A 129,105-nucleotide genomic window follows, 5' to 3' on the forward strand; every position below is an offset into this window, starting at 1 on the left:
CCCTGAATTCGATCGTTGGTGAGTCTGGCTGATGGCATGACCCACCCTCAGGCCCCCTGATAGTACCGTTATTTTCCACTAGGCAGATTCCCTGGCTGTATCCAAACCAACTCCAACCAGACTCTAAGTCCCTTGCCTCCCTCCTTCCCTCTGTTCTTGCCTTTCATTATCCAGTGTTTATTGAATACCACCTAAGACCTAATGTCCTTATCATAGCATTTTAGCTCCCTCACTTCCATTCCTCTGACCTCTCCCTCCAACCACTTTCCCCTCATTCACTCTACTCCAGCCACCTACACTCTTCACAGTTCCACAGATGTATGAGGCACACTCCACTTGGTCCCTGCTTCTTACCCACAGGGCTTATTCTCTCATTTCTTTCAAGTTTCTACTTAAATATCACCTTATAAGCAAGGTCTTCTCTGACCCCCCAGGAAAAAAAAAATCAACATCTCCAGTACTTCTAGCACCATCTCTGTTTTAACTTTTTAAAAATTTGTATGATAACAGTTATCACAACAAATGTCTTACATATTTATGGATTTATTATATGTCTCCCTGTTCCATGAGAAGATGAAATTTTCAAAGACAGAGATTTTCGGTTTTATCCATTGATGAATTCTAAGCATCGAGAACTATTCTTGGCCCCCTAGGGTACTCAGCAAATATTTGTTGAAATAATGAATCCTATCAAGACTGTCATGTAATGACTCTCTTCCAGACAGGGGTGACACCAGCCCAAGGACTCTCCAATGTCAGGAAACCCAGATGAGACTCTCCAAGAGCTAACCTTGAAGCCCCTTTTACTTTTTTCTTTTGTTTTAAGAGACAGGGTCTTGATCTGTCCCCCAGGCTGGATGCAGTGGCACAATCACAGTTCACTACAACTTTGAACTCCTGGGCTCAAGCAATTCTCCAAGCTCAGCCTTCCAAGTAGTTAGGACTACAGGCATGCACCAAATATATATGTATATTTTCTAGAGATGAGGTCTCACTATGTTGTCCAGACTGGTCTTAAACTCCTGACCTAAAGTGATTCTCCCACCTCGGCCCCCCAAAGCACTGGTATTGCAGGTGTAAGCTACCACTCCCAGCCTACCTCTCACTCTTGGGGTGCTCCTCTCCCTCCCCATGACAGTGATGGAATGGCGTGATACCCAGCACTCCACTAATTCCAAAGAAATCCCCTTTCCTTCTCTCTTTAACTTCAACTTTGTATGCCCTCAAGCCTGGTCAAAATTGTTTCAAAATCAATTAGTATATCCTTCATTGGTAGACTGGCACCTCACTTTGCCTGAGGCTGCTTGGCATATACATTTTATTTCTGGTCTCTGTGGCTTCAGCTGACATTGAAATATAAACAGTCCACTAACACCCTGCTACGCATACATCATATCACTGAATGTTCACAAGGACCATGCCACACAAATCTCCTTGTCTCTCTTTTGCAGATAGGGAAACTGAGGCTCAGAGAGCTATTACTCTCTCACTGGATAAATGATCACAAAGTACTTGTCTCTCAGTTGAGAGAGCTATGGATATTATGGTACTCCGGCCCCTCAATGCCACTCCTAGATCGTGAGTCAGGGTCTGATTGACTGCTGTTTTCACTATAGCGTAGGACTCTGCCTCCCACCCAGTCCTTAGAACATCCCCTACTCCCAGCCAGGCAGAGCCCAGAGAGGCTGTGGACTCCGATCAGCAGACCTCTTATCCACCGCTGCAATAAGCAGCTTGGAAAGGAGATAAATGGATGTGATTATTGGCTTCAAATGAGGTTTAGGGATTATCTGTGGATTTTCTTTATCCTTGTGGCAGACACAGTGGAGAAGGGAGGGGCTGTGATTTCAGAACCCAGGGGAGGGGACCAAGCACCTTTGTGACTTGAATTGTACCAAAGCTTGAGAGTCAGATGAATTTTGGCATGAATTTAAGCTCTGTGACCTTGGGTACGTCACTTCACCTCTCTGAACCTGCTACCTTCCTCTCCACAAGGAGTGGGGACATGCTAAGAATGTTCTTCTTTCACATCAGAATAGGATCACTCACTCAAGTACTGGTTTGAAGGAGTTTACATACAACCGTAAAACTGCATTAATTACCTCTGGGCATCTTATCTCCTATTGCAACTCCTCAGCAACATCTTGAAAGAGCAAACTGAAATTACCATATACAACACTAGCAATAATAATAGCAGCCTCCATATACTGAGCTCTTCTTAAATGCAAGCACTTGATAGTCATATTACCACTTAATCCTCTCAAGAAATGCTAAGAAGTAGTTTTATTGTATTCCCATTTTACAGAGAGGAAACTGAGTTCCATCTGGCTTGCCCAGTGTCACAAAGTTGATGAGGGGTAAGACCATGCCTAGAACTCAGGGTTAGGTCCCCCAAAGCCAATATTTAAACCACCTGCTAAATGCCTCCATTGCATGTGCCGTGATTTCAATAGCATATTCTGAAATGGGTTTGAACCAGCTTCATTAGAGTAATTATATGTAATCCAACTACTTTTGTGAGCACTAGCTATACTTGTCTCTCTGAGTCGTCATTTCTTCATCTGTTAACTGGGGGTGATAACGCCTTCTCTCATATGGCTGTTTTGAGAATTGAATGAGATGTAATAAACATTTAAGAAGTATCAGTTTTCCTTCTTTTCACCTCAAAAAAATTAATATAAATTGATTTGCTGAAATTATAACAACTGGGGTTTAAGAATATCAATAACAATAGGAAAATAAGTCAGGTGCAAAATTGATGATGTTGGAAATTGTCTACCTACCCAGTCGTGTGTCGCACAATGCTAGAAGTTTTGAGATGCCGTTTATTGCATTGACACTAGAGCTACATGACATGGAAATTAGAGTGGAAAAAGTGTCGTTCTCACTAATTCAACAAACAAGCATTGAGCTACTTTTGCCAGCACTGTGGGTGCTATGGTCTGTATGTGTCCTCAAAATACATGTGCTGGAAACTTAATCCTCAGTGCAATAGCACTGGGAGGTGGGGCCTTTGGGGAAGGCTTTTAGGTCATGAGGCCTTGCCCTCATGAACAGATTAAAGCCACTATAAAAAGGGCTTGTGGGAGTGAGTTCTGTCTCTTCTGCTCTTCTGCCATGTGAGAACAGAATTCATCCCTTTTGTCCTTCCACCTTCTGCCATGTGAGGGCACAGCAAGGAGGCTCTCACCAGATGCAGCGCCTTGTTCTTGCACTTCCCAGCCTCCAAAACTATGAGAAAATAAACTTCTGTTCTTTATAAGTTACTCAGTCTCAGGTATTTTGTTGTAGCAACACAAAACAGACTAAGACCCAATGTCCTTACCATAGCATTTTAGCATTTTAGCTATGGGTTCAGAGATAAACAAAACAGATATGGTCCTTGCTCTCATGGACATTACATTCTAGTGAAAGAAACAGAAAATAAACATAAATAAGATGTTTCAAGGAGTAGCGTGTGTTATCAAAAATAAAACAAGGTAATCATATAGTGTAACTTGGGGCAAGAAGAGGCTATTTTAAAGAGCAAGCAGTTCAACTTTCTCTGAAAAATAAACATTGACACAAAGGCCTGAATATTGAAGAATAGGCACTCCTGGAAGGAGCTAAGGCCCAGAGCCAAGAATGAAAGGTATGTGTTCAAGGTACATAAAGCAACTGCAGCTAGTGTGGAGTGAGCATCAGGGTAACTAATGGAATAATAAAATAAAATAAAAAACAGGTGGCACCAAATTATGCAAAACCTTGAAGGCCATTGTAAAAAGTTTGGATTTCATTCTAAGTTCAACAGGAAAAATACCATTAGAAATTTTTAGCAGCCAGGCACAGTGGCTCACACCTGTAATCCCAGCACTTTGGGAGGCCGAGGCAGGTGGATCACAAGGTCAGAAGATCGAGACCATCCTGGCTAACATGGTGAAACCCCGTCTCTACTAAAATACAAAAATTAGTCAGGCATGGTGGCGTGCACCTGTAGTCCCAGCTGCTGAGGAGGCTGAGGCAGGAGAATGACGTGAACCCAGGAGGCGGAGCTTGCAGTGAGCCAAGATCATGCCACTGCAATTTCAACCCGGGTGACAGAGTGAGACTCTGTCTCAAAAAAAAAAAAAAAAAAAAGAAAGAAATTTTTATCAAGAGGCTAGTAACTTGATCTGTTTCATACAAGCCACATCGGACCCACACAAATATAGTGCTAATTGTTTGGATATGCTTTGTCCCTGCCAAAACTCATGATAAAATTTGATCCCCAATGTGATTGTGTTGGAAGGTGGGGCCTAGTGGGAGGTGTTTGGGTCATGAGGGAGGATCCCTCTTGAATAGATCAATGTCCTCCCACGGGGGTGAGTGAGTTCCTGCTCTCACAGGAATGGATTAGTTCCCCCAGAGACTGGGTTGTTAAAAAGAGTCTGGCTTCCTTGGCTTTGCTCTCTCGTCTCCTCTCTTACCATATGACCTCTTTGCAATACCCATTCTCCTTCCACTTTATGCCATGAATTGAAGCAGCATGAGGTCCTCACCAGAGGCAGCTGCCCAAGCTTGGACTTTTCATCCACCAGAATTGTGGGCCAAATAAGCCACTTTTCTCTATAAATTACCCAGCCTCAGATATTCTGTTACAGCAACACAAAATGGACTAAAACATGTGGGTACTTGATTTATAACAAAGATAGTACACAGAGCAGAAATGCAAAATAGTCTTTCTTTCAATAAATGGTGCTGTATCAATAGGGTAATGATATGGATTAAAAAAATCATAACCAATACTTTATACCATATACTAAAATAAATTCAATGTGGACTACAAATATAAATATAAAAAGTAAAACAATAAAGATTCTATAAGATAACAAAGAGAATATTTTCATAATCTGGGATAGGCAAAAATTAAACAGAAAACAAAAACTGCTTTAAAATAGATAAATTAAACTTTAATAAATTAGCGACTTTTGGTTATCAAAAGACACCACCAACAGAGGGAAATTAGCAAACCACCTGATGGGAGAAGATATTTACAATACATATAATCTCAAAGTATCCCTACCCAGAATAGATATAAAAGTCCTACTAATCAAGAAAAAATATATATATCACAATAGAAAAGTTGACAAAAGTCATTAACAGGTACTTTACAAAAGAAGGTTTTCAAATAATCATTAAATATGTGAAAAATTACTTCATTAGTCATTAGGTAAATTAAAATTAGAACCGCTAAATATCATAGAATGGCTAAAATTAAAAACAGACTGACAATACCAAGTGTTGGTGAGGCAATGGAGCAACTAGAACTCTCATGCACAGCATACAGGATTAAAACTGGTATCCCTTGGCTGGGTGTGGTGGCTCACACCTGTAATCCTAGCACTTTGGGAGGCCAAGACAGCCAGATTGCCTGAGCTCAGGAGTTCGAGACCAGCCTGGGCAACATGGTGAAACCCCATCTCTACTAAAAATACAAAAAATTAGCCAGGTGTCGTGGCGGGTGCCTGTAGTCCCAGCTACTCAGGAGGCTGAGGCACAAGAATCACTTGAACCTGGGAGGCGGAGGTTGCAGTGAGCTGAGATCATGCCACTGCACTCCAGCCTAGGCAACAGGGCGAGACTCTGTCTCAAAAAAGAAAAAAAATAAATAAACAACAGCAACTGGTATCCCCACTTTGGGGAACTATTTGGGAGTATGGACTAAAGCTAAGTATATGCATACCTTACCCAGAAATTCCACTTCTGGGAAAATAACTGACCAAAATGCTTGCATATATGTACCAAAAGATTTACACAAAACTTGGAAACAATGAAAAACTCCATCAACAAACTGAGGTGTATTCATATAGTGAAATACTACACAGCATGAAAAGTAACATTGCTGACCCAGGCAACAACATGGATGAATCTCAAAAACATAATATTGAGCAAAAGAAAAAAGCCAAATTCAAAAGCGAATATACTGTCTAGTTTTTTTGTTTGTTTTTTATTTGCTTGTTTGTTTGTTTGTTTGAGACAGAGTCTCACTCTGTCATGCAGGCTAGAATACAGTGGCACAATCTCGGCTCACTGCAACCTCCACCTCCTAGTAGCTGGGACTAACACAGGCGTGCACCACCACATCTGGCTAATTTTTGTATTTTTAGTAGAGATGGGGTTTCACCATCTTAGCCAGGCTGGTCTTGAACTCCTGACCTCAGGCAGTCCACTTGCCTTGGCCTCCCAAAGTGCTGGGATTACAGGTGTGAGCCATGGTGCCTAGCCTTGACTTCTTTCTTACTCATCTGTGAAGTGAGGATGAGAGTCAAACCTACCTCACTGGGTTAATATGTTTCAAGGGCTTCAAAAGTCCCTGATACAACTCAGCCCTCTGTAAGTTAGCCATTTTCAGGGTCTGTGTGGACTTCCCCGAGGGATGAAGAGACAGAAGGTAGATTTTAGTTCTTGTGCCAAGACTGTTTAATTAGCATGGTGATTGCCCTTTAAATCAAGGAAACAAATGATGGCATATAATGTTATTGCCACATAATAAAGTCCATCAGGACCAAAATCCAGGAGCCAAAAGACATCAAGTGCATATATACAACAGAGGAAATCCTGGCTTAGCTGGGCATTGGCTGTCTAGGTGCTAATATGCTTTTCTGTATATGGGAGAGGAAAATCGTTACGATTATTCAGCAACCATTTTGGAGAGCTAAATTCCAGCCTCCCCAAAGTGCTTGGAGATAAGGGGCAATACACTTCAACTTTCCAGAGTCCATAGTCCAGAGTTGTGCACTCCTAGATTAAGTGATACTGCTCATCCCTTTGAATTATTGCAGCAGCCTTTAAGCTAGACTCCCATCTGTGTCCAATTTTTTCCTCTTCAACCAATACTGATCACCTACACTGTCTCAGGTTCTCTACTGGGTGCTAGGGGACAATGAGAACAAGCTCACAGGGATGGCTCACTATTAAAGCACTTTGCAAATTGTAAAGTATTGATTCAATGCTGTTGCTGTGGGGATGATCAGGGGTAGTGGCAGTTGTTAAAGCAGTTGTTGAACAGTTCTCTGCTGCCTATGGAATAGAGGCATGGCAGCCAAGTCCAAACCAATTCCTGCCTAATTTCCCATCCCCTGTTCCCTACATCAGCTTTACAGTCATCCACATTGAACCTATAGCAGTCCCTTCATTTTCACACCCCAAGGCTCTTAAATATTCTATTTCCTCTATCTGACATATTTTCTTCCTTTTGTCTGCCTGTAAAACCCCCACTTAATCCTTTAGGTTCCAATTTCACCCTCCTGTAACTCCTCCTAACAGGCAGTGTTCATCCCTTCCATGAGCATTTCTCAGTAAAGGCCAAGATATATCAGAATGACCTAAAATCATCTTCAAATCCCAGGCCCATACTGCTCACCAGAAGTTCAGATTCAATAGGTCTGGGGTGCATAATGATTAAGAGCTCAGGCTTTGAGTCAAAAAAAACTCAGGTTAAGCCCCAGCTCAGTTGTTTACCAGCTCCATGAGCTTGGCCATGTTACTTAACTTCCCTAAGACAGTTTCCTCTGTGAAAAGGGAATAGGAAAAAGAAAGAATGACTCGTTGAGACAAAGTACATAAAATAGTACAGTACCTGACACCTGGGAAGCACTCAACAAATTATCATCATTGTTATTGAAAAGAGTTCCATTTTATTCTGATTTTGACAGCCTATCCACTTCTTCCCCACCCTACCCCATGCCTCTCCAGGTTGAGAATCACTGTTGAGCAATTATCAAATTGTATTATAATCCAATGTGTATGTGCTTGGGTCTCCTACTACCAGGAAATTCAGAAACTATGTCATAGTTGTAGATCCCCAACATGTAGCACTGTATCAAGAACAGCGTCAGTATTTACAAGCTGTGTGACCTTGTTCAAGTCTGTCTGCCTCTTTTGGCCTCAGTTGATTTGGCATAAAATGGGGAGAATAATGCTTACCAGATAAGGTTGTCAGAAATATCAAGTGAGATATTGAATTTGAAATTACTTTAAATGATGTGTAGGAGTGAATTGCTATGCTTCTGCCATCTGGGGTGAAAAGGGGCTATGGTCCAGGTTTGTCACTTTATCTATGCCACATATCTAGGTAAAGGGGCTCTCTCCTTTCTCTCCTTCTCTATCTCATGGAGTATCAGTTTGATCCTCTTTCCTTAAACATTCGTAGATGATTTGTGCCTAATAGAAGACTTTAAAATGACCTGCAAAGTGGCTCAAGCCTTTCCAAGGAGAAAGGGACTATTGGTGCATTGGTGTAAGTTCAGTTTCTCTCAGAATGCTAACCACTGAGAACATTGCAGTAAGCTTGACAGACAGGATCCTTGCTCTGGTTGCGTTTGAATTCTAGTTGAGGGAAAGTGAATGATACACAGGTAAACATATAAATAAAATAATTTCAGAGAGTAATAAGTACTACAAAAAAAAGAAGAAAAGAAAAAAATGCAACAGGTAATGTTATAGAGTGATTGGGGGAGGAAGCATTAGGTAGGTGGCCAGAGAAGGCCTCTTTGACAAGGTGACATTTGGGCTGAAATTCAAATGACAAGTATTCGGCCATATAAAGATCAAGATGATGAGGGTCCCAAGCAAATAAAACAGCAAATAAAATTAAAAAAAAAAAAACTTTAAAAACACCTTGTACAAAATGGAGGCCATTGTAGGAGGAATTACTGAGACGGGGAGAGTGGGTCATGAGGAGGCAGGAGGGTTGGGCACGGATGTTGTATGCGGAGCTTCGCAGTCTGTGATTCAAAAAATAGAAATCAGGCCGGGTGCGGTGGCTCATGCCTGTAATCCCAGCACTTTGGGAGGCTGAGGTGGGCGGATCACGAGGTCAGGAGATTGAGACCATCCTGGCTAACATGGTGAAACCTTATCTCTACTAAAAATACAAAATATTAGCCGGGTGTGATGGCACGCGCCTGTAGTCCCAGCTACTCTGGAGGCTGAGGCAGGAGAATCACTCGAACCCGGGAGGCAGAGGTTGCAGTGAGCTGAGATCACGCCTCGCACTCCAGCCTGGGCGACAGAGCAAGACTCCGTTTCAAAAAAAAAAAAAAAAGAAAGAAAGAAAAGAAAAGAAATCAAATGAGCAATTACATGAAGAAAAGGAAGTTATTTTGCCCTCTGCTTCTCATGTGTACATTCATTCAGCAGATATAACTCAACCTCTATTGTGTGCCAGTCACCATGCTAGGAGATGAAGATACAGAGAAACGTAAAATATGGAACCAGTTTTTATTAGCCTGGCAACTGAGGATAGAGGTGCATGAGTAACACAATATGATGAGAAGTGTAGTGGAGGGTTGTAAAGGCTGAGGGATCCTAGAGGAGGCGGTGACTGACTGTGCCTTAGGGGCCAGGAAAATTTGCATGGAAAATGAGGATGCTTTCACTTGCAGATAAAGCATAAGTCGTAAGGAAGGGAGAAAGTCTCAGCCAAAGGGAAGGGCAGGTGCTAAGGCACTGGGGTGAGCCCGTTCAGAATAAGTGGTCCTCTGTCATGATGGGCACATAGCTTGTCTTGCTAGTGAAGGATCTCGTCAAAAAGTTAGTTTAGAGAGCTTTCTCTGGGACATGGTAAAAGACAGCCTGGATTGAAGTACTAGCGGCAGTCAGGCCAGTGAGTGGGGTTGGCAACAGAGCAGGTAGGTAGACCTGCATTTGGTTACTGGTCACAGAAATGGAGAGTGAGAGATATTTCAAAGTCAGGATGCCCTACTGGCAGACCCCCAAGTCCTCGAACTTCAGGGCAGAACTGCCTGGGTGGGAACTCTCCCATGTCTCCTTGATTTCACTGCCACCTCTGCTGGCGTCCTCTCTCATCTCCGCCGCCAGCCCCCGCCTCCTTTCTCGGGAAGCTTGGGTCTCCCTGGGAGCGGGTCTGCCCTTAGGGGGAGGCCTCTGGGCTCTGTGCCCTGCAGCTCGGCAGACATTCGAGGCGGACAGAAACGGGGCTTGGCGCCCCCCGCGTGCACGTGTGCTAGCCCAGGCAGGAGGGAGCGCCTCGGCGGAGGAGTCAAGGAAGAGGGGGAGGGAGAAACGCGCCAGAACCTCGGTCCCGGGCGCCCTCGTCGGCCGCGGAGGAGCTGCAGCCTCCAACAGGTTCGTAGAACGCGCGCTCGCTCCCTGTGGCTGAGCCGCCCTCCTCCGCGGGAGCGGTTGGCGGAGAGACCCCGGCCGCAGGCCCCGCGCTCGAGAGCTTCCTGAAGGCGGCTTCCTCCGGCCTCTCCCCCTCCCTAGAGCTCTCAGCCGCCGGCGGCTCTTCCGGGGCGAGGCAGAGGGCGCCTCGGGCTTCTCGCTCCAGCACCATCTCGGGGACAGCTCCCGCGCCGCACCGGGTCTCTATCGGGTCAGCACTGCAGCGGCGGACAGCGGCGGCCGGGCGGGCTCCTCTGCACCCTCCGCCCTGGTTCCGCGAGGCTGCTAAGGACCGTCCCTCGCCCCCGCGGGCCGCTCCCAACGCTAGCACCGCGGCGGCGGACAGCTCTCTCCGGCGGCACCGCGAACCGCGAACAAAGCCGCGGGTCTGGGGGCCCCAGCGCGCCTAGGGGTGGCGTGAGGCCGCATCGATCGGGGGATTTCAGCTTCTCCCAGAGCGATGTCACCGGCGAGCTAGGCGGGGGCCTAGCACAGCCGCGCGTCTCCGGCTTGGGTCTGTCGCCCGCCGAGGCCTGGCCGTGCAATGGCGGGGCCCAGCTAAGAGTGGGCAAGAGGGTAGAGGGGAAACAGGCACAGAAGAGTCCCGGCTCCGCTAGGCGGGCTGGGCCTAGGCTGAGGTCCCGGCGGGGAGGAAGGAGTGCGCCGCCCCTTCTTCCCTCCAGACCCCCACCCCATCCCAGCTCAGAATCGCGGACTTCCAAGAGCCCTGCACAGAAGCCCGCGGCTGGCAGCTGCAGTCACTGACTCCGGCTGTCCCCGGAACATCCCTAGAAAGTGTGAGGCTGAGTTTCCGTAGGGGGAGGGGGCTGAGAAGCCGCGGGGAAGCCTCACGAACGGGACAGCTCCAGGCTCCCTCTCTCCCTCTCTCCCCGGGTTCCGCCCCCACCTCCAGAGAAATCCCAGACCGCAGAGAAGGCAGGGGGGAGGGGGCGACCCAGACAGCAGGTTGCGAACTCGGCTTAGACCTGGGAGGTTGCAATTAGCAAGAAAAAAGGTTGAGGGCGTCTGTGAAGCCGGGAGGTTCCCAAACAGGGAAGCCAGTTCCGCGGCAGGAAAGCATACGTGGAAGAGAAACCTTTTCTCTGAGAGCTGAGGCTGGTAGGGCCCTCGGATCACGTGACACTCTAGATCACTGATTGTCTCCGCGGAAGACAAGGCCTAGGGGGCAGGGGTGATTCGCCCAAGGTCACTCAGCAATTTAGTAGCAAAGCTGGGCCTAAAACCCGGGCTCTCTAACTCCTGGGCCTGTTGCATAACATTCATAGAGAAGTCTTTTAAAATCCCAGATGCAAGGAGAATAGCAGAGTGGTTTACTTACTAGCATATGACCTTTGGGCAAGTGACTTTCTGAGACTATCTTCAGCTATTAAAGAGGAATGAGAAGATTAATAACACCCACTTCGATGAGAATTTAATGAGAGAGCCATGCAATGAGCTTAGTGGCACATAGTAAATGCTCAAAAAATGGTAGATCCCATGACTGCTATCATCCTTTCTGTAAACTTGTACTGGGGACCTATTATATACCAGGCACTGGCTGTGCACTGGGGAGGCAGAGAAGTAGCTTGAGGAGGTCACAGGCCAGAAAAGGAAACAAACAGTTGCAATATGTTATGATAAGTATCAAGGCAACTGGGCTGTGGGATCTCAGAAGCAGGAGTCACGAACTGTAAGGAAAGACGAGGAAAATGACCCCAGGCAGACAGAGCTGTGTGTCAAGGCCAAGAGATGTGAAGTCCCAGCCACCAAGGCAATGTCACTGTGCCAGAGGGTCCTCAGGATGTGGACTGAAAGATGAGAGTGGAGAGAAAGGCTGGAGCCGGTCTCCAAAGAGCCTTTTATGGATGGAATCCTTCAAACATATTTAGAAAAATAGAAAGAATAGTATAATAACCCCCCCACATACCCATCATTCAGCTTCAACAGTTGGCCAATTTTGTTTCATTTATACCCACACCCACTCTCATCACACACACCCACATCCACTCTCATCACATGCGCACACACTCACACTGACTTATTTGGAAGCAAACCCAAGACATCACATCATTTCATACAGAGGGATTTTAACATCAGTACAACTTCTGCCATGCAGATACTGGACAGCCTTGGAAGTCACTAACTCAAATCATGACCTTCCTACCTCAATTCATTCTGAACATTTCTGTCCTTTGCAGAATGTTTTGAGAAGCCACACTATAGTGATGAGCCACATGCATTAAAAGAAACTGTTTCAGAAATAAACAAGGGATGCATCAACACTCAACAGGTTTTACCATGCCAGAATTGTTCATGTCCACTACCTACACTGGGCTTTAGACCAATTACTAAAGACAAATCAAACCCTACAGAGAAAAAGCAAGAGCTTCTCTTTCAAAGTAATCTGAATCGTGAGCTCCTAAGGCTAGAAAGCTTAGCATTATGGAAATCATTGATTTGGAAATCATCAAGCCCAATAGCCACATTTTACAAATGAGGAAGAGGGGGTAAAAAATGGGGAGAAATTGGCCCAAAGTTCCATGGTGCAGAGACCAGAACCAAGATCTTTGAACTCATAAACTTAAGATCCCATTTTCTTCTCTAGCTAATACCCTTCTTTGTTCTCAAGAAGATGGCAATGTATGACAGTTGGTCTTGATCTTTGAGATCCCTTTGCAAATTTCATATATATATATATATATGTATACATATATACACATATATATATACATATATATATATATATATATATATAAATCACAGCTTACTGTATCCTCAAACTCCTGGGCTTAAGGGGTCCTCCCTCCTCAGCCTCCCAAGTGGCTAGGACTACAGGCATGCACCACCATGCCCAGCTATTTTTTTTAATTTTTTTTTTTTTTTTTTTTTTTTTTTTGTAGAAATGGAGTCTCACTATGTTGCCCAGGCTGGTCTCAAACTCCTGGGCTCAAGTGATCCTCTTGTCTCACCTCCCTAAATGCTGCTGGGATTAAAGGCATGAACCATCCCACCCAGCCCCTTCCATATACTTTCTAAGTAACTTGATCTTGGTGGCACCTTCTTTCTGGCTGCTGTGTTAACCTCCCAGCTGGCTCCTTAGTTCTCATTAGCAAAAGGCTGCACAGTCAGAAGCCCAGATATCATTTTTGTGGATTTTTGCCAGCCCTGCTTGCCTTAACCAGATGCATATGAGGCCTTCCTTTTCCGATTTGCCCTGAATTTGGCTGCACACCTAGCTCAGTTACAGACCTCAGCTCCTTGGAGGTGCTAAATGAGTAGTGTTTGGCTCAGGCCCTGGAAGGACTCAGAGCTCTTGTGCCTTTTGGGAACATAAATTCTCCCCATTACTGATGAAATGTGATGGCCATGATGGGTATGTGTGTCCTGACTGGGCTCTGGGGCTCTGATTCTGCCAGTCAGCCTTTCCACTTTTCAGGGAAGCCCCTGCCTATCAAATGGGGAGGGCAGTGCCTCACAAGTTTCCCCAAGTCTTAGGTAGAAAATTGAGAGCACATGCAAAGAGCTCTTAGCATCCTTGGTGAAGGGAAGTCAGCCATTAAAAGCCAATAAGAGCCAATAAAAGTCCCCTTGAACCCAGGAGGCGGAGGGTGCAGTGAGCTGAGATCATGCCACTGCACTCCAGCCTGGGCAACAAGGCAAGACTCTGTCTCCAGAAAAAAAAAAACAAAAACAAAAAACAAGTGCCTTGCTCTGGGAGTGTGATTGCAGTCCAGACATAGACAAGTGATCAAGATAGGGCATCCCAGCTTGTGAAATTATCCCAGCTATCAGCTTGGGATGAGACTGACTTAGATGCATTATATTACCTGGGCCTAGCTGAACTGCAATATGTAAGATCCCAAAGGGACTTGGTGAGCATCTCCTCTTCCTTCAAGACGCTTACTCATTGAATGGCTATTCTGTGTCGGGCACCATTCCAAGTGATGGTGATACAGCAGAACAAGGCACTGCTAATCTCTGTTCTCATGGGGCTTACAGACCCACAGTAGGCACAGTCATTGACAACAATTGAAAAGCAAATGTGAAAATAGACAGACAGAGAAGAACTCTGTGAACTAGTGACATGGAATTGAGGCCTGAATGACAAGAGTCAGTCATGTGACAACGTGGGGCAGCACACTCCAGGCAGAGGAAATCTCTCTGGCAGAGGCCCTAATGTGAGCCTGGACTGCATGGGGACAGATGGGAGGTGGAGTGAGTGAGGGGAGAGCAGCAGCCGCCAGGGGCAGGGAGGGGGCAGAGAGGAGATCATGCAGGCCCTTCTAGGCCATGGTCAGGATTGAGGCTTTTATTCTAAATGTAATAGATAGTAGCCAGATGGCTTTAAGCAGAGGAGTGTTAAAAAAAAAAAAAAAAACTGGGTTTTAAAAAAATGCCTCTGTTGCTGTGTGGAGAGTGGATGATATGGGGGTGCTGGGCTGAGCACTGAGGCAGGAAGGGTGAGACACAGCCTCTCCCACCTGGAGGTGGTCAGCATTCAGCTGAGGAGACCATAGGCAAGCAAGAACAACAGTAGCCCACGCTAAGGGCTGCCATTGTGGGAACAGAGACAAGAAGATTTAAGTCAGCCTGGGAAGCATCTGGGAAGGCTTCATGGAGGTGGGCAATGGATGTGGGATTGTATCTGGGAAAGGAGAGTGGTAAGGCTGCTGCACAGGTGGACCAAGGGGCAGCGTGTGGTAGCTGTGGAGGGCATGGCCCAGGAGCTAGGCTGCCTGGGTTCAAATCCCAGCCCTGCCATTGAGAAGCTGTGTGGGTTTAGGCAAGTTGTTTACCCTTGTGTGACTCGATGTCCTCATTCTTAAAGTGGAGATGATGAGAGTCCAAAGACTTATTTCAAGGGATTTCTGTGAGAGTTAAACAAGTTAAAATATGTGCAGCACTCAGACATTCCTGGCACTCAGAAAGTGCCGTATGAGTACGAGTATTCTAAATAAAAACGGAGCAAAATGGAGATGGGCGAGCCGGGAGCACATGCCAAGAAGTGTCCACTAGAGCCCGGCTCGGGGCCTCGAATCCCAGACCAGAGATGCCCACCTTGCTCTGTAAGCAATGGGAGCCACTGAAGACTTTTAAGCAGGGGGGTTCAGAGTAGAGAGGAAGATAAAATCCAAAGGTCCAGAGAGGGAAGGGAACTAACCCACAGTCACACAGCCAGTTACTGGCAGGAGTCTCTGTCCTCCAGCTCCTCCATTGAGTTAACATCTGTAGGAGAACAAAGGCAGTATATATTTTGTCCCATCATTGCATCCTCTGAGTCTAGAATAATGCCTAAGGTATTCTCAGAAAATATTTGTGGAGTACATTGCTGAATTGGTAGCCACTTGGGCCAGGAAACATCAGAAACCTTGAATCCCCTAGAAGCTCAGTGCTTTCAGGACAATGGTGAAACCAGTCTCAGGAAAATAAACCAAACTTCCAGAGGTGTTGACGTGGGGTCTCAAGCCCTTCCAAATCCTAGGTTCTCCTGTGATCAAAGACACCACTGCCCACACTTTCCCTGCCGCCCCCTCAATCTGCAACAAGCATTGCTGCATAGGGTTCAGAAGTTAATCTTGGTAAAGTGCCTGGCAGATGAAAACTGTTCCTCAGACATTCAGTGTGGTAATTGCCAATGCGGAGAAAATGTATCTCCACATTTGCAAGAGGCAGGCCTTTTTGTTCCACAAAAACCAGCCATTAGCATTCCTGTCTCTGACTCGTCAGAAGCTGCGACAGCCAGGCGGGCAAGCAGGGTCTTGCAGTTCAAGCAGCAAATGGCAAAAGGCTCCGAGGAACTCAGCCCTGGCTCTCGCATCAGGAACACCTCTGCAGAGTAGGGCATGGGGCCAGGTGCTTCTCCAACAGGAGAGAGCCTCAGCCCTGACCCTTCCTAGCTGGAGGACCTTGAGCAAGTCCCACCGTCTATAAAATGGGGGTAATACTGCCAGGGCCCACTGGGTCATTTTGCACAATGACAGGCACATACCAGATGCTCAACAAATGTGCTTCCTTCCTTTCTTTTTTTTTTTTTATTTTCTTTTTTTTTTTTTTGAGACAGAGTCTCGCTCTGTCACCCAGACTGGAGTGCAGTGTCATGATCTTGGTTCACTGCAACATCCACCTCCCAGGTTCAAGCAATTCTCCTGCCTCAGCCTCCAGAGTAGCTGGGATTACAGGCACCCGCCATCACACCAGACTAATTTTTGTATTTTTAGTAGAGACAGGGTTTCACCGTGTTGGCCAGGTTGGTCTCGAACTCCTGACCTCAGGTGATCTGTTTGCTGGGATCCAAAGTGCTGGGATTACAGGCATGAGCCACCCAGAGTGCTCGGCCCAAATGTGCTTTCAATTGTGACAATAACACTGTGGGTTAGGGTTATCATCCCATTTCCCAAATGTGAAAACTGAAGCCCAAGGAATGGCTCATTGATTCGTCAATACCCACTGGGCAGCTCTATGAGCCAATAACTGTTTTAGAAGCTGGAGAGACAGGGAAGAGGAAGACAAGGACCATGCCTCTATGGAGCTCACTTTCTACTGGGAGACAGAAGCCAGGCAAGTAAACAAAATCATTTCACCAAGTCATATAAATACTAGGAAGAAAGTAAAAGAGAGGAGTGTGCCGAGGAGGATGAGGCTGTTTAAATCAGGGAAGGCTTCAAGGAAGAGGCATTGGGACTGGCATCTGAATGAGAAGCTGCCTATGGGACAAGCGTGGAGGCAGAAGAAACAGAACATGCAGAGGTCCTAGGGCAAAAACAAACCTGACAAGATTGCAGGACAGAAACCCAGTGAGCAAGGAGGAGAGTCACAGACGGTGACAGCGGAAAGGCTGTAAGGCTTGGGTTAGGCAGGACCTTGAAGGCTGGGGGAGTCTCTTTGGGAGACAGAGGGGTGGCGTGATCTAAATTGTGATGAAGTCACTTCCCTCAGTCACTCAGCCAGTAAGGGGTGGATGGGGTGAAGCCCATGTCAGAGTGATCCCCTGGGCCCTCCTTCAGGCCACAGTCCCTGCTGCCATCTCTAGAGCAGGTCAGCCAAGGGGCAGGCCAAGTGATGCATCTGCAGGACTCACCTGCTGGGAAATAAATCCATTGGCGCTGGCGGCCGTGTGGGCGCTGCAGTGCCTTGCGGGCAGCATCCTAATGCCGGGAGGATGCAGGGGGAGGGAGACGACATAAGGCCACCAGGACTGGGGTGAGGCCAGTAAGACACCTGCCTCTGGTGCACAATTTAAGGGGATGCTGAAAACTTGATTAAGATAAATAACTTTTTATGCAATTTTTTAAAAAAAAAATTAATGCAAAAAAACCGTGATGAATAAAATATCAAAATTTTAAATAAAGACAGGATACAAAAGAGCAGGGATTAGGGTGAGGAAGGTGAAATGAATTGTGCACAAGCAGGATCTAATCTTGGCCCGAAGACATTTGCTTAACTGCAGGGACACTGCCTGGGCCAAGCCCTGTTCCCACTAGGAGCCAGTATCAAGAGCCAGTCTGCTCATGGTGAACCAAAAATAAGAAACTGTTCCTGGTGGGGGCCCCAGAGAACACTGCCTGCCTTGGCTGTGGAGACAGAAGCCCAGAGAAAGGATCACACATCAAGGAGGTGATACTGGGCCTGTACCCTAAGGTGCTGTGTAGGATCAGACCCACCCCTTGTATGCTTTGGGAGCCTAGTAAGGTGCATTTCCTCTCCAGCCTCAATTTCCCCATCTGTGAACCCAGAACTAATAAAACTTAGTCACCAGGATTCAGTAGGGTACTGGTTAAAGTCCTCTAGCGCCTGGCTACTCAATGTGTGGTCCACGGACTGGCAACATCAACATCAGCTGGGAGTTTATTAGAAATGCACGATCCCAGCTGCATCTCAGAGGCATTGAATCAGAACCTGTGTTTTAACAAGACCCCCCGGTGATTGACACACCCCGGTGATTGACACACACGTTTAAGTCTGAAAGCCTGGTCAACTCTTGGCACATAAAAGATGCTCATTAAATGTTAGTGCTACTCCCCTGACTACCCAACCCTGTTAGATTCTGACTTCAGACAAGAGGAAAAACCCAAGACGTAAGAAGAGATCCTGAGGTGGACACCTCATGCATTTTAAACCAGCAAGTTTTGAAGCGAGGGACCCTGGCCAAGCTCTTTCTATACTTAACTGTATGAGCCCTCCATTTTGTTCATACGTAAAATGGGGATAATAATTATAGGTAGCTTCTATGGTTGTTGTAATATTAGGAAAACACTCAGCACAATGCTTGGCACATAGTAAGCATTCGGTAAACTCTTGCTGCTGTGGCCGCTGCTGGTGTTGGGTCAATGAATTTCAATAGAGCGTAGACCATGTGATGAAATGAAATCAATAACATTCATATTAATTATTCTTTGCCATTTGTAAAGCATTTCAGTTGACGCCATTTCAGCCAACCCTAATAACCCTTTTGAGTAAGCATAAGATATATCCATTTTTCAGAGAAAAAAAATCTAGACTCAGGGATGAAGTGACTTGTCCACTAGGATTTAAATCCCTGGAGTCTGACACTAAAATCTGTGTCAGCAACAGAGAATCCGAGCAATAAGCATGGAAAAAATAAAAAATGGGATGAGACAGCATTAGACTGCAGAGATCCCTTTTTGTTTTGCAGAAGGGAAAACGGACACCTGTGGAGGGGAAGAAACGTGTCCAAGATCATTCACACAGAGCGTCAGCTCTGGGGTCAGAACCCAGCTCCCAAGGCTTTCCGTGTCCAGACCACCTCCCTCACCTGGTTGGCCAGCCTCCACCTGATGAGCCGGGCAGGCTGCAAGTGGCAAGTTCCCTGGGCGGGTCTAGTGGTCAGGGGGCATCCCAGCCCCACCTTTCCTTCCAGCACAGTCAGAGGAGCTCACGTTGCCAAGGGGAGGGCTGCGAGGTTGCTAGGACACGGTCTGCAAGCAGTCAGGTGGTAGGGGAAGCCTTTGCTGGAACTGGCACTAGGAGCTGCCACAGCGATTTTCTCGTGGCTGGGAGAGGACCTCCAACTCCACAGCGTGGGTCAGCTGATGAGAGGGTTGACTGCCACAGACGCCCATGTCACCGCTACACACACACCCAAGCCAGCAGGCTGAGTCCCATTCTCCCTCAGCTCCACACCTCATCAAGCCCTGAGTCCTGATACCTACTCCTCCTATCTTTGCCACCCCAAGCCACTGCCTTAGTACAGTTCCCTGTCCACAGCCTGTTAAGAGCACCCCAGATTCCCCACCTTCATGCTTCCTTTCTCATCCTTGAGCCCCTGAGGTGCCCGGAAGGATCTAGAGCGCAGAGCTGAGCCCTGCAATGGCTCCCCATCACCCTCAAGGTGAAGCCCAAGCTCCTCTAAGGCCCCTTCTAAACTGGCTCTGACAACCCGCCAGTCTTTTTTTTTTTTGGCCCTGAGGCTCCAGCCAAGCCACCTTCCTCCCAGTTCCCTCAGTAAACCATGCATCCCCCGTGTCTTTGCAGATGCTGTTCCTTCTGCCTGGAAAGCCCTTCCTGCCTCACTATCCACTTGGCCTCTGCAAATCCTTAGCTCCAGACTCACCTTTTCAGAGAAGCCCTCCAGCTTCTCTAAGGTGATGAAGAGAGAGGCACCTTAGAGAAACCTGTGTTAGAGGGGGTGACACACTGCAGCTTAAGTATCTGCTTTCCTGCTCATGTCCCCATTCGGCTGTGAACTTTTTTTTTTTTTTTGAGACAGAGTTTCACTCTTGTTGCCCAGGCTGGAGTGCAATGGTGCCATCTTGGCTCACCGCAACCTCTGCCTCCTGGGTTCAAGTGATTCTCCTGTCTCAGCCTCCCGAGTAGCTGGGATTACAGGCATGCATCACCACGCCCGGTTAATTTTGTATTTTTTTTTTTTTTTTTTAGTAGAGATGGGGTTTCTCCATGTTGGTCAGGTTGGTCTCAAACTCCCCACCTCAGGTGATCCATCACTTCAGCCTCCCAAAGTGCTGGGATTACAGGTGTGAGCCACTGCGACCAGCCTCAGCTATGAAGTTTTTATGTCTCACTCTTAGAGTAAGACAAGAGACCTTGGCAGAGTCATTCTCCTACTTACTCACGGGTTTCCACTGTGCGAGATCAAGGCCTCTCTGGGCCTCCGTGCCATCCTCTGTGTGGTAGGGGTTATGACATTGGCCTTGCCAGGCTAGCGGGAGTGTTAAGGATTGTGACTGTGGGGGCTTGGCACACAGTAAATACACTGAAGGTGGTGGCATTGCTGTTTTGTTTACACCAACACCACCGGTGCCCAGCACAGAGGCACAGAAAACTCACCAGCAAGTGCGTGCTCAACGGGCCCCTCGCCTGCACAGGAGAATGACTAGTGTGTGAAAAGGCTCTGTAAGGAATGACGCTCCATTCTAAGTCATAATAATTCTAGTAGTTCACGCTTTTGATTCTCCCTGCCTCCTGGACCCAAGTCATCCCAACATGTGTTCTGCCCACTCTTCATTCATGGAACAAAAGTTTACTAAGCACATACTATGTGCCAGCTGACGCGCTAGCTGTTTGGGACTGAGCAGTAGGTAGACATTAAGCACAGAATTGTACCACCTCTCCTTCTTTCCTTCCCTTCTTAAAGGCCAGCCTCCTGTCCCTGCACACAGGTGGCCCCACCTAAGGACAGGGAAGATGCCATTTGCTCCCAGGTGCTCGTTCCCTGGCAGACAGCCGGCTGCAGCCCACAGGCGCCTACCCTTTCTCCCTACCCAGCAAGCTGGAAACAGGAACATCTGCCCTGTTTTTAATCCAGTTGCTAGTTTTAAATTCAAATATTGTCAGCTCCCTGAGAGCAGGGATCATGCCTGCCCTTTTCACTGCAGTTGTCACCAGCATTTAGAACACAGCCTGGCAGTCATTCACCCACTTACTCATTCATTCATTCACTCAACAGATACTTATCAAGTCCTGCTAAATGCCAGGCTCTGGGGAAACCACTGGGCTCGGCCCCAAGAAGCTCCTATTCCAGCAAAGGAAGAGGGGAGGGAAGTGGGGGTCTGAGGATTGTTAGGAGGTAACTGTGCCTGGAGTGGGCTGATCCCTGTGGGAAGCCCTGATTCACTCTATACTGTATCCCTGATCTGGGCCAACCGTTCATGCCTCTCAACCTTAGTCCTCACCTCTGCAAGTGAGACAATAGTATCTGCTTCCTGGAGCCACTGAGAGCACGGCTATGGTTACTAAAAGAAGAGGAAATAGAGAGCTGGGGGAGGTGACAGGTTGTCCTGGGAGGAGGACATTGCAGCCCCTTCAGTTGCTGGGGCCTTGGTGTCCTGCCCAGTGGGGGCCTGGCTGCAGCAGAGAGCAAGAGCTGGAGAGAGAAGAGTTCCAGCTCCACACCTACCCCCATGTGATCTTAAGCAGACCATCTCCCCTTCTCCGCATCAGTATTTTCATCTATCAAATGAGGATGGAACATCGACCTCACTCATCCTAAATATGTGATACCAAATCTAGCAAACTTGTCACGATGCTCAGTCAACAGTTATTTACTGGCACCTACAATCTGCCTGGCCCCGTGCAGAGCTCTGGAAACAAAGTCATGTAACAGCCAACCTTTGCCTTTTACGGAATGCATGGTGCCCCCTAGAATCAAGCAGAGGAAGGTAATTAAAATTTAAGGAGCTATAGTGTAAAAAAAAATCTTCATAGACGTGATCTTATTTAACAACAGCAATCATAACAAGCACTTATATAGCACTGAGTATATGAGGCCAGTAGTATTAGGCATCCCATTTTACAGATGAGGACACTGAGGCTCAGAGAGGACATCCCCAAAGCTGGAATTCAAAACCAGATATGATTGATGATAAATCCTGTCCCTTTACACCAATCAGAAATCACATTTAAGTAAGAAAAGTATGGTCAATTGTACTACCACCAAAGTACGGTCAATGGTACAGTGCTACCCGCACCAGTGAACAAGATGAGTAACTACTGTCAGATTGGGTGAGGTGGGCCAGGAGTTGGGTCTGATGCCAGGCAGGGTCCCATCCCGCCCAGCCCTTTGCTGGAATCAAGAGCAGCAGTGGTGGCCTCCGGAGAAGTGAGGGCATGACTTCACTGGGGTCTGGGGCTCCATGCCCATTCAGCAAGCCAATTCCCCAAGAAGCTCTCTCCTTAGCCCTCAACCTCCTCTCTCCTCCTCCAGGAAGGTGTGGTCCCTGCCATGCTATCTGCTCTGCTCAGCGACTGAAGGCGCCTGCATCCCAGCTCTGCCAGGAAGCAAAGGTAAGGGTACTGCTCAGCACTAAAGCCCTGGATAGTGTTCAGGGCATCCCCTCATCCCTGGAGCCCTGATGAAGGGGGCACGTCTTCCCCTCTGTGATTGCCAAGAACAGTCCTAAGATGGAGTGAGATGGATCAGTTGGGCAGTGTGATGGAATGGTGTTTACCTTGCATGTTCAGAGCCATTTACAACAGAGAAGCACTTTCTTGTGCAATGCCTTATTCAGTGCTCCCCAAAAAATCTGAGGTGGATATTATTATCCCCAGTTACAGATGAGAAAACTGAAGCTCAGAGAGTGAAAGGACTTGCCTAAAGACACACAGCTGGTAGGTAGCTAAGGCTGAATTCCAAGCTTTTTCATGTCCGTATCCCAATGGCCTGTGCACATTGTAGGTGCTTGGTACATGTTTGATGAATGAATGAATGAACTGATGAACTGCCCAAGATGAATGGAAAGGCAGGGCTGGGCTGGCACTTGGCTCTCTTGTCACTGTCAGATCCTGTGCTTTTTCTGCTGAGCCACGGCTTCCTGCACTGATGAGCTCAACATCCCCCATGCCACCCCCTCCCCAGCACAGGATCCCAACCATCTTATGGGTGGAGGAGTCAACCTCAGCTCCTCTTCCAGGTGGCCGGCCAAGCTCGGATCACACCCGGCATCCCTCATCCACATCGCCTCTTCCCCACCACCCACGACCAGTAATCCAGTGTGCATAGTTGTAAACTTGTTTCTTTAAATAAACAGTCTTGAGTTTCATACCAAATAGTCTCTTAAGAGAAGGAACGTCTCCAGGCCACCTCGTATTTAGCATACAGTGAGCCACATATTTGCACAGAGAGAGTGTATGTGGATATAGAGATCGCTCGATCGCTATAGATATCGTTGCTCATCCAGATGGGAGCTATTTATGATGCTGAGTCATTTGCAGAGAATGCCACTGAGGAATTCCAGGCTGGGCTCCGAGCCCCAGCATCACAGACCTCATGGCTCTCTGCCTCGTCTTCACTGTTCACAAATGAGAGGTGGGAGGGGGGCCTCCCATCACAGGCCAGGGACAGAAGGGAACATTTTGACCACAGGAAATGAAGATTTCCTCATAACCAGTTCCTACTGTAAGTCATTCTCCTCCATCCAGAGCCTTGCACCCTTAGGGATCATCTTGTCCAATTCCTTCATTGTGTAGGAGAGAAAACTGAGACCCAGAGTGGGGAGGGACTGGCCCAGTGTCACACAGAGAGTCGGGGACAGAGCTGGTGCTAAAGCCCAGACCTTCTGGCTGCTGCCTGGGGTTTCCACATTCCCAGCAACCTTCTTCAGGTTTTGTCTCCAATGTCTTGGCATTTCCTCTCACTGAGGAGCTTCTCATCTTCCAAAATTTGGAGATGTCACTGAGCACTTGCACCTTTGGGCTCTTGCAGGACAAAAGCTGACTCCAGCTTGTTTGGGTACTCCAGCCCCATGCTTAGTGCAAGACCTGCACACACTGGCTGCTCAATACGTGTGTACTGAGTGTTATATAAGACCAAACTCAGTACCAATTCCTGGGGAACCCATTTGGAAAAGCACCCATCTATCTCCACCCTCTCTTTCTTGTCTCTAAGCCAGTTCCCTATCCATGCAAAAATAGACTCCCTCCCACTCACCACCCACCTCTGCCCAATTCTATAATGAATCAATTTTATTAATAGGCTTTGGGATGGAAACTTGACAAAGGCTTTTTGTGAAAGTCTCACTTTATCTCCCTACATAGTTCACTTCTCAAAGAATTCTAATAAACTGGTCAGGTGGGATTTGGTCTTACATAAAATATTCATTAATCCACTCTTTCCCTCCATATAGAATGTATTGGTTTAAGCATTCAGTGATCTCTAACCTGTGTTATAGATTCTATTCAGTTGTTCTAAGAGGCAGTGGGATGAGATGGAAAGAGCATGGGCTTTGGAATGAGGGCCAAGTTGAAGTCTAGCTGGCCCCTTACTGGTTTTTCATTCACATTGATTACTCTGAGGATTAAATGAGATAATATATGTAAGGTGGATGGCACATAGTAAGTGCTCGATGCAGGTTTGTGAATAAATGAATGAATGATTATGAATGATTGGCTCAGGACCCATATGAACAAGATCTTAAAGCTGGAGGAGCCAGCTGACTCTGCAATCTGAGTTAACAAAGTCATACTACCCAGGAAGGGTGGTTTGAAAAGTCTTGAGAAGCAAACTTCAGGATTAGGCTGTTGGTTGGCCTGTCTCCAGGCCAGAAAGGAGGATCTTTCTCCAGCCCCTGGTGCAAGGGGTTCCCTCAGCTCAAGAAAAAATTTGAGTCTGGAATCTGGGTTCAAAACAGAAAACTCCTTGAAAATCAAGACTGTGTCATTTTATTGCTGGATTCTGCCTTTCTCTCAACTAGAGCCTGGCTCAGAGTGGTGTGGAATAGGCAGAGAGGTCCACAGCACATATTCATGTTGTGAAGATGAGGTGCATTGACTTGAGTTGATCTGAGTTGACTTGGCTTGAATTGACTTGAGTTGTTCTGAGTTTACTGGTGGACTCAACTCTTGGGCCCACCAAGAGAGAAGCTTCCCGAAACTTGGACTTAGCTAAGACCTGGCTGGTCTCATAGCACAAGGGAGACTTCACAGGTGATGTTCTGGGGACATTATAGAGTATCCCAAAGATAGAGGCCTTTCAGAGAGGACCAGGGCCATAGTCAGCACTGAAGAGCTGGATAGCAGTCTTGGCTCAGTCAGGGGGCACCACAAGGCTAAATGTCCCTTAGGAATCTTTAAAATCTATTGGAACTCTGCCAGGACCTTTTCATATTTTCAAGGCAATAGAAGCCTTTCTTACTGGCATAGAAGGATCTTTTTGGGGTACCCACTTCAGTGGGAGGATGGCCTCCAGGCTGGAAGGTCAACTAGACTCAGCAATGAGGAGAGAAGACAGGGTGAAGCTGGGAACCAGGCAGAGTTTCGTACTACAGATGCTGGGACCATTGTAAGTGGGTCCTCCCATGGAAGCGAGGGTTTGGGGATCTGAGTGAGATGTGATTCTAACTCTAGACTTATGTCAGGCAGTGTTTGCTGAAGGGAAAATGACCCAGAAAGTACATTGGGAAATCAGGCAAGACCTATAGCCTCACCATGCGGAGGGCAGCCCGCACAGCTCAGGCCCCTTGGCCAGCCCCACCCCAGGCCCTGCCCACCACAGAATGCAGCCAGCACCTGAGGGAGACAGGAATGAGAACACCAGTGAGCTTCAGGTGAGCGGGGGCTGCTCACACGCTTACTGCACTTACCAGTGTCTGTCTCTCACACGGGTCTGGGAACCCACCAAAGGAAATATGTTGCATTCCTATCATCCCCTTTGTACCCCCTAAAAATCTGGGTACAGATTATAGACATCAGTGTTTGATGAGTGAATAATCAGGTCAGAGTAAGATTTAGAAAGCCAGTGGAAGATTTCAAGATGGCAAAATGGAAAATTTCAAGATCTCAAGGTGGCCAAGGTCCAAGGTAGAGATGCCTAGCCAGAAAAAATAACATAGACCCAGAAGCTGCCCCTCAGGAGTTTGGCTCATGGAAAAATAATGCACTAAATGGAGCCAAGGGACAGGGTGGTGCAACGTGGGCTTAAAATAATGTTCCTCAGCATCCTGGGCTTCTAAGAAGGTTCTCAGGGCCCATTATGGGATGGGTTTGGGGAAGAGAAGGCCTCAAAGAAGAAGCCCTAGATCCTCCAAATCCATTTCAACCACAAAAGCTTCGCTTTTATCTGTTGTATATGTTGGATTTCCTCCTAAATTTTTACTTTTAAAGGGTTCTTTTGATTTTAAAAAGTGCATTTGGGAAAGTACTGGCATTGAAAGAGCCTATGCCTTTGGAGGTAGACTGGGTCCAGATCTCAGCTCCATCCCTTTCCACCAGTGGGACTTGGGGCAAGTGTCCCTTTGAGCCTCCATATTCTCAGCCATGAGACACCCTCCCAGGGCTGTATGAGCACAGCTAAGAGGCTCTGGTACCTCCCAGAGGCTGGCACACATGTGATTGATTGATGCTGTACAAGATGACTTTAGCTGGTATACAGATGAACATTTATTATTTTAATAGCTTGCAAGTGATGCGTGTTAGAAATATATAACCAGCACACTAAACTGTGATTTATGAAAATAATATGGCATTTCCTCTGAAAATAAAATTGTGATCTTTTTAAAAAGGCAAATCAATTTAAAGAGAAATAGTAAGTGATAGGGCAGAAATCATGAAGGTGGCACAGGAATGACTGAAATTTCGGGGAAATTGAGAGAATCTATGTAAACACCAATCACAGTGTCTGTCACTTAAGAAGGGCTCAAAAAGTTAGTTCTTATATCCTTCTCTTTATTTTAGCTCCCTGGGGTGGTTGAACCTAGAACCATGCTCAAAAAAACAAAACAAAACAAAAACAAAGCTTCCTGGGACAAAGTAGGGGCCCAGGCCCAGTCGGCCTGGAACAGTGTGGGGTGGGCATGAGACAGGCAGCCATGGATCCAGCTCTGATGGGCAGAAGTGGTCAAGTGTGGCCAGGGAGCTGGCCACAGGCACACAGAGCAGTCCGAGGCTGCTGAGGTAGCATCTCCCACAAAGTGGGCACAGACCATCGGGGATCCATGAGACAATTTGAAGAGTTATTCAGGCACAAATTAAATAGCACTGGGAGAGAATGACTGCCTTTTTGGTTGATTACATCAAGGAGAGAGTCTCAATTGAAGGTTAGCCTCTCCTTAACCATCTTGATTTCCTTTCCAAGGAAGAGGCTCAGACTTCAGCCGGCAACAGTAACTAGCTGGAAGTGGATAACGATGTTTTATTTTCCATTTATTTGTTTTTAACCATGGCCTTCTATTTACAGAACAGGATACTGCATTCCTGTTTATGAGAAGGATCTTATGTTCTCTTTCCAAATATACGTATTAAAGGTCAAAAAATGAATCTGTTACTCTTGCTAAGTATAAAGTGAGTAATAGTAAATGCAAGATGTACATGAGGAAAATAGAGAGAAGTGGTGTATGACTGAGGCAAGAGTAACCGGGCAAAGGTGTTGCAAGGGGTTCCGTGGCTCCAGAGCCCATGCTGGGCCCAGAGGCAGGAATGTCTCCAGGCCCCACCACAGCCTCCGGGGCAGTCCTCATCCTGGGGAGGGCAAAGGAGACCCCATCCTAAGAAGGAGGGAGATTGCTGGGCAGGTGACCCAGAGCCTCCTGCCTGAGCTGGGAGTGCAGAGACCAGGACAGCAGCCTGGCCAGCAGTCAGTGAGGTCAGGGCTACCACCAGAGGGTGGATCTGAAACAGACCCTAGGCCTCTGGTTTCTGGCAAGGTTGATTACATCCAGAAGGGGGTCTTAATTAGAGGCTGTGGTCCAGTGGTTGATCATAACTTGGATTATCCAGCTGGGGCAGGAAGGAGCTGAGGGACAGGAAGAGGCAGCCCGTGTCAGCCTGGTGTTCAAGGAATCAGGTGTGAACCTAAACAGTTCACAGCAGCCTTAGAGAGGGGCTGGGTGTGAATTAGGGTACACTGATAGCAAGCAACAGAGACTAACTCTGTCATACTCAGACAGAAAAGGGGGTTATCGAGGTTATCAGATGGGACCCAGAACCAAAGGGAAAGCTGGACACAGGGCTCAGAAAAGGACCAGAGCCAAAGCTGCACAAGGGGTCTGGAAGCAGGACCTGAGGCCAGTTTTGTCCAGGTCCCCTCTGGGATGCATCTCAGCCACAGCCGCTTTTTTCCTCCTTGCATCACTCGGCTCATGAGTCACAGCCCCAGGAGGGAGACAGCTGGCCTGGCGTGGGTCCCGTGTCCTCCTCTCGGCCAGCCCAAAGCATGGCGGCTTGACAGGACTGCTTCCAAGATTGAACGTGAGGAAGGGGTGGTTCCCAAAAGGAAAATCAAAGGGCTGTCACCAAAAGGAGGAAGAGTGGATTCTGGGCAGCTCAAACCAGCAAATGTCGACCAGGAGGATCCCAGGGAGTACCAGGCACTGTGGTCTCCTAGGTGTCACTCTCTGGGACCATCCCTGAGGCCTCCTTTCTCCTACCCTGAATGGACAAACATCACCATCCCAGTCTGGGAGCAGTGGTCTGCTGTACCTGAGTAAGGTGGTGAGCTGCTGCAGTGAGGGTCCTCCGATGGGCTGGGGGCCCTAGGGGAAGGGTACTGGGCAAGTCTGATCCTTGGCCCCAGGGCTGAAAAGGATCTGCTGGGCTGAGGAAGTCTAATGAGAACCGACTCACTCAGGGGCTGCAAACCCGCTCATCAGCAGGCTTGGCGGAGAGCACATGCATGGAGGAACTGTGACAGGGGACAGACATGCTTAGCTAGCAGGACAGCCTCTGCCCACTCCAGGGAGTGGAGTTACCACTCCAACTGTTACCACACAGGCACGGGGCCCCAGGGTTGATGGTTACACCTGGGCTGGTTTGTTTAAATGAAGGCCCAAATCAGGAGTTCTATGTGAAACTCCTCCTTTTTTAGTATTATCAATTAACAGGAAAACAATTAAATATTGTGTTGACCAAACAATACGTACCACCAGTTTGTGACCATGGGAACTAACTTCTACTCATCCACTACAACTAAGATGAGACATCACTTCCTCCAGGAAGCCTTCCATGACTTGCCCCTCCCTCTGCCTTGCCACCCATTCTTTGGACTCTCACAGACCCTGTATTTCCTTTTGTCACAGCACTGACCCTCTGTGTTACTTGGAGGCACACAAGTTCGTTTGTTTTTGTCTGCTGCTTTTTGACTGTAAGCTTCTTGAGGAGACCCACTGTCTCTTGTTACATCTATGCCCAGCATCATGCCTGACACACATGAAGGGCTGTGGCATTGATGGAAGGGGGCTATAAGGACTGCAGGTGTCAAGGTTATACTGTGGCAACAAGTTAATCCTCAAATCCTGTTGTGACTTAATACAACAAAGATTTGTTTCTCCTTAACATGATGTCTTCTGTGGAGCCAGCAGCTCTCCAGGTAGCGTCCTTCCCATTGGTGACTCCGGGATCTAGGCTGGCTCCGCCACTATGGAGCAGTGGAAGAGAGTGAGTGGAGAACTCATAGTCACTCTTTTTTTTTTTTTTGAGACAGAGTCTCACTCTGTCGCCAGGCTAGAGTGCAGTGGTGCAATCTCGGCTCACTGCAACCTCCAGCTTCTGGGTTCAAGCGATTCTCCTGCCTCAGCCTCCCAAGTAGTTGGGATTACAGGCCCGCATCACCATGCCCAGCTAATTTTTGTATTTTTAGTAGAGGCGGGGTTTCACCGTGTTAGCCAGGATGGTCTTGATCTCCTGACCTTGTGATCTGCCCGCCTCAGCCTCCCGAAGTGCTAGGATTACAGGCGTGAGCCACCGCACCCGGCCAACAGTCACTCTTAATACCTCAGCCCAGAAGTGACACTGATTGATTCTTCTCACAGGCCGTTCGTTGGCCAAAACTAGTCACATGACCTATCTCACCATCAGGGGCGGGAAAGAATTCACTGAGTTCACGTTCTTGCAGCACAAGCCCTGACCTGCCGCTGGCAGTGCTGGGGAGCCAGGGGTCCAAGAGGAGGACTTGGTCTATGCGTGGGGCAGAGGCAGCCAGGAACCAGAGGTGCTCGAGACACAGAAACTTGCCAGCATCACCGAGAACCAGAGGTGCCTCATGGCTGGTACATGAAAGCACCTCTTAATTTGCATGTTTAACTCAACACATCCTAAAAAGTGGGAAAAGAGTGGGGAGAGAATTTCATTAACCTGAGCTTTCCACCTTTCCTTATTTTTCCAATCAGTAAACACTAGCAAATGAAAATCAAGTTGATGGAAAAATAGAGGTCAAATGCCAATGGGCAAACTGTTCAGAAAGAAATTGCCACCTGGTCCCTTCAACATCTTACGTGGTGTCCCTGGTGACCCAAGAGCGATTGCAGCTGTTGGAAGGGCTCAGACGCCAGTGCACTCGGGGATACCGACCCTCACTGCTCTGACAGCCTTGGCCAGACCATGGCTAATAGCAAGTCAGTGGGCCCCACTCTGGGGGGCTCCAAGACACTTGCCCTGCTTTCTTCAGGCTATATCACAACAGCAGATGTTTCTTTGGGATGGAATCACAGGATCTTAGATGGCTCTAGAAAGAGCAGAAGCTTAGGAGCCAGAAAGATCTGGGTTCAAATTCCAGTTCTTTCCTAGTAAGTCAACTTCCTACCTAGCAAGACCCTTCACCGCTCTGAGTTTCAGCTTTATCACCTGTCTAATGGGTACAAGGATAACACCTACCTCCCTGAACAATTGTGCATAGTCTCTGACATTACGTGTCTAATGCATAATGTCCTAATGCACAGTATGACCTCAATTGATGTCATTGTTTTTCCTTTTCCCCCATTGGGGTCAGAGGGACTGAGTCCAACCTCCCCTGACTGCAGCCAGCCAGTTCCTATTTGCATACCTCTGATGACAAGAAGCTCACTACTCTTCCTACTGCCCCCCTCGCCCTGCAAGCCCCGAGCATCTTGCTCCATTTTTTAATTACTCCCACGATGTTTGTGAAGAGAGGGTCTTCACAAACCTAGTCCCTAGGGACTAGGGATTGAGGGGAAGGTGCCTGGCTCACTTCCCTACCTGGCTGACTAATCACAGCCTTTGCCCTCAGGAGTTGTGCGGGGGAACTGAGTATAGTGAGGATGAAGGAGGTGAGGGGATCAGGGTGGAGGAATGTGTATCCATTTCTGGTTCACAAAAGGAAACAGAGAAATCCATCACACATGGGAGACAGGATCAGGACTGGGGACATTTGTCCCATAGAAAAGAAATCTCAGGAAGACTGCCACAGGACAATGATGGAGGTTCAACCTAGGGTTAAGTGTGGGGAGCCACAGAGGGGAAAACAGGAGCCTCAAATAAGAGCAAACTTTCCTTCATTCATTCTGCAAGCACTCCCTGTTTCTCCACCCTGCCTGGCCCCAGGCTGAGCATAAGCGCAAGAAATGAATCCGCGGCCTTGACCTTGGGAGAGTGGGCAGGCATGTAGATGATAATATGGAAACCATTTGAGTATTGCTGAGATAAAGGAAAGTTCAATGGGGGCTGTGGGAGCTCAGAGTGGGGGTAGCTGGCCCACTAGGGAGGGGAAGGATGAGGAGGCAAACAGAAAGTCGGGAGAAAAGGGATACCAGCTAGAGGGGCACCATGGGCAAAGGCACAGAGGTGAAAATCAGCCTGCTGTGTGGAAAACCCACCCCTTTCTCTAGTGCTTGAGCAGGGAGTGGTGACAGGTGGGCTGATCCAGCAGCAAAGGGCCTTGCAGACAGCCACAGAGCAGAGACCCTGTCCCAGGCTAGGAGGAAGCCATGGAAGGGCAAGTTGTTTTTCATTTTTGTTTTTTCAGGAAAAAAAAATTACTGAACTATAACCTATGTTCATAAAGTTCTCCTAAGTTTACAGCTCAGTGAGTTTTCACAAAGTGAACACGCCCACGTAACCTTCCCCAGCTTGAGACACAGAAACTTGCCATCACGGAAGCTCCCTTTGCTCCCCTTTCCAGTCCCCACCTCCCTGCAAAAGGAGCTGCTGTCCCAACCTTTTTTTTTTTTTTTTTTTTTTTTTTTTTGAGACAGAGTCTTGCTCTGTCACCTGGGCTGGAGTGCAGTGATGTGATCTCGGTTCACTGCAACCTCTGTCTCCCAGGTTCAAGCGATTCTCCTGCCTCAGCCTCCCAAGTAGCTGGGACTACAGGCATGCGCCACTACGCCCAGCTAATTTTGTATTTTTAGTAGAGATGGGGTTTCACCATGTTGGTTGGCCAGGATGGTCTCAATCTCTTGACCTCATGATCCGCCCACCTCAGCCTCCCAAAGTGCTGGGATTACAGGCGTGAGCCACCGCGCCCGGCCCCGACTTCTAATTTCATAGATTCATTGGCTGTTTCTGAACTTCACATAAATGAAATCACGCCGTGTTGGACCCCTGCTCAGCGACGTTGGAGAGTCTCTTGAGTTGTTGCATGTGGTTGTCATTCATTCTCATTGCTGGAGTAAATCTCATCGTGGGACTAGACCAAAATGCAGTTCTAGTGTTGATAGCCACTTGGGTTGTTTTCAGCTTTAGACTCTTGGGAGAAGCGCTGCCATGAAGATTCTTGCACGTGTCTTTGGAAAAACACATGTACACATTTCTAGGGGGTTTATGCCAAGGAGTGGAGTTGCTGCATCACACGAGATGCGGGTTCAGCTCTAGCAGATACTGTCAAATGTTTCTTCCAAAATGATAGTAGCAATTTACATTCCCTACTGTAGCTACTTGGTGGAAGTTTCAGGAGCTCCAAACCCTCACCAACATTTGGTATTTTCCGTCTTTTCCATTTCAGCGATTCTGGTGGATGTGGAGTGGTATCGTTGGAATTTTTATTTCCCCAAAGACGAGTAGGTTAAACACCTTTTCATATGCTTCCTAGCCATTTGGACATCCTCTTTCCCAAAGTGTCTATTCAAGGCTCTGGACAGGGAGGGTCAAGGGCCGCCTTTCATTTTAGAAAGTTATCTCCGGCAGCCAAGTGGAGTGTCTGGGATTGGAAGTGGGTGTCCTGGAACCTCTGGCTGATACCAGGGGCATCTCTTAGGTACCAGGTTTCATCAGCTTCCTCTGCCTTCTTCACTCCTCACAGTCACCCTTTGACCTCACAGGTCAAAAGTGTTATCAGTATTTCACAGATGAAATGGCCAGGCTCAGAGAGGTGAAGGGCCTGCCCAAGCTCTCACAGAGGGTGCTGAGAGGACAGCTGGGATGTTCTCAGCCTGAAGCAGGTAGCCCAGGGAGGAATAGAACAGAAGGGAACAAAAGGAAAGTGAAGAAGCAGCTACAAGGACATCTATCTCACTCCTTATTTTGCAGAAAAGGAAATTATCCACCTCTCTCCCCAATTCTCTCCCCTTCCTTCCCCTCTCTCTGCATCACACCAAAAGTCCCTACAGAGGTCAGCAGCCATCTGGAGGTGAGTGTCCCCAGCCTGAGACTGTGTTGGAGGCCCAGTGATGTGCAGGGAGCCAATTTGGTCAGCTCCTGTCTCTGCCACCACTCACCGTGTGGCCCTGGACTGGTCACGTCACCTCCCTGAGCCTTAGGCTCTTTACCTGTTTCAATAATCCCTTCCTCTGGGCCTTGTGGGGAGAAATCACTGAGGCAAACTGATGCAGTGCCCAGCAGGGCACCTGGCGTCATGCAGCCCTTAGTTTACTTGGCACACTCTCATTCCTTCCCCCGACACTTCTATGACTAGCGGGGCTCCGTGTTCTGCCCAGGCCCCCTCTCCCTGGGTAGCAGGGTCAGCCTCTTCACGTCTCATGCAGCCACAACAGGCCACTGGTGGGTTCCTCACTGCCTGAAAGCAGGTGTGGTGGGCCAGGCATGGCATCCCCTCCCGCATCACCTCATCTCCCTGCAGCTGCCCGCACTCAGGCTGACAGCCACACAATGAGTCCCAGAAGGGCCTTTCTCCTCTCAAGGACTCTCATCTCAGAGCCCAGACGCCTTTATTTTAGGAGCTGTGGTTAGTAAAGTGCTTCATCAACGCCACCTCCAAGTAGCCCCCCGCCCCCTACCACACACAGCCCGTGTGACTGTCTCACCCGCCCTGTCCTTCCACTCGTTAATCCGTGCTGCCTTTCATGAGCATCTCCAGGCACTGTGCTAGGCACCAAGAGGCCCACCAGCTCCCTCCCTTCATGGAGTTTCCTCTGCATTGAGAGAAACAGACAATAAACAAATAGATGGACATGGTAAACAGGATGACTTTGGATGGTGCTCAGGGCCGTGGAGATGATGGAGAAAGCTATAACAGAGAGGGACGGGCAGTCGGCCGCTCGGTCCCAGAGCAGAGTCAGGAACTCCCAGGCCTGCTGCCGGGGATGGCGTGTCCTTCTCTGGTTTGGGCTCTTCCTGGAGGGAATAGTGACACTGCAGACCTCCTGGGGGTTGTCCCAGGATTTGGCAAAAGATCCTGGCTGCTCCTGACCCCTGGCACTTCCTCCATCCACCAGCTTCTCCCCTCCCGCCTCACAGGATTTCTTCCTCCCAATCCTACTGGATCCTGAGCAAACTGAGTCCTTTCCTGATGGTTTCCCCATCCCCAGGGGCAAGGGCAACTGAACCCCACACAGGGCCGGCAGAGACCCTCAGCTCTACGCAAGCAGCACACTCTGTCTCCCTTCTCAGGCCTCCACCTTCTCTCCCTCCTTCACCCCCTTCCTGACTCAGTCTCTCTGTCTCTGTGCCTCATCTCGCTTTTCCCCTCTCCAACTTCCTGTTACTCTCCTTCTCCTAATTTTCTTTTCTTTCTTTTTCTTTTTCTTTTTTTTCTTGAAATGGAGTTTCGCTGTCGTCACCCAGGCTGGAGTGCAATGGCGCGATCTCGGCTCATTGCAACCTCTGCCTCCTGGGTTCAAGTGATTCTCCTGCCTTAGCCTCCTGAGTAGCTGGGATTACAGGCACCTGTCACCATGCCCGGCTAATTTTTGTATTTTTAGTAGAGACGGGATTTCACCATGCTGGCCAGGCTGGTCATGAATTCCTGACCTCCAGTGATCCGCCCGCCTTGGCCTCCCAAAGTGCTGGACAGGCGTGAGCCACCACGCCCGGCCCTAAATTTACTTCTTATCGGGACATTCATTTCCTTCAAATAAATATATGTATTTTTAAATGCACTGAGCCCCTACCGGGTGCAGGCATAAGGTGAGGAGCTTGGGTCTAATCAAAGATGAGTAAGACATGGACTTCCCTGCAAGAGAGATGAGTCATGTACCTAAATAAGTGAAATGGGGAGGCTGAAAGTGGCCAGTGTGATAAAGGAGACACTGATGGGGGCTGCAGAGTAGGAGGGTTCCTGAGGGCTTCAAGGAAGAGGTGATGTTTTTAGTCACCTTGAAATACGATCATGCAATGAAACGTGGGCTGACTCTGGGCCTCTCCTGTGGACAGTTGTTCAAGGACCAGCTCATTTGCCTGGAACATAGGGAATTTGAATGTCATCTTTCTTTCACTTTACAGTTCTCTGATTCTGACTCACTTCCTTACCAATCTCACCACCTTCTCCTTCATTTTCTCTTTCATCTGTACTTTTTTTCTTCCGCACCTGTCCCTTCACAGACACAAGACGTACTTTTGAGTTTTGTCCTCAATTTCGTTTTCCTTCCATCCTTTTCTCTCAAGTCTAAGTCCCACTCTCCAGCATCCTTCCTTCCTAACCTCCAAGGTGCCCTGGTAGACCATGTGGACTTTGATGTCTAACAGACCAGGGTCTCAGCCCAGTGACTCAACTCTCTAAGCCTTCATTTCATCATCTGGAAACAGCCTCCTAGGGCTATTGTACAAACCAATGAGACAAAGGATGTGGAAACGCTTCCTACTGTAAATGAGAGTCTTTACCGTTAACGAGGCTCTTTAGACTGTAAGTGACAGAAACCCAACTCAAGATGGCCTAAAGGGAAAAGGGAAAGTCTGATGTTGCTAGGTCAGACACACATGGCCCCAGGGCTTCAGACAGTGACCACAACAATCTATCCTTCTACATCTCTCCACTGCCATCCCCCATGTTGGGCAGGCCTTCCTTTGCAGAGTGGGAACACAGCCATCTCCTTCCTATCAGCTGAGCAACTCCAGTGAAAATCGGGCACCCATTCCAGTGGTGTCAGCAAAGCTCTGTGATTGAACGTCAGTGGACTCAGCCCTAACCCATTCCCATAGCCAGGCCTGGGTCCCACGCTATCACACGGAGCCATTAATGATGGGATCCTCCCACCCAACCCATAAGGACCATGAGTGGGAAAGGGGAACATCTTCCCAGAGAGGGGCCATTTCACAGTTACAAAAAGAAGGGGAAATGGCTGTTACGAATCAAGCTCCTTGAGCAACGGAGACAAGAAACACAGGGAAAGGAACAGGCTCACGCCTTCTTAGCTCTCAGGTGTCATCTCCTCAAAAAAAAGTCTTCTCTAATCCCTTAAGGATGTGTTGGGTGCTTCACCTGTGCTCTAGCAGCACCTTATGCTTCCCCTATTATCATACTTTTCACGTTTATTATACTATTCTATTTGCTTGTCTGTCTCCTTCACAGGACTTTAAGTATTGTCAGGACAAAGTCAGTGCCTGTCTTGCCTGTTGCTGTACACCCAATGTTGACAAATGCCGGACCCTTAGTAAATGATGGATGGAGGGATGGATGGATGGATGGATGGATGGAGGGAGGGATGAGTGGTGAGATGGATGGAAAACAGACAGCTGGATGGGTGAATGCATGGATGGTAGGATACATGAGGGTAGGTGAATGAATGAGTGAGTGGTGGAGCGTATGAACGATGGACGACTGGTTGGATAATGAGTGGATGAAGGGATGAATAAATAGATAGATGGATGGATGAATGGTTCGGAGATAACTGGTGAGATCAGTTTGGAATGGGCTTAGCCTGAACTGCCTGTAAACACAAACAGAGCTGCCCCTCAAGTTGTTGATAGATGAACCCCAAGTTCGGGAGAGAGGTCTGGGCTGGAAACAGAGGTTTAAGAGCTATTAACACAGAGACTACAATGGAGTGGATCAAGGTTACAGGGGAGGCAGCAAAGTGGGGGAGCCAAAATCAGACAGCACCTAAGTGACACTTGAACCCAGGGCTGTGTGATGTCAGAGCTTGCTTTCCTTCCTTCATTTTATGGCAGCTTGGCCACTACTTGAGGTGACAGCACAGAGTTAATGTCTCTCCCTCTCCCCTCCCTCCCCCTCCTCAAACCACTCAGCCAGAAGGGAGCAGCTGCCTGGGAGGACAGAGAGACAGATTATGTAAACTGTGATTGCCACCCACAGGAGGAGGAGGAGACTGAATAGGTATTGAAATGCGCTTTCAATAATGCATGTCCTCCTCCGCACAGGCCTGGGGCTTGCTGGGGAGGAGAGGATCCTTAAAGGGACCGATCCTCCTGTCCCCAACACCCACAGGCCCCCGGCCAGCCATACAGGTCCCCTGTGCACAATTGGAGGGCTCTATGGACATCCACTCCAGGGGTCCCCAACCTTTCACCCTCAAGGACGCCTTTTTTTCTTTCCCTCTTGACTTCAGTGGATTTGACTTTTTAAAGATTCTGTTTCCCAAACATGCTGCATTTAAGTCATGATTAATTCATTTTCCCCATTTTTTATTAATCAAAGACACTTAACTGCCAGTCAGAGCTTTGATCAGCAAGAGGTAAGCCACGAGGTGAGGTGATGTCATTCCAACCCAAAGCTAAGAAATATAGCAAGCAATATTGTTAGGCAGGCCGGCCTTGCTGCCAGAAAATGCCCTCTCTTCTTCTAACCCCAGAGATAGAAGAACCCCAGGCTGGGGACCAGGGATCCTGCCCAAGTCTCTCTCATTTCCCAAAGGAGGAAACCAAGGCCCAGAAAGGCAAATGGACTTGCCCGAGTCCACAGGATCAGTGAGACCTAAAGGCCAAGGCCTGGCCTCTGCAGTTTCAAATGACCTAGAACTTGGCAGTGAAACAGGCCAAGCAGCGGACCTGAAAGTCAAGAGCAGGGCAGGAGAAAGAGAAGCCATGAGAGCCACCACCTTCATTGTGCTCCTACTATGCACCAGACCCACTAGAAAGTGTCTACCACCTTGTTCTCACACAACAACCCGGAAGGCTGAGATTGACATTCCCGTTGCACAGAGGAAGAAATTGAGCATCAAAGAGGATCCATGGTTTTACATAATCCACTCAGCTGGGAAGTGAAGGATCAGGATTCCAGCAGGTGTGTCCAACCGACCGTGAAACTTTTTCCACCTCACTGGCCTGGCTGGGATGGAGGCAAGGAGATCATTCAGACCAGATTGGCATTTCTGTTTGCCACTCACCAGTGTGTGAATTTGGCTAATGATCTCACCCCTCTGAGCCCCTATTCCCTCCTCTGAGGAACTGGGATAGCATCTGATGGCTTGAGTGATGGTGGAGGATAAGAAAACAGGGTTAAAGAAAATGGGGCACAGAAACTAGCAGACAGAGAAGCTTTAACTTGGCAAACTGGACTGGGTGCAGTGGCTCGCACCTGTAATCCCAGCACTTTGGGAGGCCGAGACAGGCGGATCATGAGGTCAGGAGATCGAGACCATCCTGGCCAACATGGTAAACCCTGTCTCTACTAAAAATACAAAAATTAGCTGGGCGTGGTGGCATGCACCTGTAGTCCCAGCTACTCGGGAGGCTGAGGCGGAATTGCTTGAACCCAGGAGGCAGAGGTTCAGTGAGCCGAGATCGCACCACTGCACTCCAGCCTGGCGACAGAGCGAGACTCTGTCTCAAAAACAAACAAAAAGAAAAAAAAAAGAAAGAAAATGGGGCACAATACTTAGAAATGGCATCCTCTCGCTCTATTCCCTCCTTTTCTAGTGAAAAAGCTTCCAAGCTGGCAGAAGCCAGAGTGTGAGATCTGATTGCTCCTGTCTCTGGGGATCTCCTGGGTTGTAGTTCAGGAAAACTTTACCCTGTTCTTCCACTGCTTTCAGTTAAAGGGACTGTTTTCCTCTGGTCCAGTAATTCTAGGACAAGGGTTGAGAGTGGGACGAGAGTCTCTGCCTGTAGCTTGAATGCTCTCCTGGTCACCACCATCTGCTTCCACATCTGGTTTTATCGCTGGGTGGGAGATAGCTTGACCATTCCCATCACACCCCCGGAAACTCCGTTGATTTCCCCAAGGCAGCCAAAGAAGCTGGAGTGGAAATCTCAGCTCCCAGCAGCTAGAGAGGGTGACCCTGCTGGACTTGCCACAGTTGCTCCTCCTGGACCAGGCGGAGGTGGAGTAATTGACTCTCTGGTTTCCTCTGGAAGTGGTTTTAAATGAATAAGTGCAAAAAAAAAAAAAAAAAAAAAAAAAAGCCTGGTAACTGGGGTGGGGCACTAAGCAATTTCTTGGGCAGGAATTCAGCAGATTGGATGCTTGTGCCAGTGGTGTGGGCTGGGCTGAGACTCAGGGATGCACAGGGCTTGGTGCAGACAGGGTGGGAGCACTGACTAGCGGCACCACGCGGTTAGAGGGCTGCGATAAAGGTGTGTGAAGGGCGCTGCAAGAACCCAGGGTGGGCGCCACTGACTGAGTGGGTAGGATAGTATGGGTGAGGTGAGCTTCTCAGAAGACGGACCTTTGAGCTGAGCCTGGTAAGAAATGGGGAATTTCAGATAGTGTAGACAGATGCAAAGATGGGACCACATGAGAGCATTCTAAGGAGGAGTCCAGGTTGTTTGAATACAAGGGGATGGACAAAAGGTAGGGCAGGAGCGCAGGGCTTGGCCAGATGGTCAAAGGCCTTGAATGCTATTCCCAGTGCGAAAGGACTCCACGCTTTGGTCATGGCCACAGCATGAGCATACCTGGAGTGGGGCTAGTGTTTAAGAAAGATCTCTATGAGAATCAAACTGGAAGCAGATGTTCCCAAGCAAAAGCGATAGGCCAGCAGGAATCAGAAGGACCCTCAACTGGGCTGGAGAGATGTTTGTGGCGGGTGAATGGGTTAGATTTAGTGGCTGATTGGATGTGGGAAGGAGACGAAGAAAGGAGTCTCCCAGGATGGCATTTGCTTTGGGGCCCCTACTGGCCCCTCTACCCTGCTCAGGGTGGGGAGAGAGGACCCACCAATGCCCCGGCCAACCCAGGTTCCCAGGGAAGCTTGGACAGGGAGGGCCCCATCACCCACTCCCTCAAAACTGAAGAGAAAACTTACTACTTGCATTCTTGAGCTGGTCAACACACTCAGTTGCAAGTGAGCAAAATCCAACTCAAAGTGACTTCAGCAAAAGGGGGAATGTGTTGGTGTGTGTAATGAGAAGCTCTAGGGATGCTGCTTTCCCCTACAGTTGGATCACGCAGCTCGAATGAGGAGAGCAAACCTCATTCTCTCTCCCTGTCTTGGCTCAGCTTTCCTCTGTGTCCAGGCCAGCTCTCGTCACAGGGTGGTTTCTGCTGCTTCAGACTTACATCCCCACAGCTCAGCAGCCGCAGCAACAGGAGGCTCCAACAGCCCCATCAAAAGTTCCAGAACTGAGTCTCATTGGCCCCTTTTGGGTCACATGCCCTTCTCTGCACCAATCACTGTAGCCAGAGGGTGGACTACACTGATTGGCCTAAACTGGGGTCATGTGCCCTCTATGGGAGACCAGGCTGGGACCTCACCCTCAACTAAACCTCACTGAAGGAGACTGGGGGAGGAGCAGCTTCCCCAGAGGAAATGGGGATACCCTTTCTAAAATAAGGGAAATCGTTGCTTGATTGCTTTTCTACAGCAGCTGAGGGCAATGCAGAGTGGCCCCTCTTCTTTCCAGCATCTGACACCCATATTACGGTTTCATACCCAGGCCTCTTCAACACACCTTTAAAGTCCAAGAGATGATGGCCGGGTGCAGTCCCTCAAGCCTGTAATCCCAGCACTGTGGGAGGCCGGGGCGGTTGGATCACCTGAGGTCAGGAGTTCGAGACCAGCCTAGCCAATATGGCAAAACCCTGTCTCTACTAAAAATACAAAATTAGCTGGGTGTGGTGGTCGGCGCTGAGTGCCTGTAATCCCAGCTACTCCGGAGGCTGAGGCAGGAGAATCGCTTGAACACGGGAGGCGGAGGCTGCAGTAAGCTGAGATCACACCACTGCACTCCAGCCTGAATGACAGTGAGACTCCGTCTCAAAAAATAAATAAATAAATAAATAAATAAATAAAGTCCAAGAGATGAACCAGCAGGGAGATGCACTTGACCTTGTGCACATTTACAAAAAAACCAACTGCAACTATTCATTCATAGACCCATCTGCCTCCTGCGTGCCCTGGCCAGCCCTGCCTATCAAGGGTGATAGAAAGACCCAGACTCTGCCCCCAAGGAGTTTACAGTCAGTGGAGTCTATTTTAGGTATAATTCCCGGATAATTTAGTAGAGTCAGACTTACTCTCCAAAAAATACACTTCACTGCATGTGTTTTTCTGGTATTCGGATGCTTTTATTTGCTTTTAGATTAACTGCCTCGCATGAAAATCATGAATTGAAAAGACCTTTAAAAATTCACCATTTACTTCTGAGTCAATTTTGTCTTCACTGATAAAAAATACCTAATATCTATCGCGCATCCTCACTGAGGCAGCCTCTGGGAGTTTCACAATTTATTCTCCGGAAATCCGTATCTGGGTCCTGAGAAAGTGTGGTGGTCCCTTCAGGGACTAAGAGGGTGAGGGTCTGGAAACTGTTCTATTGGAACAGCGAGCTACAGAATGATGGTCTGGACGAAAGAAGACTCGGGGGCATGTGATCTCTACTACCCAGCATCTGTATGTGGAAGCAACGCACGTTAGAGGGTAGAGAGTAGAAGTGATTGGGAATAGATTTTTTAGCTCAATATGAAAGAGAAATATTTAGAGACCAGAGCTATTGCAAAACAAATAGACTGCCGTATAAGCTAGCAAGCTCCTCATTCCTGGAAGCGTGTAAACAGGACTCTTAGGTGGAAAGTTAGACCAAATGACCTCAGCCTCTTGCAACTAGAAGATTCCTCAACTATGGGCTGAACAGTGTTTGAGTTTTGGCTCAAACACTATTTTGCTCTGTGGCCTTGGGTGAGGCGCTGACCCTCTCTGAGCCTCAGTGACCTAGATAACCCCCATAGCGTCTTCGTCTTCTAAATACTTTGCCTTGCTCATGTCAGATATTCACACCTGCCTCTGCACACTCAGGCAATTTCTGCCCCGTGCATATTTCGAGGCTCCAGAGCCTGAGCAAACCAGCCCACCAAACCCACAGGTGTGAGGCAGCTTCTGTCTGTGCCTTCTGTTCCTAGAGAGGCTGATTCATGGCCATGGGGGATGCCTCCCCCATCTGACAGGTGGAGAAGTGAGGTCTGGAGGAGGAAACTAACCACTGGAGCCAGACGCACTCCCCACAAACACACCTGACTGGGCCTCTCCCACCTCACCATCTCCCTGTCCCCATTATTGGCCCTCAATCCACAAAGGACCCTGGGAATAGGCCTCTCCCCACGTCAGGTCAAGGGCAGCCACGGAAGCGGATGCAGATCCCAACATCTTGGACCTGAGAAGTGCATTTCCCACAGATCTCTCCACAAGCAGCCTTAAGGCTTTTTGCGTTTGATTTTTACAACAGCCCTGCAAGGGAGGCATTACCATCCCCAACTTCTGGGGAGGAAACTGCGGCTCAGCGAGGCCAGCAATTGTCTGAAACCAGCTGGTAAATAAGCTGCAGAGAGGGCACTGGACCAGGCCCACCTGCTCAGCCATGCTCCCTCCCTGGGGTCGCGCAGAAGCTCACCTCGGGAAGAAGGCCCCGCTCCCCCAGGAAGGGCCCCCTTGCCAGGACAGTCAGCCAGAGCCACACCTGACCCCAGTTCCTGCTGTCACTCTTTGCTAAAAGATGGAGGGGACCAGGTGGGCCTCGAGCTCCACCTTCCCTCGGACCTCTGCTGGGTCTTTTGGAGAAGCCACTTGCCCTCTCTGAGCCTCTGTTTCCTACCTAAGGATTCCATCAATCTAAGTCTCTGCACCCCTATATCTCCATCTGAGTGGGGAATAAAACTTCTGGCCACACAGAGTCACAAAGCATCCTCTACCCCTTGTCTGCCCTGATATGACACTGTAATGTGGAGAGCAGAAGACCCACTGCACAAATGAAGAAACTGAGAGGCTTTAACTTGTGCCCAAGATCACACAGTTAGGAAGACACAAAGCCAGAGATGCGATCCTGACCCTCACTACTCAGGCAGTGCCTGCCCAGGACTCTCACGCAGACCTAGCTGGGGCCACAGAATTCACAAGGATGCGGGGTAAGCTGATGACACACTTGTCAGTGGGCCCCACCAGCCACCAGGTCCTCCCTCCCTCCCAGGGCCTCACTGAAGCCAATTTCTGCACCGTCAGAGCCGCTGAACCTTCTGCTGTTGGTGGAAGCCAGTCACAGGTGACTGCCTAGCGGTCTCTCTCATCCACCAGCGTGGCTGTGGCCCTCCGTGCTCTCTGGGGTTCTGAAAACAGAACTGTGTGGTGCCAGGTGATCCAGAAGAGAAGCAGTGAGAGCTGGAAGGGCACATGAAGGGCAGTGTGGGCAGAGGGACAGGCAGGGAGGGCACTGCCGCCACAGAGCTGCCCTGGTTCCCTGCCCCCGGGGGAGCACAGCCCAGCAGGAGGGAAATGATGGGATATTTTGTGGCTGAATTTTCACAACTCATGAGAGAGGAAGAGATGATTAGCCCCATTTTTCAGCTGAAATCATTGATGCTCAGACATGAAGCAACTTGCCCAGGGTTACACAGCCAGGGAGCAGCAGAGCCCAGGTATGAACCATCATGCCTGTCTCCTTCCCCGCCCCTGGAGGTGCGTGATGCCCCCACACAGGAGAGTGCAGCGAGGCAGCCCTCCTCTAGGAGGGGGAGTTTTAGGGGTGAAGCACCCCACCCCCAGCTGTCCAGCCACCCTTAGCCTCTTCCTCTTTGCCACAGGCCATGCGGCACTAACAAGGACTCTAGTGGTCTCTTCGAGGGACCCTCATACATAGCTCTGCAGGCAGGCAAGGGATGAGCACAATCCAGTCTCTGGAGTCCTCACTCCCCAGAGCTTTCCTGGGAACAGCAGGAAGCTATTTTTAAAGCAGCATCCGCAGGCAGTAACCTGGGAGATGAGTCTCCCTCCAGATCCTCACCCCTGTGGGCTGGGGCCAGCGTTCACCCTGCTCACAGCTCAGCCAAGAAGCCCAGATCTGGGAAGGAGAGCAGGGAACATGTCATCTGTCAGGGGAAGCAGGTGGGTCTGCTCCAAACAAGCCTCGATTTTACCAACTGGAAGGGGCCTTAGAGCCCAAGGGAAACGTGCGTGTGTTCGTGCTCACACAGTTGTGTCAGTGCGATTGTGAGCATGGCTGGGGGTGCGCGTGTGTGCTCATGGCAGCTGAGTGTCTCCATATCCTATGCAGGCGTGACATTTAGGCATAAGTGCGTCTCTGTGTCTGTGAAAGCCAGTGTGCTGATGTCAGCTTGCCTCTGTGTGTGTGTGTGTGTGTCTCGGTACATCTGAATCTATTTGTTCCTGTGTGCATGTGTGTGGGTGTGAGTATGCATCAGTGTTTACGTGTGTCTGTCAGTCTCCCAGAAACCCTGGAAATACATGGGCAGAATTTTAGAAGTAGGAAGAGCATTCGCTCTCTCCAGCTCCCTCCCTTCTCTCCCCACTGCTCAAGTCACAGAAGGGGAAATCGTAGCTCAGAGAGGGGAAGGGACTTGCTCAAGGCCAGTCAGCCGCAGAGAGAACTGGAACCCAGATTTGCTTCCTGGCTCCCAGGGCCCGTCTACTCAGTCACCCCATTCAGGCTCCATTCCCAAGTCCAAAAGCTGTTCCCTCCTGCCCTGACGCAGGTGAGAACCAACAGGGCCCATCTTCTCCCTGGGCTTTGACTTGGCTGCTGAGAGGGGAAAAGTGTCTGATGCAAGTGTCTCTGTTATGGGCTCTGAGCAGAACATTGACTATGATTCAACAAACCATAGTCTGCTATTGGGGCAGAGCATGTACAAAGCCTACCAGCTGCCCAGCCCTGGTCCCACAGAGATCCCAAGAGAGGCCAGGCATGGCCCCTGCCCTCAAGATACCCACAGCTCAGCAGGAGGTCAGATAGGTCAACCAAAAACTATGACATGGGATTAAACATGCTTAACGGAGGCATGCAGAGAATCCCAAAGCAGCACAGAGGCAGAGGCAACTGATTCTGCCGAGAGGATCAAACAAAGCTAGTGAGGAGATGGGTGACATTTCAGTTGGGGTTTAAGAGAGAAATAGGTATGTCAGACATTGAAAGAGAAAGGGCCTTCTAAGCTAGGGGCACGAGTTATGCCAAGGCAACTTATTCACTTCTGACACTGTTCTAAAGAGGTCCAGCTCTTCCCTGGTCTACCCTAGGACTCTGCTGGCTCTGCCCTCCATGTCTCTTGTCTGTGCTCCTATTATTTCCACCATCTGGGATTTATTAATTCCTTTAGCAAATATGTCCTAGCCACCAAAAAGGTTCCTGGCCCTGAAAGTGGTATGGGAGATAAAGCTGTAATTTTGAGCATAGTCTCCATGTCTGACGGCAGGAGATGGGGGTAATTAATCATCAACCAGTCACAGCTCCTCATTTCCTATGTGCCTGGCCCTGTGTTCAGTGCCATGAGGAATGGAGAAGACCATGAAAGCTCATGGAGCACCATGCTTGCAACAACACAGTTAAGTCTTGAAGGCCCCATTTCTGGAAAAGAAAGTTGAAGCTCAGAGAGATGACCTGACTTACCTGAGGTTGCACACAGTGCTGAGAGCCAAACCAGCTCTGTGTGATGAGTGTGGGTTCTTTCTGCCAGGCTGGGCTGCCTGCCTTCACAACCAGAAACATGGGCGTTGGAAACTGCTGCTTCTGCTGTTCTTTTGCCTATAATTGTCTCCTTAACGGGCCTGTGACGCTTTCAGTTATGTTCTTTTGTAAATGCCAGACAAGCTTGGGGACCCAAGGCAGTAGGGAGATTGTCTGCCAAAGAAAGTAGAATCAAACCTCCCCTTCCAAGGAATCTTCCAAACCCAGCAGGTTTGAGGTTAAAATTGGAGAGGGCAGGAAACTCAGGGGTCAAGACTGGGCCCCTATGTGCCTTCCAAGAAAGCACCTCTTCCTGAATCTGATGCTCAGACCAAAAGAAGGGAACATGCATGGAGAGGACCCAGGCAGGCCCCACACATGAAGCCCTTAGCACTCTGCTTGCCTCTTTAATGTGAGCTAAGAAAAAAGGATTAGGCTGGGCGTGGTGGCTCATGCCTGTGATCCCAGCACTTCCGGAGGCCGAGGTGGGCAGATCTACCTGAGGTCAGAAGTTCAAGACCAAGCTGGCCAACATGGTAAAACCCCGTCTCTACTAAAAATACAAAAATTAGCTAGGCATAGTGGCAGGCACCTATAATCCCAGCTACTTGGGAGGCTGAGGCAGGAGAATCACTTGAACCCAGCAGGCGGATGTTGCAATGAGCTGAGATTGCGCCACTGTGCTCCAGCCTAGATGACAAAAGTGAAACTCCATCTCAAAAAAAAAAAAAAAAAAAAAAAAGAAAAGAAAGAAAGGAAAAGAAAAAAGGATTGATCTGCATTGCATGGCCTCCACAAAGCTTTGGGATTTTTTGAAATCTCTTTTGTTACGGAGGCTTCATAATCTACCTTGTGATTAGGAATTGCCACCCTGGTTTTGCAGATGAGAAGGGCTGGCTGCTTGGGATATAGAGATGAAGAGAGTACAGTCTCTGACCCCAAAGAACTCGTGGTGAAGAAACACAAACGCACAGAAGGCCTCTAGGGTGCTCAAGTCTGTAATACAAAGAAGCATGGGGGGCTGTACCAGGGACACAGGGGACTTGTTTCCAAGTTGGAGAGTCAAGAAAAGCTTTCTGAAGGAGCAGACATCTAAGCTGAGACCAGAGGAAGAAAGTTAGCCAGGCAAATGGAAATGGGGGGGCCTGGTATGCGATAGGTCAAAGGCTCCAGCCCAAAGCCTAGATCCCATTCCAGGACTCTGAGAAACACTGTTTGACACACCCATTGGACAGGTATGGTTTGGAAGAATTTAGCAGTTAGGATCTGGGGTGCGGATGGGAGGCTGGAGAGGGATTCCACAGCCAAAATCAGTCAGTCCCCAGACTGAGGGGACTCTCTCCGCCCCTTCCTGCCATAGCCAGGCCCCTTCTTTGAAAACTTTGCCCAGACCGTGGGCTCGGCTGCTACCTACCTTCTGTTGCCTGCCTCTGGTTTTCCTCCCTCACATCCCCTTTCCTGGTGAGCTGGGGACCAATCTAACCTGGAGGCCCAGGTTCCTGCAGGGCACTTAGTTTCCATGCATGGCTCCAGCCCCCATGGGCTCAGCGTTCCTCCCTGAAACATCCTCTCTGGCTGCTGTTTTAGCGCAAGATTTTGCTTCAGGGTAAATCCTGCATTTCCCAAACCAATGGCATCTTGGCGTGTAACTGAGATGCACAGGGAATCCCTGGATTTGAAGTCAGTAAGGCCTGCCTCTGGACGCCAGCTCTGTCACTGATGTAGCTTGGCAAGTTCTTACGTGTCTCTGGACTTCGATGTCCACAAATGTAAAATGGGGTAATGACACCAACTGCACAGAATTACTGCGAAGATTCAAATGAAACCCTGCATGCGAAAACTGCTCAGAAACGGTCCAGAGATGTGTAGATACAGGCAGGTACTACTGCTGTGACCCTGGTCACAGAAATGTCCATTCACTCAGCAAGTGTTTATCCAGGGCCCGGGTGCCAGGCTCTGCACTCAGAGCTGGAATCTAACAATGGACTAAGTAGACGCAGAGTCTGCCCTCAAGGACCTCACAGTCTGGGAAAGAGACGGACATGGACAACTTCAACGTAACGCAATTCATGCTTGGGTGGGAGGAAGCACAGTGGGTGGGGTAGCAGGGGGAGTCACCTTAAACCTAGGCCAGCCTGGGAAATGCAGAAAAGTTTTGTGGTGGTGGGTGTGGTGCTCAAGCCTGTAATCCCAGCACTTTGGGAGGCCGAGGTGGGCGGATCACGAGGTCAGGAGATCAAGACCATCCTGGCTAACACGGTGAAACCTCGTCTCTACTAAAAATACAAAAAATTAGCCGGGCATCGTGGCGGGAGTCTGTAGTCCCAGCTACTCAGGAGGCTGAGGCAGGAGAATCGCTTGAACCTGGGAGACGGAGGTTGCAGTGAGCTGAGATCGCACCACTGCACTCCAGCCTGGGCGACAGAGCGAGATCCTGTCTCAAAAACAAACAAACAAACAAAAAACAAACAAACGAAAGTTTTGTGGAAGCAAAATCCCAGTGGAGCAAGCCAGGACAGGGTCGGGGAAGAGAGGTCCCCCTCCAGAGAGGGACAACAGGAGGGGCAAAGGCCAGGGGGCAGGACCACAGGGTTGATGGGGACATGGCAAAGAGAGGGAGCTGAGGCTGTGAAGGCAAGCAGGATACATCGACTTTAAGATATGTTTGAAGTTCATGGTATTTTGTTAATTTGTCTTAAACAGATTGCAAACAATGTGTCGATTTTTTTTGAAAAAGTAAAAACTGCCACACCATCACATACGTTTAGATCATATTACAGTTACCGGAGCCTGGAGCAGCTAAAACAAGAAAAAGGTTGGAAAACACAACATTGGGAAATAGTTCAATCAATGCATAAGACAGGAATAGTCAGCAAAACAGCTCCCTTTTTAAAAAAGTAATTTATAGCATCAAAAATCTGAATCATGCCTCACTGGTAAATTCTACCAAATATTTAAGGAAGAAATAATACCAATTCTACACAAAATATTTCTAGAAAATAGGAGGGAAACTTCCCAAATCATTTTAAGAGGCCAGGTAAATTAGCTTGGCACAGAAACCAGACAAAGGTATTACAAGAAAACCACAGGCCAATATCCCTCATGAACACGGATGCAAAAATCCTCACAAAATATTAGCAAATGGAATCCAACCATCGGCACCTTATTTCCAGATGCTCACAGCTGAGCTCTTCCCAGTGCTGAAATCAAAGTTTTTGTTGAAATCAAATTATTTATTTAAGTGAGTTAGTAAAAGAAGTCTCGGTTGTAAGTGGTTTTTATTTATTTATTTATTTATTTACTTTTTTTTTTTTTTTTTTTTTTTTGAGACAGGATCTCTCTCTGTCGCCCAGGCTAGAGTGCAGTGGTGTGATCTTGGTTCACTGCAGCCTCCACATCCCGGGTTCAAGTGATTCTCCTGCCTCAGCCTCCTGAGTAACTGGGACTACAGGTGTGCACCATCACGCCTAGCTAAGTTTCATATTTTTAGTAGAGATGGGGTTTCACCATGTTGGCCGGGCTGGTCTCAAACTCCCGACCTCAAGTGATCCATCTGCCTCAGCCTCACAACATGCTGGGATTACAGGCATGAGTCACCGCGCCCAGCCGCAAATGGCTTTTAAAATCTCAACTGACTAGGCCAGGCGCAGTGGCTCACGCCTGTAATTCCAGCACTTTGGGAGGCCAAGGCGGGCAGATCACGAGGTCAGGAGATCGAAACCATCCTGGCTAACACAGTGAAACCCCGTCTCTACTAAAAATACAAAAAATTAGCTGGGCGTGGTGGCGGGCACCTGTAGTCCCAGCTACTTGGGAGGCTGAGGCAGGAGAATGGCATGAACCCAGGAGGCGGAGCTTGCAGTGAGCCGAGATCGTGCCACTGCACTCCAGCCTGGGGGACAGAGCGAGACTCCATCTCAAAATTAATTAATTAATTAATTAATAAAATAAAATAAAATAAAATCTCAACTGACTTAAGTAAAAAGAATAAGGTGAAGCACTGGTTCGTGCTCCTGGTCACTCAGGTGACTGGAACGAGGCTCTTACTCAAGTCCACAGGGAGCCAGCTGCCTGCACCCCTCAGCTCTACTCTCCTGGGGTTGTCCCATTGTCTCAGGCAGGTTCTCCAGTGGGGTGGCGAGATGTTGCTATTCTCACCAGGTGTTTGTCCAACCAGCTGCAAGTCATCTGGAAAGAGGGGCCCTCTTTCTGGGGAAGCCCAGAATTGAGGTTCAGCCAGGGTGGGTTACACAAGGGTTTTGCATAAGCATTCCGTCTTCAACTACCCCGTCCTCTGTCCAAAAGATAGAGGCCTTGGCACAGAAAACAGGATAAAAACAGTAGTAATCATTCTCAATCCATGCCTCCCTTTACAGTCTATAAAGCTCCAGCAGCCATCGTCCCAGCTGATCCTTGCCCTGCAAGGCAGGCAGAGCAGGTGCCAATGTCACACCCACTTTACAGATAAAGAACATGAGGCCCAGAGTGCAGGCAGTGGCACAAGTGGTGCAGCCGAAGCTGTGTTCAGATCAGAGCTGCAAGATGCCACATCCCAGGGCAGTTTCAATTCTCAAGAAAACCTCTCTAGAAGAAACTAGACCCTAACTTGGGTATCCCAAAGGAGTCAGGGGGAAAGGAAGCACGGGGCCAAGGCTTGGTCACCACTGGTCTCATTCACTCCCTTCTCCACGCCTGCAAGGTGGTCTCACTGACCTGAGGCTCTGAGAGGAGCTGTGACCTGGTCAAGGTCACGGGGCTAGGAAGGGAAATTCAGACCCCAAGCTGTGCTTCCCCCTGACCTTCACTTAGCTCTGAAGAAAGGCCTCGGGGCAACCCCACGGGGCGTCTCTGCACGGCTCCCGCAGCAGGCAGCAGGGGCTAATTGGAAACTGGAGCCTTGAAACCTTCCCGCCCTCCCCTCTCCACCTGGAGCCAAGGCCATCTGTTCCCTTTTGTCTTCGGGCTGCAGGGGAAGATGAAACTAAATTTAAATACTAATAATACTTAACATTTGTCTGGAAAGTGTTTTGCACACTAATTGCTGATTAATCCTCCCCAGGCCCCAGAGAGATCTCCCTGTCTTTGTGTCCCCATTCTGCAGACAGACTGGTGGCTTTCAGACAGAAAGGAGCTGGACCAGAAGGCTGGAAGATGGATTCGGGGTGTACTGTGCAAGACCTTTGCCAGAGCCTGAGCAATTTCCATCTCTACTCAGCTGGATGGGCGTGGGGTGAATACATTCATTCAGTTCATTGTTGCTCCACAGCTAACAATAAAGCTGGGAGCTGGGTCCAAATGGTGACTTGGCTGTCTACCAGCTGCTTGGCCATGGGCAACCCCCACCCCCTCTGAGCCTTGGTTTCCATATCTGTAAAATGTACATGATGCTCCCTGTTGGTTGGGTCAGCCTCCCCAGTGTTACCAAGCCACGGGGCCGGACACTGGGATGCTACATTGAACCAAACAGAGAAGGTCCCAGCTTCCATGCAACTTGCAGTCTAGTCAGAGAGGGAGATAATAGTTAAAAATAAGCAAATAAGCAAGGTAATTACAGCTCGTGATGGTAAGGCTGTTAGAAAACAATTTTGTAAATGTATTTTTTAAACTGTGATATACCTCAAAGATTCTTCTGGGTGGTAGAGTCCTATTTTTGTTGCAACATTTATCTAGAAATCAGAGATGTGTTCCCCAAGAAATGGTTGCAAAAGACGGAAACATAGACCGGGGAATTTTGCCAATGTAAGGGAGCGTCCTAATGGGTCCTGGGGGAGACAGGGCGCCGTCAGCTGCCCACCCTTACATTCCTGTGTGGAGGGCAGCTGTAGCTAGCATTTCTCACCCCTTCTGTCTTTTTTTTTTTTTTTTTTTTTTGAGATAGAGTCTTGCTCTGTTGCCCAGGCTGGAGTGCAGTGGCACGATCTCGGCTCACTGCAAGCTCCACCTCCTGGGTTCACGCCATTCTCCTGCCTCAGCCTCTCGTGTAGCTGGGACTACAGGCGCCCGCCACCAAGCCCGGCTAATTTTTTTGTATTTTTAGTAGAGATGGGGTTTCACCGTGTTAGCCAGGATGGTCTCGATCTCCTGACCTCGTGATCCACCCGCCTCGGCCTCCCAAAGTGCTGGGATTACAGGCGTGAGCCACCGTGCCCGGCCCCCCTTCTGTCTTTCATCTTTATACTTCCCCAGGGGTTTCTGGGCTGCCCCCTCACCCAAGCCTCAGAGCCAGGTCTTTCTTATGGAGTTGGAGGCTGTGACCACATGGTTTTCCAGCTTTTCTAGTTCTTTGAAGTCCTAAGATTCTACATCAGGTCTCATAGGCCACCTCAGGGAATGAGGAGACCCAGGCAGGGGTCTCCAGGCCCCCCACCACTCACGCAGCCAGTGCATCTTCACTCTAACTTTCTTACCCATTTGGCTTCCAAATCAAATGCAACTAAAAATAGAATCCCATTTCTATAAAATGCTTGAAAAATAGCTTTCTTCAGGGAGATGACTTGGAGTTGGGACACCAAGATTTAAATCCTGGCTCTGTCTCCTAAGAGCAAATAACCCAGAGCAGGCCGACACTGTGAAATGAGGTTGCTGTCTGACCAGAGAACACAAGGAAGGTCGTCCTGGCAACAAACCCAGTGTAATGCCTGGGGCACTCCATAAGCATTTTTTAAAAATGTTTTTAGAGACAAGAGTCACACGATGTTGCCCAGGCTGGCTTTGAACTCCTGGACTCAAGCATTCTTCCCACCTTAGCTCTTGAGTAGCTGGAATTATAGGCACGAGCCACCACATTCAGCTTTAAGCATGTTTTTCTTTTTAATTTTTCCTCAAAAAAGAATGATACAACTTTTATTTTCCATGAATTTTTTTTTTTTTTTTTTTTTTTTGAGAAGGAGTCTCGCTCTGTCACCCAGGCTAGAGTACAGTGGCGTGATCTCGGCTCACTGCAACCTCCGTCTCCCAGGTTCAAGCGATTCTCCTGCCTCAGCCTCCCAAGTAGCTGGGATTACGGGCATGCACCACCACGCCCGGCTAATGTTTGTATTTTAATAGAGATGGGGTTTCACCATGTTGGCCAGGCTGGTCTCGAACTCCTGACCTCAGGTGATCTGCCCACCTCGGCCTCTCAAAAGTGCTAGGATTACAGGCGTGAGCCACCTCATCCGGCCTCAACCTTAAATAATTTTAAGGTGATATGTTTGGTAATGTATCTGTGATCTTTAAAAGGTGTAGAGTTTTGGGAATGTACAACATACAAGGTAAAACCAAGATTACATTAAACATTATTTTATCCTCTGCACTAATTTTGCAGTGAGGCACAAATGGCAAGTACACTATTAAATGACATTTACTGTCAAAACTAGGAACTTCATTGGAATTACTCTGAAAAACATAAGCCACTGTAACTTGACACAGTGACACATTTTTCCATTTTAGGACATCCAATTATATATAAATCTCTGGACTATTACATTCAAACTCATTTGTACTGCCAAATGTGGCATTTTAAAGAAGTTTCTAGAAAACAATTGCAATCACTGTTGTTTGGGGGGAAGGTTATCACCCTGTACATAAGAGATTAAATTTAAATGAAATGTAAACATACAATATATTATAGTGACAGGTCGTTCTTACCACTCAGAAAGGCCAAATTTATCCATTTCTTTTTCGAACAAAGGTGATTTTTTTTTCTACAGCACATAACCTTTGACATAAAACAATTACAATACATGCCCATTCTTTTTTAAAGGAAAGTCTTCAGAGATCTTCAAAGCATAAAACATATGTTCTTTTTTCAAAGACTGACAGAAATGCTTAATAATCACTACAATGCCAACCTCAGCAACTAAAAATTAGTGATTCACTATACTGAAATTAAAATAGCTTTAACAAGCTAGTTATAGGTGTTTTACAGATAATAGATGTGATAAAACAAGAGTTGGAGAAGTTTTAATCTGTGTCTTTTCTTCAGGTATTTAACAAGATAGAATAGAGCTGGGTTGCAATATCTTAACTCCACCACCAGGTGGACCTTGCCTGAGAAGGCCAAAAGAAGGCAAAACAAAGTCACAACTTCGATTTTCAAGCCTATGGCTTCTAAAAGTCGGTGTATCCCATGCATTTTAAAACAGTAGATGCCTCCTTCTTTCATTTAAGAACACAATGTCAAGTCTTCCTTTCATGGAGGACGAAAAATCAGCACCATCCCTCTCAGGGCAAAATAGAGAAAGCCCACTCAAGCACTGTTTTCCTAATGCAAAGGCATGAAGTTCTTTGCAGGATTGACAGGGTCTCACCTCCTCTGTATTAGCTGGTGCCAGGGAAAAGGGCAGGCATGGAGAGGAAGCAAGAAGACTGTCTTGCAAAAATGTCAAGGAAACATCCCCTGTTTGCACACATGTGGGAAAGCGAGTGGGCCAGCACATGGTGTGACAAGACTTTTTTTTATAGCATGCTCAGCTCAAAGAGCTTCCTCTGTGCTGGGCACACAGGTGTCCTCTGCAAGCCACACAGCAGCCTGACTATCCTCATCTCACAGAGGAAACCAGGGCCCAGGAAAGTGGGTAACTCACCAGCCTCCCACACCACAGTTGGGGAAACTGAGATTTGAACTGAGAACTCTCTAACTATGAAGGGCTGTGCCAGGAATGTTTTAAGGTAGAAACAAGGAAAGCATTGACCTTCATGCTTCAATCCAAGAGGCAGAGACCTTGAGGTGAGTCTAAGACAGTGATTGCTGGAGGCTCCAGTTCCCATACATACCCTCTGGTGAGCTTCTCAGCATACATCTCAGCCCACTCCAGTTCCCCACACCACCACATACATCCCCCCAAAACCTGCAAACCCAACACGGAGACAGACACTCAGATGCATAGTCAGAACTCATGCCCACACAGAAGGGCAGTTTGTGCAAGCTCCCAGCAGGTGCACACACAGGCTTACGTGGGCACCAGCACACAACAAAGCACAAAGGTGCACCTGGGAGAGTCACGCTTGTGAAGAGGACATTACACACAGGAGAAGTGCACATCAGAAACAGCCTGAAGCTAGAATAGAGGCAACCAGAGCAGGGGACGTGGGGTACACCTGCCCCACTCCTCAACTACCCTACAACGTGCACTCCTGCTGCTAGCAAGAACCCTATGTCTGAGACCTAGATTCCAGGGACCCCCCAAGTCTCTTCCACACTGCAGGCTCAGAGGATCAAGGTCCCTTACCAGCAGGGACACATGAGTGCCTCTCACACAGAGGCATCCTCTCAAGTGGCTCTCAGATGTGTGGGAGGGCCATGTCTCCCTTCTTTGCCTTAGACCAGATTGGCACAGTGGTTAGAAGCAGAGACTGAATGGGAATCCCAGCTCTCCTCCTGCCTGGGTGGGAGTGACCTTGGACAAGTCTTTTTTTCTATAAGCCTCAAATTTCTCGGCAAAATGAGGGTATGATACTCACCTTGTAAGGTTTTAGTAAGAAATGAGATAAAGCGTAAACATCCAATAAGAACTGAATAGATGTTGATTACCTTTTCTTGGACCCCACTCTCCTAGCACTCGCTGCTCAATGCAGCAGACAGCCAGACACCATTCAATCAGCCACAAGCATTCCTCCCATAGGCCCTCCCTTCCAGGGGCTAAGAATTGCAGCGAAGACAGAGATCTAAGCAGATAATGACTGTCCAGCATGGAGGGCCATGAAGGAGGACACACTGCTGGTATGGTGGGAGCCCAGAGGAGGAGACAGCAAAGCAGTGGCACAGCAGGCTGCCCAGAGCTGTGGGTGCCAGCAGGATGGGGGCCATAAGGCCACATTTCAACCGAAAACAGCAGGTGGTAATCATTTCCTCAATGACTCCCACTATTGACACTTACTGAGCACCTACTATGTACTAGACATTTTACATGTCCCTGTGAGTGAACCAGTGCTCTAATCATACAGCAAAGATGCTATTATTATCTCCTCCTAAAGAAAAGGAAACCAGGGGAGTAGGCATGACCTGCTCAAGGTTACAGAGATCAGGGTGAAGCCTGACTGCAAACCCCACACTCTTCCCTGATGATCCCAGCTCTCAGCTCCTTTAGCAAACGGCCTCGCTTCCTGATTGTGCCTTCCTACTCGAGTTCACTGGGAAGACACATGGTACCGTGGTGACCCTCATCACCATCTCTGCAGAGTCCAGCACCCTGTGGAAGGACGGCCATGGGGCCTGCACTCCAGGGCTCCCCTAATCCTCCTCCCCTGGCCCCAGCCAGACCCTCTACCTCTGAGGCCCTTCTCACCCACCTGCACTTGCAGGACAGCTGCTCGGTGGCCCCAGCACAGGCCTGCGCTTCTGGGTATTAGGCAGCCTCTCCTGAGCCCTGGCATCTGCCAACCCTGCCCTTCTTAGACTCTCTGGCTAAACACCCAACTCGTGACAACCATTTCACAGAGGGAGAAACTGAGGAAAGAAAGACCAGGGGCCCTAGAGGTGAGGGCCGGCACCCATGCTCTGAAGAGAACATCCCACCAAGTTTCCCCTCTAGGCCCTGGCGCAACTGTGAGTCTAGAGACCCCTCTCCCTACCTCATCCTTGGGAATCAGGAGCCGTAGCTTTAAACAGCTCATCCCCCCAGGCTGAGCTAGGATTACAGCAGGCTTGCCAGTGAAGGAGGTGACCAGCGAGATGAGTCAGCCAGCCAGTCAGGGTCAGCGGGTAGGGGAGGGCCAGTCGGTCAGGCAGACAGCAGCAGCCACCCAGGGTCCAGAGCCAGTCTCTGAGGCAGCCAGACGGGGTCAGCTAGTCAGACAACAGGCTGGCCTGGCTCACAGCCTCCTCCAGCCCCTCTCTCGAGCTCTGCCTTCCCCACAAGCCTTTGATGGGGCCTCAAAGCAGTAGCCAGAAAGCCCCAAGCTGTAAACACTGGCTCCCAAGGAACACACACTGTGGTCTCACGCATGCACACACCTGCATGTGCTTACTGTGTGAATGTCCCCCCAACACACACACACAGCGCTGTGCATGCCTAGGCACGCATACACCAGGCACACATGTGTGCATGCTTACTATGTCATGTTGCACACAACACATGCTCACAGAGTCGCGCACACACACACTCACCAAGGCACACTCGTGGCCTCCTTCCTGCTCACATCTTTGTAAATGAACGCAGGATCTCCCCTGCTGATGGGGCCCCTGAACAAGGGAAATCCAATCCCTACCATCACCTAAAGGGCTGAGAAAGCCTTGGGTCGGGGAGGCCACTCCTCACCAGCAAAGGGTGAGTGAGGGAGCAGGCAGGGCCTGGGGTCAGGCCCAGGGTCTCGCTCCATGTGAGGCAGGCTGTGAGCCAAGTGGGTGCCTTCAAAATTAGGTGCTGGCTCCTCTCACCTGGGTTCCTCCAACTGAGGGGAAAGCCTCAGGAGAGAAGGTCGTTGTTACCTGCTATAGCCCCGGGCCAGGTGGCTGGGCAAGCCAGCCGTAGGGAGGGTTCCCAGGAGCACAGAGCTCTGGGCAGGCCCCAGCCCCACTTCTGAGACCTCCTTTCACCCCCCACACAGTGTTCTCTGATTCACTGCCTCCTCATTTGGGGCCTTGCCCATGTGGGGCAGATTTGAGGGCAGAAGACCTGTGTGCCTACCCAGAAATGACCCTCGAGCCCACCCCAGCATCACCTCGCCTGTAGGACGAGGTTAATGATCTTCATTAAAAGGGGTGGGGTTTCTGTGCAATGCTATCTAGGGACCATCTTGCGGACGGAAGGCACTGCCCAGGTGGGAATCACCAATGCCCAGCCACAGGCCAAGGAACACGCCAAGAGGAACAGCCAGAGGCTGCCTGGCAGTTTTGAATGTTAGCAGCAGGATGGAGACGGGTTCATTCACAGAAATGGAGGCACCCAGAAAGGCAAGAAGTTTCTGTTTCTTCATCAGGAAAATCGGTGCCTACCACACAGAATTGGTCATGCATTCATTCAACAAACCTTTACTGAGCTGCTACTGTGTACCAGGCACTGGGGTTAGAGGGGCCAATAGGGACAGACAAGAGCCTGCTCTCTTGAGGCTTCTGTCTGGCGGGAGAAGACAGACAGTCAACAAGGGGACAGATGGAAAAAATAAAACAGAGATTGTCAGCTGTGACAAGGAGGGTGGCTTGTTGTATAAGCAAAGTCAGAGAGGGTCTCTCTTGGGAGGCAGCCTGAATTTGTCTGGCCACCTGAAAAAGAAACCAGCAGCCATATGAAGAACAGAGAGAACAGCCACGGGGCCGGGGGAGCAGCAAGTGCGAAGGGCCGGAGGCTGGCGGAGCTTGCTGCAACTCCAGGAACAGAGGGATCCTGTGAAGTGGAAATAACGTGAATGAGTTTTAAAAAGCAGGGCGTGGATTTAAAAAGTGCCTTTGCAGGGGGAGGAAGGGACCAGATGATGTAGGACATTGTGAGGACGACCAAACAGCACGTTTGTAAACTCCAAGGGCTGGGAAGATGAGTCTTTGTCGAGGGCTGGATTGAATTTCAGGAAAGCACATTTCAATGCAGGAGCCTCCAGGGTGGATGGAAGACACCAGAATAGCTACAGAACAGAGGCTCTGTGAGCTTTTGGCTGCCCCTCTGCCCAGAACATTCCCTAACAAGGACCAGTTCTCAGAAGGGGAAGCCCCAGGCAGGCCCAGATGGTGACCCAAGAGAGCCTTCCGTGCCCATGGAAGCACTTGCCTGCAGCTTCTGTGGCCAACAGATCACTCTCCTGTATGTTTTCTCATTTTCTCTTCACAACCACTCTGTGTGGGAGTCAACAGCAGACACCTTTTCCAAACCAGAAAGCTCCTTAAAAGGGAATCACACATGTCCCTCCTGTACTTACAACCCTACAAGGATCCACTATTCTTGGACTAAAACCCACAGCCCACTCTGGGACCCGCAAGGCCCCACATCACCTGGCTCCTGCGGCCTCTCCGGCCTCATTTCCTCAACTCTGCCCCTGCTCCCACACTGCAGCCACATGGCCTTTGGTCTATTGCTCCAAAGCACCACCAGGCTCTTTCCTGCCACAGGCCCTTTGCACCTGCTTTTGCTCTCCTTGGCAGATTATCCCATCAGGCAAAGGTCACTCCCCCTCACGAGGGCCACTCCCCCTAGAGTAACTGCCCCCATCTGCGTCACTGTGTGTTATTTTCTTCATATTTTCTTCAGAGCATTGCCTGAAATTATCTTGTCTTTGCATGCTTAGGTAGTATCTTTGCTCCTACTGGACTGTGAGTCTCTTAAGGGCGGGGACTCATTGGTGCTGGTTCCATGGGCCTGGCACACTGCCTGGCACAGAGAAAGAGCCCGAGGGATATTTGTGGGATAAATGGATGAGTGATGTGCCCAAGGTCACGTGGCTGTCAGATAACAGAGGCAGAACTTACACCTAGGCCTTTGGGCTGCTAAGGGCAAAGTTTTCTCCTAGAATCCCAGGACTTTGAGGGAAACCCAGGATGGGTGGGCCTGGGTCCCACGAAAGGGGAGTCATTTGTGTTCCTCCTGGCTTCCACCCCTCTGGCTTCATCCCCAGCAATCTGAAAGATGCAGATGGCCTGTCCCCTCACCTCCTGAAATCAATCAGGGCGAGACCTTAGTGAGGCCACTAAGGTCTGACCCTCCTGCCCACACCGCACCTGTGGCCTTTTCCTTCCTTCATTTTGAGGCTTGGCTGGCAGGTCTCCACTTCTGGCCATGCACACACACAAACACACACACCCGCACCCCCCTGCCTGGCCAAGTCCTCCCCAAGGGTGGGGGTGAGGCCCAGCACTAGCCATTCTGCACCCCCTGATTCCTGGTCTGTGAGTCCACAGGACAGGCATGGCAGATCAGTTCTCCCTGCCCTGTAGGTTCCCAGGGCTCAAGGGCACCTGTGGTCAGCCCTGCAGTAGGATGAAGAGTCAAGAGGGCTGCGTGGAGAGTCAGAGGACCTAGACTCTAGCTCTCTCCACCTCCCTCTGCCTGTATGACCTTGGGCAGGTCACTTCCATCCCCTGAGGCTCAATTTCCTCATCTGTAAAATGAAAACAGGGTGGATTTAATGGTCTCTGAGGAATCTTCTAGGTTGAAAGATAAAGATTTTTTGGGATGCTGGACATTTATTGAACACCAACTGCATACCATCCCCAGATACTGGGCATTTATTGAACACTACTGTATACCACAGCAAATCCATGACTACACCCAGACTCAGAGGGACAAAGAGGCTTGCTCAAGTTGTCCGAGCTAGCAGGTGGCAGAACTGGGATTTGACCCTGGCCTGCCTGATTTCTCTTCCCCAACTGTTCTAGGAGCCTTTGCTGCCTCAGCCCCCCAACTCAATGCCACTCCCCCATGCCTGTAAGCTGGACTTCTGTCTTCTCTGTCTGAAAAGTTTGCTTTTGCACTGAATCCCTCCCGGGCTGCTGGAGTGTGATTTGCTGCCTGACAGCTGGAAGTCAAAGCAGCAAGGCTAACTCCATCCTGCAGGCCTAGCCAAGCTCAGGGGCCCTGAAAGTCTCCAGGGGCAGTTAGACCAAGCTGGGCAACCTTGGGCACGTTGATCAAGCTCTCTGAACCTCGGCCTCCTCATATGTAGTGCAGGGAGGCTACTTCTCCTATTTAGGAGGCGTTGAGATGAATCAACGAGGTGGTGGCACCAAGGAAGCAAAAGGGAGACCCCCGCCTGGAGTCTGGGTGTGTAAAGAGGCGTGGGGCCGAGGAGGGCTTTGGGGGCCTCGTCCCAGGCGACGTGAGGCCACCGCAGGAAGTTTCTGAGCAGGGGAGTGCTGTGAGGCGAGGAGTATTTTAGGAAGATTCTTCTGGCAGCGCAGGCCAGGTTGAGTTGGAGGAGCCGCGTGGGGGAGTGCGAGCGGCGCCCATGCCTGGAAAACTTTGCAAATGAGGCCCCCTCTCGGAGCCCTTCAGGATCCAAGGCAATCTGAGAAGCAGGGGCTGGGTCCGAGGTCTCACCCCCGACACAGGTTGCATCTACAACCTCAGGGCCATCAGCATCCCCAGAGCAACTCAGACAGGCTCCTAGTCCATCACAAGGTGCCTTCGCTCACAGCATGCGTGGCCCAGTCAGAGCCGCCACTAAAGCTGGGATTTGAAGCTGGGTCTGTAGGACATCAAGTCCAGCGCTCTTCCATCAGAGTTACACATACTCCAGGAACCTTGCCTGAGCCTCAGATGGGCATCTTACTGCCCTCAACTCAGCCCAGTGCAGGATTAGAGAGAACGGGAGGTCCTGCTTAGCTGCAGACTCAACAACTCCTGCAGGGGGCATGAGAAGGCGGCTGCAGAACCTGCCCAGACCACACACAGGCTCCACTACATGGTGCCAGTCACAACAGAGTTAACCCTGGCTTCCCCGATTCTGCTAGTCAGGCAGCCACCATGGCAGAGGCACCAAGAGACACTGCCTGGGACCCCCAGCCCCTCTCCTCCAATCCACATGTCTGTCAGTCCCCCCGTGAGGTTCAAGCTTTCTCAGCTGCCGGCGAGTTTTATGGCCTCTGATGCTGACAGTGCTGTTCCAAGTCTCTCACCTAACAGCTTCATCACAGGGCTAATGGTCACTGCTATTCATTCAACAAACAATCTGTGATGCTTGCTTTGTGCCAGGCCCTGGGGCCAAAGAGATGTTTAGACACAGCCCTGCCTCAACAGCCCCAGGCTGGCAGCAAAGAGACACTGCAGGAGATGGGAGATAGTCTGTCCAGCCAGGAAACTCCTAGAAGTCTCCCCAGAGCCCATCATACCTATAAGGAGATCTGAGGGGGGCGGGGGGCAGGGAAGCCAGACACAGCTATTGGTAGGGGAGAGGAAGGAGTGTCCCCAGCATGTACAAAGGCTGAGGCATGATGAAAGGCCCCAAAAAGGGGGGACAGACTGCTGCAGAGGGGCCCATCTACCCAAGGGGGTCAGGAAGCATCCCTGGACCAAGCGATGCTGAGCTGAGTTTTGTGTAGGAGTACAAGTCAACCAGGGGACAGGAGGAGGACAAGGCGTTCCAAGAAAGGGAGAAGCAAGTGCAACACAGGCAAGGGAGAACAGGGTGTCTTCTGGCAATTGCAAGGTGTTGTTCAGCGTGACTGAAGGAGAGGGCATGAGGGAGGCATGGGCAGAGTAAGACTCAGAGGACTCAGGGGCTATTTCAGGTGCTGGGACAGAGCCACAGGAAGGGTGGGTGAGGGTCCTACTCCTAGAGAAAAGTCATTCTAGTTGAGGAGATGCAATAAACACATTTAAACGAATAAAGATAATTCTAGACAGTGGCAAGTACTACAAAAACCATTAAATAGAGTAGTGCAATAGGAAGTGAGGTCCTGTTTTAAATATAGCAATCAGAGGGGTTGCTTTGGGGAAGGGACATTCAAGCCAGAATGTGAATACCAAGAAGGAGCCTGCCAGGCAAAGATGAGCATGTTTCAGGCAGCAGAGAGCATGTGCAAAGGTCCTGAGGCAGGAACAAGCTTGGCAACCCAGGGAAGGCAGGGAGTCCGTGTGGCTGAAGCAGAGTGAGCCGGGGAGAGCAGAAGGAAAGGAGGGCATAGAGGAGATGGCTCAGTTTGCATGGGCTTCAGAGGCCCAGAGAGTGACTGGATTGCATTCTACCTGTGCTGGTTTCTTCTAAGCCAGTGGAGACTTTCAAACAGAGGTGTGTCGTGATCTAACTTACACTTCTCAGGATCCCTCCTCTGCTGTGGGAGGCAGTGCTGGTGTGTGTTTTTAACACCAGCCAGTGCTGCCGTGTGTGCAGGACCGATGTCCACACTTCACAGGTGGAAACAGAGCACAAAACAGTCAATTTGCTTGTTTGGGTGGCACTGACCTGTCCATTGTCACCAGCCAGCAGCTCAAAGGGATGTCCGGCTACCCTTGGGTGAGGACAGGGTAGTGTGCTCTCTGATTCCATAGGGACACCTGATGGTGAGTTTCGCAACACTGGACCTCCGTGTGCACTTTCCTGGGACTGATGTCACAAAGAACCAGAATCTTCCTTAGGCCAAGAAACATGGACCCCTCATCTCATACACAGGACCTCATGCATGCAGCCGAACCCCACACTGGATGTTAGAGGCACAAAGACTTGACCTTGAGGGGCTCCCAGCATGGCTGGGGAGACAGCACACAAGCAGAGACTCTCCCTGCACACAGGGGTGCTACCACGCTGGAGAGGGGACCACACTGGCTATGGGGAACCTTGTCAGGGAGAGAAGAGGAGAGGCTCCTGGAGAGAAGCCCTCTGCCGCAGGTCCTGGTTGGGGTCATCATGGGAGAAGCCGGGCTTTGGAGCTGGACTCACCTGAGCCTCTCGGTGTTATAGCTCCCCTGCTGCGTGAGCTCCAGCAGGGCCCTGGCCCCCACCCTGGCTCCATCTCCCCTTGGAAGCACCTTCCTTGCCTTGCTCCAGCCATTGCGGTCATGGCATGTGGCCTCTCACCAGGTGGGCTCTCAGCAAACGAGTCCCTTCCTCAAATATTAATGGAATTGTCCCTTTGGGGGAACGACCGTGTGACTCTGAGCATGAGAAGTGTGGTTTTGGGTACCATCTGTTTCCCACTGAATCAGGGGCTCCCTGTGCTCCAAAGGAGCCACATACACAGAAGTCATCCTTGGGAATGTGTGGTCTGTGCAGCGGGCCACACCACGGCATCAAGGCACATGAGGGCAATGGTGCAGGCCGAGTGAGGAACCTGCTGTTGATGCTGATCAAAATACTGGAGTTTGGAAGCGACAGTTTTTTTGTTTTTTGTTTTTAAGCAAATTAGGGTTGATTCAAAGATTTCCCTGTAACAACGTCACATTCAGGATGATCTAGCATCAGCCAGATATGGGGCCCTGGGGTGAGAGGTCACCCATGCAGGGCCCAGCAAAGGGGTGGTATTTGGGCTGTGCCTTGAAGAAAAGGAAGGGCTGGATGTATGGAAAACGCAAGTCTGGCAGGAGGATGAGTGGGCGGGAGACAGAGGCAGGAAAGCTGCACAGGCGCAGGGAGCCTCCAGAGGTTCCTTTCGGCTGGCCAGAGCAGACTAGAGCCGCACTGGGAAGGACCCTGACCACTAAGGTCAAGGTCTAGTCTAGACTCTGGCCAACACACCTGCACTTCCTCGGAACACCCCCTTGATGTTCCACATCAAAAGGTGCATGATCAAATAAGTTCTAGAAATGCCACATGCTGCTTCACCTCTCGGAAAATCATCATCCACAGGAGCACAGCAAAGGCCCTGAGAAGTCCTGCGGGGGACGTCTGTCTGACTCCATTTAGCCCAGCAATCCCCACTCATTTGACCGAGGGCACCCTTATCCCCAGAACCCCCACTAATATCTGCAAGATCCACTTTGAAAAATGCCACCATAGAAAGGGGTGAATTGCTGAGCAGGGGCAGAGCGATGTGTTCAGAGCTGGGTTCACCGAGGAGGTGTGAGTCAAAACCAGGTGAGGGCTGGGAGTGACGAAGGGGCTGAGGGAGCCAGGCTGAGGCAGAGACACAACTAGGAGGCTGTGTGTGGTGCAGAGTGGGGCTGGGAAGGCCTGAGGAACCAGAGGCAGGAGGGAGGTGGTAGGGGCAGAGAGACAAGAGATCTCAGGGGGTGAGTAGTCCAGACTTGGCATCCAAGCAGACCAGGGATTTGAGCTTAAGGAACCACAGAGATGGTAGAGCCGCTGCCTGAGGTGGTTCTGGTGGGAGATAAATAAATGTGGCTCAGGGCATCTTGCGTGTGAGGAGCCTGTGGACAGGTGGCTGTACCACACTAGAGACAAAGCCCACTTTCCTGTCTCTTCAAAGGTACCCTCAGGTTGAAAGGTGGCCCCCTTTGGTTTGAGCTGGGGAGCCCCTTAATGAAACACACCAGCACCATTCATTCATTCCTCCAGTAAACAGCTGTCAGGTCCAGTTGGGGCCAGGTTGAAGGGCCATGGTGAAGCCTGCACAAAGGCCCAGTGAGGCTGGGGCTGACTGCCCAGGGCAGGTGCCATGTGTCCGGGGTCATAAACAGTCACACAAGGAGAAAGGGCATCCCAGGCAGAGGCACGTGCAGCTTGAGGTGCTGAAAAGGGTGTGGAGAAGAAACACGTGACTGGAGGGAGATTTCCCCCACAAGAAGTCACTTCATGGCCCAGACCTCAGCTTTCCCACCTGTGAAATGGGCATAATAACTTCCACTGTGGGGTCCTCTGCAAGGCCCACAGAGGAATGGCTGCGGAAGCTCCCTCATCCACACTCCAGGCCCTACTAGGCCTTATGCCAGCCATGGGGGCCACCAAGATGAATGAGTCTCAAGACCAAGGTGGGCTTCTTTGTGCCACTGGCACAGGATATCTGCTTTTTGCCCTCCAGGGTTTAGGAGGTGGTTATTGCTGGAATCAACACCGGGGCTGTCCTCAGCTCCCAGGGACTAGGTTCCAGATGTGTGCATCTGGCAGCCGCGCTTTGGTTCTGGCTTGAGTGTGAGGATCCGTGGGCCGCTCAAGAAGAGGCAGATGTATTTTGACAAGCCTGCCACAGCTTCTGCAGCATCCTGAGTCAAAATAAGCCCTTCTCTTGGGCAGCCCCTGGGACAGGCTATTTCTGCACCGTGTTTCTTTTTTCTACACAGGGGGCTGAACAGCAATGATTCCAGCTAAAAACAGAAGCTGCCCCAGCTGGAGCCCACAATATTCCCCTCAATGACAGAAACCTCAGCGCACAGCCTGTCAGGAACTCAGGAAGTCTTTCGTGTGGGCTCAAACTCAGATAATTTCCCCTGAGGGTAGGCAGTCCAACTCCAGAAACACTCTGATAGCCTTCCAACCCCAGGCGGTTACGAATAATAAAAATAAGTCCTCACAGGAATACGAAACTTTACCAATGACAAAGTATTTTCTTGCCTAAACAGTAACTTGTTGAGGGGATTCTATTATTCCCATTTTAACAATGAGCAAACGGAGGTTTTGAGAGTTGACCTGCCTCTGGAGGGATGGAGGAGAGAAGATTTGAGCCCATAGCTGTTGAACTGTCTTGGTAGAAAGAAAGAGCCTGCAAAAGAGAAAATGGAATTGCGGCAGAGGTGGCTTCAAACAGTTTCTCGGTTTGACCAGATCAGCACCAAACGGCTAGAGTTCTTGCTTTCTGTGCCAGGCACCATGCAAAGGCACGTACATTCACACACTGCATCTCATTTAATCTTCCAAACAGCCCTGGAAATGGGGATTGCTGTTGCCTTTTTCTGGATAGGGAAACTGAGGATCAGAGAGACAAAGTGTCTTCTTCCCATTTGGCTACAAGTAACGCAGGTTCAACCTGGGGTCTTGTGCATCCAGCAACCATGCAGAAAAGTCCTTTGCCTCCCTGGTACTGGAAGAGCTGAGGCCAAGGACCAGCTAGGTGGGATGGGAAGTAGGGCTGACCCCAGAGAAAGCAGGGTGGGCAGGTGAAGGTGTCTCGCGGTGTTTTCCAAACCCAGGGAAGCATCGGCATCTCCGTGACGGTAGGTGGTTCTGTGGGTATCACTCTCGATAGCAAGTCATATACTGAGGAATCTTTCAACACTCCAGTTGTGTCTGTGAGGAAGTCTCAGTACGTCCTCAGCAGTCTCTAATGTTAGCCCCCTCCCTGTCCATGACCAGAGGGCTAGCCTCAGACTGAGGGCCCAGGCCCAACAGCGTGGAGCAAGACAGTACACGGGTTTCCTTTTCACTGCATTTATGTGCATTGTTACCTTCTGTTAATAGCAAGTGATACTAGTTTTCTGGTTTAAAGTGCCCATGTGAGGTTTCTTTTTTAAATAAATGCACCAAAGGGTTTTATTTTTGCAAGTGAATGAAATGAGAGAAATGTTAAGTAAATAGCATAGGTGGTTTGGAGATGTGGCAAATACCTACCATAGAGGTGCTACTCCACCAGTCAAGCCGGGGACACGCTGGCTCCTCAATTCTGGGCCAGCCCTGGCACCAGCCTCACACGGTGCCCCTGGAAACAGCTGTGAGGACCCCTGAGAAACTGGCCCCAGCGCCCCTGCTCAGAGAGCTGCCCAGCCTCTTGTCTTTCCGGGTTGTACAGAGGCTGTCAGGAGCTCCAGGCTTCAGTCCCACCCTGTCACCTGCTGAAAGAGCTGGGTACCAGGTCTTATTTGTCTCTGGGCCCCAGTTCCAGCACAGGCTCCCACAGGCTTGCTGGCAAATATCTGTCTATTGTGCCCTGAGATATGCTGGGGACAAGGGGCAGAGTCTCTCGGAGGTAAAATTATGAAAATAGCAACTTGAACCCATAAGAGGAGATGGTACAAAGTCAGCAACTGTCTGCACCGGCCCCTTCTCTCATGGACATCCAAATTCAAGCCCTTCTTGTGATGCAATAGGAAAGGGCGGTTCTGGAACCACACGGCCAGAGCACAGATCTCAGCGGCCTCTGACGACTGACGGCCTTGAGCAAGCGGCTGCACTTCCCTCCCCAGCTTCCCCCTCTGTGGAGTGCGATTGCTGCAATGCCCACTTTCTAGGTCTGTTGAGAGGCTCCCTGAGTTCATGCAGATGAAGAGCTTACAGCACCCCTGGCCCACGGCACCCCATTCATGGTACCTGTTCCTCCATGGCAGGCACTGGCTAGCAATTCCCAGATGTTATCTCAAGCCTGGCATCAGCCTGGCAAAGTGGGCTCAGAGAGGCGCAGTGCCTTGCTCTAGATCACACAGCCAGACAGTGCTGAGGCTGGGTAGGAGCCCAGGTTCTCCAGCTTCATGCCTGGTGCCCTGTCCCCAGCACCCCTGAGCCCCTACCCATGTGTCCTTGTCCTGAGGCCCCCACTTCTCACAGCTCCTCCTTCCTTTGACCAGCTCTTTTCTCCTTTTATCTTCCACAGTGAGAACTCTTTTCCTTTTGACCAGGGACAGCCAGGCCTTCATTTGCTGGATCAATCTTAAAGCTCCCTGCTGACCCCAGCCTTCCTGCCACCCTTGCTGCCTTCCATCCCAGCCTAGGTTTCCTCCATAAAGTCACTGGGGAAGCAAGGACTCTTGATTGCATGACACAGAACCCTAACTCAAACTGGGGAGGCACAAATAGTCCACGCAACCTTTCTGAGCCTCAGTTTGCCCTTCAGTGTAATGGGGTCATAATGCTACATGCAGTACAATTGATGTAAGGATGAAAGGAAGCTATGCATGTCAAAGCCTTAGAACCGTGCCTGGCAGGTGGTGAGCACTCATTATCAGCGTACTATTTGTATTATTATTACCACTGTTATTACCACTACTCAAGGCATGCGGGGTCAGAGACACTGCCCCATCTTCAAAGAACTCACTGTTAAGAAGGAAAAGCCTAAATATGTATACAAAGATAAGTAAACATCCCAAGATCACAGCAGCCTACGAGACAGCAGAGCCAGAGTGAATTTTGCAGTGTCAGAGTGATACAACACTGCAGTCAAACAGGTGTACCATGATCCAGCGCCACAGTGGGAGCAAAAAAATTACACAATCCATTGATTCCACAAACATTTACCAGGTACCCGCCATGGGCCAGGCGCTGTGCCAAGGCATCGGGGCTGCAACAATGGCCAGACAGACGTCATCTCTGCCTCTGGGGGACTCCCACCCAGCAGAAGAGATAAACCCGGAACAAATAATTATTGAAGTTCAGTGGAGCTCAGAAGAAAAATTATATTAGGCCATAAAATGTCTACCAGAAAACAGAGCTTAGTCTGAGGGTGTAGCCAGCAAGGCTTCTTTCCTGAGGACCTGGGGATTAAAGGGCATGACAGTCGGCAGGGAGAGCAGCTGGATGACAGCAGGAGAGTAGACATTACACACAGTATTTAGGGGTGACATCTGCCTTCTACCATAAGGCAGAGCAGTCGAGGTTCAGTCCAGAGTCGAAATGTGTGGAGTCTAATCCCAGCTCTACCATGTGCTAGCCGTGACCTCTCAGCCAATATAATACACCTCTTTTAGCTCTAGTTCCTTCATCTGCATAATGATCACAATGTCAGTACCCCACTGGATTAAGTGAAATAACACATGTGAACTACTTAGCACAGTCAATCCTATTTTAGATGCAAGTGATAGAAAAACAAATGTAAATGGTTTAAGGCCAAAGGAGTTATATTTGTTTATGTAACTGATAAGTTCAAGGGTATATCTCTGGATTTCAGGAAGGGCTTGATCCAGGAGCTCAAAAAATGTGACCGAGGTTCAGCCTCTCTCTGTCTATCAGCGCCTCTTCTGGCGTGGCTTTCCTTTGCCACAGGCTCTTTCCACACTGTGACCCTGCAGCTTCAGGCTCATGCTTTCCCAGCTCAGTAAGTCCAACAGAAAGAGAGCGTTTTCTAATATTTTCAGGATAAGCCCCAGGATCGAGTCTCACTGGACCATCTTGGATCACATGTTCATCCCTAAATCCTAGGCCTGGGTTACATGCCAATCTCTAGAGCTTGAGGGAAAGGAGATTCAATTCCATCCAAACCACATGGCCAGAGAACGGGAAAGAGTGGTTCCCCAAGGTAATATTAAGGTGCTATACGGAAGAAAGGCTACCAGAGAAAATAGGACAACCTGCGTCTACCATAGCAACCACACAGAGACACAGGATGACCATGGACAGTGCAGAATAATCCCTCAGTGCCACCTCATCCTACATCCAGCCATGGAGTGAGCCTCATCTCCCATGCAGACATCCTGGTTCCAGAAGGACAGATAGGTTAAGAGAGCAAATTCCTGGACTAAACAGCCTAGAAGCAACCCTGGTATAGCACCTTCTAGTTGTGTGACCTTGGCAAGTTTCCTGATCTCTCTCTGCCTCTCTCCTTCTCTGTAAAATGGGCATAACAATAGTACTTACCTCATAAGGTGGTTGTGTGGCTGAAATGAGGTAGTATAAAGCTCATGTAAACCCATTTTCGTTAAGCACCCAACTGTGTGCCTCACATTCAGCTGAGACTTCTGTACAGTCCTCATCTAATCTTCACCACAGACATGGGTTTTTGTACCCCTGCACTTCTGATGAGGAAACTGAGGCTCAGAGAGGTGCAGTGACTTGCCTACAGTCACCCAGCTAGTGAATGGCCAAGCTGGAGCCCAGCCCCAGGCTTTCAAATGCAACATCTGAGCTCCCGCCACGCTCCGCACAGAGCCAAGCCGAGGAATCTGACAACCCAGCAGCCCAAGTGGAAAGACAGAGCAGGTTTCCAAGGAGAAGGAGGAGAGGTGTTGGGAACATGCAGTTATTTACAGGATGCCGTGTGGGCTGCGGCATGCGAGAGGGAGCTGTCCTGAGGTGAGGAGGGAGCGGGAGAGACTGGGTCCTCAGTTTCCTCATCTACAGACAGAGATGACGATGGCAGCCTCTCACCAAGAGTGGGCTGATGAAAGGACGTGGCAAATGTGCAGGGCCTGCGCACAGCGGGTTCTCAGGAAGGTGGGGGGAGGGGAGGACCAGCTGGGGTGTGATTGGTTGGCTGTTGTCTTCATCAGTAGGACCAGAACCTGACCCAGGGACTGTGGGCCTCAGCTTTCCCAGAAATGAGGAAGGAACTTGCCTGGATCCTTCACTGCGGACCTTGGTTCTCCAAAAATGGCAATTCGCTAAGGAAACTGAGCTGACAAATGCAGTCAGAGAATTTAGAACTGGGGACTGAAGAACTGAACTAGGGACTCATGACGGATTCTACCTGCTTATTAAAACCTCCAAATGGCCCCCATCTCAGTCTGATAGCATCCAGGCCTCTCACTAGGGCTGATGAGGTCCCAAACAACCTGGGACTCAGTTCCCATTACATTCCCTGCCATCTGGGCTCCATTCTGTCCTGGGAACAAGCCAAGCTCACTCCCAGCTCAGGGGAGCATCCTTCAGGCCACACTTTCTGCCCCAGATCTTCAGCATGGGCCTCATCCAATTTTTCAGGTCAGGCTCAGATGTCACCTCTAGGAGCCATACTGGGACATCCCTGCCCTGTCTTTCTTTCTCATATCAACTGGCTTTATTTCTGCAGCGCACTCACCACTCTGAATTATCTTTTCATTCACAGATGCTCCTTGACTTACAATGGGTTTATGTCCCAATAAACCCATCGTAAGTTGAAAATACTTTAAGGTGAAAATGCATTTAATACACTGAACCTACTGAGCATCATTGCTGAACCTAGTCTACCTTAAACATGCTCAGACACTTACGTTAGCCCAGTTGTGCAAAGTCAACTACCGCAAAGCTGCTTTATAATAAAGCATTGGATATATCATGTAATTTATTGAATGTTGTACTGAAAGTGGAAAACAGAGTGGTTGTATGGGTACCTGAGGTATGGATTCTACTGAATGTGTATTGCTTTCACACCACTATAAACTCAAAAAAATCGTAAGTTGAACCATTGTAAGTTGGGAGCCATTGTATCTGTTAATTGCCTGTCCACTCCCACCAGAAACACCCCATTCGGCAGGGCCCTCCTCTGTCTTATTCACCCAGTATTCCAGCTCAGAGACATGCCTGGCCCAGAGCAGGTGCTCAGGGAGCAGTGTTAAGTGAGCACGAAGGTGCTGGTCTCTGCCAGACATGGGCATGATGGTTGATTCCAGCTGCTGGTAGCTGTGTGCCTCCCAGCAGCACCAGGGCCTGTGCATACACTGTCTCAGCCCAGCAACGTGCCTGCAAGGAAAGTGTCAATATCCCACTTTGCAAATGACGAAACTTAGGCTCAGAGCGGAAAGCTGACTTGCCCAAAGTCACACAGTGAGGGCCTGGCAAAGTCTGGATACAAACCCAATGCCCCTTCCTGCCACTCCCCGGGGAAAAGAGCTCTGAAGAACAGTACATAATAGGAGATAAGAGAACTCCTTTGGTGAGACCCTCCTGGAGCCCCAAAGTGCTCAATACTGAGGACTGGGAATCGTGAGCTGGTGCCTGTGGTGGACATGACCAGAGCACAACCATACCCACTTACCCCTCTTCTGAGCACAAGCGACACCACCCTTCCCAGCCCCCTGCAGCGGGCAGGCCCAAGGCACTAGGCCTGGCCAATGAATGGTGAGCAGAAATGTAGCTATTGGTGAATCCACGAAGATCCTGGCAGGGAGCATGGGCCACTTTATCTGGCCCATTTGAGGAGAGCTACATCAAGGCATGGGCAGCGTGAACAGATCCCACAAGGATGGCTCAGCTCCCGGGGGCCAGTGTCAGTGGGGAGCCATTACCACCTCCAACCTGAGGGGCGAAAGAGGAGCAGCTGCCAAGCCTAGAGAGGGTACAAGCAGGAAATGTACACAATATATTACACCAAAAATATCCCAGTGACAAAATGACATGGTGATGGGGCCAAAGCATGGAAGGATCTTGTGAAGTTATAGGCACCGGCTGCAAAATGCAAAAAAGCTTCCACCTTCAGCTGAGAGACATTCTGATTGTGCTCTTTTCCTTGCCTCTAATCCCTGCCAGTACCTCTTTGATAAAACCCAAGAAAGCCGAGGACCAAGGGAGCCTGTTGATTGGTCTATGTGGGGCAGCCTCCTGGCCACAGGGCAGCAGTGGAAGGGAAAGGGCAGAACCGGAGAAAGAAAGAAGATAGCCTGAAGGATCACTTTCCAGCATGGAAACCTTGGTGACACACAGCTCCCTCTTGCTACCAGAGAAGCCACGTGATCTGATGGCATCACAGGACGATGGAGCCTCCATGAGCCTCACCAACCTAGCATACAGGGTCCCTCCTCCAACTGCAGCCTGGCATGGTCTGACCATCACAGTGGGAACCAAAACAAAACTAAGCAAAAACAACAACAAGCTAAGGAGACACATCTGAGAGGCTATTGCAAAGAAAAAACCATCTTTGGGAAAACATTTAAAACTTGATGACTTGGAATCAGGAGGCGTAGCCAGGGCAGAGAGGCCTTGAAATTATGCAGTCCAAAAACACTCCGAAAGTCACCTTGGGAAGGCCTGTGGGACCAAGAATAAGAGGGCTTTCAAATGCAACAAATGGAAAGAGGCCAGATAAAGAACTGGCAAGATGCTTGATGATCATAGCTCTGAGATGAAAAAGAGATATCCAGAAGATCTGAGGAAGCCACAGCCCCAGTCCCAACTGAGGAGGACCCCAGGGAAATCCCTACTCCCAAATGGTCTCTTGGAAGTAAGGGCACCAAAGGCACTGCTCTTGCAGGCAAATGTTCCAACTCCAGTTGACAAACTAGATGCAGACAAATTGCCAGGAACAGATGGCACCCGCCCAAGAATGCCGACGCCACTCAAAGGTGAAATTGCAGAGCTGTTGGCCAAAAGTATGTGCATCTTTGAGGGGGTGTAGAGATATGAACTGTGGATATGATGTTTGGACTTTGGCAAATCTTTAAGCAAGCACCACCATTGTGAATTCCCTCTCTTTCAGTCAACGTGACCATGGGGACCAGCTTGTAGTAGGTCAAGATGCAGCTTAGAGACAAAGGAAGATCAGCTTCTTCTTTGAATGTGAGAATATTAAATGGTGGGGCTTCCCAGGATTCGGACCTGCCTGATAAGAAGTTTTCTGAAGGAGGGGACACAGAGCTCCAAAGTTACAGATTCCAGCAGGTCCCTTCCAGGTGGCCGAGACAGAAACCTAATTCAGAGCAACTGAAGTAAAAAGGCAGCATTTATTGGCTCACATAACTGAAAAGTGCATGAGCAGAGCCGGGACCTGGGCCCTCACACACTGTCATCAGGAATTTGTCTCCTGCCCTTCTCTCAGCTGTGTGCTTCTCTGCATTGGCATCACCCTCGGGCAGGCCCTCCCCAGGCGGTGGCAAACCAGTCACCAGCTGCTCAGTCCCACATTCTGCCAGCCCTGCTAATCCCATACATACAGCCTCCTTTTGGTCAGGCACTGTGGCTCATGCCTGTAATCCCAGCACATTGGGAGGTCAAGGCAGGAGGATCACTTGAGCCTAGGAGTTCAAGACCAGCCTGTAGCCCCAGCTACTGCAGATGCTGAAACAGAGGATCTCTTGAGCCCAGGAGGTTTTAGGCGGCAGTGAGCCATGATTGTGCCATTGCTCTCCAGCTTCTGTCTCAAAAAAAATAAAGGAAGGAAGGAAGAAAGAGAAAGAAAGAGAGAGAGAAAGAAGAAAGAAGAAAGAAAGAAAGAAAGAAAGAAAGAAAGAAAGAAAGAAAGAAAGAAAGAAAGAAAGAAGGGAGGGAGGGAGGGAGGGAGGGAGGGAGGGAGGGAGGGAGGGAGGGAGGGAAGGAAGGAAGGAAGGAAGGAAGGAAGGAAGGAAGGAAGGAAGGAAGGAAGGAAGGAAGGAAGGGTCTCTTTCCTGTTGGTTCCAGCTAAAGTCCCAGGGCTGACTCTCATTGGCTTAGCTTGTGTCACTTGCCATCCTAGAGCCAATCACCATGGCCACGTGGCTATCCAGCACTCTAATTAGCTGGCTATGGATCTAATGCCCACCCATGGCAGTAGGACATAGAGTCAACCCCACCCAAACCACAAAGACTGAGGGTGGAAGAAGACAGGAACTCCAGGCAACACTAGACAGGTCAAAAATGTATTATGACCACAGCAAATTACACCAGAAACATCCCAATGACATAATGCCATAGTGACAGGGTGAGAGCATGGAAGGAACTCATGGGGTTATGTGTGTGGGTGAGAAATACAAAAAAAAAAAAAAAAGTTTCAGAAGAGGCAAGTGCAAGATTTAAACAAGGATGCCAGAGCTATTATTATGCTCTGTGATCCAGAAAGTGGCCTCAGTCTGCAAATCCTGCCCCTGAGATGGGGACCTCAAAGGCCATGGGCCAAGACAAGTTATTTCAACCCCAAGTAGGTGGGGCAATGCCAGGCATGTATTCTACCTCTGGAAATATTCGTTGACCATCCACAATCAAAAAAGCCTTGGGCTTGATGTTGGGGATTCAGGGATGAGCAAGGCATGCACTTGCTCTCAAGCAGCTTAGGATCCAGCAGCAGGAGACAACCAAACATAGGGTAAAAAGGGCGCCCCAGAGGTGTGGAGGGCTCTGCAGCAGGGAGCGCTATGTGGGAGAAGAGTTGAGGTAAACAGGTTGACAAAGGAAGCAGAAGTCAGATCAAGAGGGGCCCTAGTGGGTTTGGACCCGATGCTGCAGGTAATGGTGAGTCATTGAAGGCCTTTGAGCACAGGAGTGACCCAAGCAGGGTGACGCTTCACCGCCTTAATGGAGCCAGACAAAGGCCCAGTGGAGAGTCACAGAGAGGATCAAAGGGCTGGCAATAGGCCTAGAAGGGAGACGGCAGAGGGAAGGCTAGAAAGCTGGAGGCGGGGAGAGCCTTGATCAAAGTCAGGCAGGGGAGCACAGCGGCTTCCTGACGCTGGACCCAGGTGGGGACAGAGCGGCCCTGTGAAGTCAAAGAGAATGTTGCTTTGTTCAGCTCTCACTGGGAAAGGTGAGTGTTGCACAGATGCACCCCAATGTCATTTATATAACCGTGACACCCTCAAGAGGGGGTGTAGGCTGGAAACTGGGACTAACTCTCTAACAAAGAGGTTCTGGCAGAGTCCTGAGTAACAGTCATAAAGGAAAGCAGAGGGCCACCTGGGTGTCTGGGGACGTTCCTTAATCATTCATTAAACAGCCACTTCCTGAGGGCCTGTTTGGGGCCTGGCCCTTCTCTGGGCTCTGAGCCCAGAGACATGAAGCCAGCATGCCCTGTCTTATTCTGTCATAGCCCAGCACCTGCTGAAAGCACCCTGCCCCTGGGTGTGTTTGCTCGAGCAGTGCCCACTTCTCCTACTAGAAGAGACAGAAATTTGTGTATTTTCTCACCATGTATCCCCAGCAACAAGATGAGTCCCTGGCATACAGTAGATGCTCAGTATGTGTTTGCTAAGTAAAGGACTCCCTCCTCTTCAGTGAGTCCTATCCTCCAAGAGCTCACAATCTAGTAGGGAAGTCAGCCAAGAAAGCAACCTTAAGTATAAAGCTTAGTGCTACAACGAAGGGGTCCACATGGGTGCATGGGTAGTTCCACATGGGTGGTTCCATCCTGTTTCCCAAATTAGATTTTTTTTTATGCTCTAGCTGTGCCATGATGGTCAAAGCAAAGGTTTGCCAAGTGCACAGAGCAGACAAAGGCATTCCACCCAGAGCAAACAGCACGGGCAAAAGTTCAGAAACATGGTTGAGGTTGTGGCGTATCCAAGAACTGTAAATCATCTGGTGTTGATGGGGCACAAGTGGCTACTATGAGACTGCAGAAAGCAGTCAGAGTCTGATCACCAAGGGCCTTCAAGGCCAGTTTAAAGGGCTTGGACTTTATACTGAAGGCAATGGGAAGGCATTAAAGGATTTTGTATTAGTTAGGCTCCTTTTGGATCCTTAAAGTGTCTTTAAACAAGAAACAAAGGGAAGAGACAAAAGTATAAGACCCAGAATGGAGTCTCTCTGGCCCTCTCTGCTCATGTGCCCTCAACTGATCTCTGGGGACTGGGGGACCAGATGTGCTGATCAGTCCAGCCCAGGTCATGTGATCTGCCACCCATGGGTCCAAATGAAATACACAGGTGGGCTCCTCCAAAGCCGATGCCACACGAGGAAGGAGTTGGCCAAAAAGCTGTGACTACGGCGTGTTTTAAGGAGAGGAGTGATGCAGTCAGCTCTGTGTTTTAGAAAGCTCTGATTCTCCTACAGGTCTGGAAGCCAGTTAGAAAGTAAAGAAGACGGTAAGAGCAGAGGCAGGAGCAGTGGTCCGAGGCTGGTGGTGAGAACAGGGCTGAGCCAAGCTGATTGGAAGTGCACAAAGGCCTGCCCCAGAGGGAATTTCTTATGTAAGTCCTTAGGGCACAGCTCTGAGCCCTGACCTACAGCTCCGTCACTTTTGGTCACCTTGAGACCTAGAACACCCAGCCCCATCAAGGATCAGCCCATGGCGAGGTCGCCATATAGGGTGCCCTAGCAAGATCACCCAAACTCTGGGACTAGTTGCCTTGAAGCTGCAGACCCAGGCTCAGCTTCTAGAAACCCCCAATCTCCCTCAGGAAATGTGGCCACCTGGAGAGAGACACCAAGTTCAGATGCTGTTGCTGCTGCTTCTTGGCTGTGTTATCCTGAACAAGGGCTTAACCTCTCTGAGTCTGAATATCCCTCTCTGAATACAAAGTGGAGATAATGATATTTAAGGTAACGGAGGCGAGGGCCTGGGGATTAAATCAGATAAAGATTATGAATCACCTTCCCCCATGAGAGGCTCAGTCGATGAAAATCCCTTCCTCTTCTGCCCTTTAAGCTTTTCCCTGGCTTCATCTTCCCAAGACTTCCCCAATCCTTTTCTTGTTTGCCAAATAAAAGGGAGTTTTGTTTTATTTTGTTTTTTTGCCAGGAAGAAACAACTGGAGGTTGAGTGGCCCAAAGCAGCCATTTTTAAATTTGTGGGTGGAAAATTCCTCCTGTTCTTGGGCCTGAAGTCTAAGTCCCCTCTGGACTTTCCTCACACAGTTCCCATTTTGGAGGACACAAATATCCTAGGCCTTCATGTGCAGGAGAGGCAGGGAGGAAGCCAAGAAAAGGGGTAAAAAGAAGAAGAACCATCTCCCCCATTTTCCTTTAAGCTTTAAATTCTTTTCTTTCTCATTCCAACTTAAATACATGCAGGAAGATTATGAGGCAGAGTTCTTTGACCAAGAGGATCATAAAAGGAGGTTTTGTCTAGTGGTTACTCTGCCCTGAACTCCAGAAGAGAATGCTATGCCTTGCCTGGGTGTTGGAGAGAAAGAGGGAATTAATACTTGCTGAGGCTATGCTGCTGTTCCCTAAGCATTGTTTGATTAGAGCCACACAACCACCCTGGAAGGTAGAGATCACTCCCCCATTTCACCAATGGGACACAGTCTCAGGGAAAAGCCATACACCATGGGAAGGGGCAGAGAATTAGTGAGATTTAACTCCCTGTCTTTACGTGGCCAGTGCCCATGGCTGCCACCACCATGAAACCTCTGAGATGACTTGGATGGCCCCAGAGCTTTCATGCATCAGGAGCAGGGGGTACCAGCCACCCCTGCCCCTTCCCTGCTTTGAGCCTCCAATTCCATCTGGCTTGCAAGCTGTGTGTGTTTGATTCTCTTCCTCAGAGCTCCCTCTTCACTAAGACAGCACTTAACATGTTGTATGGTCATTGACTGTTTGCGGGCATCTGTCTCCCACTTGCTTCTGAGTGCTTCAAATCACAGAGTCTCGGATCTGAAAGGATCTGGAGAGTGTGAACCGGTCCGTGTGTTAGCTCTTAGTGAAGCATTTGCATCTCTCACTGTGGAACGGAGTGGGGGAAGAGAAACTCTGGAACACCTTGTACACCTTTGCCTAGGAGAGCTCCTGGGGTGCTGCAGGCTCTCCATATATGTTAGATAAGAGAATGAGTGAGTGAAAAATGCTTGCTACATAGGGTTGTCATATGGCTTAAAGGGTTGACATCCGTAATGTCCCTAAAGCAATGCTTGGCACACTGGAGGTGTTTAGGACGTGTGGAGCTGGGCGCTGAGTTATACCTAAAAAAGAATACTTACCTAGAGTGAGAAGTTTCATTAACTTGTTATGTGACCTTGAGAAAGTCCTTTCCCCTTTCTCACCCTCTGTTTCCCCATCCGTAAACTGAGGACACTGGGTTAGATGCCCAGAAATTTCTCTCTTCATCACTGATTTCTTTAATGCTTGCCTCATTGCCTCCCTTCATCCAACCCTCCCCCAACCACATACTCACACGCACGCATGTGCACATACACACACACACACACACACACACACACTCGTCTATTAATCTCCAGTAGCATTCCTCTGCCCCTTGGCACTCTTTCTCTTTCTTTCATTTCCTCGACCAGAGGCCCCATAAGCTTATTAACCTCTGTTGTCCATGTTCAACCAATATCCTTGCTTTAACAAAACAGCAATAATGTCCTTTTGAATTCATTTTTATCAACAAGCAAGATCTGTTTTGTGGGCCAGAGTGTGCTGGTTCTAAATGGAAAGTAGAAGTCATTTCCAGCTCACTTACTCCATAAATGCAGGGGTTCTGCCGACTGCCTCTGCACCAAGATGGAAAGAACATCTATCTTCACAAATGTAGGCGACACCATAGAGGCAGTCGTTCAAGGGACAAGGGAAAAAGCTTTCCATTCCAAAAGGAACAGGAAGGCTGGAAACTAAAAATTCCTCCTAGAACGGGAACAAAATCACACTCCAGGGTCACTTCCAACTTCACAATTCTTGACACTGAGATTCATAGAATTTAAGATTCTAAAGTTGTGAGTGAATGTGTATAATTGGTTGATCTGAAGCTTCCATGAATCCTAAAATATTCTATGGCTCCACGATCCAGTTTTTCTGTAAGATGAGGGTCCAGGATCTTATGATTCTCTGACTCTATTGACCCAGGGCAAGGGTTTTTCAACCAGTCGATGTGTCAGAAACACCTGCGGAGCTGGGCAAAAGATGCAAATTCCTGGGCTTCCGTGTCAGAGATTTTGGTTTGTGCCATGTGGGATGAAGCACAAGAATCTGCAATTTTTTAACAAGTCCCCCACTCCAGTGGTTCTGAGTAGGAGTGGGCTACTCTTTGACATATAGTGTTGTAGGGAGCCTATAATTCTGTGATTCTAAATGTGATTCTAAAATGGTCTTTTGCATGATTCTAGTATCCTGCAACTCTGTTATTCTATTTCCCTGTGGCTAAGGAGGATTCTAATGTGTAAAAATTGTCTTTCTGAGCATGCATGGGTTTCACAGGTGGAGAGGAAAAGGGACCAAGCGTCCTGAGGGTGGACAGACACTCAGGAGGGGGACCCTCTCGAGAGCATGGAAAGCAAACTTTGATGCTACACTGATTGTGCCTGGGCAAGTCCAGAGCTGGGACTCAGAAATGAAGATGCTTGGCTGGGGTCATTGGCTGGCTCTAGGGAGAGGCCATCAGAGAAGAGTTCTTAATGGACGGGTATATCCAAACACATCTCAAAGAGTTGAAAGGACTGAGGTTGGAGGAGAGGAGACAGAAGTCATAAATGAGAGTTGGAAAAAGAACCAGAGGCAAGAGAGGAAAGATTTACTACCAAAATATTCTTCCTTTGATAGGATGGGGGCAAGGAGACTGCAGACTGATTTGCAGACATGAAAATGCAAGGTTTCAGGAAAGCACAGGATGAGGGGAGCTAACCATGTGGGGATATACAGGGCTACAGTGTGGGCTGGGAGACGACTGCTTTGACATGCTAATGAGTGCCTGAATCTGGGAGGGTGGGACGGGATGAAGGCTGGCAGAGGACCTCTGAGGAGCTGCTGGGCAGATGCTGGGCTGGGAGAGAGGCTCTGAGTTAGGGGCAGGGCTTTGGGATAGGGAGGGGCTCCCCCAGGGAATTTCCACATGGACTCCATGCATGACCAATGAGTCAGAGTTCATATGTTGAGCCTGGTACCCTCTTTCTGAGAAAAGTGAAGAATGAACCCAGGTATCATGGCTCCTGCCTGCAATCCCAGAGCTTTGGGAGGCTAAGACAGGATTGCTTGAGGCCAGGAGTTCAAGACTAGCCTGGGCAACATAGTGAGAACTTGTCTCCACAGAAAATAAAAAAATAAAAATCAGCAGGCTTGGTGGTGCACCCCTGTAGTCCCAGCTACTCAAGAGGCTGAGGTGGATCACTTGAGCTCAGGACTTCAGGGCTGCAGTGAGCTATGATTGTACCACTGCACTCCAGCCTGGGCAACAGAGCAAGACCCTGTATCTAAAAAAATAAAATAAGAATGAAAGGTGCTGGGGCTTCTGCAGCTTCCCAGGTGGGATAGAAGCCAGCAAGTTGGATTAATCAGGGTGCCTCTAGTGGGGGCAGAATAGACAAGGAGGGGTCAGTCACTATCTGTGACACATTTTGCCTGCATACCTGCCCAGTGGTAATGACACGCTCCTGGCTGCACACACACACCCTTACTGCCCTACACAATAGCAGTGACACATGTTCCAGCCCATTGTGGCACACTCATATCTGCAGCCTTACCACTGATGGTTACACAGGACTACACCATTTCATACTGATGGTAACACCCTATCACCTGGGGCATTACTGGCTGACAGCAACACTCAGACATACACCAATATACAGAAATGGTGACACGTCCCCAGAGCCTTTGTGTCTGGCACAGTCTATGTAAATGGTGCCCTCTGTGGTTGTGCAGTACACAACCTGCACAGCTCTATGTGGTACTCTTGCCTTACAGCCAAATGCCCAGACAATGCCATTGACTTATTCTACTCTAATAACACCCCACGTAGGTCTATACCATCACACACCAACAACACGCTGACATAGGAGTCACATCCCATCAGGAGGGAAACACCACCACACACCGAGAGTCAGAGATGCACGCCTGCCCTGCCACACACTGATGATGACACACAGCGCCTGTGTCACTGCACATGAGTGCTGCCACTCTCCCACCTGCACAGTCCCACACTGCTGGGCACTCAAATACACCATTGCACACTTGTGGGTTTGCCCTCACACCATGCCATTCCATGTTAAAGGAGGTACACTGGGACCCTCACAGTGATGGCACCCGGCCATTGTCAGTGACAAGAGGGAAGGCACTCATCAGATGAGCAAGGTGGCCTAGAGCCCTTCTCTGTGTACCACCCCCGCAGTTCTGTTTCCTCGGGCACATGGCCAACCTCCCAAACCAAGAACAACTCTGCCCCTCCAGGCTTAGGCTAGAATGACAGGATGTGAAGCCAGTGTCTGGAGCATTTGAATGTCTCCCTGCACCCACCAACGTAACTCCCAGCAAGCTCAGGACCAGCCAGCGAGCTCCAGATCAGAGCTGGTGCCTGGCATTTCCTAGACACCCCCTCACCTCCCACATGGCATCCAGGATGCCCTCTGGGCTGAGGCAATTGCAGGGAAGAAATGGGCTGACCTTTGGACAGGCACCTTACACAAGCTCTCTCACTGATCACCACGTTTATGGTCTGTGACAGTTGTCATTCCTCACACATTGTTCCTCGATCCTCACACAAAGTACTAACATTAGCTCTCTTGATTGGCTTCCTACTGAACATTCAAGGCATATACATAACATCTTACAAATCTGTTCAAATCTGAACCCCTCCTCCTGCCCCCAGGGCTCATAAATAAAAGTGGAAATTCAGCTCCAGCCAGGATAAGTCACCTGAAGCAGAGCCACATCTATATTTTACCAGGTGACTCTTAGAAGCTGTCTACAGAGCAGGCTCGGCAAGAACCTGCGGCTGGGCCTGTTTGCACTCTTGCTGGATTAGAGATGCAGGAGATGAAGGAAATGCTGGCAACCCACATGACATGAGGACCCCGATCTGGGTGTGAATTCGTGGCAGGTTTTTTTTTTTTTTTCTTTTAGTGAGAAACTGGAGAACAGGGAAGACTATAAATGCCAATGTAAAAAAAAATCTGCAGAGCAAAAGTTACATTTCCATAGGCTGTGGGATGTGTCAGGAGAGAAGCAGCCCCACGTGCTGGAAGGACCACAGAACTCAGTGTCAGGCAAGCCTGGTCTGGAACCCTGGCTCTGCCAAAGATTCATTTTATCTCCCTGGGCCTCAGCTTTCCCATCTTGAACATAAGTGCTTGTGTAAATTAAATGAGAAAATGTAAATTATATAAAGCACCAAAGTTAACACCTGAGACATAATGAAAGCTCAAATATTCACTATTAGTAGTAGTATTTTAATCATTAGGAAAGACTTATGATATTCAGCAACTTTTTCAATAATAGTAGGGCCTTTGGGAAGCATGTCAAGGCTGGTAACACTGAATAGGGAGCAGGTACTCATCTCTTCGTCACCTTTAATGGCTAAAGTGTCATGATTTACCCCTTATTGTGCAACAAAATGAAGTCACCAAAACTTGGCTGAGCTGTCTTCCTATTCGCCAGTGAGATTTTCTGCAGTGAGACACAGTTCATGTCAGCTTAGGCAGTTTTTTATAGACTCAAAGATGCTTGGGTTCAAAGGGGGCTTTAGCCATCAGCTGGACCAGCCTCCCACACACCTGCCATCTTCCAGAGATAGAGAACCCATAACCCCACACAGGGCAGTCTATCCTATGGCTGGACAGCTCCTATGGAGAGCCGGTTCTTCCTCTCAGAGCTTCTGCCTGCTTCCTTTACCTTTCCCCCATTGCCCTAATTCTATCGCCAGCAATAGAAAAAGCAATAGTACTACTCTTCCGCTACAACAGTTATTCATCCATTCAAGCACTTCCTTAGCATCTACTTTGCCAGGCACGTTACTAAGCGGGGGAATTATAAATTAAGCAGGAATTGCCAGCCCTTAAAGGGTTAATGCCCCCTCCGTGTTCTTTCTTCCAGGTGAAAGATCCTCAAATCCTTCAACCTGCCCTCATTTGACCTGATTTCCAGGTGCCCACCACCAAACTAGCCCCTTCTCGAGCTTGACATACTCACGTTTGTCAAAGTCCATCTTAAAGTGTGGTGTCCATAACTGAGCTCAGTATTTTCCTTAAGCCTCAACTAGAATTGTAGCCCAGCTCAGTTGATGTCCATGTCAAAAGCAATACCAGTTGTGGAAAAACTCCAATTGTAACCAGAGTGCTGCCAGCCAGGTCCCATTTACTGAGATTATTCTTGAAGCACATGAAGAAAGAGGGGACGGGGAGGACTGTGCACTTGAAATGACATGATGTCAGATCTCCCTGCCCAGAATTCCCCTCAGGCATTAGTGGAAAGTCTAAGTCACTCTAATCAAAGAGCCTCCCTGCCACTGCCATCCCCCTCTTAGTATCTGCCCTAGGAAAGGGAAGAAAAATAAAGAATAAGCATTCTATGCTGATGGCCCAACACAGTGCTAAACATGGAACTCAGCCCTAAAGGAGGGGCCTTCCTTACACAAGCCTGTAAAGGGAGAACAGACATAGACTTCAGAAGGTGATTCTCCAGGTGACGAGGATGGGTTCACCAATGGCCTCTGACTTGTGGGGGGTCTCCTGCTTTAAGGCCTCTGCTGTGATCGTGTGTGAAGGGATAAGTTCCCCCTCATTGGAACAAAATCACATTTCTGCAGCTCTTGTTGCCCCTTCCTTGGAAGGAAGCCATCCCCTTAGAAGGAGAAGCCATCTCCACTCTGACATACCCTGATGGATGTGAAACTCCTGCAGATCTTTCACAGGCCTTGTGCAAGGCCCCTCCTCTCCGAAGCCATTTTCCTACACATCGGGCTGGAGCAATTGGGAGCCGAAAGATGGCAGGCAGAATAAAAAGGCTCATTAGGAGACAGTAATAAAACAAAACAAAAAAAAAATGAGTGCAAGGGGAAGAGGAAAGGCTGGGGGTGGGAGAGATGTTGTCCTGCCTCTTGGAAGTCCTTTTACTTTCTTGGGCATAGGAGGAAAAGAAATGGCCTTCTAGAATAAATTTTGCCAGAGGAGTCCTTCTCCTTCACAGGATGTCAGATCTCAAAGGGATTGGCGAGTGGCTTGCCTAAGGTCCACTGCAGTTTTGCATCAGTCTTCTCTTTCTGGGTGCACAGTGGAGGTTCCTGACCCACTGCGAGGGTCTTGCCCACACGCTCCATCAGTGTTTCCTGAGTGCTCCTGTAGCTGGACACTGTGCTGGGGGGCTGCAAAGATGACCCGGCCAAGGTCCAGTCCTGGAGCTGCTCACAGGCAAGAGACAAACCAACAGGTGGAACGGGGGTCGCTGAGGCAAGGGCTTGTCTGAGAGTGGCAGGAGCCCCAAGAAGTGCAACCACTCTGCCTGGAGAAACCAAGGAGGGCTTTCCCAAGGAGGTGAACTTTGAGCTTTGCTTTAAAGAACCCATCCTCCACCCCTTGCCCCCACCACTCCTCAGGAGCAGCAAGCTTGTGGGCCTGGAGCTGTGGCCAGGATGTCTGGTTGCAGGGAGACGGCAGGGGCGTCTGCGAGGGGGAGGAGAACAGTGTAAGGTGGAGGAGAGAGGGGAGGGGAGCGAGAAAAGAGGGGGAGGAATGGAGGGAGAAGGAGACGGGAGGGAGGGAGAGAGGGAGAGAAGGAGGGGACGAGGGGGGAGGGAGGAGGGAGGGAGAGAAAGAGAGAGAGAGGAGAAAAAGAGAGAGAGAGAGAGAGAGAGATTTGAATTTCCCATCTGGAAGGGGAGCGGTAGAACGTCAGGGCCCGGCTGAGGGGCGTGATTGGAGGGCGCCTTCGGCAGCCGCCCGCGGCAGAAGCCGCGGCCCCAGCTCGCCTGGCGGAGTTGCACGCGGCGGCGGGAGCTGGAATAGCAGAAGGAACCACCTCGTGGAGTCGGGCCGGAGCCCTGCAGTGGCTCAGACGGTTGCAGGGACCGCCAGGTCGGTGCTGGCCGAGGGCCGGGAGGGCGGAGCTGGGCTGTGGGCAACAGGGTCCCGGCTCTCGCCTCGAGGCCTTGGGGCAGCTCGGGAAGCTGGGGAGCACGGCTTTCGGGGGGACAGCTCCCCAAGGCTGCCTGGGCGCCGGATGGGGACTGAGAGGCGGTAGAGGGGACACTCCCGGGTGCGCTCTCCGTGGTGCTGAAAGGACAGCTCCTTGCGAGGGGCCGCGAGCAGGCAGCTAGCTGCGAACTAAGAGGAAGCGTGGGCCCTAGCCGGAGACTCCGGGCAGAGCCCGAACGGCCGGGGTCCCGGAGCCAGGACCGCCCCGGCTGCGGCGGAGACTCAAGTCTGAACCCAGAGAACAACTTTGAGCTCGCGGGAGTGGGGGACGTCGATCTAAGCTACTTCTGGCTGTGCTTAACCCGAAGCCCGCCGGAGCACGCTTCGCCCCGGAGGAGGGAGTCGCCCCCAGGGGTACAGTTCGCGCTCCCGGAGTGAGTCAGAGGGCGGCGGCAGGGGGGCGGACAGACCGCAGGTGGAGGGGAGGAGAACGTAGACGTCGACAGGGGATGGGGGACCAAGGGGACTATTTGTCCCTTTCCGGGAGGAGCCACCGCTTGGGCAGCGCACGCCCGCCGCCTGGAGTCTTCGGGAACGACCCCTTCTGTGCTCTCGTTCTCGTCGGCCTCAATCTGCCCCCTTCCCCAGCAAAGTTTGAAACCGGGCCGGGTCTTGGGGTTGGAGCTATGTGTGTTGGGGGAAGGGGCGCTCTCCGTGGCCCACCGGGAGATCCAGGACAGAGCTGCTGGGGGTGTGGGTCTCCGCGGGGGTCCGGGAGAGGGGCGCCGGGGTTCCTGTCCTCTCTTCTGGCCGGGAAACGGGAACCCCCGGCCACTTCCGCTTTTCAGCCGGAGTCGGCTCCCTACCTCCTCCCATCCTCCGCTGCCCCTCCCCTCCCCCATGCGTCTCCCATCCCGGGCCGCGGGGTGGGGACGGGGCGGGGGGAGGGGGTGGAGTGACATCCCCTGTCTCTGCCACTGCCTTTGGCGTAGTCCCCTGCCAGAAGCAAATGAGTGTTGAATTGAGTTGCGGTGAATATAGCCCAGACTTGAATCATAAAAACAGGAAAACGGCCATAAGGACAACCACTGCAGGTACCCGAGTCAGCCTGTCAGATGGCGGGGCCCAGTCCCGAAAACCTCCAGGGGCTCAGATGGTCGAGCCTGAGTCGGTGCTTGGGCTGGGACGGGCTCGGAGGGAGTCGGAGAGGGGAAGGAAGCTGAAGGCGCGCCCTGGGTCCCCGGCGCACTGAAGGTACGGAAACCTGGTGCTACGACGGCATCCCTCGCCGCCCCCGGCCTCCCCTCCCCCAGCGCAGCATCCCCCACCCACCCCCACTCCCACCCCCAACCCCCACTCCCACCCACCCCCACCCTCACCCCCCTTCCCGCGCAGGGATAGACCAAGGCTTCCCGCAGAATCGCTAAGGAGCGCCTCCTGGCGGCCTGGCCCAAATCCTCAACTGCCGGCAACCTGCTGGACCTCAGAACTCCCGCAGGCATATGGCAAAACATACACACACACACCCTGCACACACGCACGCACTCACACGATGTCTAAGTCCAGAGTTGCACACACGGGGTCATTCTTTCAACGCACACACCCTCATGCACTCGTTGACACGTTAAATTCAACCCGGCACACACGTCCTCAGGATCTACCATGTACCAGGACATGTAGCCGATTCTGGGGACAGGAGAAATGAAACAAGATACTGGTCCTGTCCTGAGAGGAGCTCAGAGTAACCAGGAAGGGCAAGACAAAGAAAGACAAACAGACAAAGAGAGCATGTACTGGAGGCAGGCAATACTGCCCCAGAAAGTGTCACAGGTCTCCAAAGGGGAAGATGCCCTCACATCTTGCCAAGGAGATCCGTGAAATTGCATGGAGGGAGTGCTGTTTAAGAGGGATCTTCGGAAATCAATGCTGCTGACGATGATAATGATGACTGCGATGATGTTAGATAATATGTACCTACTTTGTGCCAACACTGGGCTGAGCACTTTATTTGCATCACCTCATTCAATGCTCACTACAAGCCTTGGGAATAGGTGTTGTTGTCTCCATTTCATAGATGAGAAAACATTGAGTCATTTGCTCAAGGTTACTTAGTAAGTGATGGAGCCAGGATTTGAACTGGCAGAGATGAGGGTAAGAGGTTCCAAGGCTGTGGGAACAGCATGCACAAATGCCCAGGCATTCTCAGAAAGATTATCTGTTGGGAAATAATACGTGCTAAGCAGAGCCCTGTGCAAGAGGTGGCACACGAGCAGCAAGGAAGACGGGTGCTAGACTGTGCAGGCCTTGAAGGTCAGCACAAGGACTCGTATCAGTTTAACAAGGCCATGGGGAGCCATTGCAGGGTGTGTATGCATGAGCAAATCTGCCCTTTAGGAAGATTAATTGGACGGCCATGTGGAGGCTGGATGAGAGCTGAGGGAGAGACAGTTAGAGGTTATGGATAAATCCAGAATCTCTAGGTCCTGAACCAAGGCATTAGCAGCAGTCACAGAGTGGAGGGTGGGGATGTAGGCAGCATTGCAAAGCTACAGCGTCTGGACTTCTCCCTGGAATTCTCCCTCGGCACCCCCATCCCAATCTTAACTCACCAATTCCTTGCATGATCTGTTATCCAGCTTCTACCTCCCCAGCCCAACTGAATGCTGTGAGACCACTGCTGGGACTCCCTTGTTCCCTGCCACAGCCCCAGCACCCAGAACAGTGTCTGGCAGAAAGTAGGTACTCAAGGAATATTTGTAGTATGAGCAACTGAGTGAATGAATGAATGAATGAATGAGGAATTCGCTGTCTCTAGAGTTTTCAGTTGAGGTGATTGGGACAAGGCATACTAGAGAAAAAGATGGGTGTGTGAGGAAAGCCAGGATGAGACTGATCTTTGGACAGATAGAATTTGAGATTATCCATGTGACAACATCCAGCAGAGAGTTAAATGTGCAGGTTTGGGGGAGGGGAGGCAGAGAGAGGGAGGTATCCGTGGCTAAAGAAGTGCACTAAACCAATAGGGGTGGACGAGATTCCCAAGGGAGACAGAGGGGCAGGAGAGGCAGGAGGGGAGAGTTTGTTTGGAGAACATCTTCACTTTAAAGGAAAGGAAAGGAGTCAGCAAAGAAGAGAGAGAAGACCTATCTGAGAAGTAGGATGAAGACCACAAGAGTGCTGTGTCATGGAATTCAGGAGGAGATTCCAGAAAGCTGGAAAAGGTGGGGGGAGGGAGTCAGCAGCAGCATGTGATTCAGCAGAGGGATGGAGGAGGATGACGGCCGTGAAGACCCTCTTGAATCTGGCAATGGGAAAGCCTCTGGCGACTGATTACCGCAGTTTCAGGGCTCCTGCAGAAGCAGCAGAGCTCTGGTCTCACAGAGAGGTAGGGCTTGACTGGGAGGTGAAGATGTGGCAATACCATGTGGAGATCACTTCATCACAAAGTGAGAGGGGTGGGATTAAGGGAAACGCAGAATTTAGGGAAGGAGTTAGAGAAGGGAGGGAATAAAAGCAACATATGGAGAGGGATGGAAGATGTGAGGAAGAGGGAGTGGTGAGGTACAAAGAGAGGGAATCCAGGGCACAGGTAGATGAATTGGCTTCAGCCAGGAGAGGGCTTCTTCCTCAGGAGCTAGAAGGAGGGGAGGTTACAGGAGCTCCCACTCACTGACATTAATTGTTTTGATTATTACAACCATTTACTGAGCACCCAGCATGTGCAAACACATCCCACAGAGTATTTCTAAAATTTCAAAGTGGCATTATAATTCTCATTTTATAGAGAAGATCAAGTATCAATGAGGTTAGGTCAATTACTCACTATTGCACACCTTAAAAAGTGGCAGATTCAAGATCTGAGTCAGGCATGCCTAACCTCAGAGCTCAGACCCCTTATACTTTCGCCCATGAAGTGGAGGGAAAGTCACCTGCTGAGAGGGAAGAGGTAGTAGTAGTTTGGGCCTTAAGAAAACGAGAATTGGTTGGGAGAGTGTAGATAGAGTGAACAGGAGACTGCTTAACAGCTCAGAGGTCCATGCTGGGATCGGGCAGCAGGATTTTTGGGCAGACTCGGGAATTTCAGATAAAGAATCCCAGCAGGCTGAAGAAGAGCTACTTAGAGCCACAGGGATGTAAGCATTGAGAAGACTCAGTGGTGAGTAGAGGTAGTTTACAAACTAGGGGAGGGGTGGCAGTGGTAAACAATGTCTGATGAATGCATGCTGGCAAGCAGAGGTGGCTGGAGAAGGTGATAGTTTGGTGATACAGAAATGGGATGTTAAGTTTGAGGGGTGCCCACAGACATCCAGGAAAGGGTATCCAGGAGAAGGTAAATGTGTTTTTTTACTTATTTATTGCTTATTTTCCTACGCATGTGTGCATATACCCCCACACTCACATACACACATACATACCTCAGAATGTAATCTGCATGAGGGCAAGGCTTTGTCTGTCTTGTTTCCTGTAAATCCCCAGTGCCTAACACATTGACTGGCATATAGTAGGTGCTCAATCAATACTTGCTGGATGAGTGAATATAGAGGTCTAGGTGTCATCAGTGTCAGTGGTCATTAAAACCCCTAGAATGGATGAGTTCTCCCAGGGAAAGATTAGAAAGTAAAAAGAGGCAGGGGCTGAGGTCAGAGTTATGGGGAAGAGACAGGAGGAAGAAGAGGAGTCAGAAAAGGCAAAGGAAGAGAAGAAAAGAGGAGAGGAGAGGAAACAGTAAGGGGAAGCAGGGATAGGAAAGAACTGAGTCACAGAACCAAGAGAGAAGGAGGTTTGAGGGTACAGTGGGGTTGTCAGCAGTTCAAATGCTGCAGACTGCTTCAACAGAAGCATGGGAGTAAGGGCCTGGAAGATCATCTGATCCAGGAGAGAGACGTGTCAGAATCACCCAGCAAGTTAGGGATGAGGCTGCAACTAAAGCCCGGGTGCCCTGCCTACCAATTTGGAACATCTCAAATTAGAGCCCTGCATCTCCCACTGCCACCTGGTAATTCCTTGAGCTCTATGTAAACACAGAGTAGGAACCCAAGAGTTTCTGAAATCACTTGATTATTAAATTGTTCATTTCCTGTTCTTAGAAATGAAGTTTTTTCACAATGTATTAAATCAAACGAAAACACCTTGACTGAGCTGAGCAACCTTCAAACTCAGAATTCAGCGTTAGGAGGGTGGGTTCTCTTGCATTTCTGAGAAAGCATGGAAAGCCTGTTCCTTTTTGGCTTGTTCCACAAATATGTAGTCGGCAACAGCTGACATTTTATGAGTTCCTGCAACACCCCAGGCACTTGACCGGTATCATTCATTCTCCTTCAAACGTCCATTCAAGGGCAACCTTAATACTCCCCCATTTTGCAGGGAGCAAACTGAAGCTTGCCCAGGGACCCCCAGCCAGTAAGTATAGCTGCCTGGATTTTGAACCAGGTGTGTCTGATGCCAAAGCCCCTGGGATGTTTTGTGTTTTGCTTTTTTTTTTTTTTTTCCTACACATCATGACTTTCTCTTCCCAAAACAACCTATCAGATGAGATGGTCTGATCACGTAGATAAGCTCTTGGGCCCCATATCATGAAATAATCTCAGTCTACCGATATGACTTCTCATCTTGAGAGAAATGAAGAAAATCTATCAAAGAACAACCAGTGACCCTGGTTGCAATATCCAGCCTTGAACCCAACAAGGTTGCAACATCTGCCGCCCTTTCCCAGGAACCCTTTTTCTTCCTTGCAAGGCTGTGTGGGACAAAAGGCCTTGGGGAGCAGGCCTGGCCTCAGCTTACCATGAAGCTACTTCACACTTTGGATAGCTCACGGATGTCCCCTCTACACTTGAAAAGAGATCTGTGTCTGTTAAAGAACAGTGGAACTGAATGGTTAAAATACAAAGAAAATCTCAAGTTAGAGCACTAGGGTTCAGCTTCTCAGGGATGTAGGGGGAAGATGGTAAGGAGGCCAAGGGGGAAGGTTCTTCCTCCCCCACCACCTCCACTGGAAGAGTTCCACTTTTACATATTTTGCATATTGAGAATCCCATTAAGATTTTATTTGGAGAACCCTTCTGAGGCAAAAACATAATAAAAAATATAATAAAAACTGAAAGTCGGTGATTTAGGAAGAGGAGTAGGGTGCTAATGTCTGCCGAGTGCCTGCAAGGCCCGTGCTAGGTAGTTTAAAAGCCCTAAGCCCCCAGAAGATTATAATGTCTCCAACACTCCCACATGAAATTCAAAATAAAAATCGATATTAAGCTACAAAACATAAAAATTACATGTACATTACAATAAAAATAACGTATTTTCCATTTGTCTAATTTCAAAAGTCAGGATCTGTTTATCCAAGCTGGCTGTTCTCATTTGCTCAGCTGCCTCCGATTGGCTGGGGCAGTAACACCGGCTGGTCTTTTGATGGGCTGATCCAGTGGCCCAGGCTGGGCCCCCTCCAATCTCCGCCGGAGCCGGGGAAAGGTGGCATTGCCATTTCTCTCTTAGAGAGGAGGAAACTGGGGACTCGAGCAGGTTAGGGCCTTGCTGAAGGTCCCATGGCAAATAAGGAAATGACGGTGGCGTTGGAAACCAGATCTGCCTGACTCCAAGTTCCAGGCTCTTTCCAATGCTCCTGGCTTCAATCAAATCTGAACAATAGGGTCAAGATGAAGGCTTTAAAATAGGGACCAAACCGCTTTCAAAAAGCTATTTGGCAGCACCTACGTGTCTGCCCAGTAAATCGCTCTCTTCCATCTCCTTTTTCCTCCAGCAGGGCATTGGGTCTTGACCTCAGAGCGATGGGTGCCTGGTGTCTGAACCAGGGTGAGGCTGCTGTCTGTCTAGCTCCCCCGCCCTGCCTGTGCAGAGGCCTCTCCCATCTGACTCCCAATTCTCTTCTGCAGGTTGTCTCATCTTCCCAAGCCAGGCCAGCCAGGAGCGCTGCATGCAAATTCTGCCGTGGGCTAGGGCACGCTAACCAGAGCCGGCGGCATGGACTTCGTCATGAAGCAGGCCCTTGGAGGTGAGGTCCAGCGCCCCTCCGCGTGTCCTCAGCCGGTCCCACCCTTGTGGGAGGTGGCCTCGGCCCGCCCGGCCCCTCTCTCCCCAGCCCTGACCCCTAGCTGACCCCGCCCTCTCCTTCCCACCCCTTCCTCGTAGGGGCCACAAAGGACATGGGGAAGATGCTGGGGGGAGAGGAAGAGAAGGACCCCGACGCGCAGAAAAAGGAGGAGGAGCGGCAGGAGGCGCTGCGGCAGCAGGAGGAGGAGCGTAAGGCCAAGCACGCGCGCATGGAGGCGGAGCGGGAGAAGGTCCGGCAGCAGATCCGAGATAAGGTCAGCTCCGCCCGCCCGCCCGTCCTGGGGAGGGCCACAAGCGGGTAAAACCGGTCCAGCTAAAGCCCATGCTGGGGCTCCCCTGGATCCCAGCTCTCACCTTCGCCCTAGTTCTCTCTGAGCCTCACTCTTCTCATCAGCAAAATGGGTATCACAAGGTCACCTCCCTCAAGGGATCCTTTTGGGGATTAAGTAAGAGAATGCGCGTAGTAGGTACTCCAAGAGGGTGGACCCTACGGTCCACCATTTCGTACTGCAGATCTTTGGGACCAAAAATGAGTGCAGTTCTGAATTTGGGAATGTTCGAAAAATACCACAGTGTCCTAAGCACTTTGTGCTGTCAGCTGTCACTCCCAGCGGGTCTGGGGCTGCCACCCTACTCCAGACAGTCCAGTGCATGTCTGTTAGTGCGGCGCAATAAATAAAGGCTAGAAGTAGTCTTCCATTGGTTCAAGTCAGATTCGTCACCAAAATTTGGCTCAAAATATATGAGCAAACGCCATGTGTTCAGATCTTTGGGGGTTTCAACACAGCAGGAAGTTCTGATGGGCAGGTGTTAATTTTAAAGGAAACCCCACGTATGGTCTCTCCCACTGAGGACCAGGCACCATCCTACAGGGAAGACACCCTTATCCCCACTTTACTAATGACAGGACTGAGGCTTGGGAGGTACTCCTGGCCACCTCAGCCAGTGCTGCATGATCATGAGACTCCCGCTGTCTCCTTGCCCACCCCGCTTCATGCGCGTCTCTGCCCTCCCCCTCCCCAGTATGGGCTGAAGAAGAAGGAGGAGAAGGAAGCAGAGGAGAAAGCAGCCCTGGAGCAGCCCTGCGAGGGGAGCCTGACCCGGCCCAAGAAGGCCATCCCTGCGGGCTGCGGGGACGAGGAGGAGGAGGAAGAGGAGAGCATCCTGGACACGGTGCTCAAGTACCTGCCCGGGCCGCTGCAGGACATGTTCAAGAAGTAACCAGGCCTCCTGCCCCAGCCCACTCCACCTGTTACTACTTCTTTTTGGTTCTTTCTTTTCTTTTTATTAGGTTAAGTCTCAATTCTGAAGGGGAAAACCTCAGTTGGCCTCTGCCCCCCTTCCCTGGCCAGGGGCTTCTCCCCCTCAGCTCTCCCTCACACCTCCCTTCATCCCAGGGTATCCACCTGCACCCCACTCCCAAGTAGCTTGAAAAAGGGAGGACAGTCTTTCCCCAGCAGGGGTCAGGGGGGCCCCCTCAGGAAGCCTAAGGTCGTGCTAGTGTGGTGACCCCCATACATTCCTCCCTGCTCCCCACTGCCAGGAGGACCACTGTCCCCAGCCAGCCAAAGTAATGACACATTCCAGCCCTGCCCAGCATGCTGACCTGTGGCCTCTAACCCTCAGTGGGCCCCCAGGTCAGGGCAGGGGCACTGAGTGGCCTGGCTCTGAGGAAGGGAGTCAGGGGAAGCCTGTCCCGGGAAGGCCCAGGCTGAGAGGCCCCGGCTCTGGCCAGGCTGGGATCTGGGTGGGAGGCTGGGGCTCTTCTTCTTCCATCTCCTTGGTGACACCCAGCCCAGGGGCACCCCCTTCCCCAGCCCCCACCTGGAAAGACATGGCCCCTGCCAAGCTGGTCCCTTCAAATGGATCCTTTGTGGACTTTAGCTCATTTGTGGAGGAACCCCAGGTAGGGAAGCCCCTTGTTCCTCACCCCCACCCCACTTAGGTCCTGGGCCCCCACTGCCAGGCTGGGCCCAGCTTGCTCAGTCAAGGGGCTGCCCAGGCCCCCAGAAAACACTTGGAGCCATCGGGTAGCGATGGTCTATGCCATGGGGAACACCCCCATTGGTGTGGCCAAGCTGCCCCCATTCCTATCCACCCCTCTCCCCACCCCGTCCTGTCCATGCGCTTCCAGGGCCCCACGGTCCCCAGAAGGACGCTTCCTGGCCAAAGCCCCAAGCCTTTGGTGAGAAGCCAATTCCCACTTGACAGAAGGCGTCCATCCATTCATCTCATTGGCCAAGGACAAACTCTCCTCTGGGACGTCTGGGACTGGCATTTGTCCCCCACTCAAATTATCAAAGCTTTCTGCTCAGTCAGTTGTGTGGGGATGGTGAGGGAAGAGGGGTCACATGAGGGAGGAAACTGTATCCATGCATGCATGATAGTGCGTGGCAGAGACTGCAACAGAGATTGTGTGTTCAGAGATCAAATGCATATGTGTAGGGCTGGAGCGTGTGTATGTCTTGAGATTGTGTGTGTTGCAGTCGTCATATCTATGTGTTACAGATTGTGTATGTTAGCCTTGTGTGTGTGTGCTTGATTGAGGTGGTGTATTTGGGTTGAAATTGTGTCATATGTGTGTGCTATCCATCTCGTGTTTAGAGGCTGTATATGTTAGCTTGTGTAAGAATGTGTTTTCAAAACAGCGTGTGTATTGGGAGTGATGGGTATGTGTTAGGTATGTGATGGGTTGTAGAAGCGTGTGTTTGAGAGAATTCAGAGACATTTGAAGGCTGCTGTGTGCATGTTTGGGGGTCTGAAAAGACAGTTGTGTGCATGGATGTGTGCTTGGGGAGAAAGAACGTGGGTAAGATGTCCCTTCCCAGCCCTGAGACCACTGGTCACAGTTGGCCACCTCCAATGGGAGACCTTGTCCTTGGCCTAGAGTCCTCCCACCCTTGGGGGGTTCCTGCCTGAGGTCCTCAGAATCCCACTGCAATGGACCCAGGCAGTGCCCCAGGAAGCCATGCTGGGCCCCCGCCAGGGCCTATCCCAAAAGCAGGGGCCAGGGAGGGGGCGACTTGCCTGCCCCTGAAGCCCTTGTTCCCATTGGCCCCAGTTTGCATTCTGCAGGTTTTCCATTTTAGTGGATTCTGCTTTTATTTCAGAGACAGACATGTGTCTTCTCTGTCCGTTTCCAATAGGTAAAGCCATATCAGTTAGACTGCAATACTTTAAACACGAGACAAAACAATCCATATGTTTAGGGAACCAGAAAAGTCCCCTGGTCTGTCCCTTCTTTGGGGAGCAGGGCCTCGACAGCTCCAGCTCCCTTGACCTACCTTCCTCCCCGCACCCCGCCCCCACCTTGTGCCCCTGTGTCCAGTCCCCCAGGGGGCCTGTGTCTGTGTCTGTGCCTGTGTCTGTGATGGGGAGCTGCCTCGCACCCCTGTTGTCTGCTTGTCTCTTTGTGTCTGTTATCCTGGGCAGGATGGTCATTCTCAAAAACCCTGGGGTCCTGGGCCAGAGACAGGCAGGGCCCAGTCCAGGGGCCCCAGGCCTCCCCAGTCCCAGTGTGTGAGCCCCACTTGGACACAAGTGTTCAGAGAGGTCCCCCTCTGCCACTTGACAGGGACCTTCAAACCTCGACGGTGATGCCAGGACACAGAGAGTACCAGATAGGTAGCAGAGACCAAGGCGCAGGGTGCTTCAGATGAGCAAGAGAACCCAGTCGAACCAGATACCCCAGGTGGGCCAGAGGGACCCCAGACCCTCAGAGGGCTGCCCTGGTGTTCTCCACAGTGCAGTCCCTCTGTATTCCCAGAGTGGGATCGGGGCTTTCAGCCCTACCCTGATGCCTGCCCTCCAGGATGGCTGGTTTAGTCTGGGTCCATGTCCCAGACCCCTCTATTCTGCTCCAGGACAGCAGGACTTCAGGTCTTCCTGGGGGTGGATATAGGAGAAAATTTCTGCCTGGCACACACCTGGCTCCAGCCACTGCCAAGTGATCACTCTTAGGCCCGGGGGAACACAATGACTATCATTACTGATGCAGACCTGGCTGTGGAGAGCAGCTAATGTGTGGCCCAGAGAGCCTGTCTGTGTGGAGCACGTAGTGCACAGAATACGTGAGAGTTGCTCTGGCAGGGGCGGGATCCTCACAGGATCGCCTGGGAGGTGAGGTGTGTGTGACCCACTGGATGGGAGGGGAATGAGTGTGCACATACAAATGGGGCAGTGTGCATGCAACACACTTAGGGGAGGAGTGGCCCCAGAATTCAGCACGCACACAACACACAAGGGAGAGAACCCCCAGATAAGAAAATAGGAAGGAGCAATCATTTGTAGATGGGTGAAAAAAGAATGGGGTTCAAGGGAGCGTGCACCAGGTGAGGTGAGCGTGTGTGCTCTCAGGGAAGGGCCCAGGCTCCCATGCCTGGGAGGAGCTGCCAGAGAGAAGCAAAAAGGCGGCTGTGGATCGCCCTGGGCTGGGCACCAGTGACAGGTCAGGATCTCCGAACATGGACGTCCTCCCCTCCAAATCCAGAAGCTCCCAGAAGGTGTCCTTAACTGCAAAGCTGTGCAGGGTACTCCTCCAGATGGAATCAGGAAGTCGAGACGCCATCCCAGGTGTGTGTGAGAGAGAGAGAGAACAGGGAGGATACAGAAGTATTGCAGCCCAGAGCCCCTATCAGGGGGACAGCTGGTGGGCAAAGCAGCCACCCCACAGCCTTGTGGCTAGAGTACAGTGGGGTGGACCCCCCAGCCCCAATAGCCCTAGTACCCAGCTGGCAGGGTTGCCCATCCCTGCTGTCCACCTGCTCCATCCTCTAGGGTTCCACAGGCCCCTGACCGCACAGGGAGGCTGGGGCCAGCCTGGTCTCCCAGGCCTGAGGACATGCCTCCCACCAAATGTCCCCTGCTCCAGTCCCACTCCTGTCACCCCACGCTCTGCACTGGGGAGAAAACGGGAGGTGCTCGTGCTGGCCCTGGGTGGGAGCGGGGAGTCCTGGTGAGACCCCGGTGAGATGGACCATCCTGCCCGCGTGGGGGATCCTCTTTCCCACATTCGTGCTGTGTCACTGTTGCTCTGCTTCCTTTCAATGTGTCAGTGCCTGGGGGGAGGGGAGGAGCACCCCCTCAGCCCCCCTGAACCTGACCAAAAGCCATGGCTGTTGCTCCCCCCTTTGTATGATGCAAATGCTGAAATGTACAAAATCAACCATGACAACAAAGAAAAAGACCTTGTACAGCAGCCCTCTGTCTGTGCTCTTCTGTCCATCGGCACCACCAGAGACAAACAGGGGCACCGACTCACCAGGGAGGAGGCAACCCACAAAGCTCGAGGCCCCAGAAAATCTTCAATTTTACCCTGGCTTCTGGCCAGGACACCATGGAGATGACTCCAGAAATCAACCGCAGCCAGAGTTGGGACTGGGCTTGGGGTTCCAGGATCACTCTGCTTCCCTGCCTTCCAGAATCAATTCTTCAGCCCCAGGGGCTGAGTGTTCCCCATGGACCACCCCCCCACCCCCTGCACACATACACCATCTCTTGACACCCCTTCCCCCGAGCCGCTCAGGGTGCCGCTTCCTGAGAATGCTGTCAAGTCGCACAGTGGGCAGCAACCTGTCCTCGTTCATTCCCCAGACACTGAGGGAGACCTACTCCCCACGGGCCACGTGCAGAAGCCTGGGGTCCCAAAGAAAGGACACCACTCAGCATTCCTCCCGGACACAGGCACTTCCCAGGCCTTGGTGAGGAGTCAGAACTGTTCCGGAACCCCCTCCACCCTTACCCTCACCCTAATACCCTGCCTTAGTTAGGTCCCAATCCTCTCAGCTTGGCTGGGCCCTTCCCATGGCCACGCAATGGTCTCCCAGCCCCCACCCCTCTCCTTCCATGCACCCTCTTCTGCCACCCTGCGCCTGCCTCCAAGGCGCATCCAAAATGCAGACTTCACCATGTCACTCCCTGCCCAGAGCCCTCTAAAGGCCTACAGGAAGGCGCCTGCCTACAGGATAACATCCAGATTGTCCAAATGGCCCTGCGTGATGTGGCCTCAACCTACTGATCAGACCCACACCCACCTCTGTGCTCCAAGTGCCCCAGTCCCCATCTATACCATCTTCTTGGTGTTTGCATATTCTGTCCCCGGTGCCTGAGATGAATGGTGCCCTTACTCTCCTTGGTGCTCTAAGGAGCTTGGAGCTCCCTCAAGCTCCAGCTCAAACATCACTTCCCCTGCGAAGCCCACTCTGATCCAGCCCCTGTCTCCCTGACCAGAGCAGAGGCTGTTGTGCTCACAGCCACAGAGCATCACGTCTGAGTGTTCAGACAGCGCTGGATGTGCTTACGACTCTGTCACCCAGCAGAGTGATCTAGAGTAAGCCACTTAACCCCTCTGAGTGTTTGCTCGCAAGTGAAATGGGATGATAAGCATTGCTCCGATCTCCACGCTTGTTGTGAAGAGTAAATGGGGTCCTGCACATGCTTTGAGCACCACACACCAAGCATTCAGTGAATGGAGCTTTGCAAATTCTGTTGAAAGAGATGTCGCTGCACCTGTCTCCCTCACTAACTTGGGAGCTTTATGAGGGCAGGGCTGGCCTGTGCTCTGATCCCTCTGCAACACTCAGCATAGGGTCTGGCCCACAGTGTGTTGCCAGGGACCCCAATGCTGATTAAGGGCCCAAGATATCAATCTCTGCACCATCTACTTGGTAGCCACAGTCACTCTTCTTTTGGCTCTTTGTACTTACTAGGCAATGAGGGGAGGGGTGCAGACCCTGATCCCCCACCTTCTATGTCCTGACATCACCCTCCTGCCTGTTCTCCCAGATCCGCCCATACCCCTGGGTTAGTGCACTGTAGGTAGCAGGGCCCCTGGACTCTCTGAGTCAGATGGAGCTCAGTGTGCAATGGGAGGCCGTGCTAGTGATCGATGGCTACATAACAAATTATTACAAACTCAGCAGCTTAAAACAACACATGTGTATTATCTCCATTTCTGTGGGTCAGGAGTCCCGGCACAGCTTACCAGGGTCCTTCTGCTTCAGGACCTCTCACAGGGCTGCAGTCAAGGTGCAGGCCAGGGTTGGGGTCTCATCAGAAGGCTCAGCTAGGCACGACTCACTTCCAAGCTCACATGATTACTGGCAGGCTTCAGTTCCTGTTGGATTGTGGGCTTCAGTTCTTGGCTGACTGTTGGCTGGAGGCCATCCCCTAGCCCTTGCCAGGTGGGCCTCTCCCACTGGGGCAGCTCACCACAGGGCAGCTTGCTTCACCAAAGCGTGCAAGCCACAAAGGCAACAGAGAGAGTCTGCTAGCAAGATGTAAGCCACGTTGTTATATAAACTAATCATGGAGGTGACTCCCCCGTCACCCTTGCCATCTTCTGTTGGCTAGAGGTAAGTCACAGGACTCACCCACACTCTTGGGCAGGGGACTGCACAGGGTGTGAATACCAGGACGGGGGATTATTGGGGGCATCTTAGAGGCTGCCCACCATAGAGACTGAGGCAACTCCCCCTTTCCTACAAAGCACTGGAGTAGAGCAGGGCCTTGGAGAAGCCAGAGCTCCAAACCTCTTCAGCCACAGGGTCCCAGGCAGTGGAGGAAATGTCTCAGAGCTGGAGCAGCAGCCAATGGCAGGCTCTCCTGGAGCCTCTACAAGACTACGGTCATTCCCAGAGCCCCCAGGCTGGGCTCTGAGGGCCTTCTAAGGGTGGGGACTGGAGAGAAAGAGAACAAAAGGGCTTGTGGCTTCCCTGAGAGTCCATCTGTGTGCTCTGCCCAGCACCCCAGGCACTGTCCTCCTAAGACTCAGGGCGCACCTCCAGAAACAACCCAGCCTGGGACACTCAGATAGCTGCCCTCAGCTTCCATCTCCTCTCCACTCCACTCAGTGGATCGCAAGGTCAGTAAATGCCAGCATCCTCTCATTTTCAGTCCTGAATGTCTTCTCCTAAGAGTCTTAATCCTCTCCGGTAAAATGAGTATTCACTGGGCTTCCACCATGTGCTAGACACCAAGAATACCAATCATACAGCCCTCCCTCCAGGAACCTACGTGCTGAAGGAGGAGATAATGGAGAAACAGAACAGCTGCCCACCACAGCATGAGCAGTGCCACCGGTGAACTTGGGATCGTGCTGCAGGCTCCCTGGAGGGGTTTACATCTGAGATGAGTCTTCAATGAGAAGGAATCAGCCTGGTGGAGAAGGAGGGCACATCCAGGAGAGGGACTGGCATGAACAAAGGCATGGAGCAGACAAAAGTAGTTTAACCTGGGCAGTGGGAGTGGGGGATGGAGAAACAGAGGGTATCTGCGTGAATTCATTGAGCTCTCCGTGAAAGGCTGAGAGGTCGGGGACTTCAACCTGGGTGCCAGGACGTGGAGCTTGGACTCTACCTGCAGGCAATGGGAAGTCACTGAAGGGTATTGAGCAGAGATATGACATGATCAGATGTGCAGATTGAGGAAGATCAGCTGGGACTGTGAGGAAGGTGAACCCCAAAATGTAGCCATGTCTTGACTATTGACTTCACTACAGGATCAAAGCACAGGAAATCAAGAAACCTGGGATGGGAAGGGGATGTAAAGTCAAATCCATCCTCCCATGCAATTCAGGAAAACCTCCTGTGTCATCTTAGGTAGAGGGTGCACTCCTGCTTACATTCTCCACAGTGTTGGGAAGCTCATTCTAGGCAGACAGCTCCCCTCTTTCTCCTAAACCAAAAGCTGCCAGGAAGCAGGGGGTTAATGAAGCCTCCTCCAGCATCTCTTTAATTGACTGCAAAATCCTGCTTCCAGACCACTCACTTAGCACTTGTAATTAATTGGGGCTTCTTGCCTGATCTGAGAGATGATGCGATACCCCCTGAGGACAATGTTTTCTCAGCTGGGATTCTCCAGCTGGAGACAACGCTACACACCCAGCGTCTCCACAGGCACTAGTCTGGGTATGAGTGCAGGCTCCAGCCCTTCCCCTCTGGGTGAGCTCAGGCAGGGCACTTCCCCGTCGGAGCACAGAGCCAGCACATTGCACAGACTCAGTGGGTGGGTCAGAGCTGGTGTCACCATCTCCGTGGGCTCCAGACCCAGGGCATCCACTCTATCCTGGGACAGGACCAGGGGTCTTCAGCTCTTGGCCACATCAACTCCCTGCTGCTCTCATTGTGAGAGGCACTTGCCATGGCCCTGTCTGCATGAGGGTCAAGACAGCCCATGTCAAAGTACATAAGACAGGGGAGAAAAAGGGAAGGCAAGGGAACCCCTACTCACCAACCACCTGCTGTATGCCACACATGGGGGCTGATTACTTTAAAGCCTCCTGCTCTCCTCATCCCAACAGGAATCTGTGAAGTCAGTATTCTCCCCACTTTACATATGAGAAAGCTGAGGCTCACAGGTAAAAGCGTGAAATGGAAATGGACACAGGCTTTGGACTCAGACAAACCTGGCCTTCAATCTGATTCCTTGTATCTGATCCTGGGCAAGTGATCCAACAGCCCTGAACCTGGGTTTTATCTATTTTTAAAAATTATTATGTATTATAATACATACATAATAATACATAATAAAAATTACTATATATACTAATGCCCACCATGACCACCAGGGTCATTGAGGGAACTGAATAAAATGCCCATAGATCCCCTAGCACAGTGCCAGGCACATAGCAGGTACCTAAAAAATAATAGCGACTGGGCGTGGTGGTTCATGCCTGTAATCCCAGCACTTTGGGAGGTCGAGGCAGGTGGATCACCTGAGGTCAGGCGTTTGAGACCAGCCTGCACAACATGGTGAAATCCTGTCTCTACTAAAAATACAAAATTAGCCGGGCATGGTGGCGCATGCCTGTAATCCCAGCTACTTGGGTGGCTGAGGCAGGAGAATCTTTTGAACCTGGGAGGTGGAGGTTGCAGTGAGCCAAGATCGCACCACTGCACTCCAGGCTGGGCAACAAGAGCAAAACTCCATCTCAAAAAAAAAAAAAAGACAGCCATTGCTACTAAATGCTACTATTACTATAGCAAGACTGATGAAGAAAAGTAACTAGAGGAGGAAAGGAAAGGAGGGAGAAGAAATGAAAAGGATAAGGAGAATAATTTGTTATGACAAAAATCCTCCAGTCATCCAAATAGTAAATTGGGAAGCCTGGACTTAAAAAACCAATCTGTCTTTTGTCTTTTCATGTAACACAAGACAGGTGAGAGTCAAGGGCTAAAGTGAGTTAGGGGACAGAGGGAATAACTGACTCCTTCAGGAAGCGCTCTTGAATTTTAGCTCAAAAGACACTTAGCAATTTGCAGTAGTTACCTGTTACTCCATAATAAATTACCCCAAAATATTAGTTGAGTGTGGTGGTGCACACTTGTAGTCCTGGCTACTCAGGAGGCTGAGGTGGGAGCATTGCTTCAGGAGGCTGAGCTGCAGTGAGCTATGATCATGCCACTGCACTCCGACCTGGGCAACAGAGTGAGATCCTATTTCTATAAAAATAAATAAATAAATCACCCTAAAACTTAGTGGCTTCAAGCAATAAACATTTATTTTCTGTCCATTTCTGTGGGTCAGGAATTCTGGAGTGGCCTAAGTAGTTCTGGATTGGGGTCTGTCATGAAGCTACAGTCAAGATGTCAGCCAGTCCTGCAGTCTCATCTGAAGGCTTGACTGGGCTGGAGGATCCACCTCCAAGGTGGCTCAGTCACGGGACTGGCAGCTGGTGCTGGCTATTGGCAGGAGGCCTCTTTTCCAGAGCCTCTTCATAGAACTTCTTTAGCATCCTTGCAATATGGCAGCTAGCCTCCCCCAGAGTGAGTAATCCAAGAGAGCAAGGTGGAAGCTGCAATGTCTTTCATGACCTAGCCTCAGACACATACCATACCTTCTGCAGTATTTTATTAGCCACACCAACCAGCTGTGATTCAATGTGAGCGGATGCTACACAGGGCATGAATACTGGGAGGGAAGCTCCCTGGCGAGTGCCCCCTCTCCGCCCCCCGCCTTGCAGCTTGTCTACCTCACAATGCAGACCTCAGCACACCTGCAGCTCTTTCTTTAGTCTCTAGTTAATAAACACTCCTTCATTCATCCATCCATTGAGAAAATATCTCCTCATTCCTTTCTGCCATCAGCAAGTGCCTTCCTACCAAGGGCCTCCTCACAGCCAAACCCAGGCTAAGCACTGCCTTTCAGACCCAAATCTGACATGGTCACTGGAGCCTATAGTCGGGACATGCAAATCAACACACGGCAAGCAGCCTATCATGAGCAAACACTTGGAACCTAGTTCCAAGCCAGGCTTCATTTGACCTTGATCACATTATCTCATCTCTCAGGGCCTCCGTAAAAAGAGATAAGACTTGCACTGCCCAGCCATGGCAAAAATATGTTAAAGTGCCCAGCACAAGGCAAGTTCTCAATAAATGATGACTAAGACTGTTAATATTACTATTCTAAACAAACAGAACTTGCACCCCCAAACCCGAACAGTCACGCACCTAGGCTTCCCCCACCCTTCAAGAGAAGGCTGGGCTCTTGGACCCCAACGCTGGCCCCCAGCTCCTGCCAGCCACCTTCTCCAAGGCCTAGCTGAGCCTTGCCTTGGCTCTGCCTGCCAGAGCCTCCCCAGCTGCCAGCCCTAATCAGCCGCTCCAGCCAAGACCTCAAATTGATTTGCCATCGTTTAGCTGGGAAGCAAGAGCTCTTCTTGACTCCTGGCCAAAATCCATTCTGTGATAGCAGAGTAATCACCTCCATGGCGGGTGTCCGGAGAATGTGATAGAGATCTAGGACACAAAGTCTCCATCCTAACGCCCAGAACTCCAGCCTCGCTGCAGCACACCTCTGGTCTCCCTCCTCCCTCCTGCACCTGTGCAGCCACCATGTGTGTCCTCTGCAGTAGCATGTCCCCTCCTGTACTTTATGTGGTCTGATGCAGTAGCTCTAAAACTTTGCAGCACAGCAGACTAGCCTGGGGAAGCTCCAAAATATACTGAAGCCTGGCCCTGGCCCCCTGACAATCTGATTCAATTGCTATGGGGTGCATGCTGGGCATGGAGGTGCTTTTCAGTTTGTTTGTTTGATTGTTTGTTTGTTTGTTTGAGACAGGGTCTCGCTCTGTCACCGAGGCTGGAATGCCCCATGGTGCAATCATAGCTCAGTGCAGCCTCGATCTCTTGGGCTCAAGCAATCCTCTTGCCTCAGCCTCCCTAGTAGCTGGGACTGCAGGCATGCACCATCAAACTCAGCTAAATATTGTTTTGTTTTAAGAGATGAGGACTTGTTGTGTTGCCCAGGCTGGTCTTGAACTCCTGGCCTCAAATGATCCTCCTGCCTCAGCCACCCAGACATTGGGGTTTTTAATTAAGAGCTCTCTAGGGGGTTCTGATGGGCAGCAAAGTCAGGGAACTGCTAGTCTAAGGCATACAGCACTGCCACCCCTGGATGCGTGCACTCAGCATGACTCATTTAGTCACTCAACAATTATTTATTGAGCACCTACAATGGCTGAGCACTGTTCTAAGGGCTGGAAATGCCACCAAGAACAAAGTCATTGCCTGCATAGACTCAACATTCTAGTCAAAGGCAGTGGCCAAGAAACAAGAGAATAAGTAAAATTTATAAGCTACTAAATAATAATAAATGCCGGCCAGGCACAGTGGCTTACGCCTGTAATCCCAGCATTTTGGGAGGCCGAAGCGGGCAGATCACCTGAGGAGTCCAAGACCAGCCTGGCCAACATGGTGAAACCCCGTCTCTACTAAAAATACAAAAATTAGCCAGGTGTGGTGGTGCACACCTGTAATCCCAGCTACTTGGGAGGCTAAGGCAGGAGAATTGCTTCAAGTGAGCTGAGACTGAGCCACTGCACTCCAGCCTGGGTGACAGAGCAAGACTCCATCTCATAATAATAATAATAATAATAATAAGTGCTTAAGAAGTCATGTGTGGCCAAAGTGGCTTTTGAATGACACCTGAGTCCCCCATATACCAGCTTATGGCATCTGCCCTGCCTACTGCTGGACAGATTCTGGTCCCTTACCTCAGGTCTAGACTGAGTCTCCACCTCAGCCATAGAGTGACCCCGACTCACACTGTACCCCCAACCCTGGCCACACAGTCAGTCTTGACACCAAGCACAGAGTGAGGCTTAACCCTAGTGGCAGACCCAGCCCGAGGATGTGATAGTCTCTGACCATTTGCTTGGGCCCCAAATTCTCCCATGATCCCAGGTCTTATCTCCCAGCAGCACCGCATGCAGAGAACAAAGCTTCCTAATGCCTGTCTAGCCCTGCTGCCAATCCCAAACTTAGCTCTACTCTCCACAACTTTCCCTACAGAAAACCCACTGGGTTTTCTAAGGATTTTTACTACTGGTGTCTACAGGCACAAGAAAACAGATGGGCTAAACAGATGGGAAAAGCCTCCGAGTGGTAAGGTTTTCGAAGCTGGAAGGTCCCTTAGAGAGCATCCAACCTCACCCCCTTGCTTTACAGCAAGGCCCAGAGAAGTTCCTAAGTAACTTGCTCGAGGTCATGCAGCAAACCAGCAGCTAAACCAGAAATGGAATCCAGGTCGCCTCTCAGCCCAGTGTTCCCTCTCCTGCCTCCCTACAACAGAGTAAGGGGTATCGCCCATCTGGTAAAACAGCGCCCAGAATTTCCTCTGGGAACCCACTCCTCCTCTATTCTCTACCCATGATTTGCATGAAATCCAATCCAATCTTCGGCAAGTGCTCCCCTGGTCCTGTGATTGGTTGGAAGCCAGACTCAGCACCCAATTGGGCAAGGCGGGGCTGGGAAGTGTGCTGAGACCGCAGTTCCTCCTCCCTGGTGCACTCAAAGCTGAGGACTGGGAGGCACGAGTGCTGCCTGCCCCACTGTCATCTCACGTGGGCTGAGGATGAAGCCAATCCCGGATGAGGAGGAAACGTGTGCAATGAAGGGAAATGGAATTGTCGGGGCATCATCTGAACATCCACCAACCCATACCTGGAAGAGTTCCTCCCTCTGGCTTTTTTAGTTCCGTAAGTCAATAAAATCCCCTTGTACTTAAAGCCATCTGGGTTGGGTTGCTGTTGTGTGCAGGCCTGACCAATACCGAAGGCAAGCTCTTTCTGGCTCTCCCAGAACGGCACTTCCCTACATCAAACCGTCCCGCTCTGAGACCTCAACCATCTTTTTGCCCTTGGTTTCTCCCCACTCCTGGAGCTCCATGGAGCATGGTCCCTCCCCCGACAGGGCTCTGTCTTCTCCAGTGTCCCCCACATTGTGGCAGGCAGAACAATGCCCCTCACCCCCACAAAGATGTCCACATCCTAATGCCTGGAATCTGTGAATATGTTCTTATCTTATGCAGCAAAGAGGAATTAACGCTGCAGATGCAATTAAGGTTTCTAATCATCTGATCTCAAAAGAGTAGATTATCCTGGATTATCTGATTGGGTGCAATGTAAACACCAATGTCCTTAAAAGTGGAAGAAAGAGGCAGAAGAGAGCCAGGGTGATAGCAGTGTCAGAAGGACGCAGCCCAACATTTCCGGCTTTAAAGACAGAAAGGGCCCATGAGCCAAAGAAAGTGGGCGGCCTCTAGAAGCGGGAAAAGGCGAGGAAACAGACTCCTCCTGAGAGCCTCCAGGAGGAACACAGCCCTGCCCACACCTTGATGTTAGCCCAGTGACATTGAGTCTGGTCAGATTTCTGACCTCCAGAACCCTAAGAGAATAACTGTGTTGTTTCAGGCACTGCGTTTGTTACAGCAGCAATGGGAAACGGATATGATACTGGTACTCAACAGGGTGGTTAACAAACAATCCCCCTGAGGCCCTGGATCGGCACTAAGCACAGGCCTGACTCTGAGCTGGATGCCAGGAACAGCGAGATAAACAAGGCCCCCAATGCCAACCCTCCAGGCTCTGGCAGTCAGCTGGGGCAGGGGCCAGATCTGCAGTAGACTCTGGCACAGCATGCTCAGTGCTGTAACACAGGACCGCGCAGGATGCTGCCGGAGCCCAGGGTAGAGACACCCAAACCTGCTGGGGGCATTTCCTAGAGGAGGCAGAAGCTGAGCTGACTCTCGAGTTAGCTAAGATTGAAAACCAAAAGCCAGGGGGTGGGGATGGGGGGCAGGCATCCCAGGCAGAAGGAGCTGCAGGAGCAGAGGCTCCGAGATTGGGGGACCCGGCCCCCTGTGGGAACTGGAGGGTGCAAAGGGCTGCAGGGGGATGCGGAAGCAGAGGCTACAGCGGGGACCCGGCTGTGAGGGCCTGGAATGCCAGAATAAGGAGGGCGAACTTCAACCACAGGGCTGGGGGCCACTGGAAATACCAGGCAGGAAAGAGATGTAGACAGACAGCGGGACCAAAGTGAAGACTGTGAAATGGTCCAACAGGGAAGGGAAGGTGTGAGGTCTAGGGCTGTGAGGAAGGGAGTGGAGGGAGACACTGGAGAGCTGACATCCCTGCGGGGGATAAGGAAAGAAACAGAGTTGAGGATGAGTCCAGTTTTCTGGCCTGGACTAGTGCTCTTCCTGAAGACAGGTGCCACAGAGGCAGAGCAGATTTGAGGGGAGGAGGAGAATGCAGGAGTCTGTGGAGCCTGGAAACACCCCAAGAGACACCCTGGAGACAGCTGCTCAGCAGAGAGGTCTGAGCTGTAGACAGGAATTCGAGTCACCACCGATGGCCGGGGAGCACATGGTGACAGGGAGAGAAGAGGCCAGGGGAACTGAGCCACCTAACAGATGTCCTTCCACATGGAACAAGGGAAAATGCTATGGTCTGCAATATGGGAGCAGGAAGAGGCCCCAAAACTGCAAATAGAAATGGCAGGATTCTCAGAGACAGACAAGGCGGGGTGTGAGCGTCCAATGGACACCCCCAGCCCCCACCATGGAAGCCAAGGCCTCAGGATGGGGGTGCCCCTCAGAGGGGCCATGGGGACCAGGTCTGACATTAATCCAGCTCCCTGCCTGCATCTAAGGATGCCCAAGACATCTGTGCTGCCAGGGGGTAGCCATGGTGACAGGTATAGGCCCTGGAGAAGCCCCAATATCACCTCTCCCCCAATCAAATGAGACCAAGGGGTTTCCTAGTCCAGGCAGAGCCAAGCCCCACCCCCTCAACACACAACTCCCACAGTTGGCTTTTCCCTTCCCACCAAGCTCTTCAACATAGGGAGAATTTAATAACTGGCTGCCAAGTCCCCTGGGGACAGGCTAATGAAGCTGCCTCCCTGCCTCCCTGCCTCCCACCTCTTCTGGGGCCTTGGCCCCTTCCCCACCTCTCCCTGCCTATTCTACCCCTCCCAGCTCTCTCCTAAACCTCCCACCTCCTCCTCTCTGAAGCAATGGGGACCCAAATTGCTTTAGATGAGAAAGGGAGGCAGGAGACACAGGCCAGAAAGTAAAGTCTCCCTCTGTGCCTCCTGTTCCAGTGTTCTCAGAATATTTGCTGAGTGACTGTGGGATACAGGCGCACCACCCACCTGCCATGTTTCTGGGGTGCTGCAGGCTGCAATTGGGTCTCTGGCCTCCAGCAGAAAAGGGGTCCCAGGGTGGAAGAAACGGTGCTTGTATGTCACATGGACTGGGGGGAATCTGGCTTCTCTACCTTCCAGTGTGTGACCGTGGTGGAAGTCTCCTAGTTTCCTAGAAGCTCAGTTTCCTCGTCTGCGAAATGGGAACAATACCCCCTCACACAGACAGGCTGGAAGGAGACCATGTATGTACAGCACCTGCCACAGGGCCTGATACGCAGAATGTTTGCAATAAATTATATGCCAGAATGTTTCCAATTGCACTCCTTGGCAAGGTGAGGTGTCCAATCAGGATGTGGCGGTTGCCCTGGAAACACAGGTTTCTCTACACAAAGGGTCAGCAGATGCCATGGGGACTAAGCTCACCTCTCTGGCTTCCCCTAGGCTGGTTTTGTCCCTCCAGGGGTTGGTACTAATTTCTAAAACCCCTTTCTTCCTCTTACTTAATCACTGCTAATCCCTTGAGGGCTTGATCAGGTGGAGTCTGTGGTTCAAGCTGGTGAGTTGTGGAAGCTCAGATCCTTCACCACACATCCTTCCTCCAGATCACAATCAGGACAGTGTGGGGAGGAGACAGGAACGCTCCTCGCCCTGTCTGAGCAGTTCGCTGCGACCATGCCTGTTCCCTGACACAGCTTTCCACCGTCAGGATGGTCATTCTGCCTCTCAGGCGGGCTTCTCAGGCTGTGTGCCCTTCCCCCCTCCCCCAGCTCAGGAGCCTGATGCCTTTCTCAGCCCAGGCTCAAAGGAGATCACTGGGCAGCTCTGTCTCCTGAAGACCAGGCTGCAAACTCCTCTGGGGTTCTGTGAAGGACACCGGCTGAGCATGCTGGCCTTCTCTCCTTCTTCTAAGAGCAGAACCCCAATATTATTTTGAGGGACCACCCTTCTCTACTCTCAATCCCTGTTCTGGCTCCCCTGGCCAACTTCAAAGGTGAATCAGGATGGGTTCAAGGATGATCCCATGAAGCAGCTATGACCAGTAAGAACCCCATCTGAAATGCTCACAAGAACCATTGGGAAAGCAGCTGCCCCTCCCTCCCCTCCCCTCCCTTCCCCAGCCCTCCCCTCCCCTCTGCTCTGGCTAAATGGCTACATACAGGTCTGGAGCTGCCAGTGTTCCTCCTGCCACCTTCTAGGGAGGGCCCACCTGGGAAGGATGTTCACACAGGGGAGAGCAGAGCTGAGTGCTGGTGGCAGTCACGTGTTTGGGTCTTTGAGTGCCAGAGTTGCAGCAGGAGTGAGTCTTGGGAACAGGAGCGCTCATTTTGCTCATTTTGAGGCGAGCTTTGACCACCAGGCTCAGAGTCACACAGAACTGGGTGTGAGTCCCAGTTCTGCATTCTGCATGCCTGACCTGTGTGAGAGTCAGCTACATCCTCTAGGGCTAATTTGATATAGGGTTAATACCTGAAAGCAAGCCAGGAGATCCAACATTATTCCCTTTGAGGGCATGTACTACTCCAGCTTCTCCACTTTGCAAACTCCTACTTGGCCTTCAAAACCCCATTCAGTGTCACCTCCGAGCAGTCAGATTCTCTCTGCCACGCCCCCACATAGAATGAATGCTCACTATACGCCGGGCATTGTGTTGTTGCATTTAATCTGCGCAATGACCCTGAAAGGTGGGGACTAAAATATCACACTTTTGCAGATGAGGCACCAGAAATGTAAAGAGTTTAATTAACTGGCCAGGGACAGTGGCTCACACCTGTAATCCCAGCACTTTGGGAGGCCAAGGTGGGTGGATCACTTGAGGTCAGGAGTTCGAGAGCAGCCTGGCCAACAAGGTGAAACCCCGTCTCTACCAAAAAATATAAAAAATTAGCCAGGCGTGGTGGTGTGCACCTGTAATCCCAGCTACTCGGGAGGCTGAGGCAGTAGAATCACTTGAACCCAGGAGGCAGAGGCTGCAGTGAGCCGAGGTTGTGCCACTGCACTCCAGCCTGGGCAACAGAGTGAGACTCTGTCTCAAAAAGAAATCAAAGAGTTTAATTAACTTACCTAAGATCATACCCTCCATTCTGGTCTTACAATTGTCCATTTTGCCTCATTTTGCTCTCTCCTCCACAAAACTATGAACTCTCTGGACCTTGTTTATCTCTGCATCCTGCCTCTCAGGCGAGCTCCTTGGGCTGTGAGCCCTTCTCCTACTTGAGAGCCTTTACGCCAGATGGAAGCATGTACACACATGCCAACCACCAAGAGAAACTCGGAAGTCCCTCTTTCCATTCACCCACCCTCTCGGCCCCAGCCTGCATCCCCGCCCTTTAAGAATGCCCCGGGACATAGAAGAGAGGCTGAATTCGAATGCGCCCAGGAACCTACCAGGCACGCAAAGAAAGCTGGTGTGGGGAGGCTCCCCTTAATGGAGAACCCAGCCCTTCTGAAGGGCCAGCTTCTGTCTATGGATTTGGAAATCTCTTCCAAACGCATCATTAAGTATCAAAGCAAAGACAGAGCCTATTATAAACGAAAGACAGTTGAGGGAATATCTATTCATATTTATTTTTACCTGCATTTAAAAAAAAAACCCTGAAAGGATGCACAAGAAACTCAAATAAGGGTTTCTTTGTGGTGGGGGGTTGAGACCAGTGAATGGTGGCAGGTGTAGGAGTTGGAGATTTCATTCTATACTGTTGTGTATTGTTTTGATTGTTGAACCCTAAGATGTATTATTTATTTGATATAAACATTAAAATTTGTAGATAACAGAAGAGGAAAGCCCCACTCCCCTCCAGCTGACTAACGCTGTGCAGAGATGCGGGCCCTGTGTGGCTGGAGTTTGCAGTTACTCAGAAGAAACCAGAATACAGGAGCTTAATGTGAAATAGCTGGATTTTTTAAAACACGTCTTCTCATTATTTTTTATTGTGGCAAAATCCATGTCAATAACATTTCCCATCTTACCCATTCTTAAGTGTACACTTCAGGGGCATGAAGTACATTCACACTGTTGTGCAGCCATCACCACCACCCCTCTCCGGAACTCTTTTCATCTTGTTAAGCCAAAACCCTGTGCCCCTTAAGCACTAGCTCCCCATTCGCCCCCTCACCTCAGCCCCTGGCACTCACCTTTCTGCTTTTTTTTTGAGACAGTCTCGCTCTGAAACCCAGGCTGGAGTGCAGTGGTGTGATCTCGGCTCACCGCAACCTCCGCCTCTAGGGTTCAAGCAATTCTCTTGCCTCAGCCTCCTGAGTAGCTGGGATTACAGGCACCCACCACCAGGCCTGGCTAATTTTTTTATTTTTAGTAGAGACAGGGTTTCACTATGTTGGTCAGGCTGGTCTCGAACTCCTGACCTCGTGATCTGCCCGCCTCGGCCCCCCCAAAGTGCTGGGATTACAGGCATGAGCCACCGCACACAGCCCTGCTTTCTGTCTTTGTGATTCTGACTCCTCCAACTACCTCATGCAAGTGGAGTCATACAGTATTCGTCCTTCTGTGTCTGGCTTGTTTCATGCAGCGTCATGTCCTCAAGTTCCATCCAGGCTGCAGCATGTGCCATGATTTTCCTCCTTCCTAAGGCTGAATCATACTCCATGTGTGTATGTGCACATTTGGTGTCTGTCATGGACCCTTGGGTTGCTTCTGTGCTTTCACTATTGTGAACAGTGCTGCTGTGAACCTGAGTGGACAAATGTCTCTTCAAGTCCCTGCTTTTATTTATTTATTTATTTATTTTTGAGACAGAGTCTCACTCTGTCTGCCAGGCTGGAGTGCAGTGGTGCAATCTCAGCTCACTGCAACCTCTGCCTCCCTGGTTCAGGTGATTTCTCCTGCCTCAACCTCCTGAGTAGCTGGGATTACAGGCACGCACCACCACACCCAGCTAATTTTTGTATTTTTAGTAGAGATGGGGTTTCACCATGTTGGCCAGGCTGGTCTCAAGCTCCTGACCTCAAGCAATCCACCCGCTTTGGCCTCCCAAAGTGCTGGGACTACAGGCGTGAGCCACCACGCCCGGCCAAGTCCCTGCTTTTAATTCTTTTGAGTATATCCCCAGAAGTGGAATGCTGCCTCATATGGTATTTCTATTTTTAACTTTCTGAGAAACTGACATGCTGTTTCCCCAATGTTTAAATGTTGATAATTACTGTATTTCACCAATACTAAGCAGTACATATTTTCACATATTAAAATCACTGAAATTGGGGGCCATCTTACAATTGCTGGATGTCAGAGTTTGTGAGCTTTATTTCCTTGGTGGTAGGTAAAATAGAGGCTTACCTTGCAATCAGTGTCACAGTAGATTTGATGAAATAGTACAGAAATGGTAATGTAGATAAATGTTTTTAAACATTTGCAGCCCAAAGAGAGCACCCCCTGAGAGCCAGACAGACCCAGGGACTGCCGGCTCAGGCTGGGGCTGGCTCCTCTTCAGCCCCCCAGCTCCCTGCTGCCTCATCCCATGGAGCACTGTGTGGCCCAGTCCTCAGCCATCTATCCTTCACAGGGGAGAGGCTCAGATACCACCACCAGGGCCTCACACTGGGGCCGGCAAAAGTAGATGCTAATAATGCGTATTGAATGGAGGAAGCCAGGCAGAGGAATGATTTTGAGACAAATTAGAGTCAGACATGGCCTCGTGGTCCACCTGGACTCAGTCTTGGGGCCAGGGGCAAGGGTTCACTGCCCAGGGCTGACCGAGCAAAGGATCTGCAGCCAAGAAGTCATTCAAGAAACCCAGGTTTCCAGAACCCATGGGCCAAAAGACAGTGACTGTCTGACGGGGCTTTGAGAGATCAACAGCTTAAGCCAAAAGAGAAAGATGTTTTGACACAGACCAAAAATCCTGGGGGTCTTGCCCCAGGGAAAGTCAGAGACGCAAACCCAGTCCCTAGGGGTCCCAGACCCTTTGTGCAGAGAAACCCACGTTTCCAGGGCAACCACTGCCTCCTAAGTAGGCGATCTCATCTGCCAAGGAATGCATCTTAAAATATTCTCATGTTTAATATATTGAGAACAAACAGTGCACCAGGCCCCATGCCAAGGGCTTCGTGAGCTGTCACTTAATTCACACAGGGAGAATCCGGTCCCCTCTTCAGATCTGATGCCAGCGGGGTTCTCAGGCTCAGAAGCCTAACCCCAAGGTCACACATAATTTCATCCAAGTCTGTCTGACCCCCTGATTTTTTCCCATTTCCCCAGGAAGCTGGGGCCCCTTTGATGCTGGACCCACTCTGATAAACCCCAGAAACACGGTCAGTGGGCCATGCAGTGTGTCTCTAGGCAGCCACACAGACACGTGTCACATGCGATCACGTGAGCCACATTCCTGAATTTAGCACACGCCCCCACACAGGCCGACCAGTCCGATGCCCCTTCGCCCTCTCGATGGAATGGGGAGGGCTCCCAGGTGGAGGGAAGTGGTATCTGGTTTTTGCCAGCATCTGCTCTCCTTTATTTTGCTCACGGCATCTCAGTTTCCCTTCAGGAAACCTCCTTCCCCAGTTCCCATGGAGAGGGGCTGCCCTCATCCCCCCAGGTCTAGGGATGAGCCCATGTCCCAGGCCTGGCCCATGGGTGTCTGCCCCTGGGGTTTATCCTAGAGCTATTCATTGCTGCGTGTGGGGCCCAACCTTTCGGCCAGTGTTGCTGAGTTGGCAGGCTGTGGGCCTGGAGCTGTTGGGGGCAATCTTTAACTTCAGTAGGGAGATTGCCTGGGAGTGAGGCCAATGCCGAGGAATTAGAGATGGAGAGACAGGTGTGTCTGTGGAGATGGAGATGCAATCTCCCTGAGGACATACTTTGAGGAGAGGGAGATGCAATCCACCCTGAGGACATCCTTTGAGCTGCTGCATCTGCCCATTCCTGATGCCATCTTTCTAACTGCATGAACAAGTAAATTCCTTTCATTACTTAGATTATTTTGAGTTGAAGTCTTACCACTTATAAATATCCTCAAAAGGCCAGGTGTGGTGGCTCACGCCTGTAATCCCAGCACTTTGGGAGGCCAAGGCAGGTGGATCACTTGAGGTCAGGAGTTCAAGACAAGCCTGGGCAACATGGTGAAACCCCATCTCTACTAAAAATACAAGAAATTAGCCGGGCATAGTGGGGTACCCCTGTAATCCCAGCTACTCTGGAGGCTGAGGCATGAGAATCACTTGAACCCAGGAGGCAGAGGTTGCAGTGAGCCAAGATCATGCCACTGCACTCCAGCCTGGGCAACAGAACGAGACTCTGCCTTAAAAAACAAACCAACCGACCAAAAAAAACCCTCAGAAAACTACCTATAAAGTATGTAATAGCTATCATTTGCGAGTCCTTATCAGTTAACCAAGTGTTAGCTAAGGACATTTATCCCTATTTCACAGAGAAGTGAACTCAGGTGTTAGGTGGATACTGCGATGCACCACTCAGGTTCCCCTTCAGAAATAAAGGACCTATTACCCCAGCTGTAGGAAGTGCCACCATCAGACAGCCCTCAGCTATCCGCACCTTCAAGGGTTGCCTCCACAGGAAAGGGCCACCTCACCTGGGCCACACGCTGTTCCCAAAACTGCCCGCATCCAGTGACTGATCAACATGGCGCTACAAAGGCCAGGCCCTCTTGCTCCAGTGAGGACAGCTCCAAAGGCTCCTACCACCTTCGGAGCTCCCAGCGAGCCAGCAGAGGCTGCCATCCTGTGTTGCAAATTGACTTCCCTCCTTACCCAGTCCTGCTTCTCGCCCTTTCCTTCCACAGGTGTTGATCCCAAAATTAACTCTCCATAAATATCCTGCATGCTGAACTTCATCACAGTCTTTTTTCCAGGAACCCAACCTGTTACAGTTGGTGCTGAACATGAGTCAGGAAAGCAGACACTGGGGTGGAGAGGTTGGAGCTGAACCACCTGCTGCTCAGCTGGCAATGAGACGCCTGGCACAGATCGCCCCTGGCCCAGGTGATGAAGGATGCTGGACTTGTGAAAGAAATTCATTAACTGGTGTGATGTGTCAGTGTGACAGATTTGAGAAAGACGGGGGTGGAGGGTCGGGGGGCGGAAGTAATATAACAGTTGAACTGGGTGGCTATTGTTAAACCCACTTGATCTGGAAAGCAATAACAAAAAGCTGAGCGTGATTAATCAGCAATTAAAGGCTAACGTGAAAGCCAGAGGCCCTTCTGTTGGCGTTTAAAGAGGCTCTCATCTGCACCAGGAGGACGGAGAAAGCAGAAACCAGGCTCAGGATCCACAGAAGATGCAACTCCAACCAAGGCAGGTCTACTGTGCCAAGGCCAGGGCCCCTAGAAGAGAGCGCAACCCTGTGGCCTGCCACAGTGGCTCACACTTGTAATCTCAGCACTTTGGGAGGCCGAGGTGGGTGGATCATGAGGTCAGGAGTTAGAAACCAGCCTGGCCAACGTGGTGAATCCCTGTATCTACTAAAAATACGAAAAACCAGCCTGGCCAACATGGTGAATCCCTGTCTCTATTAAAAATATGAAAATTAGCCAAGTGTGGTGGCATGCACCTGTAATCCCAGCTACTCAGGAGGCTGAGGCAGGAGAATCACTTGAATCCGGGAGGCGGAGGTTCCAGTGAGCTGAGATCGCACCACTGTACTCCAGCCTGGGTGACATAGCGACACTGTCCCCCTACCCCTTGCCAAAAAAAAAAAAAAAAGGAGAGAGTACAACCCTGACACACAGGCTGGGAACATTTAGGTTGAGGTCTCTACAAACGATGGACTCTCTATATCCCCACTGAGCCCTCTGAGCTGGCAGGAATGCCACCCCTGCCGCTAAGGGCTGGCACTCCCTCCCTCCTTGCCTGGACACTGTGCAGAGGCCTCTCCCCAGCCAGACAACACGTCCCCGGCTCAGGCTCTGCCTCGTCTGTCCTCCTGGTCATTAGGCCAATGACTAGGATGAAGTCACAACAGCAACCAGCTGTGGGCATGTTGAGCCTGGTGAGGAAAGATGGGGCTATACCCCAAAGGAGCTGTAGGACCTACCCAGCACAGGTCTGCAGGAACATGGGACTGGAATCTAAGGGTGTCTGGTCAAGGAGGTAAGAAGGTAAGGTTAGATAAGGGAGTATTTATCAACTTGGGAGAACTCTCCCAGGATACAGGATTTAATACTCTCACCAGTGTCCCAGGAGATGGTGCAAACTCACTACAGATGGTTCCTAGAAACATGGGAAAAAGCAGCGGCCAACATGAAGTGAGAACTGCTGGAGCAGACGGTAGGCCCTTGGCACTTAGGCTCAGAGAGGTGGGCCCACCAGAGGAGGTGTGCCATGTAAGGCTGGAACTCCCAGAGGCCTGTGCTGCACACAGGACCCAGATGATAACCCACTTACCAAGGCTGTTAGGAATGGATCACTTAGAAATTCAGTGATGGCTCCTCTCTGGGGACCAGGGCTGGCAGGAGGAATTGCCACTGTACAACCAGGCTTACTCACAGAAATGATCCCAAGGACCTTGGAAAACTAGAAGCCATCTACCTTAGTGCTGCTGTAACAAAATGCCATAGGCTGGGTGGCTTATAAAGAAATTTATTTCTAACAGTTCTGGAGGCTGGGAAGTCCAAGATCAAAGTAGATTTGGTGTCTGCCGAAGGCCCACTTTCTGGCTCATAGATGGTGCCTTCTCACTGTGTCCTCAGAGTGTAGAACAGGCAGGGCAGCATGCTGGGACATCTTTTCATTAGGGCACTAGTCCCATTCATGAGGCTTCACCTTCATGACCCAATCGCCTTCCAAAGGCCCCACCTCCTGATACCCTCACATTGGTGGTCAGGTTTCAACGTATGAATTTTGGGGAGACACCAACATTCAGACCATGGCACCATCAGAAGGCAGGAAGATGTCATTGTGGTGAGTGGTAGGGTAGAGAGGAGGCCAGGGGAGCCTGACCTACAGAGACCTGTGGAGTGAATAGAACTTGGCACCCCTAGGGGCCACATAGATATGGAGCCAATAAGGATACTACTGTATCTGCATAATCAAAAACAGCACAGATGGATGGCTGGGAAGCTAAGGACAGTCACCTTAATTTAAAAAAAAGTAAAAATCCCTTCCGCAATGTCCATCCCTGAGCAAGTTCTTGGACGTGGAAACTTGATTGACAGAAAGCCTATGTCCCCAGAAGGAAGAACCCCATGACTGCACACAGCAAGGATTCCTCCATTTCTTCCCAACGTTACTCAGATAACTGTGTACTGGGGAAGGGGAAACCCAGAGCATTAGCATGGCCCCTCCTAAGGGAGCCAGGTGATAAATGGATTTCTAGCTTAGGTCCAGCTCACCCACAGTCCACGGTCCCACCCTCAGTGGTCTCCAAATGTATAACTGTAATTGACATACTTAGTAATTGACACAAGCCCTTTATCCTGTGAGGTAAGAGCTATCATAGTGGGGAAATCCAAGTGGAAGCCTCTGAAACTCCCCCTTCTGGCCAAGATGGCAAATTAAAAAGCAGTATTACATCCCAGGGGATGGCAAAGATGAGTGCTGTTCTTAAAGATCTAAAAGATGCATGGATGATCATTCCTATTATAGTCCCATTTAATTCACCAGTCTGTTCCCCATGGAAACTACCAGAAGTGCAACAACTAGTAGCCCCATTGCAGCTTCCTTGCTGGGTGTGGTATTGCTGCTAGAGAAGATTAATATGAATTCACGGAGCCAGGCGAAGTGGCTCATGCCTACAGTCCCAGCATTTGGGAGGCTGAGGTTGGTGGATCATTTGAAGTCAGGAGTTTGAGACCAGCTTGGTCAACATGATAAACCCCATCTCTGTTAAAAATACAAAAACTGGCCAGGCATGGTGGCTCATGCCTGCAATCCCAGCTACTCAGGAGGCTGAGGCAGGAGAATCACTTCACCTGGGAGGCAAAGGTTGTGTGAGCCAAGATCGCGCCCCACTGCACTCCAGCCTAGGTGACAGAGTGAGATTCTGTCTCAAAAAAAAATTGAATTCAGGTACATGTTATGAAGCCATTGATCTGGTGAATATGTTCATTTCCATCTCAATCAAGAAAGAGAATCAGAAAGAGTTCACATTCACATGGAAGGGACAACAGTATACATTCACAACTTTCATCAGAGCTCTGTCATGACCATCCAAAAAGATCTGGATCATCGGACATCCTGCAGAACACCACACTGATCCAGTACACTGATGTCATCATGCTGATCGGGCAGATAGACAAGCGGTACCTAGCATGCTGGAAGCCAAAGGGTGAGAGAGAAAGCTACTGAAGATCGAGAGGCCACCACATTAGTAAAATTTCTAGGAATTCAATGGTCTGGTGAATACTGGGACATACCTACAAAGCAAAGATAAATTATTTAATCTTTTACCTCCCACCATGAAGAAGAAATCCTAACACCTGATAGGTAGATCTGGAGGCAACATATTTCATAGCTAGGAATACTGCTCCAACCCCATATGCCAATGCCATGAAAGGCTGCCAAGGCCCAGAGCAAGAAAGGATTCTGCAAAAGTGTCAGGCTGCTGGAGCCATCAACCCCATCCCTTGAGCCATATAGTACTCAGCAGACCCTATGGTGTCAGCCATGTGAGTGATAGGAAGAGATGCCAGTGAAGAATGCAAGCTCCAGTGGGAGAATCCCTTAGGATCTGGAGACTCCCTAAAATTTGGGAGTGAATTAGAATTAGCAGCAAAGGATTATTCACCTTTTGAAAACAGGTCCTGGTGTGCCTGTGCTACTAGCCCTCATGTGACACAGAACACCCAGACATGAGACACCGAGTGATCAGGCAGCCGGAACTGCCTGTCATGAGCTGGGTCTGCCAGACCCAATCAATCAATCTAACATGGTGGGGACATCCCGGGTCAAACATGAGCACGCCTTGAGGACACCAGCAAGCTACACGGCAGGTAGCCCAGACCCCATATCATCCCCACTGAGGCACCAGCAGCCTCAGCTCATTCGAATGGCCACATGGGGGACACCCATGTCACCAGCTGAAGAGGATAAAACTGAGATTGGTTTGGCTTGGCATGTGGCAGATGACTACATTGGACCCCCTCCTGAAAGATCAGGAATAGAGACCAGTTCCAGATAGAGATTTGCCTTTCCTGCCCATGGATTCTCTGCTCAAGGGTCTATGAAGTGTTTGATTCACTGGCACAGGATGCCACATAACATCACTTCTGACTCAACAGCCCATCTTATAGCAATAACCCTGCAGGGGTGGGAGTGGGCTGGCCCATGACCAGGGATCCACTGTTAATACTGCACACCACATGACCCCAAAGCTGCTGGCCCGATGAAGACAGAGCTGCAATGCCAGTTCAGAAACAAGCCTTCACAAGGTTTCAGTACCATCCTCCAAGATGCAGTATCACTTCAAATCAAATACTATATATGGCACTGCATCCCCACTGGGCAGAATACACGGGTCTAGGAACCTAGGGGTAGAAGCTTAAGTGGCCCAGTGGCCCACTTAAAGAATTTGTGCTTTCTGTCCCTCAACTCTGGGTTCCGTAAGTTTAGAGGTCCTTGTTCCCAAAGAGAAAATACTTCTGCAAGGTGGCACAGCCAGAGCCCCTCAAAGTCGAAGCACAGTCGCCTCCTTGGCACTCTGGGTTTCTTGTCCTTGCATCAAGGGGCCAGCGGTAAGAAGAGGAGTTGCATCCTGGCATCCAGAAGCGGTTGCATATGGGGTCTGGGAGGAATATGTTTGACATCCAGGTGATGCCCTTGGGTGCTTCTTGGTATTCCCTTGCCCAATTTTGATGGTAAGTTGACAAGTGTAGCAACCCTGGCCTGAAAATAGCATGGTGACCAGGGTCTCAGTTCCCTCAGGTAATCAGGAGACCAACAGAGATGTCGTCTGAGAGTGAGGTGGTCTATAATGGGTAGTGGAGTGGGCAGGTGAGGATGTCAGTTGCAGCCCTGAGACCCCAAAACTTCAGAGGTAGGGGTTGGAGTTCATCCCAGTAATTTTCCTCTTCAAGTTGCCTCCTAGAAGAGCTTCTCGCAGAACTTACATGAAGTGGACCCAAGAGGTGACTGTGAAGGACTCTGTAAGGTGCCACCCAGGTCCCTCTGCAGGAATAAAGGACTTATTACCCCAGCTGCTGGGAGTACTGCCTGCAGAAAGTTGACAGCCCTCATGCTCCATTCCCAGGGAGGCCTACATCCAATGACCCAAGTGGGGTCACTGGCACCAATGTGGGGTGCCAAGTACCCGAACTTTTGCTTTGACTCGGGACAGTCCTGAGGGGTCATCCCATCCTCAGGCCAGCTGAGGCTTCTGCTGAGATAGCATCATAGGTCAGCCTCCCCCTTTGCCCAAGCCTGCTCCTCCCCACTCCCTTCCAATGGTATTGACTTCAGGAGCACTGGCCAATGAGCCCCCCCACACACTTCATCTCAGAGACCTGCCCAAGCTCATACTCAGACCTGAAGTGGCAGAAACAAACCTCAGACTCACTGTGGCTGTCCAAAGCCCAGAGATTGGAAAGGTTAGCACGTGCAGGACTCAGAAGTGAGAAACAGAGCAGATACCTTGGATGCAATGAAGATTTGAACTCCATACAAGGAATGATAGTCTAATTACCTTAGGCTGCTTGTGATGTTGCTCAGTTTCTGCTCACAGGATGGGGAAGGGGAGATATTCCAGAACAGAGCAGCCCCCTCACCCATCTCAGGCTTGGGGGTCATTCAGATCTGAGAATGTCAGAGCTTTCACTTCCTAGCTGTGGGGCCTTGAGCAAACCGCTCCACCTCCCTGAGCCTCAGTTTCCCCCACTCCAAACTGGAGCCAATAAGATGCACCTGTGATTCTTGCGTAGATCACATTTGCAGGGCTCCTCGTGCACAGAAATCTCTCGGTAAATGTGGCCATTATTATTCAAGAGCCGAGGAGCTAATTAGCCTCGCTGCTGATGCAACAGGAATTCACAGCGCGGGGACTGGCCTGCCGAAGGGAGGACAGGGCTGGAACATCTCATTTTGACAAATGGCTTTTGTTTACCCACGACTGGCAAACAAACGCTCCACGACGTGCGGCTAATCACCTAAAAATAACAGCACATATGTTCCCTCTGAGGAGTGTTCCTTGCTAACAAGCACAGCGGCCGTGGGCTGCTGGGGGTGGGGTGGGGACACTCTGCACTCCTCTGAGGCAAATTCAAAAGCCTCTCTCTCTGCCCCCAGCCGTCCTCCTGCACCCCACATCCATCCTGCTGCCCAGCCCTGTCCGCAGCGCCACACACAAACCACCCTCCCTTGTGTCTCCCTGCACCACCCCCCACCAAGTCCCCGGCTGCTGTGCTGGGGCAGGGCTGGTGCCACAGTCCCCTTTCTGCCCTCCTGGCCTTGCTCCATCCCCTCCACCCTGCCCCGGAGGCACCCTTCTAAAACACACACATCTGACTAGTCACTCCCCTTCTCGGAACTCCTCATGGCTCTGTCTGCCTCCAGGCCATGCTAGTCTCATTTCCCACACTACCTGGGCCTGACCATCAGTGTGCACCAGGGCCTTCCAGCCTCCAGGCCTCTGCAGATGTTGGAGTAGGGCTGCTTCTCTACCTACACACCTCCTCCGCCCTCGGGCAGGTGCTCAGCTCTAAATGACATCCAAGCTGATGACGAATGAATGAGTTCTCTCTGAACTCCTGCCCACTGCATGTCTCCTCCTGGTTGTCCAGTGGGCATCTCTGAACCGTGTCCAAAAGCACACGCGAACACACACACACACACACACACGATCCTCCTGCAATCTTATCGGTTGCTCAGGCCAAAAGCCTTGGAGTCCTCCATGTCCCCCACCTGCCATCCCACAACCAACCCATTAGCAAATGGGGTCAGCTGTCTTCAAAACACACGCAGACTCCCCTCAGCACCTGCACACTGCCTCCTGGCGCCTCCATCCCACCTCTCACCTCCAGCGGCTCCCCCCCCTTGCCAGCCACAGTCCGCTCACACCCCAGGACCCTTTAAAACTGGTCACGCCCCGTCTCTCCTGCACCCCAAAGCTTCCAGTGACTTCCATCTCAGAGTAAAGCCAAAGTCTTGTAGAGGCCACAGCTAGGGTGGCCAGATTTCACAAACAAAAAGGCAGGATGCCCGTTAGGTTTGAATTTCAAGGACATGTTAAGTGAAATAAGCCAGACACAGAAAAACAAATACCACGTGATCTCACATGGACATGCGAACTCTGAAAAAGCCAAATTCATTGAAGCAGAAAGTAGAATGGTGGTTACCAGAGGCTGGGGGACAGGGAGTGAGAATTGGGGAGCTGTGGGTCAAAGGACACAAAGTTCCAGTTAGGGAGAATAAGTGCAAGAGCCCCATGGTATGCCGTGGCAGCATAGCTAATGACAGTGTACTGCATTCTTGAAAATCGCTAAGAGTAGATTTTAAGTGTTCTCACCACAGGAAAAAAAAAACAAGGTGGGAAGTAATGCATATGTTAATTAGCTCAATTTAGTCATCCCATAAATGTATACATATTCCAAAACATCATATTGTAGGCCATAAGAATATGCAATTTTTATTGGTCAATTAAAACAATGTTTTAAAAAGAAGAAAGGGATATTAGGAACTAAAAATCTTTTTTTGAATTTCAGAGAAAGGCAAACTTGCATGGGACACACTTATACTAAAAAATTATTTGCTGTTTATCTGAAATTTCAGTGTAACTGGGCATCCTGTAATTTTCCAGCAGCCAGACCTACAAAGCCTGAGATGACCGGGGACACCCCCGCACCCCATCGTACCTCACGCCCCCCACCTCACCTCACGCCCCCCACCTCCCCTGCAGCTTGGGTGTCCTGCTGTTCCCGGAGCCCAGAGAGAGTTCCTCCACTTCAGGAATGCGTCCCGCCATCCCCTCTGCTCCTGGTATCCCTGTGGGCCACTCCCCTGGCCCCTGCAGATCTCTGCCCAGATGGCGTCTCTCGCCGAGGCCTGTCCTGACCAGCCGGTACGAAACAGCAGCTCTGCCACTGCCCCCTCACTGCTCGGTGGCTTCTATGACCTTCCACCAGAAAGCCGTCTCCTTGAAGGCAAAGTTTCATCTCTGCCGTCCACAGCTGTGTCCCCACACAGAGGACAGTGCCTGGCATGTAGTAGTTAGTCAATAAATATTTTTCAAATAAATGATGTCCCTACTGCCCCACCCCAGGCCACCTGGCAAACTCCTTAAACCACAAGGACAGCTTTGTGGCCTCTCCTCTGCAAAGCTCTCCCTGACCACACACGTGTCCTCCAGGCAGGAAGAGCCTCCTCACTAGCCGAAGAGTCCCTCCGAGGTAGCGATGGTGTCCCATCCACCTTTATATCCCCAGTGCCACATCGATGCCAATGTGAGAGGTGCTCGGTACACGTGTGAGTGGATGACTCAATGAATGAATATCTGAGTGAGTGAAGAAATGAAGAGCATAGGAACCAAGCAAAACTCTATCTCTAAGGCTCCCTGCAGGAGCTGGTTTGATTCCTGTTGCCCCTAAAGGAAGACTTTTGATATTTATCCCCACTTGGTAAAGAACAATGAAGAAGGAGGAGATGGTGAAGATGCCCTTCGCTCCCCTCTAGTCCACATTCTACAAAATGTGTCCACCTCATTCCATGATCCTCTCACCAGCCTGAGAGGCAGCTATCATCACCCCATAGTTCAGATGAAGAAACACAGGCCCAAAGACAGGAAGCGAGTTGCTGGAGCCACAGGGAGAGGGGAGAGGAGATGCAGCCGGGACCCGGCCCCAGCCCATCCAGCCCTGAAGGCCTCCATGCCTCGCTGCCTCTCCAGCCTGCCCAGGGTTTCGGTGACTCAGTGACCCATGCAGGCCCCCCAAGCAGGGAGGAGGGAGAAGTCAGGCTGCACAAGAGGACAGGGACCCTGCCCAAGGCAGAGCTGCTTTGCCCCCTCTTCCCCTCAGGCATCCCAGGGACCCGGCCTGGTTGTCCACCCACATATGCACAGTTCTCTCTGTCTTGGACCGCGGTACCATCACCCACACCAGCTTCTGAGCCAGCCCTCCATAGGCGCCTGCCCTGAATCATTGCATTTGTCTCAAAAGATTTTTGATATTAATGTCATTCTGCACTAATGAGTCCAGCCCACTTGGTCCCAGCTGGAGCTTCCATTGTCTGCTGATTAATTGGTACAGAACTCTGGGGGGTAGCAAGGGGAGGTGGGGGAAGAGAAAGGGAGAGAAGAGCCATTTCCAGAGCAGAAATAGGTTTCCTCTGCTCACCAGTGATTATTCTCCTTATCCTGAAGCCTTCAGCTAGGTATGGGGCAGAAACTAGAGGGCCACTCCCTCCTCAGCCACTTAACTGTCCCGCTTCAGGAAAAGTGAGACCCATGGATACTGTCCCAGGGTACGAAGGTAGGTCTGGAGGAAAGCACAAGTTAAGAGCTGGTAGACTTGAGCCAGTGCAGTGGCTCACACCTGTAATCCTAGCACTTCGGGAGGCCCAGGCATGTGGATCACTTGAGGTCAGGATTTTGAGACCAGCCTGGCCAACATGGTGAAACACCATCTCTACTAAAAATACAAAAACTAGCCGGTGTCATGGTGCATGCCTGTAGTCCCAGCTACTCGGAAGGCTGAGGCAGGAGAACTGCTTGAACCCAGGAGGTGGAGGTTGCAGTGAGCCGAGATTGCGCTGCTGCACTCTAGCCTGGGTGACAGAGTGAGACTCCATCTCAATTGGTAGACTTGGATTCCGACTCATCCCAGCTCTGCTCGCTGTTGCCCTGGGCAAGTTGCTGGCCTCCCCAAGCCTCATTTTCCATCTGCAAAATGGGGGACAAAAGTCCCACCAAAGCACAGAGTTGAAAGCTCTTGGATTTGACAACTTGGCTTTCACCTCCATATCTTCCATTTAGTGGGGCTGCATGGCCTTGGGCAAGCTGCCTAACCTCATGTGCAAAATGGAAATATTAACAGCACCCACCTGATGGGGCTGCAGTGAGGACTGAAGGAGAAATGAGGAAGGTGCAGTGCTTGGCCTGGCGCTTAGCAGGATCAGTAAATAGAGGCTATTGTTACCACGTCTGGAAATAGCCACCTGATTAAACAAAGCCTGTGACTCTACTTGGTGGAATATTATGCAGGCACCAAAAAGGATACACAGTAGATGGTGCAGCCCAGGAAATGCCTATGTCCAAATGCCTTCTTCACTAGATCTCTGCAAGGGAATAATTATCTCCATTGACAGAAGGGATAGCTGAGGCTCACAGAAGGGGCCTGAATGGTCCCAGGTCACAGACCAAGTAAATAGCTGAGCTGGGAACTGAACACAGGGAAAACCTGTCTCGAAATGCAGACTCCATCCTCTTTGTCACAATTCCTGCACATCATATTTTAGAAATTGATTTGCTCAAGTCAGGAGCCTGCAGGCATTTCATTTTGGTTTCTGTCCAGGTGATCATGATGTTTTTGTGCCATTGATAATTATTTTTTAAGGCAGATAATAATGTTGACCTGCACTCCCCACCTGGCTGATGTACAGAGCAAAGGAGCTCAAAGCTGTGTGTGGGATCTGGCAACAGGACAGAGCATGTGAGCAACAGTTAACATCATTCCAGGACCGGGGTGGCTTAGCTTAATACTACACAGTCATTCATTCATTTATTCTACAAGCATTTATTGAGCCTAAAGGTACATGTTCTAGGCTCAGAGGACACAGCAGGGAACCAGAGAAATGACATATTCCTGCCTTCTTAGAGCTGACATCCCTGGGGAAAAAGACATACACTAGACAAGTAAACAGACACAAATACTAGAGAGGAAAATAAAGCAGGATCAGGGCATGGGGGCGTGGGGTGACGCTCCTTTGTTCCTGGTGTCATGGAAGGCCTCTCTGGTAAGGTGCCATAGGAGGCTAAGGTTCAAACAAAGAAAGGAGATAAACCATGATATCCAAGGGAAAAGCATCTGGGCAGAGAAACAGCAAGTGCAATGGCCCTTAGTCTGTTGGGGCTGCTCTAACAAAATACCATAAAATGGGAAGCTTATAAACAAATAATTGACTTCTAACCATTCTGGAGGCTGCAAAGTCCAAGATCAGGGCACCAGCAGATTCAGTGTCTAATGACAGACAGCTTGCTTTCTGGTTCCCAGATGGCACTTTCTCACCATGTCCCCACACAGTGGAAAGGACAAGGTGGGCCTCTTTGATGAGGGCACTAATTCCATTTGTGAGGGCTCCACCCTCATGACCTACTCACCTCCCAAAGGCCCCCTTCCTAATACCCTCACACTGGGGATTAGGTTTCAACATAGATTGAGAAAGACACAGTTGGACCACAGCAGGCCCTGAGGCTGAATTATACCTGTGAAGTTCAGGAAACAGCAAGCAGGCCAGTGTGGCTGCAGCGAGTAGGGGAAGGAGGTGGGGAAGGGGTGTGGTGGGCAGCAGATGCTACAGGGCCTCACAGGCCACTGTAGGAACTTCAGAATTTACCATTCAGCATGAAGGATCTGGCTTGTCATTCTCTCATTGGTTGTATTATTTGCATTTTCTTTACCCAACAATTTCCCATTTCTGACCAGATAAAATCTGAACTCCCAGATGTGGCATTCAAAGGCTTTCAGAGTAAGGGGAGGACAGGGAGGTGCTCAGTACCCCACCTCACTTTCCAGCCTCCTGTCCTGCCGCTCCCCACCATACATCGTCACCGCCCCCCTCCCCTCACTACCCTCTGTCACACCTCTGTGCCTTTGCCCATGCAGGGCTCTCTGCCTGCCTTCATTCAGGCTGACACTCAAATACTTGAGGAGCACCTCCCGAGTGCCAGGCCCTAAGGGAGGGGCTGGAGAAATAGTGGTGAGCAAAACTGTCCCTGTCTCTGCTCATCTGGCATCTAGCAGAGAAGAGCAACACTAACCTGGTAGGTGGGGAACTGTGGGCCGCGGCAACGGCCACTCTGGAGTGAGGGTAGACAGGGAGGCCCTGAAGAGGGAGTGTGGAAGCTGAGACACAAGAATGAGCAGCAGTCAGCCCAGGAAAGAGGTGGGAAGAATGACTAGCCCCCTTGAACAGCACAGCAGAGGGAGGAGGGAGGGAGAAAGAGGGCAGAGCTCGCCTCACCTGAGCCAGACCGGGAAGGGAGCTCAGCAAATAGGCAGCGCCCGCCAGGCTCAGCGGCAGGTAAACAGGACTCTGTGCCACACCTGCTGCACCCTCACCGCCCGCAGCCGCACAGGGATCAATATTTGCCTACAGACCTGTCTTGCCTGATGAGTGTTTGGGCATCGGCCAGGCAGGCCTGGCTGGAGGGGAGCTGGCAAGAAGCAGGACAGTCCTGGGGGATTCCAGCGCCTCACTGCCTGTAGCCCTGAGATGTGGGACCCAGACCAAGAAGAACCACAGCCAGGAGCCATGGGCAGGGCATCACCAAAGGCCTTCACTACTGCTCCAGCGGGGTTAGGAAGGCCTGATGCCAGGAAACCAAGGATAGAGTGACCCCAAAAAGGGCAGCCCACCTCCACACCTGACCACAGCTGCCGACCGCAGAGCAGCCGCTGCCTGTGTCCCCCACCCTTTCTCACTCACTTCTCCTCCTCCTTCTTCTAAATACACTAAATGCATGCCGGGAATAAATTAATTCTATATCAGATAGTTGAGAGAACTGCAGAATTATACATCTCCACCTTGTGCCTTCTGAATTTTTGTGCATTATTGGGTATTCAAATGAGTAAATAGTAAGGTGCATATTTTCATAATTTTAAAAAATCAAATTGTAAAGATTAATTCATTGAAAATAGAAGTCCCCTGACCCCCTAATTCTACTTCACAACTTGTCTTCATCTTAACTTTGGTAAGATTTCATTTTCAGCATAAATAGCATCATATCACACATCCGGTTCTCCCCTAACGACATGGTATACCCTGGGCACCTTTCCACCCCCACACATCTGGGGCTACCTCATTCTTTTTTGCAGCTAAAATGTTTTCCATGTCTTGGATGTACTGGGGTTCCTGTAGACCCATTTTGGTGGGCATTTGTTTCCAGTTTTGTTTTGTTTTCTTTCAGTTTTGGTTTTGGTTTTTGCTATTAAAAATAATTCTCTACTGGACAGTCTTTTACTTGTATCTCTGCATATTTGTTGGAGTTTCTTTGTAGAATACATTCTAAACTGGAGGGCAAATGGCTTGTACACTGTTTACATTTCACAGACATTGCCACAGTGCCCTCCAAAGAGGCTGTGCCCCTTCCCCTCCTACTGCCTCAGCCCAGGAAAGAGACTATTTCCCTGCCCTCAGCTGTCAGGAAACCTTTAGCTCTTTGACAAACTCATGAGTGAAAGATGATTGCTGTTTTATTTGTATTTCTTAATTATTAGTGAAGTTGGTATCTTTTAGGGCTAAGTCATTTGCATTTTTTGATGAATCGCCTCATTATACGCTTTACACCGTTTCTTTAAAGGGGTATTCTTTCCTTATTTCATTTCAGCGATGTTTTAGCACCTACTCTGTAGTGGTTTACCACCCCCTTGTGAAACAGGATAGAG

At 50.2% G+C, this 129,105-nt stretch overlaps 1 protein-coding gene across 6 annotated transcripts; it reads left to right on the plus strand.

Moving 5' to 3' along the window:
• The first annotated feature begins 9,437 nt into the window (after positions 1-9,437).
• Positions 9,438-97,374, plus strand: CPLX2 (complexin 2). Of its 6 annotated transcripts, XM_016954235.3 has the most exons (5): positions 9,854-10,107; positions 22,325-22,404; positions 92,000-92,118; positions 92,256-92,431; positions 93,201-97,374. In XM_016954235.3, exons 3-5 carry the CDS (start codon positions 92,088-92,090, stop codon positions 93,396-93,398), a joined length of 405 nt encoding a protein of 134 aa, XP_016809724.1. In that variant the 5' UTR covers positions 9,854-10,107; positions 22,325-22,404; positions 92,000-92,087; the 3' UTR covers positions 93,399-97,374. The 6 variants fall into 6 exon arrangements, with proteins under 6 accessions (XP_063667744.1, XP_063667745.1, XP_001156711.2 ...); XM_063811674.1 differs by lacking the exons at positions 92,000-92,118; positions 92,256-92,431; positions 93,201-97,374 and adding exons at positions 22,669-22,728; positions 22,900-48,001 and having other exon boundaries at positions 9,438-10,107; XM_063811675.1 differs by lacking the exons at positions 92,000-92,118; positions 92,256-92,431; positions 93,201-97,374 and adding exons at positions 22,669-22,728; positions 22,976-48,001 and having other exon boundaries at positions 9,438-10,107.
• The last annotated feature ends 31,731 nt before the right edge of the window (positions 97,375-129,105 follow it).

This window comes from Pan troglodytes, chromosome 4 (genome assembly GCF_028858775.2).
Source record: "Pan troglodytes isolate AG18354 chromosome 4, NHGRI_mPanTro3-v2.0_pri, whole genome shotgun sequence".
Classification (NCBI taxonomy): domain Eukaryota; kingdom Metazoa; phylum Chordata; class Mammalia; order Primates; family Hominidae; genus Pan; species Pan troglodytes.

Excerpts from the sequence above, each read along its gene's own strand:
- CPLX2 (XM_001156711.8), top strand. The coding sequence starts at position 9,686 with ATGGAGAGTGAGAGATATTTCAAAGTCAGGATGCCCTACTGGCAGACC. Across the intron at positions 10,108-22,324 it reads GGAGCTGCAGCCTCCAACAG|GAAGGTGTGGTCCCTGCCAT; the intron begins GTTCGTAGAACG and ends CTCCTCCTCCAG. Across the intron at positions 22,405-91,999 it reads AGCTCTGCCAGGAAGCAAAG|GTTGTCTCATCTTCCCAAGC; the intron begins GTAAGGGTACTG and ends TCTCTTCTGCAG.